This window comes from Electrophorus electricus, chromosome 5 (genome assembly GCF_041902795.1).
Source record: "Electrophorus electricus isolate QZ-2024a chromosome 5, ASM4190279v1, whole genome shotgun sequence".
NCBI lineage: Eukaryota > Metazoa > Chordata > Actinopteri > Gymnotiformes > Gymnotidae > Electrophorus > Electrophorus electricus.
In genome coordinates, this window is record NC_137501.1 from 10,309,915 (window position 1) to 10,413,962 (window position 104,048).

Sequence of the window (104,048 nt, forward strand, 5' to 3'; positions counted from 1 at the left end):
AGGCTCTTGACCATTTGCTTAGTTAAATCCAGGTGGTGACCTTTTTTTGGCCAGGCAGTTTATGTCAATTTGGAAAACACGTTCAAGGTAAATTGTGTCTAAGCATAGAAGGTGACCTAGCGAATAAAGAATATTTTATAATAGTGATTAAAATGTACTTTTGGTACAGTAAGCGACAACAGCTAAAAGTGATCATCTCAGCGTGTGACCATTTACATCAGTGTAGTGAAACACAATCTGCTGATTTAATGCTTTCGTTTTTGGTAAACAAAAGTTTTAAACATTGCATTCACTGTTTGAAATTATTAACGTTAGGTCCCTTGTTTGACTTTCTCAATAGGACATTATTTCATGCTACTGCTAAGCACAATCCTAAGAAAAATTAATCATTCACTCCCATAACCCAGTTTGTCTTTCTGTTTCTTAATTTTTTTTTAACAATTCACTGGTTTAAATGCTGTATGCATTGGATATTATCATGAATCTCTTACCTTCTTATGTTTCAGACTGGTTCAGTTGTGAAAAGCACGAGTTCAAAGTTTTCATTTACCCCTTAGCTAAAGGGAAGGGGAAAATCCAAAGTACAACAGCGTTCAAAGCTAGTGGACACCAGTACAACATCCAAAAGGATAAATAATATGAGAAATACTACTAAATACTACTCCTTTGTAGTAACTTAACTCTATTCAGTAACTCTATACAGTCAATAGACAGAAAGTAAAAGAATATTTCTGTTCACAATTTAACCAGTGGCAAAGGGTAGATGTCAAAATATTTCAAATAATATGAATGACTTGATGATAATGCAAAGAGAAGATTATGCCTCAGCTTTTCAAGTCATGTTAGACATGTTAGTCTATGTCAGCATAGTAATGGTTCATTGAAAGGGTAACACAACAAGTCCACAAGGAGAGTTAGTAGTGTTAGTGGCAGCTGAAGCATAAAACAAATAAATAGATCAGTCAAATCACATCATATAATTTCATATCAAATCATATCTGCCAAGTCTCATCATTCTCTTAATTTGTTTGGATAGATTACTGAACGTATACATAAGACATTTCTAAAGATTCTATAAAGTAAGGAAGGGACATGAGCTCATACACATTGGCCATACTACAGGCTACTAAGAAACCACTTTATATAATAAATGAGTCATGAACTCAGGACCAGACTATTGTTCTAAGTGTCAATTTAGTTATTATTATAAGTGCTAAAAGAGCCCTGTGTTCTGTTTCAGTACTTTATGTAACAATCCTCAAATTTACTTTACTCTGGTTGAACAGGTATGACTGGTGCACTTTTAAACTTTTAATGGGTTGGTCTCTCAAAGAGCCTAACTGACAACATAATGCTGCATACTGAATAGAGGCAGAGGTACATTCTTAGGTGCTCAGGACTCCTTAGCTGGCCAAACCACTCTTACCAGACAAACAGCGCAGATGTCTTTCTCACACGTGCTCCAAGTACTGTGTCAACAGTGAGCTCAGTGCAAGGCCCACTTGTCTTCCCTTATGTGGTCAGGCAAGCCCACTGTCTTAGTCAACCCACACTGATGAAAAAAACCCTGCAGGAACCTTCTAGAGTACTGTTTGATTTTATAAGGCCAGGATTAACCTCTAATTTCAACAGTCCTATTATAGTTATAACATCTGTTACATCTATAAATATTATGCTGGTTAAATGTGATGTGTTGTTACTGGGTGAGGAGGTTATGCAGTAGGATTGTTTATTTTTTAAAAAGCAGATTTTTTGATCTGCCTTTTAAAGCTTTGCTGATAATTGTCTATGCACTTGTTTGGTTTTAAGCATAAGATGATGCAAGTACTCTGTCAAAGAAGTGGTCATCATTTAAGTTGATTCACATAAACAAAAGAGGAAAAAATAAGGGTACTGATGCTTCATAAAACTGAGTGAGAAATACATTTTAAAAATAAGTATGTGCTTACTCAAATATATGATTAAAGCATTTTCCATTCGCTTGGCAAATAGTTTAAAAGAGCCTGTCACATGTCCATTAGGTGCCTTTGTAGGCCTTTGATACAGTGTAGCACATCACCAAGACAATGAAGGAATGAATGTGAAAGGATGAAAATTACCTTCATTAAAAGAACACCCTGGACTATTGATAGCCAGGTGTCAGCTCAAAATTGTTATATTACTACTTTATGAACATATCCCAAATAACATTAAAGTTATTTATCATTAGATCCTTACCTCAACTGTTTTAAGAACAGCTTCAGACTAGCAGCTGATGGTAACTAAAGGAAACCTTGATATGCGTCACCTACGTTACATGCCACCTACAACTCTTGCATAAATCCAAACTAATTGTCTCCATGAGTCATTTTAATTCCTAATGCAGAGAAGAAGGTGCTTCTCTTTTTCACAAGATGGCAGTCAATAATTCTGAAATTTCTAAAGCTGGTTTGGTATGTAAAATGATTTTACAAACCAATGAAACATTTATGGCAACACACAGAGAGAGAGAGAGAGAGAGAGAGAGAGAGAGAGAGAGAGCACAGAATGTGTGCTGATGAAAAGTGCCCTCAGATTTAATTTAGACTTAAAGGCTTTCCTATAATCACCAGTTCAAATAATTAAATGAGATTGCAGTCATGGGACATACAGCAGTAATCCATAGAAATGCCACACCTTGTACAATATAATGGTGTGACACTGTAAAATGTCATGCAGTTTACCTGTCAGTGGAAAGGTTTTACCAGCACGTGTACCAGTCAGTGGAAAGGTTTTACCAGCACATGTACCAGTCAGTGGAAAGGTTTTACCAGCACGTGTACCAGTTAGTGGAAAGGTTTTACCAGCACATTTAACAGTCAGTGGAAAGATATTAACAGCACGTGTACCAGTCAGTGGAAAGATGCTGCTTGTTTCACTACAGGGTTTGAGCTATGAGCTGAGAGAATGTTCTGGAACTTGGCAGCAGCAGTGGGCAACCTTTAGGAACTGGACTGTGTCCAGAGCTTAACTGTTTCATCATCAAAGATGCATGCCTGCATAGATCATAGATCACTCACCAGTTTTCATTTTTATAGTGAAGTAGTGAAGGTTAACAGTGTCTAAACTGGGTCTTACCTTGAAATCCGAGGTCAAATTCTCCCAGAAGTTGTGTTTTCTCACTTATTTTCAAATAATAGTGAATTACAGTGAAATTTGGGGTACTTGGAAACCTATGCAATCTCCCATTTTAGCTTCCCAGTAGAAAGCATGACATCATGCATACCTAAACACATTCCTAACATCCCTTTTAAGGATGTTTGGGGAAGATAGTCCTTAGGCCATTCCAGTTGTCATCAGTGTAATGACATTCGGAATACTTTTAACCGGGAGTTAAGAGCACATGTCCAATGTAAGCAAGCAAAGCAATTCTGATCTGTCACACTTCTGACATTGTGACTGAGATAAAATTGGCTCTTTCAAAATATACTGTGAATTCCAACAAAAATACTGTGAATTGTTGTTTTTTTTAATATATATTCTAACTATGCTTTAACAAACCCGGTGCCATTAACTACTTAGTTATTAATATTAAAAGCAAAATATTTTACCTAAATATCTATTGAGACATATGTCACATAGACCAGTGATATATTTTTAAGTCCCTAGTATGGTATCGTCACGGAATGCTCGCCTCCCGCGAGGCACGTGGTTTGGCCAGCTACGTGCAGTGGGAGGCCTTTCGTTTGTGGCCACGCCTGCACACACCTGCACCTCGTTTCGTCTGTGCGTATTTAAACCCACGTCAGGGAATAGAGCGTCGTTGGTTATTGTTGACGTAGAGTGTGGATGTAACGTCGTAAATGTTTTGCTGTAATGTTCCCTTTATCGTCCGTGTTTAAATGTTAACCGTTTCATGTTCGTATTAATCGTGGGTAATTACTGAGTGTCGTTAGTGTTTTATGTTTATATGTAAGCAAATGTACGTCCCAGTCGCTGGAGTTTGTGCGTCCTGGCACTCGGGCCACCACGCATTACAGGCATTTATAATGTTCTATTAAAACAACAACGTTATATATTGGCATAGTAAAATAAAATAAATCCACTTTGGCCTTATTATAGATTGCTTTTTCCAGCTGTTGCCTTGCTGTGATAATAACATAAACAACATCTCAGTAGTAGTAGCAAAATGATGCTTATTTACTGTTATTATTATTTACCTTAGTTTACCTGAAAAGGCAGTTCAATATTCATCACACAAAAGCCAATATAGTCAAGGTTTTTGGTTTATTTCTTGTCTTTGTAAAACGATTTTCCTTAACACCAAAAGGTACATAATGTAGCCTGACTACTAAACATGGAAAACAAAAGCCAACGCATTGAAAAGCTTCAGCCCTGCCAAAGCACCAGTCCAAAAGGCCTCAACACTGTTTGAAATCACAGTGAACCGACACTTTTTTATCTCCACTCAACATTACTTGCTTAGCAATTTCCACACATTTTCGAACCCAGTTACAAAACTGGATTTACTTAGTTATAAGGTCATATAAAAACTGAGACATATATTTAAAAGACTCAAATGTTTGACCTGGGACATAGGAGCTAAAAGTAACTGTTTTTGGACCATACTCTCCAAAGGGTCCAATATCCCAAATGATCACATCATAGCAATTGCCAAACATATAAATATCATATATGTAAAAATGATTTAAGATAAAAGATAGTGTCAAATATGGAGGTAACCTCATGTGCATCCACTTTCTGGGGTAACAAAAAAACTGCATTCTTGAAAACTATGGACACACTTCTAACACTACCTGTTCTGTGGATAAATTCTGAATGTATTAGAGAACCTGACAGTATGGAAATGTGAATTCAAGCTTCATTGTCCATAGAAAAGAACTCAAACGCAGTTTATATTGCAAAAATTCACTGTAAGGGGTATAAATGTATACAAATCTTTGAGGGGAGAAAACTGAGAATGCAGTTTGCACATCTAAAATTGTAAAATGTTGTTCATCAAGTCATACTAGAATCTAAAAATAAAAATGTCTGTGAAACACCCACCCACCCTTGTGCATGGCCTTTTTTTCCCCCAACAAATGTTCTATTCACAACTGTGCGCATGTAGCTAAAGAGCAATACAACCTACCATAACCATCTTTTGACTTCACAATTTTCTGAAATAGGCACTCAGAGTGCTTTGACTACTTTCAGACAAGACTTTATTTATAGCTAATGAATCATTATGAAGTTACATTCCATTGATATATGTTGACTATATACAAAGCTAAATATGAATTTTTCAAATCTTTCCTCAACCCAATATGACAAAGATGCATGATTGTCTAATAAAGTCCATACTGAGGATAGATTTTAAATAATATTCCTTCCTACGACATTTTAAAAAAACCTATATAAAAACATTAACACTGATATTAATGAATATTTAAGCATTTTTATATAAAGTCTATTGTGACCAAGAGAATACCAATGTCATTTCTAACTTTCATTTGTATGTGCATCAGACTCAATGGATACTGCTGGGCATAATAAATTATGGTGACTATGGGCATAATGAACAATATCTTGGAAAACAAACCATGCTCTGCTTGGACTTCATGGGCATGGATACAGGGTTGTTAAAGCATAAGCATGCTAAACTTGTACTGACACTCTTTACAATAATATTTGCTTATTCAGTGGAGCATACAGTACCATAATAGGCCTTGGTTGAGGTGATAACACTACAGACCTTTGATTATGTCACCAGATGTAAGAGCACCCTCTAGCCTAGTGTAAAAGGAACTGTTTGTTTGAGCCATATTAAGGCACTCAAAGATTCTGCGATTAGCAAATGTGGTAAACCCACCTTTAAGGACTTGTAATAAATGGCAGCACCTAATTATCTGGTCACAGAGAACAAAGCACCTTTAAACTACTGAGTATACAGATGTTTCAAATGGTTATGGTCCAACTTCCTGGCTGTATGGCTGCCTAACACTCTAAAGGACCAAAAGGCTTATCTGTTATTGTTTTTTTTGTTATTGTTGTTTAAATCTGAAAAATTCATATGATTTTAAATAAGGGAAATCAAATGTAAGAGCTAAACAAAGAAACAAGACTGTCTTCAAAATAAGCATAACTTCACTGTCAAGCTCTCATTAAATAAACAAGCAGAAATCTTTATTTCCTTCATGTTTGCCTTCAAGTCAACTTTATGGAAAAAAAGATATTTGGCAGGCATGGAAAGGGGAAAGTCCAGTCTACTCCTAAAGGTGAAAAAACAGCTCAGGGGTGGAAAATATGGCCTTTGTAACAAACTGCTTAAGAAATCTGAAAATCTTTTCTCACTTGTTTATGGAAGAGAAAAACATTAAATTAATTAAAACCATCATAAAATATTAAGAGAACTTTCTGTCCTTTTGCACATTTCCCTTTCATTTGAATTAATATTAGTGTTTGTGAAACAATAGAAAGTAAGGTATATCCATGAGACTCCTTTATGACTGGGGTAAGTGCTGTTTGATGATCTCTTTGGACTGAGGTGGTATCCTGTCCGGAAAGCGCACCTGGAATTCCACTATCATGTCGCCACGCTGGGAAGGATTCTTGGGAAATGGCAAGCCCTCTCCTCTAACTCTCTTGAGGGTGCCTGGTTTGATGATGTCATTGCAAGGCAGCGAGATGACTTTGTTGTCCATGGTAGGAATGTTCACGGTGCAACCGCAGAGGGCCTGAGGAAAATGGATGGATTGGGAGAATCTCGTCAGACAACAGCTGTACTGATGCATTAGAAAGAAATGTTCAAGAGAATATGAAGTTCTATTATAAGGTAATTTCCTATTTGCAATTTTAAAAATATCTGATGAACGCAAATGTTTTATTAGACAATATTAGGTAAATAACTAGCATATGTAGTTTACAAACACAGATTACAATCTAACATGTACCATGCTAGTATGCTCTGGAACACACTGCATATGAGTCTTGTACTGTGAACACTCATGTCATGAACAAATGTCATTTTATAAGGATGACTTGTCATTGAATAGTAGACATTTATTAACAAATTTTTTTTGAGGGAGAAAAAAAGGCTCATTACTGTTAAAAGGTATGTATTCTGAGGTATCATCTCAGTTATCTCAATCACTTTATAAGAATGAGTAAATTAATGAATGAATAAGTATCTCTTTGGACATGATGGAGATAAGTGATAATTTTATGTTTTGTAATATAAATAATACTGATTTACGAACTTCTAGGGCTCCTTTAATCACACCTCTGTGTCCATGTCACACTGTTTGGCTATTTATAAGATCAGGATTTGTTTAGAAGGCTGAAATACTGTCTGTGGTTACATGGTTGCATGTCTAAAATAATAAAGTCTGAACTCAGGACTTGGAAAAAGAAGAATCTCAAAATGACTCACCTTAATGTCTGAGAGAGTATATGGCTTACCTTACATAAATGTGGATAAATGACTGTTTGATGTCTGAATAAGAAATAGAGAGGGGCTAATCGTGTATGCTGAAAGCTAATTTTAGCTGCTGCTTTTTTCAGCTCTGATGGAGCAACTGAAGAATCATCTGAGGTCATAAATAGATGGCAAGTTTGTCAGAAAGGTTTCAACCATCAATGAGTACAAAAAAAGTATTCAATTGGCCTCTGGGCATATTCCTTAATCAATGTCATATATGCCTGCGGATTTAAGAAAATCGGCTAAAAGAACTTTATATTTGGAGGCCTCAACTGCACAGTATGACTGAACAAAATCATCATTGGTCTAAATCATAGGAAAAAGAGTTGATAAAGTATTTTTAAAGTAAATAACAGAACCTAATCTCCCATGCATTAGAGCCTTGAACATTAGCCAGTGTCTCAACAATCTTTCTCTGGATGTTGAAGATATGCTGGCTAAATCCAAGAGATTAAATCTGTGATAGAAATTCCAGTTCCCATTAATATGCATTTTTTCACCATTAATTCATCTCAGTTTATGAAGGGCAGCTTATATTCTTTCGCTCAATAGACCATGGTTCACTCACAAAATTAAGGTGCTATGCAGCAGCTGCCCCAAGAGGCAAGGAGTATGTGCTAGCAATGACATCAACTTCTTGCTCCAGCAGCAGAGGGGTGGGGGCATTCGTGGAAAGATGGCTGTGGCTGAGCCTCATGCTAACATTTGGCCTTGGCAGTGTGCCAGAAAACTCCACAACTGACCTAATGAGGAATGAGGGCCCAGGACTGAAGTTTTCCTAAACAGCACTAAACAGCAACAAGGCTAGCTGCTAAAATGAACTGACTTCAACATGAATTCATTTTAACTATGGTTAAGGCTATCTAAGGCTATCTTTGTTTAGGAAGCCAGCTTCAAGATTTCACAGTATAGATTTACAGTGCAGCCTAAAATACCTTAAAATGGCTGTATTATAAATAAAGCTAAAAAATGCATCTGAATGTTGCTGCTGATACAAATTTAACTTGCCTCAGACCTTTATCTGTGAATGTGTTTACGATAAACAGGCAAACCAAGATTTACGAGACAAGTTGGCAAGCCCATGTTGTGCCCAACAGATGGCATAACACTTTTATAGCCTCTATGATATTATAGCTGTATTAACTTCTCATCAGCTTCCAAAGTGGGCATTTAATAAGTATGATGAAAAGGACCATATCTATGCCATCCTCTGGAAAATTCAAACACTGTCCTGTCCCATATTAGGGGATCCACAAAATGAAAAAAAAAAAAGTTTCCATTTCATTTTACATTGGCTGTGGAGTTCATGTCACAACACATCAAGACAAGGGACTAAGCTAAATGCAGTCTAGTCTATTTTTGGTAAAGTGGGCTCTGCTCATAAAGGCTTGAAGGCCCTGCAGAGATTTCTTTGAATGAGCTGGCGCAAGGCATATGTTACCTGGACTGAGATGGTCATTCAGTTAAATTGCACCTGACTACTCATCTTTAAAACAGCCATGCGAACAAATCCCTCCATTCATATTAGAAACATTAAAAACAATAATGCTGAAGTTGTGAAATATATTAAGATGACTTGAGACATCAGGGTATTTTAATGAAAGGCTGAGATTGAAGAGCTAGACGGTTGATATTTGTTCTAAGTCAGCAGAGTAATATAGGAATATCATAAGTTTCACAGAACGTCAGTCATTAGCATTACATGTACAAATCACTATTTAATGGCAAATGTCTAGAGTACACAGGCTACCAATCAAGTTCTGGGCAAGAAAGCTGAAGATAAGCTGTCTCTTAAACAGATGAATTAATAGTCAAAATGCAGACTCATAGAAGCTGGGATTGTAAATAGGTTCATCTCATATCCCGAGTTAGACAAACAGTTATTAAATAATGTGTGAAGCTATGGTTTAGTGTACTGCAGGGGAGATAGGGTGTACCAGGTCTACAATTCACCAATGAGGAGGTGCTGGCCTGAGTCACATTACTTTCATATGACACTCCAGGTCCTTAACACCTCTAACAATGTGATCAGGTCTGTCTTGATATGCACTGGGAATGCCACATAAACTAGATGGCTATTTATGGTTTAAAAAGAGATTTTAAAGAAACTTGATACTCCTCTACTCCAAACATGGTCTTTCCAAGATAACAAGCTAATTCCAATGTGACCATTAATTCATTCTAACTTTGTTCTTATCTGTGCCTCTTTACAGTTTTCTATGTATATATTTCCTTCACTGACCTTCCTTCTCTTTTGATTCAGCAGAATGTGACCTCAAAAATAGCATTCGCAATTAAACCTATGACCAAAAATACACAGACCTCGGCCGTTGCCACACTTGCACGACAATTCTGGCCGCACCGTTCGACTTTGCAGGCGCTGCCTTTTCAAATCCAGGACTCCGCGCCAGAGTAAGGACTCCACGCCATGTTGTGCATGACACTACACCACAACATTCTTGGGCTCTCACACTGTAGTGGGAGAGGATAAATTAAGTGTTGGCCTTGACCAAGCAGAGAAGGGACTCCAATTTGTAAAGTTCACAAGTATAATGTCCTAAAGAGGCTTCAGAAGCTAATTTGGGCACCGTGTAGTTGATGCCAGCTAGGCCCTCTGTCTTACCTTTAAATTCATGCAGTGATGGTTCACTGCAAATTGGACTAATCTATGTCTGGGACTCAGTGCTCCATGGAATGACAGGAGTCAATTGATAAAATAACCAAACTCATTTGATCTACCTGTAAATGAGACTGAATGAAGGATGTAAACCCAGTGTCTCCTGAGATAGTGTGTAAGGCAGAATAGGGAATTTTCAAGTGTGCTATTATTTAGGTTTTGTAAAATGTGCAATCCCAGGTAACAGAAAAAAAAATAGAAGCTGGCTCTGTTGTTGACTTAATGCTGTATGAAGAAATGGAAGATGGTGTATGTGCATGTGCGCCCATGTGTTCTTCAAAGTCAAATTATTTTTAATATAGTGCTTTTTACAACAGCCATCGTCACCATGCAGCTTTACACATGAGCTTTACACGAATCCAAGTCCCCAGTGAGCAAGCTGAGGGCGACTATGGCAAGGAAAAACTCCCTAGAGCATGTGGAACCAAGACACAAAGGCAAGGCCCATCCTCCTCTGACATTCCAAAAACTCTGGAGAAGGCTTCCATTCTCTTCATCATGGCCCAATCATGCATTACTGCAGGCTAATTAACCATCAGTCTAAAACTTTGCAATAATTAAAGTTTGGGAGAAAGACCAAGCCTGAAGCTCCTCTCTTAGGTAATATATCCCTTATTTGTCACTATCCTTCTCTGTGTTTTACCTTCTTTACCATAACCTCCTAGAACTCCAGCTGAAATTCATATAGTTCCTTTCCCCCTCTTTCAGCTTTCCATTCAGCCCTCAAGACAGAAAGCACATTCTATACAGTTATACAGTGGCTCCAAAAGAGTGATGCATACAATAGCCTGAAGGAACATTATGACAACTAACAACTTATGGAACATTATGACAACTAGCAATCTCATCGTACACATTTCATAGATGTTATAAAAAGCGAGAACATTTCCACTGGCTTTAATAACTTTTCATAAGACATATTTCAATGCTTCCTAAATGGAATGATGATAATGTTGCTAGTACAAACTTAGACTCTGATGTAATCTCTGAGAAATCTAATAAGCTTGCAATTATGCACATTATAGAAAAATAACTTTTTTTCTTAAAAGTCATGATGTGTCTGCTTAATACCTTTTATTATGTCTTTACTAAGATATTCATGTGTTAAACTTCAGATCTAACGTAGTATTGTAGGAAATACAGGAACACAGTTGCTTTGCGATTGCCCCATTTTAATTAGCCTTTGGTCTCATATTCAAGATCTAATCTAAACTAGATCTCATGGTTTCTCCTACACACTTGACTCTGAATGAAGACTCTGCTGTCTATTGTACTGCTGACTGTCTATTGTACTGACTCCTTTTAATTGTAATACACCAGCAAAGAAAAATATTCTTCAACAATGTTCAGAAAATGAAGAAGAATAAATCCAGACTGATGTGACTTGTTCTAAATAAATGCCAATTTTACAATGACAAAGCAGAAAAGTTATGTGCAGAAACAGAGAAAAAGTTTTCCACAGAAAATATTTTAAATATAAATGAACCCTGGTGTCCAAGTGAATCTCCATACCTGCTGAGAACTGGGACATGCTTAATGCATTGGGCTTTTGCCCAATCAAACTATCATACAAGCATTATTAGCCTATATTTTGCTGACTATATGGCATGAAATAAGTCATTTAGGCATATCATTGTAGTTTATAAAAGTCTATTATTATTTTCCATTTAAGACCAGGCTGGTTCCAGCCACACATCGAAGGTTACTGGCTAGTGTTCTGAATGCCTATATAAGAAAACTATCCTCACTTTCCACTGAACTTTATACTGCCTATATGCTCTATAATGGTTCACATCATACCACTTCAAAATAATATATTTCATCACCTTAGGCAAATATAAATCATCCACCTCCCCAATAAGTCATGGTGTACCCCAAGGATCAGATCTTTGTCCTATCCCCTTTATCACATACAGTGTGTCCGTAAAGTATTCACAGCACTTCACTTTTTCCACATTTTATGTTACAGACTTATTCCAAAATAAATTAAATTAATTTTTTCCCTCAAAATTCTACACACAATACCCCATAATGACAAAGCAGAAAAAGTTTGTTTGGAATTGTTTCAAATATATAAAAAAATCACATGTACATAAGTATTCACAGCCTTTGCTCAGTACTTTGTTGAAGCACCTTTGGCAATTACAGCCGCAAGTCTTTTTGAGTATGATGCTACAAGCTTGGCACACCTATTTTTGGACAGTTTCTCCCATTCTTCTTTGCAGAACTTCTCAAGCTCCATCAGGTTGGATGGGGAGCATCGGGGCACAGTCATTTTCAGATCTCTCCAGAGATGTTCAATCGGGTTCAAGTCTGGGCGCTGGCTGGGCCACTCAAGAACATTCACAGAGTTGTCCCGAAGCCACTCCTTTGTTATCTTAGCTGTGTGCTTAGGGTCATTGTCCTGTTGGAAGATGAACCTTCACCCCAGTCTGTGGTCCAGAGCGCTCTGGAGCAGGTTTTCTTCAAGGATGCCTCTGTACATCCTTGCATTCATCTTTCCCTCAACCCTTTCTAGTCTCACAGTTCCTGCTGCCAAAAAACAACCCCACAGCATGATGCTGACACCACCATGCTTCACTGTAGGGATGGTGTTGGCCAGGTGATGAGCAGTGACTGGTTTCCGCCAGACACGACGCTTGGCATTCATTATGGGGTATTGTGTGTGAGAATTTCGAGGGAAAAATGAATTTAATCCATTTTGAAATAAGGCTGTAACATAACACAATGTGGAAAAAGTGAAGCTCTGTGAATACTTTCCAGATGCACTGTACATGCTATGTCTGGGACAAATCATCTATAGTCAAAGTATCAGCTTTTATTGTTAAGCAGATATGTTAGGGGTAATTTCACCACTGCTACCAATGATGATTCTCCAGTCATTCCATTAATACAGGTGATGACAATATCCTTTTCTGATTTGAAGTTCTGGGTGGATGCAAACTTTCCTAAGTTAAAATCACAGAAAAAAGTGAAAAGGATGTTAATAAATATAATTAAATTAATAGTGTGACCTTAATTCCAAATACTTAAATTGTCCAGTTTCTCTTCTTCAAGCATGTGCAGGCTTTTTATGATCTTGCTCCTGGTCTTTCTGAACTTCTCTAACCCTACATCCCATTTCTCATCCTTAGGTCCTCAGAAGACCATTTACATTACTACACACCAGGTTTCCTCAATGGGTGGTAGGTCATCCAGCACCATGGCCCATAAACTTTGGAATGCATTATCTCAACCTCCATGACTGCTCTCAGCTGAATATTTTCTTATTCATGCAGTACTGTGTTTCTCATTCTTATGCTGTCATTATTTAGATTTTTGTATTCTTAATTTTCCTGACATACTTTGTAAAGCAACCTTGCAAGCTACATAAGTAAAGCACATAATGATAATGATTATAAACAACAACCTATTGTGTAGACTAGTGGACTCCAGGAATTGCACTTGTGGTACCAGATTTCATCTGTGAAAGCACCATTACTTCTACAAAGAAAGGAGTGAGCACATACCTCTTTAAGACTGATTTTGGCAGTATATATGATGTTGGATCCATCCCTCTTAAAGTGCAGGTGCCCCTTGTCTTTGAGCACGAATGCGATGTCAGCTGGAATGTTCTCAGGCGTCTCATCGCCCTCCTTGGGGAAGGTGATCTTGGTCCCCTCTTTCCAGCCTCTCTTGATGACAATATTTAGGATCTTGTCTTCTGTCCGCATTGTCCTCCCATCTGGGTTGAGGCGGCGGCGTGTGATTCGCATTCGCTTGGTACATCCATGGAAGATCTCCTCCAAGGACACCCGCAGCTCATGCACCACGGGAGGGTCCTGCACCTTCCTTCTGCTGCTGTGTAAAGGCTCAGTGCGGTGTCTTCGACCGCCGCCATGATGGAAACCATTGAGGCCATTGAAGCTGAAGTGGCTAAACGAGCTGAAAGGGTCGTCCTCTCCGTCCATGTCAATGTCCATGTCATGGTCCCCATGATCTGCAAAGCCATTGTTGGCACCTCTGTGACGTCCAGAGCCAAAAAAAATATCAAAAGGGTTAGAGCCTCCAAAGAAAGAGGCAAAAGTGGCGTGTGGGTCCCCATGAAAGGTGTAGTGATATGTACTCCCCTGTCCACTAGACGTGCCAGTTCCTCCAGTCTTGAGTCCTAAAATGGTAAACAATGTGAGATAATACATAAAATAAGGATATCTACCTTTATGTCCCATAAATACAAAACTTTCTACAGTTAATCAGACTACCATGACAACAGTTCATTACTTGTTCATTATTATTTAATAGTGATAAAATGGAAGATATTTAATTCTAGTGTGAATACCAAAGACTGGTGAATAAATGCATTTTTAATAATGTTGAACTCAGCCTTATCATATATTCATATATATACTACATCACTATCATCATCATAAAAACTGAATTCTGGAAACGTGGATGCTTGCTAATTAGCATTTTTATTAAGCAGACAGAAAAAACTTGAATATTGCAACACAAAAAACATCTGATTATCCTACTGAAAAATAGGGCAAGGACAATTTCTTGCTAGATACATAACATAGCATGGTTTTACATATCAAATTGTGGTAAATTAATGTGGGTTTAAGCATAAGCAAACAGTTCTTTCATTCAGAAAATATTCTCTCACCTCTTCTTCCATGACAGCATGGAAATGTATATTATGTAACTGTTCTCGGACAGGGTTCCAGCTTAATGATATCCTTAGACTCTGGCCTAATGTACTGGCATAAATATTACTACCTTGGAGACAGCAATGCCCTATTGTAAGTCTCTCTGGACAAGAGCATCTGCTAAATGTTGTAAATCAATAATGTAAATGTAAAGAACAAAAAAGGATATGCCCATGATATAATGACAGATAAACCCACTGTAGGGCAGGTGTGGGTTTACTCCATGACATTGGAGTGAACTTGATTTTCTTTTTTTTTTTTTCTTTTTTTTTTGTAACTGCTCATACATATCCATTTTGAAATGATAGCATAGCCTGCCAAGTGTTTCTGTGTATTTAAATACTGAGAAAAGACAGCATAAATTCAGACAGATGGGTACATTACACAGACATTCTCTTACACAAACCTCACTTCTATTTTGAATTCCCTACCAATAACCTGGTGGTCTGGCACTTGAAGGTCAGAAAGAACATGTGACTCAAATCAAAGAAAAAATCAGAAAATATTCTGAAACGACGGTCTAAATCAGGTGTCTCTCAGTACTAAGATCTAGGCAGTGTTTAACCAAAACTTTTTCAAAACAAGATGAAGGCACAATTCAATGTTAGGTACTGTCTTTAATAATAGGGATAACATGTCTATTAAGACAGAACTGTGAGTTCCTCTGTAAAGTCCCACAAAATTAGCACCCATTTGCAAAGGCAGACGATTGATGGTTTGTAATAAAGGCACATAATGCAACTTTTGGGACCAAGGGCTAGTCATCTAAGCAAGCTACCTTACAAATTTAGTAAAGCTATATCATGCTATACATTTTTCTCATGCTTTGAGGTTACTCTGAAACAGAAATTAGTTCCTCAGGTCAAAACAAGCCCATCATTAGAACTGTAACTGGGTCAAATGGAAACAATCATAACTTTATTTAAATAGACCCAGTTAACCCAGTGTTTTAATGTCATGTTTGAGGTTGACTGAGTAAAAAAAAAAACAAAAAAAAAAAACCCTATTAAACTGCAAGGATACATTTTGTTAGGTTTTCTGAAGCCCAGTTTTAAATACGTGGTGCATAAAGTATTTGAATGGCTTTATGACTGGGAAACTACCCTAAAAGAGAATCTGTTTCACTGCTGCTAGATCTGCAAATTGCAATCACTATCTCTTAGAACAGTCTGAGGCTTTCCAACAATTTTATAGCCTATGCAAAAAGGTAAAGCATATAGGATGTAGAACAAACATCAAAGCATTCCTCACATATCCAATACTCTCTGCTCACATGGGAAAGGCAAGAATATAAACCTGTCTAAGGATGTATGAGTCATCCTGGCATGTGGCCTGGTATGTATATGGGAATCAGCTGAAATCCTTCTGAAATCCTGGACACATTTTTCCTTTCATTTTTAACCAATTTGAAGATTCAGCATCCAATAAAAAAATCCAAAAAATATTTTCTGCACATTTCTCAGTGTTTTAAAATAAGGGACTTTGTTTTGTTTTTGTTCCTCTAATGTAAGATACTGTAAAAAATTATATATATATATATATATATATATATATATATATATATATATACACACACACACACACACACACACACACACACACACACACACACCACTCTGATGTTCCACTAATGCAGTGAGACAATAGTCAGCAACGTTGTACAAAAAGAGCATATGTTTGATTATAACTTGCTTGACTAGTTTATTGCTCAATTTTACAATTTTATTGTTTTCATTGCATTTATTGTCATCAACTTCCACTGCATTTGAGAACATCAACTTCAGTGTGTAAACAATAAATAAAACTTTAAAAGTTAGCATGTATGGAGTTCTATGCCCTGTGGAAGTAGCTCTATGTCCTGCAGAAGCAGCTCTATAACCTGTTGAAGCAGTTCTGTAACCTGTGGAAGCAGCTCTATAACCTGTGGAAGCAGCCCTATAATATGTGGAAATAGTTATATAACCTGTGAAAGCAGCTCTATAACCTGTGGAAGCAGCTCTATGACTTGTGGAAGCAGCTCTATAATCTGTGGGAATAGTTCTATAACCTCTGGAAGTAGCTCCCTGATCTGTGGAAATAGTTCTATATCCTGTGAAAGCAGCTCTATAGCTTGAGAAAGCCTATGCAAGGTTGGGAGGTAAGAGCTATTCTGTTGTTGTTGCTAATGTTTTTTAAAAAATAAACACTAATAAGAATCCAGATGTTTTACAAGAGTTAGTTATCCTTTTGTAAGTAATATTGGGGGAGTAAATTAATATGGATACTGTAAAAATCTTCTGTGTTGTAACATTAAGAAGATGGTTTTCCTTTTAAAGACCAACACTTTGTGTCTTGCACTCATATAAACACAGGGTTATGTTTTGGTCCATGAAAGTGTGCAGACTTCTAGTAGTTGGGGATTAGGACACTGGCTATCATGTATATTAAACCCTTATGGTAACATACAAACAGTGAAGGGAAAGATACAGCATTTTTAGCTACTGCCTGAGAGATATGCAAACCAAAAGGAACAATTTATACCGAATGAATCCAATTCTGAATCATCAAATACAATTTCAAACTTTCCAAAAAGACATTTGAACACCTTCCAAGAATGACTGTTCTATAAGATTGTTTTTATTGCATTTGCTGCTCTTCAACACAGTGCCACGTTTCTCAGAGCTGTGAAACATACTGAATATCTGTTGCCCTGAACAGGCAGGATTTTGTTCTACTTACCATCTTCTCCATACTGGTCATAGATGACCCTCTTCTTTGGGTCACTCAGGACTTCATATGCCTCTGCTATCTCTTTGAACTTTTCTTCAGCGTTAGGTTCCTTGTTTTTATCTGGATGGAACTTGAGGGCCATTTTTCGGTAAGCCTTTTTGATCTCCTCCTCATTGGCACCAGACTGAATGCCCAGGATCTTGTAGTAGTCCTTTCCCATGGCTTCAATTGATAGTGCCCTTCTGGAGCCACCCTCTCTAGCCTGGAGACAAGAGAAAGGCAGGTTATTCTTATAACCAAAAAGAAAGGACAAACTGAACATAAGTGACGGCAAAGAAGGCCTATGAAAAGTGAGAAGAGAATTATATGGCCCACAAAGTCACATTCAGTACTGAACAACAAACTGAACTAAAAAGAATTTGAATTAGAGCTTGGATAATTGTGGATAAGGATGTAAAATACACTGATACAAAATGCAGTTTGGGATTATGAAGTGAGTAGTAACTAGCAGTTTACCACTACCTGGAACAGCAGTGACAGCTTTCTTTCAATACTGACAGGCTACACTGAAGCAAGCTCCAATGTGGCTATATCCTAAAGGGCACTGCAGATACCCAGCTGATGCTATTAACACAAGACCGCTTTGAAGAGCGGTCCAACCTGCAGAGTGACTGGAAACTTAATAAATCCGTTATAAAACAAATTGTTTCCATGAATAGGGTTTAAACCTCTGAATGTAAACGGGAGAAAATTAGGAATAAACATTTCGAGGTGAACAAATAGTGGAGCCTGCATATGTGGGCGTGAAAATCCTACGATGCTCGCCAATGCCAATGCAGAATTCAGCCGGTTTGCCGCAGCGACCGCGGATTCTCGTACCCCAGTACACTGTTATCCTTCTTTTATGGCTACTTTGCATTTAATTTCATGGTTGTTAAGAAGAAAGCAAATAGGTGGGCGACAGCTCGCCATTTCTGACGTCACTGTCGTTTAAAATAGACAGCTGTAGTCTCATGGTATTCCTCACAAAAATGTCGTGTCCTCGTAGTAGCACTGTCGTTTACGACAAAGGATTCCCCACTATTTAACACTGGCATCAGAAATAAAATTGGATAGCATACACTATAGCCTAATCAGTCTCAGAAATTGCAGTTGTGAATGTTTACGTTGTAGCCTGTGAACATTCGCTTTAAAAATATATAAACGCTCTAAAACCACATATGTGATAGCCTTTCCCAAGTCCTCGAATTTACAGCCTGTCATTAACAGTAAGCTAAATAAAATACTCCTTCCAGTAATTATTTAAGCGTTAATAGTTTTCTATGTATTGCACCAGAACACAATTAGACTAGACCTAGCATATTTCAGTGAACAACACGAACTTACTAACTTCACTTATCGCACAATAGTCTATTATATTAATAGCCGCTATTTCTGTAGCCTACAATCCATATGCTCAAAAATCAGTGTCCGTTCAGATCTACTGGAAGGAATCAATTCGCCCTCTCAAGGAATCGGTTGCTCAAATGCCGACAAGTAGAATTAATTTGTACACGATGAATGAAATTTTAAATTGCCAGAGAACTGAAATCCCTAAGATACCATTAACACTGATATGCTTTTTCTTGCCTTTTAGGTACAACACGCACATTACATTTTAGATCTGGGTATTCACAAGTCAAAATGAGCAGTTGTTTTGTAATCATTCAAAAACGTTAAAACCCTATAAGCTTACCGTGTCCGAGTATCGTTTTGCTGACTGGCGGTTGTAGTTTGCCTGACATCCAACTCCATTCGTTTAGCCACGCCCTCAGATCTGTACAGTGATTCCCCACCATCCACCTCCAAAGCGGAGGGAACGTTAGGTTTCATAGGTGTAATGAGTAGGACTATATAGCTATAAAACATAGGCGTAGATATCTGTGTGCAGAGGCTGTAGAATGAAGTCTATTAGTAGCTTACTACGTATCCTTTAATTTTGGTTCAATAAATAATTTTAACAACAATATTGATTGGCCTAGTTTTGAATCCCCTTTCTTCAATAACGCAAACCAAACGACAGTCTAAGTAGAGAGGGGGCGTAAAAGCTGAATCAAGACTCCTGATGTCAAATATGGCTGTTTCCTGGGTCTCCCAGCCACTGAATAAAGCAGTAAAAGGAGGAAAGAAAGACAATAGCAATAGCTACCCAACAGGAGTGTTGCAGACTAGAAGTGAGGCAAATTTAACCTGGGGCATGACACCTGTATTGTTTGTACAGGCATCTCAAGTGTCCATCAGAAAAAAGGGCTTTTTTAACCATGTGGAGTTTAGTAGCGCTGTTACTGCATTGGTAATTGGGGATATCACCTCTGCTTATGGTGAACCTTTTCTCTTAGTAATTATAGCTTTTCTCTGTCCCGTGATCATACTGGGGTGATCAACTGGAGTCTTGCTGGAGTGTTATAGCACTCTTTAACTCTCTGAGCTTTTGGGGACTGGTATTATGCTGGTATTGAAAGCTGAAAGCTGGTTATGATTTCGAGTCCTTTGAAAATATTTTTACTACCATAAATGATGTAGCCAGTGATAAGAAGCCCACCCAGCCTTTTCCACTAATTGGTATCTACAGGCCACCAGGACCCTATTCAGAATTTATTAATGAATTTATTATTATTTAATTATAAATTATTCTTATTTATTAAAGAAAGAGCCATTATTGTGATTTCAATATTCACTTTGATAGTGGCAAGAAGACCCTCTGAAATCAGCCTTTAGTTCTATATTAGAATCAATTGGTTTTTATCCTATGTATAAGAGAACTCACACACTCTGATGGACATATGCTTGACTTAGTACTGACATATGGTGTAGACATAGAGAACGAAGTTATATTACCCAAGTCGGATACCATCTCAGACCATTGAGTAATTTCATTTGAACTACATATGAGCCACAGTATAGTAACTTCGCCTCGCTATCATACCAGATGCAAGATTATGTCAGCCACTGCAATTAGATTTATTGCGAATCTCCCAGAATTATCCTTTGTGACTAGGATACCCTCAAACCCCATGGAATTTGATGAAATAACTAAATACTTAGAATTAGTATTGCACATTCAGTGATGTTTCTCCACTTAAGAATGAAAGAATTATGGACAAAAAAATCAGTACCTTGGTATAATGATCACATTCACAATTTAAAACAAAACCCTCAAAAAATAGAACACAAATGGCGCCACGCTAAGCTTGTAGTCTCCCAGCTTGCATAGAAGGAGAGCCTTTTCTAGTATAGAAAAGCACTTATTACTGCTCAAACTGCATATCTCTTGACCCTAATAGAAAATAACAAAAATAATCCTAGATTTCTATTTAGTACAATTGCACATCTAACACAACTGACACCAATGCTCAGATTGCATTACGCAGTACTAATGAGTTCATGAATTTCTTTAATGAGAAAATTAAGCATATTAGAGATAACATTAAGAGTATTAACATGACATCAGGCAGCTACTTAGAGGTCAGAACAACCAACCAAAAAAGGACTCTAGAATCCTTTTCACCAATCCAAGATCCAGAACCAATCCAAGATCTCTGATCTCACACTCACAATCTTCCACTTGCTTACCAGATTCAGTGCTCACACACTTTCTTAAGGAAATCCTACCTGAAGTAAATTAACCTTTACTAAATTTAATGTTCCCTTGAACATTGGCTATGTTCCTAAATCATACAAATTAGCAGTAATCAGACAATTTATCAAAAAAAATATAATCTCGACCCATGTGAGGATCAGATACATTAAGTCTTTCAGTCAGGGTTTAGGCCTAATCATAGTACAGAGATAACACTAATTAAAGTAATGAATGGCTTGTTGGCTTCTAACCAGGGTTATGTCTCTTTGCTTTTGATCGGAGTGCCTAATTTGACACTATAGATAACAACATTTAACTAGATGTTGTTTACTTGAAAATGTTGTCAGGATTTGGGGAATAGCCCTTTCCTGGTTTAAATCTTATCTAGCCAGTCACTACCAGTTTGTTAACATATATGGAGACTACTCAGCAAACAACAAGGTTAGCTATGGTATCCCACAAGGATCTGTTCTAGGGCCTTTGCTTTTTTCTTCATATATGCTACCTCTAGGTGACATTCTACATAAATACTGTGTTAATTTCCACTGCTATGCTGATGACACTCAGCTATATGTCTCAACCAAACAAGAGGACATATATTAGCTTAGTATTATTGATGAATGCATAAGGGACGTCAGACACTGGATGTTGAGGAACATTCTCTCACTTAATCCTGACAAAACAGAGATGCTTCTATTAGAACAAGAGACACCTAGGTCCTCACTCTCTGATTACTCATTGAATCTTAATGGTCTCCCAATCACATCTTCTCTAACAGTTAAAGATCTTGGAGTTATTATAGATCCCAATATCTCATTCAAAGCTCAAGTAAATAATATTTCTAGGACCGCCTTTTTACATCTTAGAAACATTTCAAAGATTAGGAACAAGTTCTCCTCGCATGATGCAGAAAAGCTAGTCCATGCATTTATCACTTCAAGATTGGACTACTGTAATGCCTTACTGTTTAGCTGTACCATTAAGTGCAAACATGCTCCAGCTAGTTCGAAATGTAGCAGCCAGTTTTTACTAGAACTAGAAAATTTGATCACTCCTATTTTAGATACTTTACATTGTCTCCTAGTAAAATTTTGTATTGATTATAAAATACTTCTAATGACCTACAAAGCACTGAATGGTCTTGCCCCACAGTACCTTAGAGAACACCTAGTGCATTATGATTCAGCATGTCTTCTTATATAAAAAGGTGTAGTCTCTTTACTAGTACCAAGAATAAGAAAATCTACCACAGGGGCAGAGCCTTTTCCTATAAATCTTCCACACTATGGAATAACCTTCCTGTAAATGTTCGAAACTCAGACATGGTCTAAATTTTTAAGGCTAGGCTGAAAACCTATCTGTACAGTCAAGCATGTTGTTTACTACCCATCTTAGGTAAAGGTGTAGATCTGGGGGTCTATGGACATTGAGAGTTATAGTATTGTCTCTCCATCCAGTTTCTTATACGTTTCCTGCGCTCATCATAACCAATCTGAAAACCACAAAGGTGTGGTACCGCTTACTTTTTTGATCAAATTAATCTGACAAATTAATCTATATTACATTTTAAAGTCAAATTTTACTGGAGTCAGTTGCCTTTGTGGAAGCGATAACCCAGTTACCAGTAAACCACTGTGTACTGCAACCGCTCACTTGGTGCTGTCAGGATTAACATTCTATTGCTATTTTATAGTTGCTTAACAAAACTCTGATTCTAACTAATTACTAATGACACCAATAAAGAAATTGTTATGTAATACATTCGCATACATGCTACTAATATTTGTTTCAGTAGTCTGCTACAATAGAAGTCTACATCTAACTAATCAACTCATTTGTTGAGATACATACATTTGCAAAAGTATCCAACTACTCATTTTCTACAGTTTGATGATAATGGTGAATAAGACTGTAAGTGCTGGAGTGAATAAGGCAGGATTAATCCTTTCACACTAAAAGGCCACTGTGACTCAACTTTGATTAAAGCACCAAGGGAGGAAGTGGGTGAAAGTGTTGAAATTAAGCAGTTATGCACAGTAAATAATTCTAACATTTTTCAGATGGTTTACCAATTAAAATACATTTAGTGGAATGGGAGAGGAGACTCCAAGGCAAAAGGAGTGAAAGGAAACATACCAAAAGAGAGAATGGAATGACAACAGCTCAGGGATAAGTGTATGTTTGGAACAAGGACATCCAGGTTCTTTCAGCAACTCAACTGCCTGCCAGTTCCTTGTCATTCAAAGGAAATTTAGCACTCTCTGCTTGAGGGCTCAGTTGACTCCATGCTGCCTTGTACTTACCTTAATGCTGCAGGCACATTCATTCACTGCTGACGTATCATACTCTGCTCTTGTTAAGGTCATCTAATTATATCCACAGTGAAACTCCCATTGTTTATAGACATAATTTTGGATAGAAGGTATGTAGTCCAGCCAACGTTCTGTCTTGCTTTTTCTGTGTAATGCCTCTTAAGGCCCATTAGCTGACTGACTGACAGTTCTTAAAGTAAAATCACACCCTGTTCCTATGTTATGCATTGTTCTAATGGTGTTTTGGTGAAAATGGTGTTTTGTACATTTCATCCTGTAATGTGTTTGTGAATAAAATTTCTCCTCCTCTCATGGAAGCTGGACAGTTGTGTAAGTGTACTGATTTAAGGCTCATTTTGAGTTTTAAATGTATTGTTCATTTTGAGTATTGGAAAAGGCTTGGTGTATAATTCGTGTTCACAGTGGAATGAATGGACTTTTCATGAAGTCATGACTAAATTTAACAATGTTACCATTTTATTGTAACATGTACAATATACCGGACAAACAAACCTTTGATTATTTGTGTTTCAGATAAAATTTGATTTGATACCTTGCTTGCTGACATAGTTTTCTGGTATTTTAGCAAAACTAAATGGCAAGTACCTGGGTAGGAGAAACATAATATGTTTATTAGGCTGAGATGTTTATTAGAATATTGATTTAATTGACATTTAGGTGAATATTAGTTAAAGATAAACTAATGATCTACAAAGCATTTACAGAGTGACCATCAAAAAGATTTACCCTGTGAGCAACAGTGAACAGCACTACAAACTCTTTTCAGATAGTTTTAAAGAACATGTTCTCTAAACATGAGTGTGTGAGATCACATTTACTGTCTTTAGTGGTATTCATAACATAACACTGTTCATAACATACATATTAACGTAGCTTGCTATATTGTTTCTCAGGCCTAGGCCTGTAAACATATGTAAAAAGATTTCAAATTATGGATATATTTTTCAATACCTAGTAAGTTGCCTTCCTCCCCATTGCCTATATGGCCAGATGTCTATGTAACCAGGATTTTAACTAAACTGAAACCATATAAAACAGCTTACTAAAACACTCCAGTTAAGCTAGGAATGGAAAATACTAGGCAGACTGTTCTGCATTAGATTTTTTGCCTGTCAGCTCCCCCAGAACTAGCTGTCCCTTGCCTACTTGCCAACACAGGATTAAACACAGAATAACTGGGGGTATTCTATAGGTTTTCACATCAGCCACCATGAAAAACATTTGGATTTTTGCCAAATATCAGTATGTGCCATGGCTTCTATAAAATATAAAATCAAATTCTTTAATTCATTGCCAACATGTGCTTCTTAGATTGTCTTTTTTCATGAATGAACGGGTTCCCAAATGCTTTCTCACTCACTTATCTTCATTTTCACATACGTTACTCTTGAACAGCAGTAATCTTTGCTTAGGCTCATACTGCGACACTGTGCAGGTTTATTTGGAACCCTAGTCAGTTATATTAACAGCTGTAAGTATTGAACATTATTATTCAGCCTCAGAAACTACTGGCACCACCAACAAACCTCAAAGACCACATTGCACATCAAAATAATTACAAATGCATGCTAACTAACTTATGGACACAGTCACTACAGTATTTATACAACATAAATATGACCACCATAGACTAATCACAAATATATAGTCAGGAATGTGTACTTGTGTTTGACTCATCTTTTTGACAACCTTATTGTTTTGCCAAAATATGTCAGTTTTCATTCAAAACTTTGCAAAGGACAGGAATATAATGAAAGCAGAGTAGAGACAGTTCCAGCCTTTTGTGATTTAGCTCTTCAGCTAGTCATCAACTCCCCAATCAGTTGAATCATGTGTTAGAGCCTGGAAAACCACTGGGAACTCTATCCTGATGGACCTACGACCCACCATCAGAGACCACTCTTGAACCTTAGTCACATCCAAGCATGTGTAGGAGTAACTCAACCCCTTACCTTCAGCATTTAAGATAATTCTCTAGTGGGGTTAACGATTATTTATTTATTTTTTTTACATTTCTGAATGTGTCTTTTAATATGTATGTGGGCAGGCTTAGTTATTTGTCCATTGTTACACTAAAAATCACAGTTAAAACGTTTATGATGTAGCACACTCCATTTACATACTATTGTCCACAAACTCCCACAGGGCTTGGTTTATAGCTTTAAGACTTCATACATTATTCCAAAGCTTTTTGTTTATGATCCCTCTTTCATACAACAGTGACAAGCTGGATTCTAATGAGCCCGATTTAAAAACAACAGTAGGGATGGCTGGAAGTGGTGGAGTTCTGTGGATGAGCATGGCCTGAGTCATCCTCCCATCACATGAGGGTGGAGAAGAGGTGGGGAAAAAAGGAGTGACTAATAGAGAGGAGTGCTTGCATTCACCTCTTAAAGAGCTCTCTGCCTTTCTGCGCACTTAAATGTTTCCATCCACACAACTGTGAATCAGATACACAGGCTGTTCGTCTGCAGATGAGCATGCAGACCCACTTACTTCACCACTCCTTTGACATGTGGCAGTGTGAGTATAGGGCTAGCATCTGAAACTTGGGTGCTAATCAAGGTTTATAATCTAGTCTTCTAATTTAGGTTTATAGGCATTGCTGCCATCACCATGCTCAAGAGCTAACACACGAATTTCTCCTTCAGCTTCAAGTACCTGCACGTCTTGGCCATGTTTATCTCCTGGACAATGTGATGTATTTTTAATAAGTAATTTATCTGTAATAATAGTTTATTTTTAATTCAATGGCAAAATACTTTTTTTTTTTCTGATATAATGTTAAATAAGCCAGGCTTTGAGGAACTTCTGGTTCTCATCATTTTGAGAGTAGAAATTAATTCTAGGAAGAAAATATTTTAGAAAATTTAATTAAAGTATGATCTTAAATGTGGCTTTAGCAAGAAAAAAAATATATATATATATTTTACATGTAACATTCTACTCAGGCCTATGTGAAAACCAGAGGAAGCTGTCTTTCACAGCAGGCAATTTCTCCATGGCAGACAGTAGGCGTTCAATATACCTCGCTCCTTCTCTCTCTCTCTCTCTCTCTCTCTCTCTCTCTCTCTCTCTCTCTCTCTCTCACTCACTCACTCACTCACTCACTCACTCACTCACTCACTCTCTCTCTCTCTCTCTCTAGGACTTTTCCTGCAGACATGACTCAGACCAGAAATACCCAGCCCACAAATGGATGGGCCTCGCTATGGTAACAGGCCCTATAGACTGTGCCTTGGCAGACTATCCAGTCTTTCAGCTCCCCAAATCATCCCACTCACATGTCTAAGACACTGACCCAACTGGCAGAATGTGGGGGTATATATGGGTGATAAACTGGGAGCTTCCTTTAAAGAGTAAAAGAGTATCCCTTCATTTAACAACAGCATTCCTTGACAGCAAGAAATGGAATTAACTAAGTGTGGGCTGTTACAGACAGCAATATTTCTGAACTCCAACAATACTGCATTAATAGATGAGTTTCAATGGTCAAAAACACAGGCACCTTTTAGAGCAACCCATCCATGTTTCAGATACAGCAAATAGAGGTGAACAAAGAAATCACTTTAAATGCTGAAAATAGAATGCAGATATTGTTAAAATGCTAATGCTTTACATCTAGTATGGCTGTGGCACAAGCGTCATATCACCTAACACCTCCTATTCTGCAGTCATAGGAAACTAGCACTCTGTCATTCTGATGGAGGAGTACAGAATGAGACAGACACAAAATGAGAGACAGACACATTCAGACAGACAGACAAACACAGAGAGTGAGTGAGAGCAAGTCATCAGGAGAGAGCATAAGAGAGAGAGTGTGTGTGTGTGTGTGTGTGTGTGTGAGAGAGAGAGAGAGAGAGAGAGAGAGAGCAAGAGCAAGAGAGAGAGAGAGGGGTAGGTAGGTGCAGAGCATTAGCAAAGTGAACAATACGAGAACTAGCAATGAAAACCATAAACAGTGAACCCCATGTTAGTAGCCATGACAACAGAACCATGTGATAGACAGATGCTTTCTAGAGTTAAATATTCTTTAACACCACTAACACACTTGAACTGATAACTCCCTGACATCTTCCAAGTGTAAGTATAATACATAGAGAAATGATCATATGTAATATATTATTGTATTTCTGTACATGTTTCTAAAGCAGCAGATACACATCTAAAGCATCAGACATCTAAAGCATCAGTTGGGTCCCTTAGACCCAACTAAAATGGAATACCCAGCTCCAGCTGTAGAAGTATCCATGTAGAGTCATGGATAGTGATTTTCCTGTTCACACACACCTGATTAAACTCACCAGTTAATTACAAAGTGTAATAGGTATGTTATATCAGGGATGCTGTTCTACACTCCAGCCCTCCAGGACTAGAGTTCAACCCTTCCGTAACATAGTATTACATAACTTTTTTTGATTGAGCAAATTAAAATGGATACAGTCTACTCTGGGGGAATTCATTCAATTTGTGGGTAAAATTGCTCACAAATTTTTAGCCCCACTTAGAAATTGCTTAATATCAGGCTCATGCTTTGCAGAGAAAAAATAAAACAGGGACTGATGTTTGTTTTGCTCTGACAATAATCTCTCAATAATAAACAAGCACTTCAGGAATAAAAGTGCATCTTGTTGCAAAATAGGTGGTTTAAAACAATGAAAGCTCATCGGAGGACAATCTGTAGTTAGCTCACCAGACGCATTTGGTCAATATCGTATCAGTGTGTGCGAAAAACAAAAACCCCTAAAAGAACACAAAATGCCTCATTCAATATCTTCCTGCTCTAGACAAAAGAAAACCAGAGCAGATATAGGCACTGAACAGGTGCTGCTCCATCACCATAACCCATTACTGCAGCTCCTAAATGAGGTCATGACAGAAGCAGTGCTATCTTTAAGTTCTGGCTCTGTCCTGTTGTAAATAGCCAGCCAGCCACCTGTTTCAGAATATCTTCCTCGAAGATGAAATGACATGGGGTGCCTGCTTCCATCAATAGCTATGATTGAGGCTGCAAGTTGTTCCCTTGTTAGAAGTCATTTGGATGTTACTTTAACTGCAACATGTCTTTAAAGTTGTAATAGCCCCATGCAAAAGAACAGAATTAGCCGGCATGCATAACAGCAGGCCAGCTTATGTTATGTTTAGAAAATTTCAGATCTTATCTGTTGACAGTTTGGTAGTACCACCAATATTGCTACAGTTTCTAACCCATATGCTGTCATCTGTTAGTAAACTGAGTCGATATAATCATTATGCTCAAAATGATTATGTGGTAATCATAATCTGATTATATTTTAGAATGATAACTACTCTAAAATGTACTTTGTTATACCATTGACACAATGAGGAGGCAATCCAATGAAGTGCAAGCGGAAAGTGAGGAACTCTGATCAACGATGAATGACAGCCAGCCAGGGTACTTTCCTTTCACTTTAAACAGGCGTATGAATCCGAAATCCTCTTTACATCTACAATGTCATTTCTTGCTTGGCTGTAGTCCACATGTAGCACCTTTCAGCCTTTATTAAAGGCTCCCTATAACCCCACCAGTAAGAGTTCAGCCTCACATTAACAAAGGAGGTTGTGACACTATTCAAGGGAAAGGCTTTACAGTAGGTTTCATAATGATCTGGCTTCCTTCAATGCCAGATATATTAGACCAGATCCATCAAAAATGCCTGGCAGCTCAACTGCATAGATCATGGGTTTCATTAGTGGTGTGATGCCAAGAGGTTCTCTCATGGAAGTGTAATTCATTGAGACCACTCACTCTTCACTGGTGTTTTCAGCACCAGTCTTATTTATCACCGCCATAAATCACAGTGTTATTTTCCTGTCAAACATTGAATGAACTACATAGGATCACTGCCTAAGAGCACAGTTCTCCTAATATTAAGGCTAACAAACATAATTTGAGCCTAGGACTTTTACAAATCTCTCTGTACCTCCAGTTTAACTATACCCTTGTAATATTGTTAAGCAATTAATCAGTACTAGTACTGTTTGCTTGTAATGAGCTCCTAGGCTCTGTAAATGTGTCCCTTCCTTCAAAAAGAGCATGGAATCACTAATATATGCCAGGTACTAAATCACACATTTCTGACCTTCAGGTGTAATCCCACATCCAATGCCAGAGCAGAATAGTGAACTGTATCAATCACTGCAAGATATATGCTTGACTAAGCAATAATTATAATGATTGCCAATGTGATTTTTTAATTTTTAATTTTTATTTTGTTTTTGTAATTAAGGATTAGTCTCAGATTGTGTCTGGGAAACCCATCTAATATATGAAGAGACATGCTCTGTAGTTTGAGCTAAATTGGAGTACCAATCAAACTCCTGTCCATGGCTGGGGGCTCCAAGCGTGCAAGTGGCCATATTGTTATTGCAAAGAAAAATTAGCAACATGCTCTTTTCTCCTGCCAAACGAATTATTAGGTGGTCTTGTGTGTGCAAGCTTTACCTATTATCGCCATATGCTGATTTTGGTGAATGGTAGGCTGATAATACAGAGCAGGTGCAAGTGCACACTAGGAGGTGGTCAGAGGCCAGGGGTATAGTAAATTTGTCACTACTGTCTTTTGATATGTGATGAACAGAGTTGGAGAGGATGATTAACAAACTGTGTCTAGGAACAGATGGGTAGTAGTCTCAAAATTTACATATACAAGTGTTTCAAACTAACATTTTTCCAATAAAGTTGGTGGTAAGAGTTTCCTCTTTAATAAGTCAAAGATCACCAAACAATGTTTAGCAGTAACAATCAATCTTTTGGTCCACACTCATGGGACTAGATGAAGGTTTCAATTTGAAATCTGAATTACAATCTGCAATTTGAGGTTGAAATTTGAAATCTGCAAATGTTATGACACACACACACACACACACACACAGGCTCTTTGGTTTTCTTTCATTTCTAACTGATTTAATTTCAAAGGTGTATAGGCTTGTGTATTACCTATGCTGTTTAATTACAACGAAAATATCACCCACCTTTAAGACAGATGACACTGTCTATGAAACCATAAATTTCTTGGTATTTGGCATCTTTTCTAGAACAGAACATTGTGTGGCCAAAGTAAGCCTGACCTACATGCTGCTTTAAGCAAACAGATATTAATGCTGCCCTATTCATGGATGAAAAAACATTTTTTTTAAACTTTGGTTTCCCACCATTTTTGAAATATTTTTTAATTTTAGAGACCTTTTATATGAGCATAACGTTTTTGCATTTGCATTCAAACCAACTAAACGTGGATGGAGGAAAGAACCTTAATGAAAGTTGCACTGATTGGGTATTTATTATATAACAGAATTAGAGTAGAAGACAACCCTGGCTGCTCAGCACTGGTAATTCTGTTGATCTTTTGTAATGAAAGTCACATAGCACTAGTTTTTCCTCACTTGTAAGTACAGTGAAACAAGTCCTCACCCATGCATACTGAATATACTACGAAATACTACGAAACAAATTCTTTGTAACTAAAGACTGCTGAGTTAGGCTGTTTTAACATCATCTATAAAGAATGACCATAAATAAATAAAATGATACATACACAAACAAATCAGACATGACAGTGGGGAAGGTGTAAAGAAACAAACAAGAAACACCCACTTCTTTGCCTAATAATCATATTCTATTCATCTCTGTAGCAGCATTTCAATACAGCAGTGAGGTAAAAACAGCCTCTGACTTCATCAACTGTTAGTGTGTGTCTCATGCTTGCTTATATATTAGGCAGAGCTGTGTCATTTGGATATTAACATATGTTTGGCTCACACTGCTGCCATCACATGGATGTTCCCAGAAACTCACATGCCAGGGCCAAGTTTCACCAGGAGTACAAAATGTACAGACTAATACCAGGCTCCTTTATTCAGCATCTGATGAGCGTAATGTGCTTGAATGTTTGTGTCTTGCGCATTGCAGGTTGCCAGACTGCCTCAAGGATATGTCCACTTCACACATACGTGTACTGTGGATCTGAGTCACAAGTGAGGTGAGGTGGAATTTACTGGGGTATAAACAGCTAAATGGACAGTTTTGAGCTTCTAATCATAAGTAAATGGATCATACATTCCGATTTGCTGTCTACTTATGCTTGGCACTAGCTATCAAACAAGAGATAACCATAGCAACAGCCAAAAATGGAGCAGGAAGGGTGAGGGTGCAGTCTGTGTCGATCACTTGCCGTCCTGAGTGAAAGACTAATATTCTGTCGAATATTGACAGAAGAGAATGTAAGTGAGACATTCTGGGAGAGCAAGGCTGGACTCCTGCTGGGCTTCTCAGCAGTTAATGAATGTGGATATTCTTTTAAGCTCCGAACTAAAAACACAGCGTCTAAAGGAAGGCAGCCCCATTCAAAACATCTACATTTGGAATCATGGAGGAGGGCTGGGGGGACGGAACAGGACAGGGGCCCCGATACCCTGCACTTTGTAGATCTTTATGGCAATGGTGTAACACATTGATTTTTGTTATATTTGCCCATTCAATTTGCCCAAATGTTCTGTTCATGAAAGAAGAACAGGACCACTTTTTCCTTCTTCATTCTTGTATTATAGACATTGGTAGACATGTTCTAGGGCTATTCTCATTCACAGTAGCAGTATACAAATCACTGATATGACATTATGTTAGTGTAAGGATTGCAGAAGAGTCATGGCACGATACAAAAAAGCCACATACTGTAAGGACATTTGAAGGCAAGAAGGATAATACACAATTTCATATCACATTTGTTTACATTTGCAAAGAAATTTTTCAGTCCTGGGTTTTGTGAGACAAGAAAAACTGGTGTGCTTTGTGCTTTAGAGGGACCATCTTCACTAGTTGAGGTTTGATATTGCTTCAGCATTATGTTCAGTCCCAACATACATGAACTGCATTCTCTTCTGGTGGTTTCTAAAAAGGATATTTTAAAATCAAATATAATTACAATATAACAGAGATGCATCCGTGTAAATATGCCTATATATAACCCATTGTGTTCCATATGCCTATATATAACCCATCGTGTTCCATTGTGCCAGCAATAAAGCACGTTTTAAATAGTTTGTGAAAATATGGACAAAAAAGAAAAGAATAGCATACCACTTAATATACTAAAAGCATTCACTCATAAGATCTACTGAACTTCTGACCTCAAGCAAACATCCTTGAAAGTGCATGCCTAAAAGATGGGTGGAAATCAAGTAAAATAAGCATCTTGGAGGAAGGGCAAGATTTTATATTGTTATAGGGCTTCTCACATGGTACCCGCATCAGCTTCCAAAAAAACAATAATAAAAAAAAAAACCACACACAAAAAAAAAAACACAAAACAAAACAAACCCCCCCCCCCCACATTTTGGTTGGACTACAATCACACTATCTGAGGTCACTTTACTTGAGAAAGCACTATAGATTGTAAGACCTGTCTCTGTGTCAGTCCCTCACAAATATCACCAAATGTCTCTTAAAACAGAGCCCACAAACCTTTAAACGTCTACACTGTTATAAACTGCATGTAATATTTAACAAACTCTGTGTTGAATTTGTAGAAGAGTTTGATAACTGATATACTCCTTTCTGGTACTAAGCAATCACATTTCCACATTAGGAGCAAAAGAGATGAACCAGAGCACACAGAGGGCCTAGCTCTACCACCAAAAGCAGCTTTAAAATGGGTTGATTTAAATGAGGAAGGTCAATAGGAGAAAGGCTGGGGCGGCACCAGTCATGTTTGGCTCACTGACAGTATAGTGCAAAAGAAGCATTTAAAAAATAAAGAGAAATCCAACCTTAATTTTGAGCTAAAGTGAAATGTAGAGACATGAAGGGAGGAAGGAAGGAAGAATGAAAGAAGGAGAAAAAGGGTACAAAAGTTACAAAAAAGGAGACAAAGAGAGAGTGAGTCACAGAGCGAATGAGAGAAAGTGATGGAGTGAGAGAGCACTCAATGCATGCTGGTTATGTAGAGATCTTCCCAATGTCCCCCACGAGTTCATTAGTGCTAGCTTGGGCGCTAGCCTTGGCCGTCGCACTTTAGAGGCAAGTCTATGACCTTGTTAGCGAATGATATCCAGGTAGTGGAGATCTGTGTAGAGTGAGTTGATGAGCAGGGCTAAAAGACGGTTGCCATCATGTAGGCAGTGGCCCGGGTACTTTATAAACTGACAGGCTTGGCTCAGAGATGACTGCAGCTCTGAATATTGTTTATTAGCCAGCATGGCCTCCAGAACAGCCAAACCCTGAGAAGACAAGGAACATGCCATTTACCTCATAGAAGGTATACAAAGGCTGTTTAATATCTTGAAAATGTAATCCTCTGCATTTACTATTATTTAAATGTTAACTCAACTTTATAAATGCACTTCAAAATCTGCATTTGTGTTAATGGAAACCTAATCCAATACATTTTCATTACTGTTCAGTTCTCATTGGTATAATATTATATGAATAAAAATCACTAAGAATCCCCCATGTTCTCATACAAACTCCACTCATCACAGAAAGCAAAAGGAGTTTTCTTCCAGAGTATGTTTATGATGACTTCTCTAAATATCATGGCGTTAATGTTGTCAAAAAAGGACGACTGAAAGCCCATGTCTGATGTCTAAAAAGCTACATTACATGTCTAAATAGCCACTTATAAACAGCACTGCATTAAAAGTACTCTTTGTACTTCTGCCTTTTTACAGCCTTTAGACGTGATACTAAATGTGGGCTCTTACCTGTTGGGCTTTAGGGGATAGCTGCAGCTCTGTTCCCGGCTGAAGGCGTAACTGGCTCTCCGATGGTACTTGCACCAGGAGGAAGACGGACATGCTACGAGCAACAACCCGAAATCTGTAATGGATGTACATCAAATTATCCCAAGCTCCACAAGAACTGGAATGTTACATATGTACCATCAAACCTTTATCCAAAGCATTTTAATGACCACACTCCCTCACTTGTTGGAGAGCGGGGATTTCCTTCCCAGGCCAATGACTCCCAGGATGCCCGAATTGAGCCGTTCTTCTGCCAGCTGGGCTAGCCGGTTCTGGAAGGCCATCAAGGACAGGACCAGAGTGTCCAGCCCGCATGGGTCGCCCTGATCCACTTGAACCCACAGCAGGTGTAAGGCCTTGTGCCACCACAGGAATAGCTTGGCCTCGTCGGATGGACCACTGCAGTAATATTCAGAAAGCCAGAACCATATCATATATATTTAGGTACTGTGCACTATATGAATTACATATAGTTTTTGATTTTAGCTATCATTTTAGCACTTTATTTTAGCTAACATTTCAATCTGTCATGCTCTATGGGGGAGAGACAGATCTCTTTCCATAATATTTTGTGAACCTTTTCATGCTTAATCTTGGGTTTAGACTTGCTCTTTATCTACTCATTATCTTATTAATACTAAGGTCACATGGCCCAATGAACATAAATCTAAATGGTATTTAGACTAAGTAGCAGTAGTCTGAACAACTATTAACTGTCCCTCCTCTGATTAAACTAGTACATTAAATCAATTATGCAGAGCACTTGGCAGAGTGCATTAAAGACACATTTCTTCAAAATCAGCGGTGCATAATTACACTGTTTTATTTCTATAAACAAACAAAACATCTCCACTGGTCTACATTGAGCCTGATGGTGTTTAAGGGTACCTAGGAAAGACTTGGTTGATCCAGGAGTTGAGCAACACCAGAGTCCTCTTTTCACTGAGCAGGGTTTGCTCCATGTTGAGCTTCTGGAGTATGTAGACATAGAGGGTGAGGTAACTGCCCAGAGCCAGACTCTCCTGAACAAAGTCCTCAGCTGTCAGCTCAGGAACCTGGAGGGAGACCAGTATCGGCCCCCAGCCAGAGTACTGATCCACACAGCCGGCTGAGACAGAGGGACATTCACAGGAACAGAATAGGGTTATCTATCACGACTAACCAGCATCGAAAGAGTAAATGTTCAAACCTACACAGAAGGATGCTCTGGTGTCAACAGATTTACCTTCTATAAACATTTTACAACTAAAACAAAAAGGAATGTAGACTCAAAATCTAAACAACTTGAGGATAAAAACCAACCAATATCTCCATGCTGAGAAACTATTACCATCACTGAAGTAGGTCATTATGCAAGCTTCGGTGGTGAGTGTCATATGACGCACGGAGGCCAGGCATCTGCAGGCAGCTGTGAGAAGAGGCAAGACCAGTGGGCCCCGGGCCCTCTTCTCCACCCAAGAGTGAAGCTTAGAACTAAGCCCTTCTGCCGTGGACACACTTGCTCCATTCAACAGGGTCAGCATCTCAGCAAACAGACTGCAAGTGGCCATGTGTCTTCGCTGGAGGTCTGTTTCTGATAAAGAAAAAAGGCAAGGATTGTGTATTTCTCTTAAATGACTAATTATACTGAAGTAATGAAACTGATAAATAAGGTGTTCCACATGAGTTAATGTTTAGTACACTTTTTATCTCATAATTCAATTATTTATCCATGCCCCCCACCCAAACGTATGGGAAAAACCTTACAAGTAAATGTCATGAAATCCTGAACTATTACACTTAATAAATGAAGCAGCAATGAAAATGCTGTCTTGGTGAACTGCCTGAACAAGTTTTTGGTTATGAGCTGACAGCTCATAATTGTGGAGGAAGCAAATGGAGGAAGTTGTATTCTCTTACCAGGGGGGTTAAAAATGACAATGTACTCCAAAAGCTTCTCCATCTCAGTCTCTAATGAGGCCAGACTGATGTTACCATTTTGATCCAGAGATGTCAGAAACTGCACCATCAGATGGAGAAATGACTGGCACTTTAAAGTCATGTCCTAGTAGGAGAGGATAAACAGCACAGCCAGATTAAAAAAAAAATGGCCATCTTGAAAATAGGGAAATGGTAAATATAATTAGGGGTGAATTATGAAAACCTTGTGATGTAGGCCTTCAAAGGACGATCCAAAGCCAGCAGCAATTTTGAGAAGTTTGATAACTAGCTGTGAAGACGTGTCTCGGCTGAGAACGAGAGAGGCTGGATAATGTGTGTTCACATAGCCTGTGACATTCTGGTAGGAGGAGACGTCTACTAGATGCCAGGGCAGCGATGCTGACTGGCTAAGCAGATTTAAAAGGGGAGATTCCTGTGGAAGTGAGAGAGAAAGAAATAAAATACAAAAAAACCCAAAAAAAAAACCCACAACCCTTTGGACTAGCATACAAAAAATGTTTATATACACATCTATCAAAAATGTCAATTTCTGAGAGGAAAATAAAAAAGCATTGGCCAGTTCTGTATTGTATCAGTGATGTCTTGGTAAAGGGGAATGTCCATGCGTCAGGAGGTGTGATGCATGTGTGTGACTGTCTTCTTTGGTGCATTGTCTGAGAGTGAGGAGACAGTAGGCTCAGCTGATTCTTCATTAATCAGCTGCAAAACTTAGTCAGAGTTGAACCACAGTTGGTTAATTATGTTCTCCATGCCTTCAGATGCTGATTTTAGCCAAAAGGTGAAACCTTAGCTTTTGTAGTAGTAATATCCCAATTGGATTAAATAAGGTTGCAGTGACAAATATTTCCTATGTGCATGGTTGAAGCGCAGGGTGCATGTGTCACCAGCATAAATAGTTCACACACATTACATTTTCAATGCTCTGATGCTTTGGGGCTCTACTGGGGCTACATCAAAGTCTCTGACAGGACTTTTAAAGAAGACGTTTGAAGGTAAAAAGTTACCTTCAGGAGATCAGTTATTGATTTCAGTGGCATTAATTGGTGTTACATGTGTCAACTTGTCTTAACTTGCACTGCACTCGACAGCAAAAGATCAGTTGGTGTAAGAATAAAAAGACTGTGTGAAAGCTTAAAATTTCTAGATGCTACTCCACCAAATCTGCCTCCTAAAAGCAAACATTTTTCTGACCTGAGCAAAGAGGCTTTCAGTGATTATTAAAACTGTTGAGTAATTAAAAAGGAACCATAAAAACAGTCTGAACCCATGTACTGTGGCCACTCACAGGCTTGTTAAGAAGGTGGTCCTCTTTAGCCAGGAAGACCATCAGGTATATGAGGTAGACGACCATCGTTTGGGCACTGGCAGAGGGCTCTGGGCCCATGGCATCACTTAACACACTGACCCAGTTGACTTCACACAGGACTTCACCCAGGAACAGGAAACAGGTCTTTGGACTTCCTCTTTCAACCTGGAGTACACAGACTTTATGTACTCAGATGTTTAGGTACACAAGAGTGTGGTCTTGCTTAAAATATTTTACTGTCAGGGTACGACAGGATATTTAAAGTGCATAGTGGTACACTCACACTGAAGAACTGGTTCATGATGACCTGGTCTGGATGAAGGTCCCTCCACGGCAGATGGCTATACTCTGTGTGATAGGTGTACAGAAGGTATTCAGGCATCTTAGGGGAGGTACAGCTCTCACAGTACTGCATGAGGTGGAGCCACAGGGCTCCTCGTTGCCCTGGTAACAGGCGGTCTGTTCCAATAAAAAAGAATGTTGGGAACCAGTTAAGTGGTTGTATTACACAAACATGTCAGAAAGTTATTTTATATATTTACTTAACATTCCAGTGTTAACTGAAAAAGGATTACATGACTGAGTGATGTGTTTAGATGATAATCTGACTAAAGCCTCAAGGTAAATCCTCTACCCATACCTTTGAATTTGTCATGCAAGGTCTCAGCCAACTGTGTATAGAGGCTGACCAGGCTGATTGCTACTGTGGTATCAGATTCAAGCCAGGGAGAACAGCGAGAATTGCTGTGGTTTAAACAACAAACACATGGAAATCATTATAATAGTCATAACTCAATTTTATGTCACTAAATGAGTAAGCAAAGTGAACCGTACCTCACATCATCCGTATCAAGTACTAGAATCCAGGGCCTGAAGAGTTTAGTCATCTTTGAGTGAAGGTCCCAAAGAGCTACATTTTAAAATGATGTTCAGGCATAGATTAAAAACAATAACACTAAATGTCAGTGCTTACAATCACAGAATGGAAACAATATCAACATATTAGCAGAACAATGGTATGGCAACAAGAGAAAAGGCAATTCTTCTGGACAAAATAAAAAAAGAGGAGTAAAATAGAATAGCTTTACTATGCACATAGCTAACCATGCAGTACAGCTTACACTGGTACACAACTGGAAACGATTTGTTAGACTTTTACTTGAAACCATTCTTTTGGTTTTGAATACTTACTGGATAAGTATGTATTCATATACTTATACTTCATTACTGTTGATATGATTTATGAGGGATACTGAAATCATAACATCCCTTAACAGTCACAGTACCTGAAAGTAATTATTTTAACCTTGTGTCTAACATGTCGAATATATTGATATGATTGTGTTATAACACCCCTGCTGGGTTAAATTTATCCACTGATTTTAAGTCACATGTCATTTTTGTACCTTTGACCAATCTCGCACTGCCCAGTGGCTCTTTGCTACAACTGTTCAGCTCCAGATCAATGAGGTAATTAATGAGATACTCCCAGAACCCCTTGACTTCCTCTATGTATGGCCTCCATTTGGAAAGGAGGCCAAAACTGCGGAAGTCTCCTTTAGACAGACGGAGTTTGAGAAAGTAGTTTGAGAGCCACTCTATCGTTTCATCAACCTGGTGGGAAAAGTGCAGTGTTGAGACAAAATAAGAGAAATAAAGTCAAGAATATTCTACTATTATTCAGTCCTTAATGTAGTAGTTTTATTTTTGATAACAAGGCCTCAGTGTATACAAGGCACATCTCTTGTCAAAATAAAAGTAGCATTCGCTTTAATAAATGTGAATGCAATACCTGTTGAGGAGAGAGAAGGACAGAGTGTGTGGAGGAGGATTTGGATGCTTTCTTCTTCGAATAAGCGGAACAGCCAAGCGCTCGCAGTGAAGACCTCCAGCAATCGGCACTGAGGAGCTGCTGTGAAGAGCCTATCAGGCAGAAATATCTATGGTCAGATTCCAAGTTATTTTACAGGCCCAGCCATCTGCCAAAAACAGCCCTTCATTCATCTTATGAAGAGCTTGGTAATCATCTAAACAGCTGAAACAAGTATGATAGAGGAAGGAGAAAATGGTGCCGTCACGTGCTTTACATATGGCTTTGGATAAGACAGTCAGCTAAATGTTGTCAAATGTAAAAATAAAACTTATACTGTGGGCACATCAAGGAGTTTGCATAATGAAACAGAACTGGAAAAGAAATCTGGGTGTAACTGTGTTGTCTGCAACAATTGTCCGAAGTTTATGGTACAACAGAATTAGACTAGATTTCCTTATATGGATGTATACTTCCCAAACATAATTTATATGGGCGAACTGCACCGACACTTTTACCAATGCTTTTTACTGTCATTTACAGCTTTTGGCAGATACTCTTTTCATACTATTTATCGGTATGACAGTATGTGAATCCTCCTGGGAATCGAACAAATAACCTTGGTGTCACTAGCACCATACCCTACTCGCCCTACTACGTGAGCTGGTGGAGCCCCCATATGCAAGTTTCACTGCCAGTACACATGACTCACTATGTGTGAGGAGCCTGAGGACATCGCTGTAATGGTCTGGAAACTGGTAGAGCAGCAGCTCGGTCCAGTGCTTGCAGAAGAGGTTAAAAGGCATGAGGACCTCGGGCTCAGGCTCCAAGCCACAGGCCGTGAGGGCCACATGGATGAGCTCCATCAGACGGCTCCGCTTATGGAATGGAGGCAGAGTGGCAGACAGCCATTGTGTCAGGTCAAACTAGAGGAGAAAGGAGAGGGAGTCTAATAGTAAGTACTCACTTGTAACGAATTATTCTAACTTCTACTAATGGTGCGAATGTGTACCGAAATGTAAAGTGTAGAGTGGAAAGTTGAGTGAAAAGATAACAGAAACAAGTAGAAATGTTTTTAAATGGAAAGCTGGTAAGGAAAAGACCAAGTTGTGGTGATATCTTACAGAATGGCAAACCTCCACTATCTCATCAAGGGAATAAACTAATTAGGACTCCAATATAAGAAGGAAGGGTCATGTGATAATTAAAGGTTAACCTCTACTACACCTTTAAAAGCCAACATTTCATTTCAATTTCACACAACAGATTCTCTTTAATTCCCTGAACTTCACACAAAAATAGTAGCAAGTCAAACGCACCCCTTTCCCCAATTCCCAAATCACAAAGGTTCAGCGCTGTTTTGTTCTGTCATATTTTGCCCTAAAAAATTCACACTCCTGGTCAAAGACATTAAAACTAAGCAAGCACCATAAGCATTGGTTAACAAAACTGAGCGCAGGAGACCGAGACCTACTTTTGTAAGGAGCATGAAGATGACGTCTCCACTGTCGGCGTGGAGTGCCAGCACCACCTCCTCATACAAAGCCACCAGTTCGGATGGCGATGCATTGGGGGTGAAGTAGGGGGAGAGCAGGTTACACAGCCGCCTGTTTTGAAGGATGGTCTTCAGCACGCGCCGGCACTCTGTCTGAATGTCCCGGATAAAGACCTGGGCGTGGGGAAATACAGGCAGCCTATAGCACAACCCGAGTAACACTGGACTCATGTATTTTACTGTTACACATACTTCATAAAAATTATACACAACAAAAACAGCAATTCTTGAAAAGGAAAATATGTATTGTTATACTGAACTACCACTGCCCTCACAACAGATGTCACAAAGCAGCTTTACAAATGTCCAAGTCCAAGCCCCCAGTGAGCAAGCCAAGGGTGGCAGTGGCAAGAAAAACTCCCTAGAGCATGAGGAACGAACCTTGAGAGGAACCAAGACTCAAAAGGGGGGACAGTATACAGAGAGCTTACAAACCCCTCCCTGAAAGCTTAATGCCTAATGATTGAATAGATTTGCAAAACTGAAGTTTCCAAAGCCATACCTGTCCCAGAATCTCCACACAGGATGTAAAAAATTGACGAGTAGGTGGATGTCTTTGGGTGTCCTCACAAACGAAAGAAACAATTTGATAGAAGGCAGCAATGCCCACTTTTTGGAAGGCTGGCGAAGGGTGCAACTTGTAGGCATTAACCAGGGTCCTAAATGTAGAAAAAGAGGATGAGAAGGTATACCAGTGACATGAAGGTGCACGAATAACATGAAGGTACACCAGTGACATGAAAGAACATGAATACTACATGATTACACCACAAATGAACATTCCGGAAGCACTATAAATTACGTTCAATTAATTTCAGAACACTGCATGCATCCCAGGTGGCCTGAAACAGGCCAGAAAAAGCCTTCCGAGAATGAGAAATGTACTGACGTGATAAAGTTCTCGGTGTGCACAGCGGCCTCGGCTAGGCTCTGAGGAAGGGGGTTAACTGCATCTGTCTGGAGTTGCTTGATGTCAGTCTTCAGGGATTGGATCTGGTTCTGGACTGGCTCAAGTTTGTGCATGCCTGCATACTATAATACATCGCGGAAGAGTGTAGATTATGTGAGGTAAATAGTACACAAAAACGTGCATCTTTTTGGATACTGACGTAAAGATTATTGTTATGTTTAGGCTGAGGCCTAGACATTTTTTATTACACATATATAATACATATGCAACATGCACTGATGAGGGAGGAAATCTATTTTGTCTGTGCGTGTGTGTGTATGTGTGTGTATGCGCGTAGTATGTCTAGGCACCTTCACTGTGATGTGGGCGGGGCCCTGGCAGGGCTGGCCCCCTTTGCCCCTGCACTCAAGCTGCATGGAGAGCTGCTCCTCACGGTTGGTGTAGAGCTGAGGCAGAAGCTCCAGTAGTTCATTGTCCAGAGCCACCTGCTGCGTCTCTCGCACCGCTGCCAGCCTGGCACGCAGTTCAAATTTCAGCAAGGTAGTTCACGCCCACTGGCTCAAAATACCATGACCAAAACCTCTACTTTGGGGCCCATAATGATTCACTTGGATAAAGAGGCAAATGCAACTGAGAATATATAACAACTAATGTGCTGAAAAAAGCGGAAACCGATAATAATCAATTAAAGTTCATGGTTACTTAGCAGTCACAATAATAGAGATGTTCCTTTGTTACCAACTATCTGCCCTGAGAGTATAATGCATATCTCACTTGGCTTGGTGCTGGAGGTTAGTGAGGTCATGCTGGATGAGAACAGAGGATGCCCCCTCATCGGACAGGCTCCCGGTGGGAATATCAGGGACCGGGGCTTTCATAGGAACCAGGGGCAACGCTGCCTGAGGGGCATCATGTTTCTTCAGGTTGGTGAGGATGCGTTCTCTTGCTGGAAGGAAGCAACAGAGCCTCAATACTGACTGAAAGGACAGCATCCTTTAAAGTAATTTCAACCACCAGTCATGTAAATAAACTGAGACAGAGTTCAGTTAAGATTGGTAAGCTTTCCACATAGTCCATATTTCTGTTAAGTACAGCAACTGTTAAAAGCAGTGTGTTCGCTAGGCTCCAGTGTGCTGAACTCCCATGGAAGAACTGAACAAAGAGCACATAGATCAGCCTCACTAATCCCACCACATAATTTCACAAAATAGCTGGCGGGATTGTTCAGGATCTATGATATTGTTCAGGACCTATGAGATATTTGACACTTTCCGATCTCATGTCAAAATAATTTAATGTATTCAATTAGATTGAATTCTCACAAATCAGTTCGAACAATTGTTATAGTCTTTACTAACCCTAGTTGGGAGAGGGCTGAGAAAAGGTGTACAAACCAGCCTGAGGGTTGATGAAGTCAGTAAAGATGGAGTTGCTGCTGCCATGGGAGAATGACGGTTCCCTTTTGACCTTTACCCACAAACCACGAACTTCACTCAGTTCATGCTGAACTCGCTCAATGTCCATATACTCCATCCATAGCTCCTAAGCCATATTCAAAAGAGTAGCTTCAGTAAAATACTGGAATTAAAACAATAATAATAAAAAAATATATACATGTAGTCTGGTCAGGTAATAACTCCTTCTCTGGTGATTTAGAAAGTAACTTTAACAAATGAATACTCTTAATATTGTTTTACAAACTTCACTAAAACGCTAAACTCTATGCTGTTAAAAATAAATAGTGGAACATCTCAGTTAACATTATACAAATGGCCATGCACTAGCAATATTAGTGCTTTGGATGAACTGTTCTTTAAAAAACAGGTCTGATCACAATGTTCTGGCTGGGTCTTACCTGCTGACCCTGCATAATTTTGGCCAGCCGATGGGCATCGTATTGCTTTGGTAGAGAGGGCAAGAACACCTCCTGTTTCTGTAGGCTTTCATCATCCATCCACGCAGCAAAGGCACTGAACAGTCTGCCAAACAAGATAAAGAAAACAACAAAAGTACCTTAGCCTGCCCACCAGTCAGCTGGAACCAATGTCTAACACTGGCTGACGCATGTTACTCTTAATAAATGCCACTTGTAAGAACTTCTAACTTGCATGTTTGTGAATAGGCTGTATAATCTTATTTACAAAAGTTTAATTAGGAAAATGTATACCCCCACCCCCCGTTAGATTTCTTTTGCATTGTAACCATCACACAGACGTACCTAACCAGTTCGATGTGGAGCTCGGGAGACGTCATGCACTGGGTGATGGGGGTGCAGGGGCGGGTCTCTCCTTCGCTGGCAGTGTCGCTGCACGGGTTGGGCACCTTCAGGGCCTTCCCGGCCGCGTGGTGGAAGTCACACACCTCCACCAGCCGCTGCCTGAGCTCCTTCAGCAGGGTGATGTGGGCAGCACTGTGGAAGTAGCGCTTCCCAATGCAGCCTTTAGCTTCCAGTCTGACAGCACACGAGATGCGGGACATTTTACTGAACACGCAAAGGACACTGGACATGAGAGACACCAGAGACAGCTACGGAACAGCTAAGCGATTTAGGAACACATCTGTGGTTTGGCTGGAGGCGATTTCATTTTCCTTTTTAATGCATTCCACAATTTTAATTTCCCTCTCATTTTGCCCTTATACCATTTTACTGAACACTGGAAATGTTAGTATTCTTGACACTAACCAATTTATGCTAGTATGAGGATATGTTTTTAACAGAGCACTTCTGTAGGTACAAATGCTATATATTTAAATCTAAAATGCAGTATGAGTAACAGTGGATAATTTAAATAAAAGATGACTATAAACCCACATTCATAAATGATTTAAAACCAGTAACTTTAAACCCAATCTGTGCTGTGGCTTGGTTTTAATAGTGTACTGTAACAGCAGCGCTGAACGCACCCAAACTCTGGGCCAGGTTGGCGGAGGTAGAGCTGTAGGAACTTCTGCCAGATGAGAGGCAGGAGTGGGTGATCTGCTGGCGTAATCAGAGCCTGCTGAGCCCACCGGTAGACCATCAGCCTTTGCAGTGAGGGAACGACGTGAAGCTTCAGCCGCACCTGAGCCTTCTGATTGGCGGAAGAACACACCTTGATTGGACTGAGGACTCAAGAAATGTAGCAAACAATTTAAACACACACACAAATTATATATATATATATATATATATATACACATACATACACACACACACACACATATATATATAAAATATTAGTGTGTGTGACATTATATATATATATATATATATATATATATATATATATATATATATATTGTGTGTGTGTGTGTGTGTGTGTGTGTGTGTGTGACAACAGCACCTTGAGAGCCTGGTCAGGCGTGAGGGCAGGACTGGAGAGCAGCTCGTGCTCCACACAGCGCCGCAACTGAGAGTCTTCTTCAAAGATGGACTCCATGTTTAAGATTAACCAAGCAAACCACACCTAAGACCAAGCACAAATGTGGGACAATAAGAGGTTAATATTTAGGTCAAGTCACGTACACAGCTTTTGAAACTCCTCATTTAAATTGACTTCTTTTGTTATACAAGTCTTTTTTCTCATCATGTTATGGCAATGTTTTTAATTTCTGAGAGCACCCCCCCCCCCTTAAAAATACAACTTGACAGTACTACAACAGTTCAAAGATTAAAGAAAGCCACAGAAAAAAAGAGGGGGAGAAAATAATTCAGAAACATTCTTTCATACCTCACCAGTTAAAGCATTGCCCTCAATAAAGGAAGGAGTGATGTTTCCTGCCACAATCCACCCCATCAGAGATGACAACAGACCCTTGTCACCATGGTAACCAAGTGCATTCTGTACAGACAGAACATATATTTGCATTTGTTTTCCACTATAGCGCTGACAAACTGTTATTCCTTCTCTGATGTAGTATGCAGCACCTTATGTTGTTGATAGAGGATTTTATGGAGACACTCCTCCTGCTGGTGGAGAAAGGCAGCATGGCACAGATGATCCAGAAGGTACAGGATGGTTCTGTCTCTGTGCCAGAGGTTCTGCTCTATCAAAACCTGCAGCCAGAACTCCAAAACGGCTACGGCTCCGACACAGCCAACCCTGGAGCTCTCCAAGATGTGGGCCTGGAACAGCGATGAAGAAAGCATTCTTTCACAGAACCTTCTAACCATCCCTCATCTGTCTCGTATTTCCACTGTTTAGATGTTTGGTACTTTTTGGACTAATTAAGGAAAAGGAACTGGCAGCAACGAAGTCATACCTGGATCATACTGTTGATGAGCTTGACGTTCTCGCAGCTGGAGGTGCCTATTAGATGCTGGGTCACTTTGTGTGTGACCTGTTGGGTCACACCCTGTGGTGCCCCACTGTCTAGCTGTATGAAAAGCTGGATGCAGTTTAGAAACCTGAAGACACACAAAATATAAGAGGAATAAACAAAAACACCCAGACAATAAACTACACCTATTCTACCAGACTAGATACTGTCTTAAACTCAAATGTCATTATTGTTTAAGACCATAATCAGACTACAGTTTTTCCAAATGAAGTTTTCTTAGTAACGTCCTCATTAAAATGCACAACAGGGGTGTTTACTGAAGCGTCCATAGGGACACAAATTTCAGAATTTCGAGCACCAAAAACACCAACAGTTAAAAATTTTGCCATCGAATTAAGGGCTTCACTGTGTCAGCGAGCTCTCCACCTTACTAGGTTGGTTTCATCCCATCTGGACAGTCTGCTCCTTAAATAAACTAGACTTTTTTGGCAGAATACTCAACAAGTAGATTACAAAATGCAATGAAAGGCGAAATGTTGTCACAAACAGGCAAAATGGCAGGAAGTAAGAAAATGTACCCGCACCATCTGGCACCCAAACTACTTTACTGTCAGCAATCACAAGAGCACTACTAAAGGCAAGAAAACAAACAGAAGTGTGAAATATTTCTGATGACATAAGTGGCTGCTAACTGTTCATTCTTAAGCAGGTAGAAGTGGCAGTGATAAGCCAGTGGTAGGACATTTTCCAACACATGGATAGCAGCTTTCAGGTGGTGAGACTGGACCAAGATCTTCAGCAGAGGAATGCCTTCACTGCAGAACCTCTCCAGACTAGAGAAAGAAAAAAAACAGTTAAGAATTATGCCAGATGAAGTTACAAAATATGCACAAGGCTTTAGCAAAGAAATCATGTTATCAAACAAAACATTCAAAAAATATCATCGAATTTAAAACAATATATAAGAGTAACATGTCACTTTCTAACCTGTGGCCAATGCTGGTCATGTCAAGTGCCAGAAAACAGCCAATGGGGATGCCTGCTTTGACAGCTTTGAGCACTGGGTGCATGGTAGGGGAGTCTGTGATCTCGGGCACAGTGGGCCCAGTGGAGGAGGGCAGCGGACACCAGGCGTCCTGGGGAGCCCTCTCATTGGAGTGGAGCTTAAGACGCATTGCCAGGTCCCACGCCCACTGGTTGAAGGACGTCTCTGGGGTCTGGCCCATTCGCATGATGCTGGCTAGGTAAGACACCTGCAGAGGAGGGAAGAGAGCAGAAGTATAAGAGTAAGAGCAAAAATGAAGAAAGGGAAAGTAGCAAGAGACAGAGAGAGAGAGAGAAGCAGAGGCAGAGTGAGAGAGAGAGAAGACATGCAAGAAGATTTTTTAATGGGATTGCAGTTGTACAAAAGAATATAAAAGTTTGGCCAGGCAACTGAGTAGGCCAGTATCAGCCAAGATTGTGTTAGAATAGTTCTTGAGCACAGACACAGTGCCATCCAGTGAGCACACTAGATAAGCACCATTGGCTTTATTAGATTTCTGTTTTATTTGAGTTCTGAGCTCTGAAAAAACTCCATCAACAGTACCTGCTTAATGCCCTCTGAAATGAGACCAGCATAGGGTTTATTTGTGAGGTACTTCTGATAGGCCTCCACCACCAACAGCGCCACCTCATTGTGCAATGCAGCAGACAGGGCAAGGCTGCCATCCTAAAGGCAAAATAAAGATTCAGCATGATAAGCGTAGTCATGTTAACAACATAAATCCCATGGTCAGTTAGGTCATGTGATGAGTATATTTGTTGCTGTGAGCAGTAGTTTCCCTTCACTACACTTGGTATAGCGTGGTAATACTTGTAACACAAAACACCACAGTCCATGTTTTTACCACCCCCACCACGTATATTTCAACTTCAATTTGTGCTCACTGTCTGGAATCCCCAGTTAAGGCCTTCCAAGATAATGCAGGCCAGTTTGTTCTCCACTGCTGACAAGCTGTAATCTAGGAGCCAGCTGCGAACAACTGCAACCTCAGCCGGGCTTGGAGTCCACAAGTGCAGGGGTAGCTCCTTAAATAGGTACAAGGACACCTGGAGGAAAGAAGGGGAAAAACAAAGGAGATCATATGAACACTGCCGAAGCCATACTGGTTATATTTAATACTCGATATTTTTCAGGCTTCCCACTCGTCATGGAATTTCAAAAAGTGCAATAGACATGGAAAGTGAAGGAATTTGATAATTTATTGGGTGAGGTCACATCAAAATATCTTGTTTGTAGCAACTTTAAATTTTAGTTGGGATTTATCAAAATGTTAGAATTACACATTTTCCATATAATATGAGAGGTTGTTATGGTTAGTTGATATTTTCACACCCATTTAACAAAGGCGGCCTGTTTTTACGTTCATAGTAGGTCACGGAAATTCAACTTTCTTGTCAGGAAAAGTCAGGGAATCTGACATTTCACTAAGAGACTTATTCATTCATTCATCATGAACATGTTTAATTGACAGCTAATTAAGGGCTTCGCTTATTGAAAACTAGTGCCAAGCACCCCAAAGGGTGGACTGACAGGCACTCCCAACTGCTCTCTTGGAGGTGACCCACCATGCCAACCTTCTCCATGGTCTCCCTGAGTCTCCCTAGTAGTACAGAGATGATGAGCGGGTGGGCTGAGGCAATGGCAGCCAGCAGTTCTCTTCCCACTTTAGAGAAGATCTCCCGTGTGGACACACAGACGTAAGACACCTGAGACATGGGGAATAATGTTAGAATTGATGTGGAAGACCAGATTCTTCTTTTTTTCCTTTATATTTTTAGTGATGGATGTGCCCTTGGGATGAAGCATGGCAATTTTCTGGTATAGAATGTAATAGTAAAAATGAGATAAATGAATGAGGTTTTTGAACTGTAGAAGACCTAACCGTGCCCAGCCAACTGCACTGAACTCTGATCAAAAACTCATGCACAATGGAAAAAAGCAGTACTTATGTCTAGGCTTCTAAAAATCTGTTATACCACCGGGTTCACAATGTGATAAAGGAAGAAAACCTTTATGGCAACTTTATTATTATATCAATAATTATTTCTCAGCACACAAAAGTTTCTTTATATGTTATGAAAATTTCCCAATGCAGAGTACTGGCTGGCTTTGGGTATAAAATGTCCAGCAAACCACCTCATAAATCTGCAAAATGATGGTTGTGACAAACTCAGGGTCGGCGTCAGTGCGTTTGGGCTGAGCCATGTGCGCAAATGTGGTCAGCAGGCAAATTCCATCGGAGCTGTTTATCTCTGCCAGCCAGGCCTCAAACTTCTCCTGGTGACTTGGTTCTAGGCAGACAAACAGGTGCATGCACACACACACACACACACACACACACACACACACACACGCACACAAAAGTTAACAATCTCCCTTCCACTTTACTGCATTAAGTATACAGCAAAAGAATATGCCATGTGACTTCGCAGATTTTTACTTTACATTTATCATGTAAAGCCATCTAAGAACCATCACGTAAGTCACGTTACTATAATTAGTCATGGAGTATCCAAAAAACAATGGTTTAATTTTCACTCTACACATGTGCAGAATCCTACACTCTGTTTATGCTCCAGTTTCTTTGGTAATAATAATAATTATTATTTTAATTTATATAGCACCTTTCACAGACTCAGTGTCACTTTACAATGAGAAAGATGGACAGAAAAAAAGAGAGACAATAATTGACAAAATCAACAAATCAATTAACAAATATGAATAGGAAGAGAAGTTATGAAAAATGTTGAGAAAAGAGGTATGTTTTAAGATTAGATTTGAAAGAGGAACATGAAGAGCAGAGACAGAGATTGAGGTAAAGTGTTCCATAATTTTGGGGCCCTGACACTAAAGGATCTGCCTCCTACAGAGACCAATCTAAACTTGTGGATGGAAAAGAGACCTGTATCAGAGGACCAAAGTGTATGGGTTGGGCAGTAAGAGTGTAGGAGTTCAGCTAGTTATGGGTTTGCAAGTAGGATCTGTTCTCACCACGGAGGGCCTGGATGCAGTTCTCCACACTCAGGTTGCAGCTCAACTTGTCCAGACCGTCCGTCTCAGCGCACTGCATGATGTAGAAGATCTTCCAGAGCATCACACTGGACAGGGTTCCATAAGGCATCTCAGACATGAAGAGCCAAATGCCCAATCTGGAGGGGAGGGGTGGAGTGGGTGGCGAGGGGTTCAAAGGGGTCAAAGAGGGGCCTGATTAATATTTGAACAGTAGAAGCAACAGAGATGAGTAATTAAGGTCGTGGAATTAAATCTGGGTGGATGAATCATTGTTCCTGTGGATGAATCATTACTTCCTGATGCTCTGTTGGTTTTTTTCAGAAAAGTATTGACTTTAAAAGCAAGAAATAGAGTGAGAAAGTCTCCCATGTGCACATACGCACAAACACCTCACCTCAAACATCAATGCCACGTGATTAACAGAAGCAAGCTCACCTTTTGGCCTTGAGGACATGCAAGACAGCACGGAGGAACAGGTGGTCGAACTCAACCTGCAGTTTCTCCATGGAGAAGGACTGCTCCTGCATGGTGGTCCTGCCCACCCCAGTCAGGCTGATGTACTGGGCCCAGTGGTCACTCACGTAGCATAGCGTTATCCTGGCCCATTAAAGGGAGAACATGCATGAGTCAGTCTGTCAGAGGGCAATTCACCTACATAGAGCCATTCACCTGCTGATTTAAACTGACTTCTGGTTAACAGGGGGTTTTGAAAGCTCGGAGTTCCATAACAGAAAAATGATTTATTGGGCGTATGGTGGCCAGCTGACCTAATCATGTGGCCAATTCTCTTCACGAACTGCCGGTAGCGTGCGCGGTTGTAGGTCTGCAGGCCAACAGCTAGCAACTCAACCAGCGATGAGGCAAAAGCAAATATCTTCATCATTTTCTGACTGGTGGTGGCTTGAGGTTGGTAGTTGCCTGACCCAAACATAACAGTGCACTCATGAAGTATTGACAACACCACTTGTTATTTTTGCTCACGTCAATGAAATTTTCATGAATGAAGAAATTTAAGATGCTGAAAGTCTGCACTGCACAGCTACGGTCCGGTGTTACTGCCTGACCTGCTGAGGACATCCCCAGTAAGTGTTTGAAGAGCTCATCAAAAGGAAACTGTGAAAGCAGAGTGATGAGGTCATCCTCTGAGAGCAGCAGCCAGCTCGTCTCTGGATCTTCGTCCTGACAGATGTGGGGGAAAACAATGATGACATATTGTACTGAAAAACAATAATCTGCTACATAAATCCATAGAAATAATTTCCCTACAGTGCATTAGTGTTTTATAATCAATGTTTATATGTTTTTGGTCATTATTCCACTACAGTATACATAAGCTCTGTTATGCAATCACAGAGAACTATAATAGCCATAGCAAAATGCTTACATTCTGAATGAACTACATTTGTTAGGCATACTCAGTATGACCCATAGTATAATATATGAAGGATACCACATTACAAAATGTAATACTTATCAAGACCCCTAAACATTAAAAGGGTCATAAAAGATACTTGTACTTCTTATCCAACAGAACTTGTATAATTTACAATAATGTTAATAAACACAAATGATAAACAAATTTTCATCTTTACAGGTCCCAAAATTAGTACATTTTTAAAGATATACTATGTGAAGCTTAATGGTTTGCAGATCTAAATGCTAGGAATCCACAAAACCCAGTGAGGTCCAAAATAGTGTGATGCCAGATTTGACACACTATTTTTATTAAATAGTTTTTTATTAAACAGTATTTTTGGAAAAACCTAGAAGTTCAGAAAAGTAGTACTGAGCATTGGAAATTTCAGTTCAAGCGTTTTATCTTTGCTTTGCTGCAAGTGTGGCATCAATGCAGATTACTTGTGATTATCTTTTCATGCTAACACTACATGTCTGACCCTAAGGTGGGTTTAAAGTAACAAATTCAGTTTTTCAGTTACTCAAGCTGGTAAACTGCTAACGAGTGTCTTAATGAAAATTGTTACGGGACAAAAAGTATAGTAGCGTTCTTTACCCAAGCCTCAATAACGTTTATAAAAAAATTACTTTTATTAAAAAAAGGTGCAAGTTTTAACACGAAGTAACAGACATCATCAAAGACATTAGTCCATTGTAGCTACTGACCTCTTCTCCGCCCTCATCCACCAGAGTCCAGTTGGCAGATGCATGCCCTGAGTAGCTGTTATTATTTTTCACATTGCTGGGCCTCATATGGCACAGAAAGTCTGCACGGTCCCTGGAGATCACAAAAATACCGGTGCTGAAATGCATAGCTGCTGTTTTTCTAAATAATAAGTCTAGGATTTGGATAAACACTGGAATCACACATATAATTTAAATAATACATATTTAACAACTGTAATGTATCAGCAGACATTGTACAAAATAATTTAGAAACAAATAGTTAAACAATTAAGATAGAGTGTGGATTAAATGTTTACTAAACTATTAGTGAAAGAGCAAATGTCTGTCCTTTCATGATCCTCACCTCACTGGAGACATGAGAATTGCCAAGGCCTGCATAAAGTGATAAACTCCAGATGGATTGTCCAGCACTTTGATCTGACAACAGAAATAGATGGGAAAAATGACCAGAGAAGTCGTTTTTGAATGTTGTCTTTAAATCCAGATAAATTGTTTAGATTAATGTAGAGATCATGGTTCAATCAAGATCAGGGCCTGCTTTCCTAGAAGCAGCATACTTGGACAATACTCATTAAAAAAAAAAAAAAAAAAATCACCTCTTTAATGAATTTGAAAACACTGGAGTTGAAGCGAGGCTACAACAAAGGCAATAGTGAGTCAGTCACTGTCATTTGATCGCAAACTATTTATTATGATTTAAAGCTTGGAAGGCTTTGAAAGCAGGCTCTCTACCGGGACCAGAGTTGTTTCGGGACTGTAATGAAGGTCTTTGTTAATGCTTCTCTATTTGATACATTATTTGTTTCTTACCAATAAAAAATGATAAATGATAATGTCTTTGTATTGTAAACTATGATTTATTTATAGTTTGAAAATGGTTTTCAACTGAACTCCCATTTTTTCTTGTCTTGGTCTGGACTTGGACTCAGCCAATTAGCCTCTGTTATGGTTTCATCTGGGTCTTGTCCTCCTGTTGATTTTGGTCTTGACTCAGACTTGTTAAGTTAAGGACACGGTCTTGGATTGGTCTTGCCAAATGTGATCTTGAATAGAATATTACATACCTATAAAAACCTAAAAATTGTTTTGAATTGCTGTTTATTAAAAACCCATCCACTGACAAACATCCCAAACAGACAAACAACCAAACATACTCCCTAATGGTTTACCTGTAGGAAGGGGCCAGCCCATTTCCCAACACCTGCAGGACAGCAAAGTAGATGGTTGAGGGTATACAGATGGCCACCTGCTGAGCCTACGTGATGCAATACAGACACCTACACAGAAAGCCCAAAAACAGGAAACATTAAAGTTGCCTTAAAGAACATTACTTATAACTAGAGTTAATATGAACTTAACAAGCCATGAACTTCAGCATATCTGCTGAAACCATAAGTAATAATACAAAATAATTAACACTTATTAATAGTCTCAGTGTTGCCCATTGCACATGGCTACAAATTACATATGATAAACACTTGACAAAAAATTGTTTGGAATATCAACAAATGCTAACATTTTGTAACAAAATTATTATGTGCTAAATTTTGTGACATGTAGATATGAATACACAGACCAGTGGAGATGGCTGGCTGATGAGCTTTAAAGTTCATTTTGTGCTAAATGATACATAACATTTGAAAAAATAACACAAAGTGATAATCATAAAAATACTAAATATATTGCAAAGACAAATAATGAGAATCAAATCAAACTCAGGTCGTCAACAATATTACAACTCGTTAACATTATTTCTGCAATCTTTAAGGCTATAGTCTCTAAAGCAGCACAATAGACAAGCAAGTAGATCTTTTTAGTATGGCTGCTGGACATACAGATGAGCCCAAATATTTAATTAAAGGCAAGTATTTAAAATGGTTCTGGGTATGCGACAAAATGACAAAAAAGTTTGGTTCAGGAGTAATTCTAAGCCAAACCCTAAGCCTAGAAATGAAGTAAATTATTTGATTCCTTGGCTTGGCTTTTTTTTGTATATAAAGAAATAAATAAAAGTCCCCCTTAATTCAATTCTGACTATATTCAGTAGAACAACTGCATTAACTAAATTAACAAGAATTTGAAATCAGTTGATTATTTTAAAACAACTTAATAAAGCATAAACGTCATACTGCTTTAAACACGTTAAATGGTATTTAACATTGAACCTGAGACAGAAGTTTTATAAAGTGCAATTATTCAACAACAGTAAAACCATTTCCAATTAACTCAGCTACTACATATACACATCATCTATACACAAATTAAATCAATATGTAAAGTGTGTATCCAAAACCCAAACATTTTCTGCTGGCCAACAGCATGTATAACATTTTAGAACAAAATAAAATACAGAATCAGTATTCTGTTTCTTTTGGCAAAAGCCCTGACAAACTGCTCCCTATCAAGGCTATTGGTTATTGACTTCTAATGGGGCAAAATGTTCTCTTTTTCAAGCAAGTATTTTGCGATGAAACGAAGTAAGAACTTGTGGTAGTGTAAAGAGAACAGATTTCACATGACGCTCAGCAGCCTCCTGTCACCAGTGTAGGCACGTAAACAGAAGTTAGTACAGGGAACACTTCTTTGTAGCACTTGTGGGTGGTTACACATTGTGGAGAGGTATAATGATTACGTCAAGAAACTCTGCAGCAACACAGGCCTTGCCACATTCATTTAATTTCCTGGGATTGTTGTGTCAATACTTGAAATCAGGGGGTGTAATAACTGGCAAAAAATGGGCTGGATTGGGGAAGGACAGCAGTACAGCGGGCCTCAGATCCAGATTTCTTTTACAGCATCTGTTCTCCATTTCAGCAATGACTCAGCCTAAAATTTTCAGGAGGGGTGTGCTCAAAGACTGAGTTGGCGTGATATCTGGAATGACTAAGCAAGTTCATGTTCAAAGTCCTTCGCTTTTGGAGGTGAACTCTGACACTGCCAGACAACCAATGGAATCTTCAGTTTGCAATGAATTCAAAGCTGTCAAAGATGCACTAATTACTTTCCCAGCCCTGCACTTTTCCTAACCCTAACGAATTATAATGTTATCACTCAGAGAGCTAAGTAAAGTAATGCTTTGGGTGAACCACCTTCAGAAAAATATAGATAAGTAACACTTGTCAACTGCATCTTACAGCTACAAAACTAACTAGTTATCTAACAAAGGTAGTGATAAACTCATGGGTACTCATTACAAAGAAACATTGGGCAGTGAAAAACGCGCTTCAGCAGTAAATCATTATGAATGAGCTAATGTCTAAGAGTTTATAGATTAATAATTTCACTATAAAAGCAGCTAGATTTTGTAGTGGGCAAAAGCACATATCAGGCTAAAATGCCAACACCATCACTCTCCCCAGAGAGGTGCCCGCTTGCCACCAGGCAAGGTGGGGGGGGGGGAATAAAATAAATCAATGCAATGGCATTTCATCATACTTTGCTGGGGAAGAACAGCGCTGTAGTCATGTAAAGACAAGTAAAGTATGAGTAGATGTTTCTCAGTAAAAGTAAGTTGTTTACCAGTTTCTGCAGCCACAGATGAATGTCGTTCTGGAACTGAGAATCGTCCAGCACCCGGCGGGTGAAGCTGAACAGCACACCAATACTCTCCTTCAGTGGCTGCAGGGAAGAGGGTTGGGACTTGCTACCACCTGGAAACCGCAAGCAAACCAGACAAAACAATACAAAATACAGTTTCTTAATTGTATGAATTATATATATAGGTAATATAATATTACCCAAGTAAGTCAGTGTGAATTCTAAAACCCTCAAATTCTAAAACCCTCAATATCATACATCAAAGATAACTTGGCCAAAACCTGCAATCAGAAGAGGCTTTATTTTTTGGTCAATCTCAACATGCATTTCCCTTATCACCATCACTGGCAAGGCCTGTCCCTTGAAAGAAGCACCATCTTGCTTAGGTCTGCCTTACATATGTAGCCTAGCTGTACATTTACTTGCCTTGGCCTGCCTAATGTACAGCGCTTCTCTGCATATATTGACTCGCCTACTTTATGTACAGAGCATATCTGTATATATTGACTTTCCTTCCTTATGTACAGAGCCTGTCTGTATATATTGACTTGCCTGGGCTCGCCTCATGCACAGCCACACTTCTGGTGAAGGGGTTTGTATTAAGCAGGTGGTAGAGATACGACTCCACCTGCAGACGAGAGAGGACGGATGTGTAGGAGTGCAGGGCGACAGTCTGGTGGAGCAGATCAGCCTTGGCCTCAAACAGGCGCCTCAACTCAGCCATTGCCCCCTCGTTCAAAGCCACCTGCTGGAAGCGGTGGTAGCCACACACCTTGGTCTGGTCTGCGCACACACCCTGGGAGACAACAAGCCCACATTAATTGCAGGAAGTGTGAAAAGATGGCTCATAAAAAGATTAGCATTCTAGCTTTGGTGAACAGAATGTGAGAAAAAAAAAAACCCAAAAAAACCCAAAACACAATTCATGTTTTAAATACAAACATTGTGTGATATTTTGCAATGCCCTTAAAATTCATTTTTGCTTTAAATTTTTTTTTTTATATTGCACAATAAGGGCTGTTAATTTTTTTTTTTTAAATAATTACAAGTCAGAAAGAAGCACAGAAGCATGCCTTTAAACCTTTTCAAGAATATATGCATTTCATGAATATGCAAAGTGAAAGCATTCCAAAAACTATAAGAGATTTATTGTTGACTCAAACAATAAAGCAGCACTGGATTTGCCTATCAGGACTTGATAGGCTCTTACGTCCCGTATCCCGAACTCTCTCAATTATTAACCTGCAGTGTGAGCTGCTCATCCTTGAAGCTCCACAGGCGGTTCTGTGCACTCTTGCAGTCGCAGTTGGCTGCCTGCAGTTCAGCCTGCGCCTGGGTCAGCTGCTTGCGGCACCTCCAGTAGCTGAGCAGCAGCTCGTGCAGCTCATGGCCCTCCTGGTGGGCCAGCACCTGGAACTCTGAGGCATGGAGCTCTATGCTCTCGAGCCAGGAGCCCGGCTCCCACACACGCAGCTGCTCACTGGTGAAGGGCTGTGCTGTCAGGCATGACCAGGGCAACTCCGGGTATAGTCTCTCGTGGGGCCTCTCTGACTCTGTAAGCTCCACTGGGACGAGGCTAGGGGGAGAGGACTCCTGGTCGGCTAGAGGAAGAACAGCTGGCATGGGAGGTGTTTGCTCAAACGCACTGCCTGTGCCAACCACTAATGGCATAAGAGATGTCTCAGCTAGTCCAGAGCTGACCATAGATGGGTTGACCAAGAGTTGGCTTTGCACAGATGGAGAGGGAAGGGAAGGGAATAAGGAAGAGACACTAATATGTTCAACTTTATTACAGAGAGTTTTCAGATCACACTGGTTCAGCAGCAAGGCAGGAGGAGGTTGGTCCTCTTTGACTCCACCATCTTGTAATAACAGTTTATGCTCTGTCTCTCCAGCGCTAAAGGCCATCTTTGCGGTCTCTGCCTCCTCACACAGCTGATGCTTGTTTTGGTCCTTCTCTGCTTTTTCAGTTTGGTCTGCTGATGTCTGGTTGCTAAGAGGCTCCTGTGCGGGCAGCTCAGTGGGAAGGCTGAGTAGAACATCTGTGAACTCAGCAGCAAGCTCTTGGCCAGGAGCACACAGTACTGCAGGCTCAGCTGCTTTCCTCAAACTGTCAAACTGCTGCTGCTTTTTGTTCTGGGGAGCAAAACAATAAATAAACTCAAGTCAAACTCCAAAGGAGTCTGCCATTTCTGTGAAGGTAGTTATAATACCTAACTAAAATTCAGCTGTGTCTCTTTGGTGTCAATACAACATAAATAACTGACATTTCTGTAGCGATGTCTACCTGCGACTTTCCAGAGGATCTAACTTTTGATTTCTTTGGTCTCACCGCTTCAGCCATCTTTATGTAGATCTCTTCATTTCAGTTTTCATCTACACAGACCCCTGTAACATAACGAGGCACTTTTAAAGCAAGAGCATGAGTAGCTCGAACCGTAGCCTTTACATTTATACGAGTTATTCTTACACTTATAAGAATTAACCTATAAATACATACACGTTAGCTAGATAACTAGAAACCGCAATGAAAATCATGGTAGTGCAGAAAACGGCAGTTCCGTTAGCTATATAACTGACAAATCAGATATCACTTAGGTTAGCTCAGCTAACTACAAGATGGCAAGTCATTTGCTGACTTGCTACAGCTGTATCTTAGGTAAACTTATACTGATCTTTAATGCGTTGTATAAGCTACCTAAACACTAAAAGAAGTTTATATATTTTTATAGTAACCAACTACAACAAAATGCAAGTAGCAAGAAACTTGGTCCCCTAGCTTGCCTGTCAAAGATTAGCTAGCGATTACAGAGAAAAACAGCTGCCTCTGCGTTCCCAAAAACAAAACAGCTATCGTTAGCCAATTCAAATATCATCAAATGACAGCAATCACATTACCTCAAGTGTATCAACACAGCCACACCAAACAATGATCAAGTACTATCAGATACGTAGGACCTACCCGTCACGTCGTACCCAAATGTTTGTTTTGTTTGGTTCCGGGAATTCTAGCGCAATCCGTGTCACATGATTCTCCACCTTCCGACGGCGAACGAGAGTGGACAACTGAGAAACGCATGCAGGAAGGAAGTGGAAAAACTCAACCGACTTTCTGAATAAGCAAATATACTGAAAGCGATTATCTTAATAAAAGACAGCATGACTCCCTTGTGACTGGAATCTCTTTTCAATAAAGTCCCGGTAGCCGGGATTACATGTTGCTAGACAGTAACAACTACATTTTCTCGTCAATGTTAATGTGCAGAGTCACGGGTGAGAAGTAGCTTCAATTTGCTGAAAGGTCATGACCTTTGCTCTGCTCACCATAGCTGAACAAGCCAGTGTATTTGTTAATTGGATACAAAAGCAAATTCTAACCATCTCTCCTGGTCTCAGCCATCACTGAGTGTCTGTAATGAAATTAAACTCAATTACACAAACGAGGACTGTTTAACAGTATTTATTCAACTCATATTGCTGATTAGATGCCTTGAGAGAGCTTTGTCCGGATAGAGAACCCAAAACAGTGTAATCCAGTCCAAAACAAGGCTGTTTTGTTTTGTCCCAATGTTCAAATGTCCTTAGCCCCAGAACTGGGCTGCCTCCAGACTACTCTTGATGATGTTCATATTCTCTCTCCTTTCCTTAGTCACCAAGTGGGCCTCGCCTTTTTGCAGACGTCGCCTCTGAGCAGCCTTCTGCTGCTTAGTGAGCTGTCGTCTCACTTTTTGTCTGATCACTGTCTGCAAAAGAGGATGTCTGAGTTTAACGACAGTCTACAGAATTTGTTTTTGTATAGGCATTAAAACACAGTATATTTAAATACTGGACGATAATGGACGATAATTTTTAAATGATTTGTTATACTCACTGAAGGAATTGTGGAGCAGCTAGCAACACTCCCATTTGAAGTTTCACTGGTTGTTCTTTGCCTGTGCTCATTCACATGAAGCAGGCTGTATCGATCTCTGCAAAATTTTGAAAATACAAGCCCAGTCAGCTAGTATGTTGGGCCTGGTACATCAAAGTAAAACTGCAAGTGTTCTGGTGAATCACAAAGCACACTTAGTAAAGGCAGAGAAAAGCACAGATGTGCTAGTTTACTTGGTTAAGTTGCATGAGACAGATGCATACAATACTCTGTGACCAAAGAACTATCAATGATCCAATTAGGACTCTGCATTTAAGTACCGTCTTAAAAGATATAAAGTTTACCTGAAAGGCTTGAACTCTTTGTTGCAAGCTGAAATATCAACCAAATCTGGACAGTCATCCTCATTCTCAAGCTCAACACCATCCAGGCCACTATGACGGTCTGTAACCAAGTCACTAATAGCATCCTCAGTGCAGATCACCTTTGCTGAGCAAGTTTCTTCATGCTCCTTTTCGATCTTCTCTTCAGAAGAAGTTTCTACACTGATCTTCAGTCCCTCAAGTTCCAGCAGAGCCTGCTTATATTCTTCAGTGTCAATGGGCTCCTGTGAAGGCAGCTCTGGTGTTCCAGCATCGTCATCCTCATCTCCACTGATTGGTTCTTCAGCTTCCGGGCCAACTGGTTGGAGTAACTGGTCGTCTTGCTGCAGCTCCTTGGTGTAACCGCTGGCTGAGATCTCCACATCAAGACAGTAGGCCTTTCTGGGTAAGAAAATAGGAATCCAATTCATGCACTTCAGAACACAGTTCAAAGAGAAAAGGGCTAATCTTGTCATGCTGTATTAAATGGTCAACATCATGAAATTTGCATTGGTTAATGTACAAAGAACTATTCAAGAAAAATAATTACTTGATGTCCTTAAATGTGGGGTACAGTTCACTTTCATAGTTGAACCTTTTAATGAAGAAATCTCTGACACACTTTACATCTCTGTCAAAATACCTGCGGGAAAGTTTAAAAATGCAAAGTGAATATTGAGAAATGTGGTTTATGGTTAAAACATTGCTTTTACAAGTGAATAATCTAGGTAAACTATCCATTTTTTATACTATACTAGGTCTGCAGTGCATATAAAATTTAAGATACATAGTGACAAAAAGGCCATTGACCAATTCATCTGCTTTTGAAAGTAAAATACATGGCTAAACTGACAAAAGATCGATAAGTCACCATTCTGCGTTTGGATGAGAAGTAGACACCATCTGTGGGAAGTCGATCATTGTGACGTGATCACTGTCATCAAGCATCAGGTTGAACTCATTGAAGTCTCCATGGATTAGGCCATGATTAGCCAGTTTGACTATCAGTTCCATGATTTCACTATACAAGGATGCTGGGTCTTGAATCTCACGCACCTGACACCTGTGGAAAGAAATCAGTCAAGAATCAATTTAAATGATGGTCTATAGACCATCTTACAAACAGAAATGCTGACAAACAACCTGAGGGGGTAGGACTACACATGCTTGCAACAAGCACTCACCACAGCATCTTTTTGTACTACAGGGTTTGTCAAATTTCTTGTAACTGCCATGAAGTGGAAACTATTATAAAAGGGAAATAATTTGTTCCCAACATTGACTCCACACTTTTTTTTTTTGCTTTTGCTTGACTCTTTACAAATAGCACATGTCTGAATAGTAGCCATATAATTTTTGGTGTGCAGTTAATTTATTAAACGCTATAACAATATTGCTCTTAGGATTAGGACAATATTGTTGGTTAAACTAGACCATTTTGTTGTAAACAGTCAAAACACAGCCAACTTGCATTACAGGTTCCACATAAACCTTATCAAAACTAAATCTGGTATTAGTGTTGGAAGATTTCATATCATTGTCCACTTCCTTTCCCAAGAAAATAGGTGCAGAAGTAACTCACATAGGATATCCATTTATGAGTTCCATAACAACTGCATGTCTGTTGTAATCCACTGGCCTTGGCACAGGAAAGCCTCGGTCATACAGGGCCTGTAAGGAAACAGCAAGTTTAACACGTCTTCATGCATGGTATTTAAATACATTATTCACTTTTTGTGCAAAAGTGTCCTGGACAAAAACAACTCTGCATGTTTAACAACTTTCCCAGTGCAGTTAATATTATATTTAACAATTTTAAAACTTCAAAGCTTTTAGGAAGCAAGACAAGATAATTACCTTCATGTACGCATATTCCTTCATGGCAGAAAGTCGAGACAGGTAGAGCCAGGACATTTTGTGTCTGTGCTTGTGGTAGTCCCGCTTATTCTTTAAATTTCTGAAAGATGTTCTTCCAAGTCTATGAAGTTTGAGAGCAAACTGCTCCCCTTCTTCGTTTGCAACCATGTAAATGTCTGTAATGGCAGTTTTAAAATCAGCATCTTCACAAGTAAGCAGGCTGCAATCAAACTGGGTCATGGGGGAGTGGCAGCTCAGTGGTTAAGATACTTGACATGTAATTGGAAGATTGCTGGTTAAAGCCCCACCACTAAGCCCCTAAGCAAGACCCTTAAGCCTCAATTTCTCAAGTTGTGCGCGGTCATAACTGTACGTCACTTTGGATAAAAGCATCAGCGAGATTCCATCAATGAAGCTTTTAATAGGTAACAAACATGCTACTTTTAAACCAACGTTCTTGTGATGTGTGCAACAACTTTATATGACTGTTCATATTGAGGAAAAAAACATATTGCTTACCAGACTCTTTGCCGACTCCCATTTGATTCCCAACGGACAAAATGATATCCCTCGATGACAACGTCTTCAAAGCCAGATAATCATAACCTCCGTAATTCAAGCGATATCCCTGTACAGCTGGAAAAATAATCTTCCTTAAAGTAGGTGCCATGCATACACACAAGGGGAAAAACCAGTAAAACATTTCTGAAAGCTATCAAAGTTACTTGTCTTACTCTTAGTGCGTTCGTAAGCCAACAGTTTGTGCTTCACGAGTTCTCTCAGAACCTTGTTGCATCCTCCATGTCTAAGACTAGCAATTGATGATATAAGGCTTACAGGAACGATTTCGTGATTCTTCATACCCATTTCCACCTAGTCAGAAAGAAAAGCAGTAAAGACAATTGGGCAGTTATTATAGCTAACAAATATTGTAGTTAGCTGGCCAAGAATAAAAGGAAATATCGTCATATTGGAAGCATGCCGTTAATTTATCATTATTGCTAGTTATCAGATTCCAATAGTTTAAGTTGGTTTAACACAATCACAATGTGTGCACACATAAATACATTTTGGTTGACAAGGTAACTAAATGCATGCTACACTGGCAAACTATGTGATCGCTAAAATCAGTGGTTTCATGCTCAATAAGCCAATTTGTTAACTGAAGCTAGCTATCTGAAGAAGTCATACTCACAGCTGTTAGAACTCGAAAATCATCTCTAGAGAGATATCGCAGCACAACGACATTTAATTTGCCCATATTGTAAAAATTAAAACCAAAAGATAAATTTTCGGGTCAAACCAATTAATCAATAATTAGAGTATCTGAAAAGGACTGCGCACAAAACACATGTTAGCACCGAAAGGAATAACCCACGAACTTTTCTTCTGTAATGGGGCGATGAATAAACCGGTTTGACTCATTTCCTCCACCCATTGGCCTGGAGAAGAATACATTGTTTAAAGGATCTCGATCATGGAAAACAGATTTCCCTCTATTGAAATAACTAACTTTAAAGTAGTAGGTGAATATTCTTAACGTTTCGAAGCAGACCATCCACATCCCCAGTCCATATATGGCATCTAAATAGCAAAAACAGACCATTTTCTCTGACGAGAATTCAGTTACATATAATCCGCCTCTTCTGCATACATCAGTTTCTTTTCGACCATACGTTGCTTTTGCCAGACGTGTTTTAGCTCTTTCTGAACGAGGCACACAGTACGGGCAGGCGATTGTTGGATCTTACATTGGTTATGTGAACACTTCTTCATACAGGCAAACAGCATAAAGCGATATAAGCGCGACACACACACAAACGCACGCACGATACCCCTAGTTCATTTATATCTCACTGAAACAATGCTTAATCCTTTAAGGTGACGAAAATAAAAGCAATTGTCTGCATGTTTTTGGTATGTCAGAGTAAAGAAAGAGTGAAGATATATAGATATATATAGATAGATATAGATATATAGATCTATATCTATATATAGATCTATATTTATATATCTCTATATAGATATATATAGATACGAAAACCCAAAGTGTCAAGATGTCCAGCCATTTCAGAACTTGAAGGTTGCCAAATCCAACAGCACAATGGTAAGAACAGTAGACTAGAATTGTGTATTCCTTCCAATATCCGGTCTACTCTGTGGACACCAAACTACTCATTTAATTAATTAGGTCGTTATGTATTCATTGCAAATATAGACTTTTCTCCTCATAAAGTCACAGTCATCAACAGCAGATAAGAAGGAAAATTGTAGTAATTAGGCTACAATCAGTGCCAAGACAGCAGATGTAGAGTCAATCAGGTTGAATACAAATACCTTATCACACATCAGACGGATTTCTTGATGAGACAGTACATTAATGCAAAGCAAATAAAAGTGTCAATTTTGTAGAAGTCGGACATTTTAAGAAGAGTTCCAGTAGAATGTGAAATTGAGTATTCCAGACAATAAAACAATACAATACATTGACAGTTTTTAAAACTTTTTTAATGTTTTTAATTTTTTTTTATTCATTTATATTATCTACAAAGTAAAAGTTCTTTTAACTTAACAGTTTTATAACGGTCAAGTATAATAGGGCTCATCGTCAGATTAGATTAATAAATAATTATTATTATTTTTTTGCCAAATGTTTCATCACTGGAAGTTTGTTTTTTTTTGTTTTTTTTTAGTTTGGTTAGAATATTTTTCCTGCCCCGTTTGCTTTCCTTCCCCCACATTGTTCTTGCACAGAGCAGTAGCAGCAGCATTTAACAGTAATGTTAATACTGTCAATACACAATGGAAGAATTTTCATTAACTTGAAAGGTGCAGACAAAATGCAGGTTCCAGTTTCTTGACATTCCATTTTTCACTCATAGCATCTAGCGTTGTTACATGAAAACAGTCCTGCTCTTGTTAAAACTCATTAAAAAAACAAAACAAAAATCTGTTCACTGCAATTTTGCTTGTTAGCATTACTGGTAGAGAGTAGCAGAACCGCAGCATGACTTTAGATTTAGTGGCCCTTTCATTAGATATTTAGAGAAGGAGAAATACAAGGATCAGGTGGTGAATAGGTCATGGGCGGGGCCAGGAGGGTTGAAAAGGAGCGGGTGTCATTGACGTCAGTTGTAACTGGCCAAAACTCCTCTACAGCTGCTGCTGATGAGGTGGTACTGAAAAAGGACAAAGAGCACTAATGCAAAGGAACAATTTTTTGTAAATGTGATAGTATTATCAAACAAAGTCTGCCTTGAATATGGTTTTAATGTGTTTAGTTCTGTACAGCTAACTGCATCAGGAGAGAACATTGAAGCCTTACCTTGTGGATGTGTCATGTAGGAGAAGTGTGTGGTTGAAGAGACAGGGATAGGATTGAGGGTGCCTTGGGGTAAGGGGGGCTGGGGGCCTGCAGTGGGCTGTGTGGCCATCAGCATTACAGGAGGGTGGGAGGGAGTGCCATGATGGGCCGGCACCATTCCTGACTGCATGTGTGCCTTCAAGGTAGTAGACAGAGAAATGAAAGGAATTAAAAAGAGGTAGAAATGTATGCATACAGGGCACAGTCATTTTGCTGCAGCAATAAATGATAGCTTTATTATTTTCTGCAGTGCAGTACAGGCCAGTATATTTGTACAGTGTTAAGGTGGCATGGCAGGAAGCCATGCGGCTTACCTGTTGCACATGAGCCATATGGTTAGGGTTATATCCATGTTGCACCTGCGGGGCGTGGATATAAACGGCCTGCTGGGCCGAGGGAAAGCTGGCCTGTGGGGACTGGGGGTTGGGCCCAGGAGTCATGGAGGGCGGGGTGGGGGCCAGGGCGGTGTACATCTGCTGCTGTGGTGGGTTCCCCAGGTGGAGGGCCTGAGCTGCAGCGGCAGCCGCTGCCGCGGCTACCTGGTGCTGAGGGTGCTGAACAGGGCTGGGAGCGGCATGGCTGCCCCCATGCTGAGCACCCTGCTGAGCTTGGCCAGTGGGAGTGGCCGAGGGCTGAGGGTGCTGGGGGTGAGGGTGTAGAGTGGCACTGGGGTGGGGGTACTGCTGAGGGATGGGGGCAGAAACTGAAACAGCAAAAAGAGAAGAGAGATACTGTGAGTGTTAAGTGTATGGAGTATTGTGCATCAGCAGGAGTGCTGTGGTGAGGGAGGAGGGGTTGGGGAGTTAAGACGATTCTGGGCCTGTGACTAACAGCCCTAAAAAATTATTAGATTATTAGGTGCTGTGGTGTGATATTAGATGTGATCTTTTTCACCATCTTACAATCATTCTAAGTAGCTGCTCTGAATGATCCACATATATCCATACTATTATTTACATGTTTTATGTATTTGTAAATATTTGTGAATAGGAAGACATGAAAGAGATTTGGTAGAACTGTTTTTAATCTGAAACAAAAACTAGGAGTGGTGCTTTCAACATAAGCAGCTAACTTCTGACGGAAAGTCTGAGTGAGGATGGAGGTGTGACTGGTCATAATGTTGCTGTGGGACAGGGTAGGGCTCTTACCATACATAGTGTGCGTCTGTTCACCATACTGAGTGGTGGAGGAGGAGACCAGACTGGGCTGGCCGTGGGTGGGTGGGGTGATCATCCTTGCACTGCCCTGCAACACTGGACTGAACACATGCTGGGCCTAGAAAGAAGCACAGTGTCATACACACCTTCATCAAAGAACTTTTACCAAATGATCATCTCTATCACGCTATGAATTTGACGCATACATTAGCATTCGGAGACCAATTAAAGTCAATTAATTACTTAAGTTTGTAAATAAATGTACATCTGCCAGATGTGTTTGTCAGATTTAGTAAGACTTATATGTTTAGACAAGAGTGCACATCCATGTTCTAGGATACAATTTACTGCGTCCGTACCTGTGACTGGTAGTGGGGCATCTGTTGGACCAGGGGTTGGCTGGCAAACTGCTGGGGGCTACAGGTGAAGTACTGAGTGGAGTAGGCTGGGCTTGGCGCCACAATGGGAGGACCTGCAGCCGTGGCTGGGTGCATCATGGTAGACGTACCTGGCGGATGATGTTGGTCAGGTCTTTGCTGTGGCATGTTGGGCACTGGAAGAGAGAATTGAAATAAACTGAGCTGTTGTTTATTAACAGTTTCATTGTCAATTTAGTGCTACCATGCATCTTAACTGGTGAAGCAAGGTGTGAGCAGCACCAAGGAGCCTACACATGCTGCTTAAATATAATGCTTAAAAAATGTTTAACTGTAAATGTTCACTGGGAAAATGTCTTCGAGTGACTGCCAAATGCTGTAAAAATGAAAAATAATCAGACTTCAAAATTTTTTTATTCTTGAATTTTCAACTGAAATTAGTCACTTTATTGACTGTAGTTTACAGATACATTCCTCTAATGATCTCCAGCTTCAGCAAATTATAAAATGCAAATCTTTATTATTGAAAAGCACCTCATATGTTATTTATTCCATATTCATAGAATATTTATGGAATTTATTTTCTGTTCATTTCATTTCTTTTGTGTGCATACAAACTGCAACTTTATATTTCACATACTACCATCTGGAAAACATCAGGGATTAATGATGATTTATCTTATGTTATATGAACAAAACACACATTAAATCAATCACTTACACACCCACACACACCCACACCCACACACCTACACCCATCCACACACACCTCTAGAAGGGACCATGCTTAAAAACATCTGCAGCATTCTCACCTTTACCTGGTCTGTAGGGCTTGGACTGGCTCACGGTCATATGAGGAACTGGAACATGGTACACAGCAGGAGTCTGAAGGTTGAGGAACACAAGTTGGATGAGGAACACGGCTGAAATGGCCCACCTCACACCCTTAACACAGTACCTACATGACTGATGGACTAAATTCATTATCCATCTCAAGCTCATCAACTGCAACTCTTTCAAAGCCGAGGGAAGTACAGTCAGAACCAAACGCAGTTTGGTTTTAAGATGGCACTGCTTTTTGGAGTCCACTGGGCAGTGAACCTGGTCTCAAAGCACATTATAAACATCTCACAAAGTGGGTTATCCTGGTGGTTAAATGCCTCTGAGATCTCAAAAACAGCCTGCTATGGTCTTTTAAAATGTAGAATTTGCTGCTGTGGGGCCAGATTGAACATATACTTAAAGCTATGCAAAACATGAGATGGTCATATACTTTTCCCTTTCTCATGTAATGATTAATCATGCATATTAAGATACAATTAGGAAACTTAAATGGAATCATATAAATGGATGAACGGATGAATGGACAGAAAAATTAGATAAATCTGAAAACAGCAGTCTTATTTATAACTGAAAAAGAAAAGGAAGTGCCCATTTATAAATAAAATACACTATATAACCAAAAGTATTCGCTCACCCATCCAAATCACTGAATTCAGGTGCTCCAATCACTTCAAAGCACCTAGGCATGCAGACTCCTTCTACAAACATTTGTGAAAGAATGGGTCACTCTCAGGAGCTCAGTGAATTCCAGCGTGGTACCATGATAGGATGCCACCTGTGCAACAAGTCCAATCATGAAATTTTCTCACTACTAAATATTCATTTCAACTGTCAGTGGTATTATAACAAAGTGGAAGCAATTGGGAATGACATCAACTCAGCCACAAAGTGGCAGGCCACATAAAATGACGAGCAGAATCAGTGGATGCTGAGGCACATAGTGCACAGAGGTTGCCAACCTTCTGCAGAGCCAATCGCTACAGACCCCCAAACTTCATGTGGCCTTCAGATTAGCTCAAGAACAGTGTGAAGCTCAAGAGCTTCATGGAATGGGTTTCCATGGCCAAGCAGCTGCATTCAAGCCTTACATCACAAAGTGCAATGCACAGTGTCAGATGCAGTGGTGTAAAGCATGCTGCCATTGGACTCTACAGCAGTGGAGACGTATTTTCTGGAGTGACGAATCATGCTTCTCTGTCTGGCAATCTGATGGACGAGTCTGGGTTTGGAGGTTGCCAGGAGAATGGTACTTGTCTGACTGCACTATGGCAAGTGTAAAGTTTGGTGGAGGGGGGGGGATTATGGTGTGGGGTTGTTTTTAGGGAGTTGGGCTTGGCCCCTTAGTTCCAGTGAAAGGAACTGTTTATGCTTCAGCATACCAAGAGATTTTGGACAATTTCATGCTCTCAACTTTATGGGAACAGTTTGGGGATGGCCCCTTCCTGTTCCAACATGACCCCTCACCAGTGCACAAAGCAAGGTCCATAAAGGCATGGCTGATCGAGTTTGGTGTATAAGAACTTGACTGGCCTGCATAGAGTCCTGACCTCAACCCGATAGAACACCTCTGGGATGAATTAACCAGGCCCTCTCATCCAACATCAGTGTCTGACCTCACAAATGTGTTTCTGGAAGAATGGTTCCCAACAATTCCCCATAAACACACTCCTAAACCTTGTGGAAAGCCTTCCCAGAAGAGTTGAAACTGTTATAGCTGCAAAGGGTGGGCCGACATCATATTAAATCCTATAGATCAAGACTGGGATGTCACTCAATTTCATATGCATGCGAAGGCAGACGAGCGAATACTTTTGGCAATATAGCGTATTTGATGATGACCTAGACATTAATAAAAACAATCTATACAAATATTGGTTACTTATTAGTCACATATCAATATATGGAAATATGTGGAAAGGAAAACAACAAGAAGGTAATTAAACTACAATAAGAAATAGGCAAACCAATATTTGCTGGATACTTAAGAAGGCAAACATCTCATACATGATCGACAGGAACAAAAAAAAAGAAGAAAAGTTTAGAATTGCACAAACCTTCCAGATAATGCTTTTCTAATGGAGAGAGAAGGAAGGAAAAGAAAAAAGAACCAGTCTTTAGTTTGATTATTATATGCCAGATTGTCCAAACCATTTGAAACTACTCTTGTATCACAAGGCTTGCCTTAGGGCAATCTGACAGAAACCCTCAAATAAAAACACAATGAATGTCTCTACAAACATGTTCTTCAGAGAAAAAGCATTCAACCCCATGGACTGTTGCACATCATCAATGCAGCAATAAAATGGCTTCAATATTCTTCATTCCAACACCAGTACTGAGACAGAAATGTCACCCAGATCAACATACTCAAGTAATTCTCAAATAGTTAAACCAAGTAGTTTTCTAATAACAAGGACAAAAGCACCCTAATGCTGCATATGTGCAACAGAATTGCTACAATAACAAAACAGGTGTTTAGGTGACATGAAAGACACATAAAAGATTCAACAACAATGTTCACAACTGGATCATTGCAAACGACTGAGAAAAAATGGTAGTGTTGCAGTCAGTGCTACTGAGATTAAGGAACAAATGAAAAACGAGGTGTGGTAGGCATCGAGGAAACAAAAAGATTAATTATTAGGCTTCGAGAAACAAGACAGCATCACTGACCGTTAATGACAGCGTTAACCAAGAGTAAAAGCACAAAAAGGGGGGGGGGAGAGACAGAACACAAAAGCACATAATGCTGTATAGTTTTACATGAGTTTCTAAAGGTAGAATTATGGGACACACTCACCTGCACTCCAGGACTAACTGGGGTCAGTGGGTACATCTGTGGGAAGCACATCGTCTGGCCGTACATGGCTGGGGGCTGCTGCACCACGATGGATGGGCTGGGCTGACCCTGCGGACGTGGCAGCGTAGGAGTCGTAGCCGGCTTGGGCTGATTGAAAGCCAGAGCAATAGGACGTTGCTTAAAAAGGGACTCAGAAATGACTGAGATTAAGGTTCAGGATGTACAACATGAATTTGTTCTGAATACCTGTCTGTATTAAATTATAAAAAAGCAAAACGCTATTTTATGCTATTTATTAAAATACAACACTTAAGTAGTTAGATGTCTCATAGTAATCATTCTTAAGGCCTGTGATAGGCAGGTTTGCCCATAGAACATTGAAGGGTAATATTTCATTACAGGTCTGTGCAAATCACAGAACACTCCATTACATGCAGTTTGGCCTTTGGCATGCTATGAAACTATAAAGTAAAAATATTGTGATTAGTTAACTGCAAAGACCAAAACTACAATGATTAATATTCAATTATTTGTGTAGCCATAATCTGAAAGCATGAGAGGTTTTCATTATTTTATATCATTTGTATACTCACAGGGGTACAAAAAGCCCTGGGGTTGAACTCCTTGGCATTAGGATTGAGGGTTGATTTTTTAATACTCCTGGGTAAAAACAGGAAACAAAAGCCATCCACGTAAATATATCAGGGATTCATTAACTAGCTTCACAAGCCACAAAATTAATTATGATCTATAAATTATAATTTGTCACAATTTTCTGCATCTGAGTGAAGACAAAGACCTTATTTGGAATGGTGAACTGAGAAAAGTTGCACTGGCAAACTAGAGATCCTAATCTGTGAATGTTTACAAACCAGCATTGAGGTAGAAATGTATGTATATGGGGATATAAGTAATGTTTACAAACCAGCATTGTCATGTGTGACCAAGATCAATGACATTCTCTCACTGACACAGCCTTCCAGCTTTCTCCACAGTGGGACATGCTAAACTATTTGGTATGGGAGAACTATGGTATAAGTCATTTTCTGTGAGTATATGGGAGGTACCCAGGAGTACCGCATGACCTACATGACCTACAGGGCTTCACATGAACTGTTGGTTCAGTGTGCTAGCCTTCATCCACCTGCATCAGTGGTCCTGTTGTATGATAGCAGACCTACTTCTCTAAAGATTTGTCACTAAACAGCAAGCAGAAATAAAAATACAAAACAGTGCCAGAGGTAACAAAGGGGGTCCAACTAAACACTTGATAGCTATTATGTTTTTAGACCCAAAGCTGTTTGGATTTCTTCTGCTTACAGTAGATAAAGTCCTAATTCTGTACATATGCACGCATGCGCACACTCACTCACTCTCCCACCCACCCATCTCACTTCACCAACTCACCTCATTTACATTTTACGTGTACAGCATTTGGCAGACGCTCTTATCCAGAGCGACTTACAAAAGTGCTTTGTCATTTACTCATAGGATGTAGCCTAACCAGTACAGTAGGTTACAGTTCAAAACACCATTGAACTATAATACTGTTGAAATGGAGGAATCAGTACTGATGATGCCTAGAAGTGAAAACACATAAGCTCAGACTCAGCCAAAGATAAGTACAACAACAAACAATATCAAACTACACTTGCTAGAGAGCAGACACCAACCACATCGACACATGTGAGGTGCCCATGCCATCATTCTGACCAGTGACATAATGGCCAACGTCAAAATCATGGACCCCTGACCAAAGGCAGCTAGTACTGCCACGCACACTGCAGAAATGGCGCATCGGCTTAACAAGCTACTGGCAACTCAAGTTTGCAGTATGTCTTCCCATCAGAGTGACCTTGTCCTGACTCTGATCCCTTTTCAACCTTACCCTCATTAGCAGATACTCAAAAACCTAGAACCTTACTCACTCTGGTACAGGGTCTTTCTTTTCCTCTTTGTCATCCTTGTCCGATTTTGCAGCAGGCAAGGACGTCTGGACACCCTGGGACGTCACGTCCGGCCCGCGTTTCTGCTCAGGCTGGGCACTCAGAGCCGACGCAGAGGGGGACGGAGATGGGGTGTTAGGTTTGCTCCCTGCAGGAGCAGCAGCCACAGCTGTGACTGGCTCGTCACTGCTGGGAGATTCTGAACAAACTTTGGGACCTGTTAAGTCTGTGTTTTTGTCCTTGGGTTGCTCCTTTGGTTTCTCTCCAGAGTCCCGGGGGGGCTTGGTCACCGTAGTCTCAAAAACTGGATCTGGATTTGAGCTGGGCTGCAGCTGGAAAGGTAGGAGACGTACAGTTTAAATAAGAATAGTTCTTAGATAATCTGCAAAGAACACAATAACTGATAAATATGTAAATAATGAACTTACCCTAAAATCTACACTAAATTTTTTTAAATTATCTATCTGTTTTCTGTGGTCCGGAGCGATGCTCGGCAGTCCTACAAAGATGAATTCAAAAAGATCAACAGGCAACAATTCATCCATTCAATATTAGTCGTATAGCCCTAATGTGACAATTTCATTTATTAAGTCCTAACAACAATTTTCTCTTTATTTAACCACTTAATAAATACATTTATCATTAAATGCAGTTAAGCATTTTTTACATTTTTTACTTCCAGAAAAGTGTATAAATTCCCATATTCCCAAGTGTATATATTCCCATTTCTCACACTGAGCAAAACTCTTACTAAGCAACTGAGCCACACAAAATAGTTACAATATTGTATAAAGTTGTATTGAGCTGTCTTGTTGTTGACTACCTGGGTAGTCAGACAAAAAAATAAAACCAAAATAAAACCAAAAAAAAAAAAAAAAAAAAATCATAGACACGAACCACTCATCCAACAGCAGCAGACTGAACCTTAATGAAACCAAGTAAAAGCTCAGGAGTTTCAGGGAGGTTGTATACCCTGATTAACTAGAGTAAATAAAGAACACCTTAAGTTGAGAACACACCTTTACTAACTGGCCTATTAATGCTCGGGGACGATTCCATAGGCTTCATATTTTCTTTGTTGGAGGAAGGAGAATTCTGCCTTGTCTCTTGTATTCTGGACTCTTTTGCTATATTTTCATAAAACAGAAAGAGAGAGAAGGGCTTCAGGTAACCTGGAGGCACCTATTTTTACTTCCCCTAAAACCAAAACATAATTAACCGAAGCCCTCACCTTCCACTAATGGTATTGCAGCCACAATAGGTGCAGGGCTGGCTGTAGTTGGTGATGTCACTGTCGTAGACATGTTCACAGAGTCAGCGGTTACTGAGCCAGCCTGAGGGGAAGACAAGGAGGGGCCAGAAGCAGTCCCTCCCATACTGTTCTGCCGAGGAGAACGTGGTCTGTGTGCTAGAGAAGACAGACAGTAAAAATCCATTTCTCATCCTATAAGCTTGAAATCACCAACAAGTGGACAGAATATAACCATTACTGTAACCGTAGTTAGCCATCTCATCTAGTGTATCCATCTTAACTAATTACAATACATTTGCCACCTCTCAACTATCAGCTTAGTGATAAAAAAAAAAACTTGATTAAGTGGCAATCTTACAAAGCTCACCTCCACTGACCACCGAGGACCAAGTGCCCCCAGAGGGGCTGCTACGGGCAGGAACAGGAGTAGAAACCTCCACAGATGCACCCTGGGACATGAAGTCTGCCCCAGAAGCTCCCCCACCTCGGCAGGAGGCCACTCTGTGCGTCCTGGGAGTGCGCTGTGACTTTGGAGACATTCTTGGTGGACCTGAAGGGAAAAGGGTGAAGCGTCATTATTTCTGTTAATACTTGCTGCTATTAAGAAAATCTTTGCTTATACACAAAAGCTCTTTGCAGACATGTTGCATCAATTGTATCATGCAAGTGTAGCTCTTCTGAGTGCAGGTATACAGTCAAAATATTTTTTTAAAAATTATTTTATATGCAAGAACATGAGGTTATATAGAATTAACCTGATTCTAGCCTCAAAACCATCATACCCCCAAAATGTACTGATATACTGAGTTTACGAGTGGAGATAAGAGGCCAGGAACCAGAGTGAACCACGGCAACTATTCCAGAGATACATAAAATGTAGGCATGAAGAAATATCGAGTCAGTATCATCAGTAACTGACAAATAACTTGTACTAAAACTGTATTCAAACATTCATTCAAATTTTTAAACTTAATCTAAATGGTTCACAAATCCTTACACTAAATGAATATGGTTCTTTTTTTAATCATGTACAATCAAAGAAAATCACCAAGATTGAGCACTGGACTTGGGAGATTTCCCTGGCCAGAGCAAAAAAAAGATATCCTGAACTTGACAAGCTTCCAGTTTTTTTCTGCACCAGACTGGCACTGATTAATTGAGCATAAAGTAAGCAGGATGGCACACCCAGAACTTACTGAAGCCTTTCACAAAAAGACCAGATATATATGCATCCAAAATGTCTTCAAAATACTGACTGCTGCTTTTTACATACAGTTATGCCTTGCTATGTTGCTATAACTGCTAATATATCTGCATCAGTGCCAGTCTTGACAGTTTCAGCCATTTAATCCTGTACCCTTTTTTTAACTTCACTGGCCTGTAACTCATCAGGATGCATTGATAGCCAGGGAAATCACTCACTATAAGATGATTTCTACACTGAAGCCATGAAGGAAAATCAAGTGAAAGTGAGATTAAGATTTTTTTAAAAACAAAGATCTCCCCATTTAAAAGATTAACACGAATGTCTGAGATACTGAAGCAAACCCAGAGTGAATGAAAGATACCAATTTTGCTTTAATTGTGAACAGTGAAAAAACAAAGCAAGAAAGAATATAGTGGAGAATAAAAGAATTGTTACAATGAGATGTTAACTACAGACACACAAACACACACACACACACACACACACACACACACACACACACACACACACACACGTGTTATTTTATTTTTTTGTTCAACAAAAAAGTGCAACTGAGCACATCCCATGCCAAAGCAAACAAATGGCTGCCCACTCCAGGTTTTTTTTGGTACCTTCCAAGGACAGGTGTTTGGGCACAGTAGAGAGGGGTGCTGGAGAGCCATGGGTGGAGGGGTGAGAAGGGGGCCGCAAGGGCCTGGATGGGGGTCTGAAGGGAGGCCGGGTGGGAGTGGCTGCCCGGGGTGGGAGGGAGGTAGTGGGGCCTGACTGGTAGCGGGAGGGAGGGCGAGAGGAAGGAGATGGGCAGCGAGAGGGCCATGGGTGGGCACCTGATAGGGATTGAAGGTTTAAAAAAAAAGAAAGAAATGAGAGAAAGGGAACAAAAATACAGAAATGACAGATATATGCACCGAGCAAGGTAGATCAGGTAAGGAGAGCCAGGAGAGGTACATAAAAGACAAGGGTTTAAAGAAAATCTGCCTAAAAGATGTAAGGAGGGGACTTGAAGCTAGACAACTACAGATGAAGAAAGGATAAGGAGAGAACAAGAGCTCAATATTTGATCTGACAGGAGAGAAGCACAGCTGAAGAAACACAAGACAGATGACCTGAGAATAGAGATTGGCATTTGTGAACCTGAAGACAGGAGTGCACAGGAAGAAAAAGAGGTTCACTGTGAAAGCAACAAGTACAAAGATTAATCTGTCAACAACAGATAAACCTTTAATGAACAAGAGTCTTTGAATTATCCAGAAGGTTGAGCTTAAACTTAACTAGAATAAATCTGGGATATTACAAACCATTAATGTATAAATGGATAGGCTATACACAAACAGGTTAATGAGAAAGGAACAGTAGCCTCCAAGTAAAGGGCTGGAGAGGTAAGCGGAGATATAAGGAAAGCGTTCCAACAGTTATCTAAATGGAGTAGAATTCTGAAGGCCTTTGCTAAACTTCCTCTTCTAAAAAGATAATAGTTTGTATTTAAAAAAAACAAACTTCTACCAAAACTTATCTGGGTAATTATGTTTATGAAAAGATCGTACCATTTAACAGTTCTTGTTTTTAGTGAATTAGTCGCCATAACTGAAAGAATATTACCTCCATTGACAATGCGCTGATCCACACCAGGTATGTTGTAATCGTGAGGTCCAGCTCTGGGGGCAGGTGGCCCAGGGTTGCACTGAACCAGTCTGGGAGAGTTTTGGCGCCCTGTTCCCCACGACAGTCCTGGTTCTCGGTTCCTCTGACTTGGAGGAATGTATTTGTGTTCCCTGTTGAAATGGCCAGCAGAGAAAAGGATGGAATGTACAATCAAGCATATGAAGCTTTATCCATGAGACTACTACTTCATACACAAATGAATGATTAAATCTCTTAAAGTAAGATCTTTATAACTTTGTGTACTGCTGGCTGTCATGGTTGCCCTTGAGGCTGCCCAAAAGGTTATTTGTTAATGGTCATCACAACACTGACCTCAGCAATACTGATATCTGTAACACACAAAAGAGCCTGATTAATAAAATGTATTTTTGGCTGAACCCCACTGCCAGAGTTATCTTAGTTACAGGTTAAAGCCAAGCCTACTACTGAACTACAGCCTTCAAAATTGAATTGTTATTAATACCATCATCAGTAAAATTGATTGTGAAATTGTGAAGATTGTTAGAAGTTGGATCTTTGGAAATTTAGCATTGAATATTGATATTATATTTTATAATCCAATGCAGATGGTTAACTTAACTAAAACATCCACTATTTTGTATGTAGTTTTATGAGACTGAACACTTTAAATTTCACTAGAACCTGCACTGTCAACAAGACCAGAAAACACCTCACACTGCATCCAAGGTTCAATATCCAAGGGCGCAGACCAAGCACATGAGGATACCCATCCATGAGTACACCCAAGCAATGGTCTCCAAGGATACAAGAGTGCTTCATACAGATTGGAGACATGGATACCATGGGTACCACATAGAGACAACAGAGATGGCTGACAGAAGGAAATCTAAGTCAGTGGCTGAAAAAGACAGCACTAAACATTGTAGCGCAAGAAGCAGCACTAGGTTTATCTAAGCAGAGGTGCATCATATTAGATGTAACCCAAGATGCAGACTTTGCAAACAAGCACTTGCAACAATCCAGCATTTAGCACAAGCATTCAATATGCTGGCAGGAACAGCAAACACAGGGAGACACAACCAAGCAGTATGGAACATGTGCAAGGCTGCAGCAGGGCATCTTCAAGTCTAAGCAGGATGAGCCACACAGAATGGTGGAGAACAACAAAGCCAAGATGCTTTGGGACCTCCAGATCCAGACAGACAAGCAAGTAATGACAAACTAACCAGATATAATTCATAGTGGATCAAACAAACAGCACTAGTAAGACAGCAGATGTCAAAATTAGAGAACTGACATTTTCTTAAATTTCAAAGTTGCTGCTTATCTGAACTTAAAATAATTCTAACAAATAGAAAGGATGTAGGTGAATATTTCATAATTTAAAATATTCTCTCTCTAAATATAAAAAACTAACAAATGTGAAATTTGAAATAACTGGCACCTTGTGATAATGTCCTTAAAATAATATGAGCCTATCTGGCAACACTAGGAATCATTTTTGCAAGATGGCAAAAAGCAAACCCAAATGAAGGAATGATCCTTCCAATCACTGCAACAGAAGTAGGTCATTCATAGAATACTGAAGCTTTACAATGACAACAATTCATTCAAACATCCAAAAAATGCTAGTCCATGTAAAACAAATGCACAAGAGTACAAGATGATGCAGAAACTCTCAATGGGGAATCAGTTCAACACTGCAGCTGGAATTGCTCTGCAATTCAATGGTGAACAAGGCACGGTTCTGTCTTGTCATAAAGTGTCTCGTCATCGGAGAGCCGTTGGACCAAACGATTACTCCGCAGTAATCAAGCGTCTCATCAGCAGAAGGAATCAAAAGGATATAATAATCTTTGCTGAGGACCATGTTGTGAGGGTGGAGGTGAACTGGTCCAAAAGTTCACTTTGGTAATGAGAGCAAGTTAAAATTTTTTTAGGCCACATGGGAAATAATATGCCCAGAGTTGAACTGTGGAAAAACTGAACCCAAAGGGAGTAAATCAGTTATAGCTGCACTGTGTAAGAGTTTATTGTTAAAATTCAAGGAAGTCAAAAGGAAAAAATATCTGCTAATGTAATGTAAAATAATGTCCTCAGAGGCAGGGCTTATGTTTTCAGTATATGGATGCAGGCAAAAAAGCCTAGATACAGGCTAAAGTTACATAAAGCCTACACTAACCAGATACATAGAACTGTAAATGAAACCCCAGAAAAACAATAATGTGAAATATCTGAGCAATCATCCAGTAAAATTGCCACTACTCCGTAAACAGCATCAATGTTCATATATGAATGTTGATGTATTTATTTCCATTTGTTGTTCAGCCAACAGATAAGCAGTTGGTTTTAATGCGTCAGAGGTATTCTAACTGACTCTCAAAAATGTGCTGTATGATTCCATGGAAACAGCCCATTTAGCAAAGCAGAGCATTGGGACCTCTCAAAACAGCACATTCACAGATGTTTGTCAATGGCAAAAGTAGTTACAATGGGCAAAAGTAGAAATGAAAATGAGTAGAAAATGTCTATAGCTCATTTCTTAAAATGTCAAATGACGTTACGGTTTTACAAATGCTGCTTTCTGGATGCTTCTTTGCAAAATTGGCCATGGGTGGCACCCACTGAATCTCCATTTTAGGTACATCGATCTTTACACCAGTCAAAGTTAAGTGAATGGAAAGGGAGAGAGAGATATTGCTGAATATGGAGACAATGGAAAGGCAAACCCAGTAGTTCTCTCTGGCTTCACCCATAAGCACAGCAAAAAAAAAAGAGAAAAGAATTAATTACAAAATTTTTTTTGTAGAACTGAAAAGAGCCAGCAAGTTAAAAGGGAAAGTGCCAGAATTCAAGCCGAGACTAAAAATAAATACTGGCTTGACTTTTCACAGTTGGCGACAGCACTGTGACCTGAACGGATTCATGAGTGATGCAGAGTTGGCTTTTTTTTTTTTTTTTTTTTTTTTTTAATCGTTAAACAGGTTATTTTGGTGATCTAGCTAGCTACCGAAAACAGCCAGCCAAGTTATTGTTGTGGCATTTAAAGTTATCCTTGTAAATGTAATGCAAATGTTCCTTTGTAATTGTGAAGGTGTTTTAGCTGTATGTTAGCTGATTAATTTGCTAATAGTAGCCGATTACTTTGCTAACAGTATCTTTTTTCCTTCAGAGATGGTCTGTTGTTTGACAAACCAGTCTAGTCTTTATTCACAGATCAATTCCAATGCTATGGTCTGCATGTGATTGTATAAACAATGCTATATGCAATCTGTATTCTCATCACAAAAAACAGCTACATTTTCTTCATGTTTACTTATTAAACCTGAATTAAAATAATAGCAGAACACACAGTTAATAATGACAGTTACGATGATGGTAAAACTATTACAATTGTTAATGATGGCTAGCTTGCTAAATTAACGGATGCGTCTTGGATCACATTGGGCTAGCTAGTAATGTTATGCTACAAATCTTTAATTCAGATGGTCCCAAGGTGTTCCAAAAGTGTTCCAGATGATCAACAGTCTTGCTCTTGGCCCTGTGTACAGCTGACTAAATCTCTTTCACGAGATACAACAGACAAGTCCTCCAATAATGCATGAGGAAGAATGGGTGATGAAAATTGATCCTTTCATGTTACTTATTTTAGTGGTTGTGTTGATAAAAACTTATATGTAGCTTATCTATAGCAGTTACAGGTTAAAGGTACCACAGTTATTATTCAACTGGTCATTTATCTCATTCTTAACAAGCATGTCTTTGAGGTTTTTGTCTTGTCTATATAAATGGATGCAGCCCCTGCATCATTCTGTAGGATTTTAAAGCGTTAAGCACAGAATTAGCCACCATTTTATTTATAGGATAAGTGAGAAGCAAAGGAATTCTTGTTGTCCTGACAGCAGATTGTTTATAGGTCAATGTATGTTCTCTGAACGCAAGCAAAGGCATAATCTTCCTTAGGAAATTCAAAGTTATGAATCTAGTCATACATTTCCATACTTTTCTGGAGGGAATCTTCATTCCCACTGCAAATGCATTTAAGTCAATAGCTGAGTAAGTTCTTGTAGGTCTTGGAATGTGAATTGTATTACAAATAAGAGTCATGTTGCAAATGAGTGTAGGTTTAGAATGGAGGAGGTATTTAAACCAGAATTTTCAGATTTTACTGAAACATGTTATCTTCATGTTATGATGCGCTGTATACTACATATATATTGCAGAGCTGAGTGAAATTGGGAGAAGGAAGAAACAGTTGGAGGTCCTCAAATGTGTATGTAGAAGTATCAAAAATGCCATCAATGTATCTCAAACACTGTGGGTACAGGCACAGTATATAGCTCAAAACATGTTTCTCAACAAATCCAAAGAGGTTTGCATAAGATGGTCCCAATTTAGAGCTCAAATTAAATCATCTTATATGTGACTACTACTTGGAGGCAACACAGAAGCAGTTCTGTGAACATCTGTGTGAGAGTTCTCCTCAGGTTTTATAAATCAAAATGCTTTAAAAGCTCATTCACCATCTTTGCTAGGGATTGCTGTGTCTAAACCTTTTATGTCCATTGAAAATAGTAGGAAGCTGAATGGTAGCGAAAGTTCTTTCAGACATTTAAGGAGTGTGAATAATGGGTTATGTAGGCAAGGATTGAACTACAGGTTAAAAAAGGTAATTGAGAAACAGATATTACTCTTGGGCAGGAATAAGCTAACACAGTAGGACATTCAGGATTGTTGTCTATATGATATTTAGGGAGAAGTTAGAAATGGCTACAATGAGGATTATCTGCAGTAATATCAATGTCAGTAGTATTGTACAATGTAATAAACTACCACGTATACAATATGAACTGCGCTCCTGTTTCAGACGTAGGTGAATTGTAGCACTAGTTGTCTTGCCCAAGGACTCTTATTGGCATTAGTAGTGTTTTTGGCATTTATCAGTACAGCGCAAGACCCCAGGATCAAACTGACAATCACTGCCATGCAGATCAATTGTCTTAACTGCAACAAAAGTAGTAATAGATACCCCATACACACACACACACACATTAATAGTACTTCAGCATGAAATTGTCTAACAGTGATTTTTTTAAATACATTATATATGCTATTAATCTGTAGTTAAGCACATCAATGGTGTATCCATCTTTAGAAAAAAAAAGAAAAAAAAGAAGATACGTCATACCACTCAATGATAACACTTGTGCATTATTCCAAGAGAGCACCTGACCATCTTAATATTTTGAATTCCTTGCATTGACATCAAGCTCATCAGTGGGTACCTAGAGTTAGCTATCAGTGCAATAAGTGTGTGAAGCTGGCAGTGTTGGCATGTAGTCTGATGCTTCACCTGCTGAGGGTGTGCGTCTCTCTGACTACGGCTGTGTACTTTTCCTCCTCTGATCGCTCATCGTTCTCCAGGGCCACACGGGCCTTATAAGCAGCACTGGCCTCGATCTCTTCAGCCAGCTGGGCTGCACGAGCTTCCCGCTTGAGGAACTCTTCTGAATTGTCTCGCTCCAGTGGTACCCTGGGATATCAGAACAACAACAACAAAAAAATCCTTCAACAGTACAGTGCAGCTTCCATCATCATCTGTTGTCATGCTGCCTCAATATAGGATATTTTACTGCCATAGGTCTGAAATGTGAACGTATACTGGACAGGACTGTTTCATCATGAGGTTTCTGTCTATATGGGCAAAAAAAAAAAAAAAAAAAAAAAAAATCTACCACCTGCAGTAATTTCTTAATTTTTGTAAAACATCAAACTTTCCTGGTATCAGGTTTTACACATACAGGCAAACCAAAAATGTACTGTCACATCAGAGGGCAAGAAAGAGACACTCACGTATATGAGGACAGGCTGCTGTCATAAGTAGACTTTACACCATAGGTTTCCTCATTATACTTAAACATGTCATCAGGGTCCCAGCCATTTGACTGCAAACAGAATAACATCTTCCAAAAATTAAATTAGAAAAATTAAACTTCTTTGTCCTATTTCATTGCAAGAGCTGAAATATTGTCTGCCATGGCACAGTCAAAAAGCATTACCAAGTCTGTGTCCAAAGATTCCAGGCTGCCTGATGCATGCTGATCCCCCCCATCCCAAGGCTCTAGATCCTTCTCTTTGTGTTCTCCGTTTAGACGGGCACTTACCGCACTGTCTGTGAAGTTATCTGGACCACACCAACACACAGAAAAAAGAGGGAAAAATATATATACTGACAAATTAAACATGGTAATGGCATAGACAGAAATGACTACAAGAATACCAAGTTTATTATTAAGTTAACATGAGTGAAGATGATGAGGGAAATGGTGGTTATGCTTAGATATGTGAAAGTGGCTTTGCATTCCAGGTTCACTCTATTCAAGCGCAGGCAGGGTTTCATGACCATGTGCTCATTAGCGTACAGCAGTGGTATTAAGTTCTCCTTCTTTATGTTTTTAAACAAGAAGTTTCACTGAGTTTCAGTGAGGCCAGACAATCACTCAGACTATCTCTGATCAAAAAAGCTATTTGGTGCAATACCTTTACAATTCCACATATAAACGAAAAACATTAAATGTTATTTTCATTAGAGATGTGTGAATAGAACTTGCCATGAGAACAACTAGTGCTAAAAAGTATTCATCTGTACTAATTTTTTATTTTTAAATACATAAAGCAATTAGGTAAGGCCAGTTTTCTGTAAAGAATGCCATTCAATGGGTTAATTTATTCCAAGGTCCAACATCGTTAATAAATTCAGTAAATCATTTCGCAGACTTGGTCCCTCTTCAAACTGTGGACTGCGAGTTTGAAGCCTCAACAATCTATGATCTTGAAAAGTTGCAGTTCGTGCATTTTAGAATGACAACCTGAAGGTTAGACTATAGAAATAATTCATGACTGGCACTAGTCTGTCAGTTTGCAGTACAGCATTGCTACTCAAGTTCTACATAGAGGGCTACAGTTTATATAGGCATAAAATACAATTAATTGATTTATAAAATTTTAAATATAAAATGCGTGGTGTCAAATGAGGTAATGGGCCAGGTTACCTTGTTCGGAAGAGACTACACCCATTGAAAAAAGAGAGAGAGAGAGAGACAGTAAAAAAAAAAGGATCAGATAGAGAAAGTACATAATTAGATCATAAGGACCAATACATACATCAGCAAGACTGTAAAATGCAAACTACTGAAAAAGACATCTTGGAAAAAGACTATTGGCTTTGAAACAGTAAAATCATTAAAACCCATTAATTAACCAATTTTCAGAGGTAACATGGTATTACAGCAAGTTTTCTAAAATACAAGATCCTCATTTCATGACATATTAGGCAATAATTAAATTTTTATTCGATTACTAATGTGACTGGTGCACAATTTTTATTCTGATGGAAGTCATATTGCAATTCCAATGAAGGGAAGGGGGTGTTAACAGAAACAGAAACTCCAGATGACACTACACCAGACCTCAAGTAGAAGAGAGACATTATGTAAAGTGCTTAAAAAGCATTTTCTGCCAGCTCTACATGACCCAAATTTCCCACTGTGGCAGGTTGAGAAATTAGGGTGTGTCTCAATCACAAATTATCTGATTATCTGATAAATGTTGTAACAAATCAAAGTGACTCAAAAAGCACAAAGAGAATTAGATCAAAACTGTGCTCAAGTTTCTTTTTTTAAACAAAGAAAGAAAGAAAACAACTAAACGAAAATACATTTCTATTTATCCATGTGCTGACTGGTAGGACAGCATCACAGTTTATTAAATAACTTACATTATCAAATCACTTGCATTTTCAGATCTATTAATCTCAACGTTTGCCTATTTTATGCTTGGACGTGCCTACTGAAAAGCTTAGCCTATTGCCTGAAATCTAGAACTCAAGGAGCTGACTTTGCAAACAAGCTTTTACAATGAGCAGATTGTTTTCCAAGAACTGTATACAAGCCTTTGTATTCGTTTGGGAGAATTACTTCAAAGATTAGTTTGTTATTGATTACACTTGATATATTGTGCATTGGAAAGTTTGACGAGCTATTTTGCTGTTTTGTCTAAATGTAAAGCACTTTTAATCAAAAGCTTCATGTGGTCTGAGTTTTGATTTATTACTTATTTGGTTTAGGAAATTGGAAGCACTCTAGGAAATATCCATGTGCCAGTGGAAATATTCAGTCAGTAGGAGCTGTCCACAATCACAAAAATTGTCTAGAATAAGAAAACAGGCTTCACCTTTTTTAGCATAGTTGAGGTCCACATCTTTAAAATGCACCACTACAACATCTGAAGACTTAAAGATGATGCTCTCTACTATATCCTCTCGACGAGGGCCCATGCTGGGCTCAGGACTCTTCCTATGGGCGGCGTCCAGGACGAGATCACACTGCAGAGACGTACACAGACCATTACTCATCACTTCTAATGGTTTGCTCCCCTTTTTTATTGTAACTCCATAACACCTTTTCAACTCTCTTTAGCCCATGTTATCTGAAATTCTGATCTCTCTCTTCCACAAGGTTTCATAGATTTCAGCAATAATAATGGAAATACACAATCATTCTTACTGAAACTTAACTAACATTTAATGTTAACATTTCAAGGCTGTATGCTCTGGTGCATAGCAGTCACTTGCTCTGTACCTCTGGACCGTAGGTTTTAAAGACGCCCTCGTAGATCACGCCATTTTTTACATTGAGTTCGCATTTGGTTCCCTATCCAACAGGTGAGGAGAAAAAACAATTGAGGTGCCTATTCTTTGTACAAAAATGATGCAGTTAAGGGAATTACCTTTATTTTAATTAAAAACCTTCAAACTCCAGGAAAAACATTTCAACTCTGCTCAATTTAAAGTTACAGTTGTATACTTGAATTACACTATTACAGAAATGTCTAAAAACCATGACATATCTTCCTAAAAAAATTAGTAGGCTATAGTCTGCTAGTCAATGTTTCAGTAAGTCAAATAGCACTGAGCAGATAGCTGTGACTACCCCAAGACACCGTTCTATCAAATTAACATACTGAGATAGAAGTCTGCCATTCTGAACATACCACCACTGAAGTCAAGATATGAACCATCCTCATATTTGCATAAACGCCACTAAAGGCCACCTGAGAGGCAGAGAACAAATCAAGCAGGGTAGTGATTAATAAAATAGATTTAGTTTTCACTGCCCATCTTGTAATGCATTGATGGCTAGTAATAGATAACATCTGACACTTACTGCAGTGGAGGGTCCTTTGGCACTGTTGCGTCCCCTACAGAAAACCAAAGCAAATGCTGGACCTTAAACACTGTTATCATAAAATATGTATGGCAAAGTGATTGTTTAATTAAAATTTAAAAGAGACATGTCAATTTACATGTTTTCAGATATCTTGGTTACTAAGCTTACCTAATAATGATAATAAACTTTATTTGTATAGCACTTTCTTAAGAACAGATGGCAAAAGTGCTTTACAGAGACAGAATGTATAGAATAATAATGTTAGATCGTGTTGGTCTCAAAATCACCGCTATGATATGTGGCTTCATTCAGCATTCATTTACATACAAATATGGTAGTTGTAGAATATGAATATGTTCTTCTCATTACCATTTTAATGAGGGGGACACAAATTGAAATTTGGGAAAACATTTAAAACTGATAAAGCACAGAGTACTGCTAAAAATCCAAACAAACCTTCAGTATGTAACTATACACAAACACACATACTATACATATTTATTCTGGCATCAAGACATAAGTCAATATTACAGGTTTGACTAACTGTTCATTGTAGCAAATTGAAATTGAACCTTTTTTAATCATAACCCATATTGACACCATTAACACATGCACTCTAAACATATCTAAGAATTATAGCTGTTAGCTATAATTAAATCTCAAATAATTTAAATTCATACATTTAAAATACACTTGTTAGATATAAATAAAAATATGACAATTAACTCAAACTGGATACACCTAGAAACTAAGTATATGAGGAAACTAAATGTGAAAGAAGGAATTATCCAAACTGAGAAACAACACTGACTTGTGGACAAGCAGAATTTGCAAAACTACTTAATTCTACAGTTTCACCATAGGAAAACGCACATAAATACTCAAGTCACACACAAGCTGCTGGTATGTGTTGTGTAAGCATTTGCAGATGAGCAGTCACACGCCTGTAAGGACACTTTCAGTCGATCAGAATGCAAGAGAAATACAGGCTATATTGTGTAACCGCGACAGTGATCATAACCCATGCATGCATTTAACACCCTATCGTAGCCACATTCAAACACGTGCGTTTGTGTGCAGCGGATTTCATTTTTAGCAAGTAGAGGCCCACCCCCAGTAGCTTGTGGACGCATCGTCCTTTACGATTGTATAATAGCAGTGTTATCAGTTTCTTCCCTTTCCACACAATATGCAACGAAACAGCTACTTACACAAATGTCATTCTGAAGGGCAAATTTTTATACAGTGCGTGCCTGCTAAACGTCAAGGTTGAAGCAGTTGCCTGACATTCCTGTCCAGATTTTTCCTGTACGCGCTCGCGTGCGCACCCACGTCTTATGATTCTGTGACCGGATGCTCCTGGTCCCGCGCAGGCGAAACGCCTACTACGTTAAAGCTGACAGGTGACACCACATTCTTCCGATACAAAATCAGTTAGCTAGCTAAACCAAAAACATTGATTTCCTTCAAGATGATACAATTGACTACAACACTGAAAACACAAAATATATCCTGATACCACATGACAAAGGCATGTATTTGGCTTACTAGCCAACAGCATATCAGTGTAGTGCATACAATTAACTAGCGAACGCTATCTAATAGCTACCACTAAGTAGCTGTCTGGCTAACTAGCTGAATACAACTGAATTTTAAGTTGCCCTAGCAACTTAAAATACAAGCCAGATTTATTTACTGGCAGTGTGTACAATCCTAGTTAACATTTAGGCTCTAGCTAGCTGTAGCTTTTAAAATGAAAATAAGAGAGAGATAACAAAAATAACGTTATCAACGTCATTGCAAATCTATAAAATGCAATTATATTCGGCTTTACTTAACAACAAATGACAGCTTAATTTTGCTAGCCAGCTAGCAAGCGCTAGCTAACCCAACTGTGACAGCTAACCTAAGCCACATATCCAGTCCACTGATATGTCGCAGTTTTGCAAGAAAATACATCGGCTCGCAGTTGACTGAAACGTTTGTTTTTGCATAGCTACTGTACTGTTCTTTAAGCTTACAATTTAAGTCTGTCATTCGTCCTCCAAGGCTTATAATAATAGTTATAATTGTCCACCGGGTATAGTTTGACTATATGATAAAATACAATTCTGTGCTTAGCTAACTAGCGTTAGCTAGCTTACAACACTGGTCAAATCATACATTCTAGCCGGCAAAGGACACAACTAAAGGAAAGCAAACTACGTGACACCACTACTAGATATGAAAATAAGGTTAACTTGTTTTTTCATCGTTTCTATTTATCAAAATGGTGGCCATTGGTTTGGCCAGCTACAATGAGTACATTTTTTGTGGACAAATCTGTGAATCCTCATCTCGCTAAACCTGGCCTAACCAAAAAACTTCACGGTTCCAATGCATCATTCGGCCCAATTCAAATTAAGCAACGATCTATCATTTCCACATTTTAGCATTATAGTGAGCATGTTATGCTTCTGAAACAGCTACCGTGTCCAAATATTTTAAGCTGTCAGAAAACAGGCGTGTGTGTGACTCGCTTCACAGTGCACCTACCTGCCCAAACTCTGTCGTCCACCAGCTCCTCCGCATCCCCCAGCGCCAGAGGCCGCAGCAGCCCCGCTGTTGCTACCGCCGGGTTTGCGATTACCACCGGCCTGCTTCATTGACATGATTATCCCATAAACGACAACTTGAGCAGGGTATTCTAATTATTAAAAAATATTCACCACGAACTACAGAGGACAAATGCTGTAAACGTTAGCTAGCTATCTGATAGTAAAGCTAACAAATGACAGCTAACCGTAGCTTGCTAGCACTGGTGCTGTTAGCTTTGATTATTCAAGACTCCACAATTGCTGCTACTTGGCAAGTCAGCTAGATAGCTTACTTGTTACAATAAAACAAAAATACGTAATCAATTTGAAAAACACTATGCAGACTTTCCATATATTATAGCTGTCCACAAAATCAACAATAAAAAATCATTATTTTTTTTGTTTCAGTTAATAACAATTCACACCAGCTCTTCGTTGCTGTGAGACCTAAACAGTCTGAAAAGACACAAAAGTAGCGGAAGGATATATACACAACACATGCCTGCATATTTTATTTCTCCCTCCTGTATCGCTCGACATTAAAAACTATCATAACATATAACCGCAAATTTATGTAATAAGTCGCGCATTATTACAGTATATGTAAAATCTGGATGTCTTTTAAGTTTTGAGAGATACGGGACAAAGTGTAACGCACTATTTACAGGAAGTTGACAGATCACTTTAGAAGCGGAGCGTAGTGCTAAGGCATCCACGTGAGCCGGTCTAGGTAGTGTACCTGGTGCCCAGCTTTCAGCTTGTCTTGTGACAAATCTGTTACGCAGTTTAGATTGAACTGCCACGCTTTTAAATATTACGTCTGTGACTGAATTATTTTTGCTTTAAGTAAAATTTGCCATTTTACTGTTTATTCCTGAAATAACTTGATTTATTGGACTAACTAATAATGTGCTTCACACGTGTACAGCATGGCTATTTGTATTTCTGGAAGATTTTTGATTCTAAATATGACCTTGAAAATATTACGCTATATATATATATACACACACACACACACACACACACACACACACATATACACACATATACATATACACAATTTCCATTAACACTGTAATTATTTTAACATGAATTATTTAAAATTGGCAAACATTCCCAGATTCAACTTGTTTTAAAATTATTTTAAAAACCTGTCTCATTGGACAAAAGAAAAACTGCACACTGACGTGAGGTTGTGTGAGGAGTCTCATTTAGCAATGACTGCAAAACCCAGTAATGCAAATTTATTTTTAATACTAAATTCCTGACTTTGTCTGGCTGTTAATATATAAACCATAAACAGCATACATTTATCAATATTGTAGCAAGGAATTCCTTTAATACAAATATTTCAGCATGGTCAGAACATTTCAAAGAGGACAGAAAAAAGAAAGAAAGAAAAATACTGTCTGAGGTACATGTCTACACATCTTCTGTCATGAAATGATAAGTGCTTACGTGCCACATCAGAAGAGGTTAAAATAGGATAGCATAAAATAATTAAATAAATTAAAATACAATAAAAAACCAACATAAGTGGAAGCGCTGGACACAAATGGGTCTTGTAAGTAACAAGGCAAACATTGCTCTTAATAGAGCCACAAGCCCTTTTCTGACCAGGTTTCACAAAAAGAACAAACTATTGCCATGCTAAGATGACAGCTGCTAGAAAAGCCTTCACCTCTGTGATTTGCTTTGTGTTATGGGTTGAGGGGGGCTGGGCATAAGGCAACCAGACACTGGCTCAGCAGTTATATCCAATATACAGAGAACCAGTCGTCTTTAGAAAAAGTGTCTCCAGACGCATTGCTACATTTTAGAAGACAATAAGTCAGTCACTTCTTACAAAGAGCAATCAGTATACACGGGCTAGGCTGAACGTTTGTCTGTCTCTAGTGAGATATTGCAACTTCTGACTCTGTGAAACTTAGTTTATTAACAATATAATTGTGTAACGTTAGACTAATGCTTTTTCAGTAATAAAGCAGTGACTAATAGTTCAGTATTTACTCCGTGGCTTATAATGATTATAGTAGAAAACAATCTGAAGATATTCCCAAAAGACAGGGGTAAGTGCTGAACTTTATGATCAGTACTGTTTGATGGCTTTTTGCTATGACAGCCCTGAGCCAATTTAATTAGGTGACATCACCTAGGTGACAATCAGTACATGACAACTCCTAGACTGCTTTTCCAAAGCATCTTTGTTCAACAATCACGCCAACATGCCATATAGAGTATTTTTATGCACTTTTCTTTTATGCAACACTGTGTTTAGACAGCCTTTATGCAATATGGGAAGGAAAAATGAAATGAGATTTGTTGGCTTCTTTATTTAACTAAATACACATTAACCAAACTGGCCTCAATCAACAGTAGATATATCAGTTTTTTGTTTATAAATGATACAACTTTGATTAAAAATAAAAAGTATAGCTACAGTATCCACCTTTGACAACTGTGAAACCAATGAGACAACTGTCTCGCGGGTGGGGGGGTTAAAGTTGATCTTGATGCTTTTGGAAAAGCAGGCCCTTACATGTTACTGCTTGTGTAAGTAGTACTTGCTTTACAGATCAACAGGGAAGCAGCATGTTGGTTTTCCTTCTCATAATCATACAGAAGATTGTACTTCTGTTGAGTGATAATTCACCAAGTGTTCTCCAAAATATCTCCTACTGGTGACAGTATAGCTCGGTCAGATGAAGGGAGCTACAACTGGAGTCAAGTAAACACTCAAAGCTGATTACAGAACAGAAAAGCAATACCATAGTGGATTCACTTGGTAAGAGATTAGAACAAATAGGAGTTGAACAGTTCAACATCCCAAACTTAACTGATTTACTTTATAATATGTCCTACTCACTAGCATGATAAAAGCCAAGTGAGCAACTCAGAAGCACTGTGGAAATTAATTATTCATCCTATATTTCACAGTTGAATTACAACTTGTGCTGATATGAAATATGAAATGATATGACTACATTTGATTACAGTTCTGAAGACAGCTTTATGAGGTTAATTCTGATCGAATTCTATGGCATCCTGATTTGTTATATATATATATATATATATATATATATATATATATATATATATATATATATATATATATATATATATATATATATTTTTTTTTTTTTTTTTAACCATGGAAATGTACATAAATATTAAGCTTTAAAGTTAATCTTTAACCCCCATTTTCTACCCCATATGTTAACTTTTCTTCTGTAAGTTTTGTGGTAAAACTGCCTTGTTTATTTTTTAATAAACAAAATTTACAGGATCTGTTAAATGACCAAAAAGGAAATAAAAACAAAGAATAAAAATATCTTCTAAATGAATCATTATAAAGGGCACCTTTCCTTCTCAGCTGGTGCTGAAATGGAATTCTTTTCCATTTTTCCTTTTTTTTTGGTTGCAAAAACAAAAATATGCTCTTTGTAATGGATTTCTTCATTGTTGTGTGTAGAAAAAAAGTAATCGTACCAACTTCTTGGTTATATCTACAGCTGTACAACAGATTTGCAAGTGTCTCCATGGAGGGGTTGGGGAAAGTATGCACTTCGATTTACATAAAAATGATTCTTTACAGTTATTTGCTTAAGAACAATTATAATAAACAGTACAAAAGGAAATAGAAGTGCAGCACTTGCTATTAGGAGTCTTCTAAGTTTGTTTTTTCTTCGATGGCCTGTTTTACAATCTCTGCCAATTTCAAGCGATCCACTTTGTCAGAGAAAGCCCTACCTGAGAGAAGAGGAGAAACAAAACTAAACATTCACATGAAATGCAAGTAAAACAGTGATAACATCAGTCTGCATGTGGAATTCACACCGGTGCTCTCACCGTCCCAGCTCATCCCCTGGAGTCCATCGCGGAGCAGCTTACAGTCCCGGTTGAAGCGCCACGCCTCGTACATCACCTCATTCAGCTTCTCATCCTCGTTCTCTCCTGTCCGGAGCAGAGTCTGTGTGAGCCCATGCATGCATGCTAGAGGAGGAGAGTGCCAATGCGTGTATGCATGTGGGGCCTCACTCACCTGCCTGTGGCAGGATGCACTGGGCAATCACATCTCGCAGCTTTTCCACAGCAACATTGGAGTCCTCGGCCCCATTTTCAGGGTCATTGAGGAAACCATCATTAGGTTTTGGACTGCGTGGATTGAAAAAAAGATAAAACAATAAATAAGCAAACTGCTGATACTTACAACAAGTGACACGTGCCCTGCACTTTAAGCCTGTAGATTGAGTCATTACACCGGTGAGGAAACGGACATCAATGTAAGGTCGGTATTTAAGTGACAGTTACAACAGCCTTAAATGTCTGTAAACAGTGACCTGCGAATTACATATTAAGTAGTGTACAGCGTATAACTCTGTATCCTGTCAACTGCTTTGGTATTTGGTTCCTTATTTTAGATTTTTATATATATAATGTGTGTATGTATGTATGTATGTTTAACTACTCTCAATTTCGTGGAAGGCAAACCCCACCATGCTTTAATTACAGAAGAGAGAGAAAGATCACTTTATTAATCCCAGGGGGAAATTGATATATTGCAGTAGCTCAAGGTAATAAAAAAATAAAAAATGAAAAAATAAATTAAAAAATACAATGTGGGTATAAAAATAAGAAATGTAAAAGAATAAGGATACAAAGATATGCATGTCTTGTGCAAGTGTAAGAGAGACCAACCCTAGCAGTTTCCTCTTTCTCAGAATTGGGTTGTTAACGGAGCTGAGAGGTTTGAGGCTCACGTTAAGGTCTTGTATTCTCATGTTAGCCAGTTGTTCTGCATGTGCCTGCTGGATCCCAGCAACCACTGCCTGTGCGCGCGCGCACACACACACACAGCCAATATGCATTTTAATCTTAATCATAGTATACATGTATAGAAATGAGCCCTTTCCTTATGTAAACTGCTATCTAAATTTGTCAAGTACAACTCACCTTGTCCATCATCATTTGAGCAGAGGGAAGCACATTGTCCAGGGCCTCAGTGCAGTTAAGCCAGGGGTGGGCCAGGACACCCTCGATTGTTAGCCTTTCTTCAGGCTTCACTTTCAGCAGTCTGACAGGACAAAAATGACATGTTGAACAGCAATGTATCCTCTAAATAAAAAGCCTTTCTTGTGATCATTTGTGAAGCTAAACTAGTTAAAGGTCTTTAAACTTTTTTTCTATGTATTACAAATGTGTGAACAGGCCCTGTGAGATGCCTTATGTTTTAATATCATATTGTGGATTATTTATGATAACATATGTGCATTAGGACATGAATATGCATTATAGGAGAGAAAACAAAACTTGTCACCTGGGGCAAGGAAATATGGGAATGCCCTTGATGTTCTTTATAAATGGCCATGAACAAAAAACTCTTGATTTCTAATAGCTGTATTTATGCCTGTCATCATACATAAAATGCCTATAAAGTCAGCAGTTGGATTTTTATGTAGAAGCAGGCATTAATGACTATAACATATACTGTGAAAGATATCCATGAGAACACAAGCATCATATATTGTGATGTGTATCAAACATTAATATATGTGACAAAGAGAAATCAAAAGTCAGAGCAGGATAAAAGACCTTCGAGCCGTGTGGCTTTTCATGTTTGTTTTTGGTTTTTTTTTGCTAATATAGTCACAGAAATTTAGGTCAGTGATGCAAGTTAGCAATGAGGGTCAAAAACCAACAGTGTCTAGGTTGTAACGCGATATTATATTTAACATTTCTACTGGCTTCTTACTGTGATCATTTTATTCCTGTAGTTAGGGTAATCACTATGACTCCTACCAAATGTGCAAAAAATAAAACAATTTGCAAGACAAGTGCCCTTGTGAATGCATACAGCATTTTTCCCCTGATTCCAATAAGAAAGAAAAAGTTTAATAAGAAAGAATTGTTTGGATGTTAAACGTCTTCAGATACCCTTTATATTTAGCCTTGTTTTTGAAAACTAAAAGAATCTCTTGGGAGCTGAAACTATAGTTTGAACTTTGTCTGTTTTTTTTCCTGTCAGACAAAAATCCCAAAACTCTAATAAGCATGTTCAACAAAAAAAGTATGTAGGCCAACATTTGGTACACTGTACAAACAATTAACGTACATTCAAGAACTGATAGCCAAAACAAAAAAACCTAAATTTGAGGTGACTTTAGACACATTATTTTTGCTCACGTGATTGTAATGTACAGCAAGTCAAGTCAAATTGATTACATTAGTGCTTTTTACACTGCATGTTGTCACAGTGCAAGTGTTTGGCTGCAGATTCCCAATGAGTAACAATGACAAGGAAAACCTCTCTGGGAGAAATTAAGGAAGAAACCTTGGGAGGGCCGAGACTCAAGAGGGAACACATGCTCCTTATAAACAGTTCATGACATACTACATCACATAGTCCATGTAGCAAATTCAGTATAAGTATAGGAGTCTCAGCTACTCTGCTGGGTCTAGGGTGGGCGAGCTGTTTCTGCATCCACTGGAGTAGATGGAGCAGGTGGATGAGTATAACACACTGGTATGCACTTCTTATGTAAGGTGCAAAGCAGGCAGAGATTCTTATTAGTGTTTCTTATTGTCTGTGTGAAAATCTACACATTAACCTATTATTGTTCTATCAGACCCACGGTAGGACAGCACAGAGAAGGCACTCACTTGCGGACAATGTCCTTTGCCATTTCTGAGATCTGGCTCCACTCGTCTTCGGGGAAGTCAAAGCTGCCCGTCATGATCTTCTTGCGCATGTCTTTAGGGATGGTGCGGCTGTGGTGCTTGGAGTAGAACGGAGGGTAGCCGCACAGCATCACGTAGATGATCACGCCCAACGACCACAAGTCGCAGCTCTGCAGACACACACCACGGGTGGCACACAAACAAAAACTCATTTCTGCTACGTCCTACACTCACACGAGTCCTGATTTACGATGGTACGAAACAGCAGTGAGTTCTTATCAGATTGAGACCCTCAATTTTTTTTCCCCATCTTCTTTCATTTAGATAATTTGGTACATTCAATACTTCAATAGATTCAGGATAAGCCCGTCTATCTCAGCCATGGGTGCATCTCTCAGCCATTACTGGGGCTTCAAAGACAGTGGAACGTTAGAGAATACAGCTAACAAAATATAAATATTTCTGTCAGAAGAATATTTAGCAGAATACCAGCAACTATAAAAGCCCCCAAAAGCCTTGTGTCCCCACCTGAGAGTAAGTGCCTCACCCAGATTGTGAGTCATGTACTGACTCATTGATTAATTTAAATCCACCAAAGTCTAATTCAAAGCATTCTGGAAAACAACTCTCTCATTACTTCAATAAGCAAGAAAAACAAAACCTCACTTTGTTGTATGTATAAGGGGTGGGTGAGGTAGGTATTATTCCAGACTTTTCTTTCTGGTGGCGCCTTTGTGCCTCCAATACCTGAAAAATATAAACTGGAGTTTACTTTATTTACTTTATTTACTAAAGTAAGCAAGTAAGGACTAAATGATCAGAAAGATCTTACCTGAGGTGCTACATAGTAAGGAGTGAACTGTGGGGTCATTAGATCACCTTGGTCAATTTTGGCAAAACCAAAATCACACAATTTTACAGGAGCATCCTGATAGGAGGGGTTAATAAGAATATATATATACTTAGCAAATTTTATTATAACACCATGGCTAATTAGTGAATAAAAGTGAAGAATAAAATTCTCTAAAAATATGTTCAGTTTGAAAACTTTTCATTAAATTCTACTTGAAAGCACTTTGGGACAATGAAAGGCTTTTACCAGTGAATTGTCCTTGAACAGTAGGTTCTCTGGCTTCAGGTCTCGATGTGCAATATTCAGTGAGTGACAGTGTTCCAAAGCCTGGGCAATCTTGGGAGATAACAATATAGATAAAAATGCCATTATTCAAAACACAAGCAGACCCTGGTCTACCAGAGCTCACTCATTTGCTGCCTAAGCACTCCTCTGTATAATAAAAGAGCATACCACACATTCATATTGATGTGATATAACAGGACACCGACGGTAGATCAGTACCTTGCTACATGGGCAAACTATCAGTATATGCCATCCTAGTCATGTGGGTATGGGTGGGATGATAGCTGAATGGATACCTGTTTAGTGACTTGGCTGGCCATCTTCTCAGTAAAGTGTCTGTGCTGGCTGATTCTATGGAACAGCTCCCCACCTTCCATCATCTCCATAACAATTAATAACCGTGCCCTGAAACAAGGGGTGGGATGAGAAAAATTTTGGGAAAAAAAAGTTGAAAATCATCCAGCAGCAACATGGTGTGATAAGCATGCCCTACCTCGGACTGGATTCATGCGGAAACTGGACACTGTTGGCGTAAACCTCCAAGATCTGGACAATGTTGGGGTGAGAAGCACACATCATATGAAGCCTCACCTAATAAAGAGAAAAAAGGGAAATTTAAAAACATCACTTTTTAAAGGACTTATAAATGTATATACTGCCACACACAGTTTCCAGAGAAACAGTACATTTCGGACAGAGGTCCTTCATCAGTTGTAGTACTTATATATATATATATATATATATATATATATATATATATATGAGAGAGAGAACGAACTACGGACTGAAAACATGGACTGTTCAGTTACAGATTTATGGTGATCTGAGGAAAAGCATCGCTATAAAGTTCCACATAGATTCCACAGACAAAGAACACACAAAAATAACACATAAAATTGTTAAAAGGTAAGAAATGTAACCCTCAGTACCTCATTGCGTGCTTTAGGTCTGTCGATCAGGATCTTCAGGGCTAACCGCTCTTGTGTTGACTTCTTCACACACACCCTGCAGAAATAACAATATTTAGTTATATCCATTCTGTTGCCTTTTGTGTTTGTCCTACCTGAGGCTGGATTGTTGGGTAAACTACACACCACTTGCATACAAATACAAAATTTCTAAACAAGGTAGAATTAGTCATGAAGTTCCATTACTTACTATTAACCCACTATTACACATTTGTTTTGAATTTGAATGTACTTTAAAATATCTATACATTTTGAGGACAGGGATATACTAAAATTACTATGAAAATAAATGCCCCTTGCAATTCTACAGTATTGTTCCACCCTCTATTAAAACACTTCAATAGATCAAAGGCTTCACAAAGTTTTCACTCAGTGTTGGCACTAGGTAAAAAAGGTAGCCTACACTAAGTAGAATTAGTCAATAGCCCATTAATAAAACGTAAAATATTGAAGCCATAGTTTAGGTAAAATGAAAAACAGTTGAGACTACATTTTCACCACAGTATACCATGACCTTAAATATAGCTGATCATATATCTTGGCTAAACAACTAGATTTAAGTCAAATGGAAAATCAGTCTAGTCTAAAGTCCAAGAAAGCATAGAATGATGGCACCATACAGGGTGACAAGAAGTGCAGGCTCATTGAGAGATGTTCACCTGTCCTCTACGATGCCCATCTTACTGCAGTCTGTGAGATGGGCACATGTCCTCTACAATGCCCATCTCACTGCAGTCTGCGAGATGGGCACATGCCCTCTACAATTCCCCTCTCACTGCAGTCTGCAAGACGGGCACATGTCCTCTATGTTGCCAGCTATGCCAGCTCATTAATATGTGACTTACAAGCAAGATATTACTAGGTGACTTATCTATGCACATCACCAAACTACTCAGACCTAATCAAATGCCGGCTTTATAAACATTCTCCAACATATTATTTTCTTCACAGACATGCAAACCAACACACACAAACACACCCAGAAACACATTAACAAACCAACACACACACAAACACTAAATGCAGCACTATAAAATCCAAAGCTCAGGTTACAAAAGTTCTACCTTCTAATTTCTTTGAATAATATTTTTTTTCAGATAAAAAAAAAAGCAGTTAGAATGGTATGCAAGAAAGACTAGAGAACCATGCAATCTATTTGGTTTACTGTGCATGGAAAAACAGCTAGAATGTAGGTTGATCCATGTGAAGTCCTAAGACCCTTTCACATTCAGCTTTGCTGGAAATTTTGTTCCTTTGAGTCATTCTAATGGCTTCATGTTTCACAGCAATTTTTCAGGACACACGCTTTTACACATGCCACGACAGTTGCAGCAATGCTGATGTGTCAGGTAGCGAGTGCTACATAATATGTGTGGAAGGAGATTAGGTTTTGTGAAAAAAAGTGTGTGAGCAGGAAGTATACTGTGAGTGTGTATCATTTTTTAGCAAAGTTGGTATGCAAACATTTTACACAACTAACATGCCATACATTATTTAGGTCATAAATGTGTATTATCGACATCAGGAGATCTTGATACTTTACTAATGGCTAGATGTCTAGAATACATACAAGAATGTTGCACATCTGTAACATCCAGATCTCCTCCCTCTACCAGGCAACTTATCGCATTTCTTGGCAGAGAATTTCTCCGGGTCTTGACCCACAATCTATCCTGTCCTCTTTGCCAGTAATCCTGCTTGCCCTCACTCATAACCCATTCCCAGAAAATAGCTGCAAAAGGTCCTGGGTAAAAGAGAATGTTTATAAGTGCTTTTAGATAACTAGATACTTTAGCCAAGTATGTGTGAAATATCAATAAGAGGAAAACTATATCACATGTTTTGAGGTTTGGATCGTTTAGGATTTATGTACTACTATATCCAAGGTGTGAAAGCCTCAGCAATATTATTAAGACCCTGATCCTTAAGACACTGAGGAGGAAAAAACCCTTGGGGATGGTCAGTGAATTAGTATAACCCTAACCTCTCCTGGCCTATTTCCCCTGGCCTCAAGCTGCATAGAGTACCGAGGACATACCTCCAAGAGCCCTGGAGAGTGGAACGGAGGGCTCATGTAACTGAAGGACTGGGCCTTCATGTCATAATACAGACAACCTCAAAAAATCACATATGTAAATAAGAAACAAGTGAGTGAGATAGCATGGCAGCTGTACTTTTATCTTCAAAAAGAGTGAACATTGGCTTAAGTCCTGTGACGGTTTACAATCTAAAATGTGACACCCCAAATGTAGTTTCATGGGTCTAAGTGGGTGTCACAGTACAAATGAAATTAGAAAAGAACAGTGAGCACAGAGCAGGTTAATGTCAGAAATATGCCAATCAAGTTTTCTTTCCTCAAAAACACAGATTAGGATACAGTCTTTAATGAATCACCGATAATGACAAAGTGAAAAGTTTCAATAATTTATTTGATTAAAGAGAATTGATATTATTTTGATTCTAAATCAAAAACTGAAATCTCTTATTGACAAAAGTATTCAGACCTTTTATTCAATGCTTTTTTAGATACATCGCTACAAGCTTTGCACATCTGGATTTGGGCAGACTGTCTCATTCTTCCTGGCAGATCCTCTCAAGATCTGTCAGATTGGATGGCAAACCTCAGATCTCTCCACAGATATTTGATTGGGTTTAAGTGTGGGCTTTAGCTGGGCCACTCAAGGACATCCAGATATATGCCGGACAACACTCCAGTGATGTTTTGGCTGCACATGCCTTTTATGTGCCCTTTACTCAACAGTGGCTTGTGCCATGAAGGCCTGATCTATGGAATGCTGCAGAGATGGTTGTCTGTCCAACAGGTTCTCCCATCTCTGCAAAGGACTTTTAGAGCTCTTTTAGAGTAACTGTTCGGTTCTTTTTACTTCCCAAACCAAGGTCCTTCTTGCCGGCATTCCCATTTTGGCCACATGGTTAACTGAAGAAAGGTTCAATGTTATTCCAAGCTTTATTCCATTTGAAATTAGAATATTGAGCCCACTGTGGTCATGAGAATACTCAAAGCCTTAGATATTGTTTTATATCCTTTCCCTGATCTATGCCTTGCCACATTTTGATTGCGAAGATCCACAGTTCCTTGGACTTCATGGCTTGGCTTTTATATTGACAAAGTGTCCTTTGTATGCCTTATAGACTCAATTGTGTCTTTCCAAACTATGGCCAATCAATTCAGATTGCAACAGACAGATTTCAGCTGGGTTCTAGACACATCTTGAAGATAATAAAAGCAAACAGGACACACTTGACCACAATTAGGAGTGCCATAGTAAATGATTCAGATTTGAATAACAGATTTCAAGCTTTGATTTTTAACTAATTTTCTAAACTCTCTAAAAACATGTTTTCAAGTCATCATTAAGGGTGATTAAGTGAAGACTAATGGGTAAAATGGAAATTACATCAATTTAAAATAAACATCACAAAGTGTGCAACAAGGGGTCTAAATACATTTTGAATCCACCATATATTGACAATCCCTTAGAAAAAAGTACACAACAGAGTCTAATGGAGATATTTTTCAAGATGGTTTAAGGCTCATGTAAATTATTAATATTTTTCCCAGGTTTACATTTACAGTGTTTGCAACTACAAAACAATGTCAAATGTGATTTCACATGGCTGGCCAACAGCCAATACTAAGGTCAGTATCTGTGCTGATGCTGATCCATCATATATTAACTGTGCAGGTGGGGTGAACTCATGGTAATATGTGAATAGGGTGGTGATGGTTATGTTTATCTCTAGATACACCAAAAACCTCACCTTACAGGCCCACTGATCCCAGCACCGAGCTTCTGTGTCCAGTTGATATTGTACTCTTCCAAGATGGAGCTCTCCTATGGACATAATATTCCGATTAAAAGTAGATGACTACTGTTTTGGAGAGAAAATTGTACAACCACCACAACTATAGTTCTAAATGTTACTAGTACAATAAAAGACCATATGCCAAAATACATGCAAAACAACTTTATATGTGAGTTGTTCTTATAGGCAAGTGAGATAAAACAACACTTTAAGGGCATAGTCCAACATGGGAGTGCCAACTCATTTGGTTATGACTCAAGTGTCTACCTACACCTAAATGGCAAAGAACACTTTTGAGTATAACAATGTACACATTTTGTATAGTGAAGTGATTTACATGAGGTAATTAAGACATCCCTGAAAGGGTGGGGAGGCACTGTAGAGCACCTATGAAAATGGATTTCAGCCATTTCCAATGCTATATCAATTCACATAACCTTAGTAACATCATAGCTTTGAAGCAGTTTAAATGGAGAAAAATTCTCCTCAGAAGTTTCGACTCAGATGTGTGTCTAAACATTCAAAATTATACCACAACTAACCACACTGACACTGCATAAGGCTTTATCTAATATATTTCAATAATTATTTCATTTGAATTTGATTGCTAGACTGGTTTGATGAATAATTCTACACAAGTTCTCACATGTCATTAGGCTGTACTGAAAGATACTGCCATAAGAAATAAGTTCAGCCAGAACATCAGAAAACTTGAAATCCCAAAAACTGAGCTTTACACTGTGTGCTGGTCTTTGGTGGCTTAGTGTGCTTGAGTAAATACTACTAAAAAAGTATTCAGAAGAATGCATTCTCTACAAAAACGTTTGTAATCGATCACTTCTGGGAAATTTGTTCATTACTACAAATATTACATTTACTGCAGTATGTTCATTAAACATTTCAGACATTTTAAGGGACCATGAATAATGAGCAATTTAACGCAAGCTGTGAAGATCTGTATATTTAGCCTATTTGAGATTTAGTAAAGGCTGGCCCTTTCCTAAAGGGAAAACCTGATCTAATAAATTATGCACTAAACTGTATCTATGTTTACACAATGCATTTAATTATAATTTGAAAGTATAGACATTGATATTCCAAGACCAGCAACAAAACTGACTTTTGGCAGATCTGTATGTTTACAATATGAGTATTAGTAGAATTAGAGCGTGCAGTGCAACCTCTTCAGAAAACAAAGACGACAGAAATTCATTGCAAATGAGTACTTGATACATGCATAACAAAATCGATTTGATCAACATTAAATCGGGGTAGTAGATGTTTATTAAACCTAGTGCTGGAATAAATAAACTCAATAAATTCCAATAACACACCAGCATCCCAGACCCCGCTACGTCTCGAGCTATAACGTCTAATGTTTCAGAAAAAAACTGTCCCCGTTCCTCTGTAGGGTACAAGTGAACCTACGACACCAGTGCTGGACAATTCCACTGCGGTCAACTTCTTACGGTCCTCGTGGTAGCAAACTCCTGCATTTGGCACCAATGGCATTTGCTGAACTGACATGCAACGCGTACATCTGCTTACCTTGATAAATTTGTCCGCATTATTGTCTTCGGACATGGTGTTATGGTACTGCTGCGTTCTCAGACTTTGCTGAGAGTATATTAGCAATGCCAGTTAGTCTGTCTCCGGCCTCAGAGGGTTGAGTTTATACCTGTTCTCCGAACTGAAATGCTGACTTTCCATGAAACTGGCCTATGAAATATTAAGTTAGTCTATGCGTAACTCCCATGTCAACCTGCTTATATTTACTTAGGTCAAAATAAATATCTGACATCGGCTAGCTGGGCCCTCAAAGTTTGACACTGTCACGTCAGATTTCAATGTATCCCGGCTTGTACTTTGTCTAACATGTAAAACGACGAGGTGCGACGATTAGTCTATGAAGGCCGGCTCTCGCTAGATGAGCTCACCACTTTTGGATGAGACGAAACAAAAGATGTATATTTTTAGCTAACGCGAATGTGCGCGATTTGAAAAGCAAGTTTGCTAACTCAACTAGCTAGCGAGGAAGCTAGCTAGCTAGTTAGCTACAAGTAAGCCACTTGACCGAGCGAAGCACTAACAAACATATCGGTTTAACTATAAAAAAAAAGTGCTGTCAATATGTCAGTTTAAAAGTTTTCTTCACAGTAGTCAAGCTCACCGAAAATTGGCAAACACCGCCAGCTAACGAGAAAACCGGTGATTAGCAGCAGATAAGCGATCCAGCCGCCTGGCTATATAGTTAACCTAGCTATCGCGCGAGGTAGCTATAACGGTTTACAAGAAAGAAGAAGGTAGCTGCTATAGCCTTAAACGAGTCACAGTTGCTCCTCACAATTGTGTGGGTAGTCACGTTTATTTTCACGTTGTCAGAACAATGTGTTCGTGATACTACCAGCACAAGGGACTGTTTGGTCTTTATGGTTCACCGTTAGCAAGCTCGTCCCTTCCTGGCGTTAGCGATTCTCCCAGGAAACGTAAGGACAATTTACGCGCTGTACGACTGTCTGAAATTTTGCCTGAACTTGTGACAAACTTCTGATGCACATCCACGTCCACCTTAAATATATTGTATCAATTTACATCATAAATGGATATATATAGGTTAGCTTATATGACGTGTCTAAATATTACAATGTAGTGATTTTTTTGTTATTTCTTTTGAATCAGGAAAATGCAATGATAACTATATTTTGGGGTTTGTGGGTGGGTCCTGTTCCATCTGGTCGCTGTGCGACGCCTGTCTAAGGGCAGTCCTTTTAAACGGTTAATAGGTGCTATAAAGAAGACCGGGGCATCAATACTGAAGGCTTCCCTCTTACCCTAATGTTATCGTCAGGGCAGTGGCCCAATTTGAAATGCGAGCATTCTTATCTTTGTTCCTAAAATTGCCTAATGTTGCTCCTAATATTTTTGATTGCAATGAATGTTTATATGAAATTACGAAGAGCAATTCGACTAAGCGTTCTGTTGCTGGGTCTTCACTAACGTAATTCTAGGTAATCTTGAACGTTCATCACCATCGTATCTCAAATGATAGACTACAGGATTCGCCCTTGGTTTAGCTAAAATTACTATTATTATTATTATTATTAGTTACATTTATAAAGGGAATTTCTCAAATCCAATGACACCTTACAGACTGAAATCAGCTTTTATAATCACATTTCACATACACCGATGAGAAGCACCAGGCAATTTTCGCACAGCGGGGTACTGCTCCGG

General features: G+C 39.0%; 6 protein-coding genes across 19 annotated transcripts in view; all 6 read right to left on the bottom strand.

The window, feature by feature from the left end:
- Positions 1 to 2,822, bottom strand: part of LOC113589204 (aldo-keto reductase family 1 member A1-A) — a 5,797-nt gene extending 2,975 nt beyond the window's left edge. The window contains exons 1-2 of one of the 2 annotated variants that reach the window (XR_003411937.2): positions 2,703 to 2,822; positions 492 to 557 (exon numbers count right to left, since the gene is read on the bottom strand). The gene's annotated coding sequence lies outside the window, so the exon portion shown is untranslated. Of the gene's footprint in view, positions 1 to 491; positions 558 to 1,426; positions 1,494 to 2,702 lie in introns of those variants that run through there. The other variant, XR_014123759.1, reaches the window with a different exon arrangement.
- A 1,404-nt stretch (positions 2,823 to 4,226) lies between these two features.
- On the bottom strand, positions 4,227 to 19,375 carry dnajb5 (DnaJ heat shock protein family (Hsp40) member B5). 2 transcript variants are annotated; one of them, XM_081714156.1, is made up of 5 exons: positions 19,245 to 19,375; positions 17,519 to 17,771; positions 13,625 to 14,262; positions 12,978 to 13,063; positions 6,563 to 6,695 (listed from the first exon to the last, which is right to left on the bottom strand). In XM_081714156.1, exons 2-4 carry the CDS (start codon positions 17,727 to 17,729, stop codon positions 12,995 to 12,997), a joined length of 918 nt encoding a protein of 305 aa, XP_081570282.1. In that variant the 5' UTR covers positions 17,730 to 17,771; positions 19,245 to 19,375; the 3' UTR covers positions 6,563 to 6,695; positions 12,978 to 12,994. The 2 variants fall into 2 exon arrangements, with proteins under 2 accessions (XP_026884531.1, XP_081570282.1); XM_027028730.3 differs by lacking the exon at positions 12,978 to 13,063 and having other exon boundaries at positions 4,227 to 6,695.
- Positions 19,376 to 32,004: 12,629 nt separating this feature from the next.
- Positions 32,005 to 58,781, bottom strand: epg5 (ectopic P-granules autophagy protein 5 homolog (C. elegans)). 4 transcript variants are annotated; one of them, XM_081714157.1, is made up of 45 exons: positions 58,703 to 58,781; positions 58,073 to 58,128; positions 56,983 to 57,876; positions 56,293 to 56,536; positions 55,723 to 55,853; positions 53,373 to 53,480; positions 52,547 to 52,620; positions 52,183 to 52,294; positions 51,126 to 51,240; positions 50,829 to 50,979; positions 50,497 to 50,658; positions 50,041 to 50,198; positions 49,186 to 49,340; positions 48,615 to 48,755; positions 47,934 to 48,095; positions 47,593 to 47,715; positions 46,992 to 47,257; positions 46,697 to 46,837; positions 45,987 to 46,131; positions 45,652 to 45,849; positions 45,455 to 45,565; positions 45,068 to 45,190; positions 44,649 to 44,815; positions 43,963 to 44,196; positions 43,600 to 43,723; positions 43,139 to 43,286; positions 42,519 to 42,690; positions 42,095 to 42,257; positions 41,724 to 41,866; positions 41,337 to 41,493; positions 40,754 to 40,948; positions 39,992 to 40,205; positions 39,262 to 39,392; positions 38,876 to 39,083; positions 38,304 to 38,379; positions 38,110 to 38,213; positions 37,753 to 37,928; positions 37,449 to 37,634; positions 36,366 to 36,575; positions 36,122 to 36,266; positions 35,553 to 35,795; positions 35,111 to 35,330; positions 34,406 to 34,621; positions 34,184 to 34,298; positions 32,005 to 33,700 (listed from the first exon to the last, which is right to left on the bottom strand). In XM_081714157.1, the coding sequence occupies exons 2-45, from the start codon at positions 58,082 to 58,084 to the stop codon at positions 33,518 to 33,520; spliced, it is 7,656 nt and encodes a 2,551-aa protein (XP_081570283.1). In that variant the 5' UTR covers positions 58,085 to 58,128; positions 58,703 to 58,781; the 3' UTR covers positions 32,005 to 33,517. The 4 variants fall into 4 exon arrangements, with proteins under 4 accessions (XP_081570283.1, XP_081570284.1, XP_026884574.3 ...); XM_081714158.1 differs by lacking the exon at positions 58,703 to 58,781 and having other exon boundaries at positions 32,005 to 32,372; positions 58,028 to 58,127; XM_027028773.3 differs by lacking the exon at positions 58,703 to 58,781 and having other exon boundaries at positions 58,028 to 58,127.
- Positions 58,782 to 59,184: 403 nt separating this feature from the next.
- riok2 (RIO kinase 2 (yeast)) lies at positions 59,185 to 63,214 on the bottom strand. The gene is made up of 10 exons (XM_027028536.3): positions 63,026 to 63,214; positions 62,565 to 62,703; positions 62,350 to 62,466; positions 61,831 to 62,006; positions 61,556 to 61,644; positions 60,845 to 61,036; positions 60,524 to 60,616; positions 59,956 to 60,375; positions 59,612 to 59,708; positions 59,185 to 59,483 (listed from the first exon to the last, which is right to left on the bottom strand). The coding sequence occupies exons 1-10, from the start codon at positions 63,089 to 63,091 to the stop codon at positions 59,322 to 59,324; spliced, it is 1,551 nt and encodes a 516-aa protein (XP_026884337.2). The 5' UTR covers positions 63,092 to 63,214; the 3' UTR covers positions 59,185 to 59,321.
- A 1,102-nt stretch (positions 63,215 to 64,316) lies between these two features.
- On the bottom strand, positions 64,317 to 88,666 carry atxn2 (ataxin 2). 7 transcript variants are annotated; one of them, XM_081714161.1, is made up of 25 exons: positions 88,162 to 88,666; positions 85,624 to 85,657; positions 85,451 to 85,510; positions 85,039 to 85,110; positions 84,632 to 84,782; positions 83,452 to 83,466; positions 82,459 to 82,583; positions 82,253 to 82,344; positions 81,753 to 81,932; positions 76,376 to 76,548; positions 75,388 to 75,603; positions 73,937 to 74,119; positions 73,549 to 73,725; positions 73,337 to 73,444; positions 72,746 to 72,816; positions 72,300 to 72,649; positions 70,965 to 71,031; positions 70,372 to 70,518; positions 69,626 to 69,643; positions 67,547 to 67,613; positions 66,711 to 66,904; positions 66,343 to 66,469; positions 65,509 to 65,897; positions 65,156 to 65,330; positions 64,317 to 65,009 (listed from the first exon to the last, which is right to left on the bottom strand). In XM_081714161.1, exons 1-25 carry the CDS (start codon positions 88,275 to 88,277, stop codon positions 64,984 to 64,986), a joined length of 3,333 nt encoding a protein of 1,110 aa, XP_081570287.1. In that variant the 5' UTR covers positions 88,278 to 88,666; the 3' UTR covers positions 64,317 to 64,983. The 7 variants fall into 7 exon arrangements, with proteins under 7 accessions (XP_081570287.1, XP_081570286.1, XP_081570291.1 ...); XM_081714160.1 differs by having other exon boundaries at positions 67,541 to 67,613; XM_081714165.1 differs by lacking the exon at positions 88,162 to 88,666 and adding an exon at positions 86,838 to 87,083 and having other exon boundaries at positions 67,541 to 67,613.
- An 855-nt stretch (positions 88,667 to 89,521) lies between these two features.
- On the bottom strand, positions 89,522 to 103,286 carry mapkapk5 (MAPK activated protein kinase 5). 3 transcript variants are annotated; one of them, XM_027029147.3, is made up of 14 exons: positions 102,363 to 103,286; positions 100,770 to 100,843; positions 96,948 to 97,023; positions 96,512 to 96,609; positions 96,315 to 96,423; positions 95,980 to 96,069; positions 95,713 to 95,808; positions 95,547 to 95,627; positions 94,863 to 95,050; positions 93,156 to 93,276; positions 92,901 to 93,031; positions 92,245 to 92,357; positions 92,052 to 92,156; positions 89,522 to 91,952 (listed from the first exon to the last, which is right to left on the bottom strand). In XM_027029147.3, the coding sequence occupies exons 1-14, from the start codon at positions 102,396 to 102,398 to the stop codon at positions 91,861 to 91,863; spliced, it is 1,410 nt and encodes a 469-aa protein (XP_026884948.1). In that variant the 5' UTR covers positions 102,399 to 103,286; the 3' UTR covers positions 89,522 to 91,860. The 3 variants fall into 3 exon arrangements, with proteins under 3 accessions (XP_026884948.1, XP_026884942.1, XP_081570292.1); XM_027029141.3 differs by having other exon boundaries at positions 92,040 to 92,156; XM_081714166.1 differs by lacking the exons at positions 100,770 to 100,843; positions 102,363 to 103,286 and adding an exon at positions 99,025 to 100,748 and having other exon boundaries at positions 92,040 to 92,156.
- Between the last annotated feature and the right edge of the window lie 762 nt (positions 103,287 to 104,048).

What these genes read in the sequence shown, in the direction of transcription:
- dnajb5 (XM_027028730.3), bottom strand. Translation starts at nt 17,729, where the DNA reads ATGGGAAAGGACTACTACAAGATCCTGGGCATTCAGTCTGGTGCCAAT. An exon ending in TGACCAGTATGGAGAAGATG is followed by an intron (nt 14,263 to 17,518) that starts GTAAGTAGAACA and finishes TTACCATTTTAG; the next exon opens with GACTCAAGACTGGAGGAACT. An exon ending in CCAAAATCAGTCTTAAAGAG is followed by an intron (nt 6,696 to 13,624) that starts GTATGTGCTCAC and finishes CATTTTCCTCAG; the next exon opens with GCCCTCTGCGGTTGCACCGT.
- epg5 (XM_027028773.3), bottom strand. Translation starts at nt 58,084, where the DNA reads ATGGCTGAAGCGGTGAGACCAAAGAAATCAAAAGTTAGATCCTCTGGA. An exon ending in ATGAGCAGCTCACACTGCAG is followed by an intron (nt 56,537 to 56,982) that starts GTTAATAATTGA and finishes GTTGTCTCCCAG; the next exon opens with GGTGTGTGCGCAGACCAGAC. An exon ending in ATCTGTGGCTGCAGAAACTG is followed by an intron (nt 53,481 to 55,722) that starts GTAAACAACTTA and finishes CTTTCTGTGTAG; the next exon opens with GTGTCTGTATTGCATCACGT.
- riok2 (XM_027028536.3), bottom strand. Translation starts at nt 63,091, where the DNA reads ATGGGCAAATTAAATGTCGTTGTGCTGCGATATCTCTCTAGAGATGAT. An exon ending in AGGAATATGCGTACATGAAG is followed by an intron (nt 61,645 to 61,830) that starts GTAATTATCTTG and finishes GTTTCCTTACAG; the next exon opens with GCCCTGTATGACCGAGGCTT. An exon ending in CCCACATTTAAGGACATCAA is followed by an intron (nt 60,376 to 60,523) that starts GTAATTATTTTT and finishes TTTCTTACCCAG; the next exon opens with AAAGGCCTACTGTCTTGATG.
- atxn2 (XM_081714160.1), bottom strand. Translation starts at nt 88,277, where the DNA reads ATGTCAATGAAGCAGGCCGGTGGTAATCGCAAACCCGGCGGTAGCAAC. An exon ending in TGCAATACCATTAGTGGAAG is followed by an intron (nt 73,445 to 73,548) that starts GTGAGGGCTTCG and finishes ATGAAAATATAG; the next exon opens with CAAAAGAGTCCAGAATACAA. An exon ending in GCCCTACAGACCAGGTAAAG is followed by an intron (nt 66,905 to 67,540) that starts GTGAGAATGCTG and finishes TCTCTCTTCCAG; the next exon opens with TGCCCAACATGCCACAGCAA.
- mapkapk5 (XM_027029141.3), bottom strand. Translation starts at nt 102,398, where the DNA reads ATGTCCGAAGACAATAATGCGGACAAATTTATCAAG. An exon ending in CCAGCCAAGTCACTAAACAG is followed by an intron (nt 96,070 to 96,314) that starts GTATCCATTCAG and finishes TTATCTCCCAAG; the next exon opens with ATTGCCCAGGCTTTGGAACA. An exon ending in TGTTCAAGGACAATTCACTG is followed by an intron (nt 95,809 to 95,979) that starts GTAAAAGCCTTT and finishes CCCTCCTATCAG; the next exon opens with GATGCTCCTGTAAAATTGTG.